The sequence below is a fragment of the Dermacentor andersoni genome, chromosome 7 (assembly GCF_023375885.2).
Source record: "Dermacentor andersoni chromosome 7, qqDerAnde1_hic_scaffold, whole genome shotgun sequence".
NCBI lineage: Eukaryota > Metazoa > Arthropoda > Arachnida > Ixodida > Ixodidae > Dermacentor > Dermacentor andersoni.
In genome coordinates, this window is record NC_092820.1 from 13,034,890 (window position 1) to 13,179,068 (window position 144,179).

At 45.7% G+C, this 144,179-nt stretch overlaps 1 protein-coding gene and 1 long non-coding RNA gene across 2 annotated transcripts; both read right to left on the reverse strand.

Moving 5' to 3' along the window:
- Positions 1–20,775: 20,775 nt before the first annotated feature.
- On the reverse strand, positions 20,776–26,337 carry LOC126535564 (uncharacterized). Its single transcript, XR_007600521.3, has 2 exons — positions 26,044–26,337; positions 20,776–20,980 (listed from the first exon to the last, which is right to left on the reverse strand). It is a non-coding gene; the product is annotated as an uncharacterized lncRNA (long non-coding RNA).
- Positions 26,338–42,462: 16,125 nt separating this feature from the next.
- Trap1 (TNF receptor associated protein 1) lies at positions 42,463–109,759 on the reverse strand. Its single transcript, XM_050182384.3, has 7 exons — positions 109,404–109,759; positions 80,329–80,619; positions 75,798–76,184; positions 64,463–64,678; positions 60,012–60,275; positions 58,853–59,233; positions 42,463–44,261 (listed from the first exon to the last, which is right to left on the reverse strand). Exons 1-7 carry the CDS (start codon positions 109,632–109,634, stop codon positions 43,935–43,937), a joined length of 2,097 nt encoding a protein of 698 aa, XP_050038341.1. The 5' UTR covers positions 109,635–109,759; the 3' UTR covers positions 42,463–43,934.
- Positions 109,760–144,179: the final 34,420 nt, after the last annotated feature.

A 144,179-nucleotide genomic window follows, 5' to 3' on the forward strand; every position in this document is an offset into this window, starting at 1 on the left:
CCACAAAGCCCAGCTACCAAGCCGTCCTGTTGGGTCCCGGAAGGAAGACAGCCGGCAGAGTGCGTGGTGGTCTGTAACAACCGAAAATGTATGGCCGTACAAATATGGCCGGAACTTGACGACAGCCCAAACTAAAGCGAAGCACTCCCACTCGGTGATGGGGTAATTTCTCTCGGCAGGGGACAGCAGGCGGCTGGCGTAAGCTATCACGCACTCCGTACCATTCTGTTGTTGATCGAGAACAGCGCCGATGCCATGGCCGCTTGCGCCAGTGTAGACTTCGGTCGGTGGATCAAAGTGGGCAAGTATGGGAAGGGTGGTCAGAAACCTGATGAGAGCGGCAAACGCATGAGCCTGCTCCGGGCCCCATGAGAATGGTGTGTTCTTCTTTTTGATCTGTCAAAGGCCGAGCAATGTTCGCAAGGTTTTTGATGAAACGATGAAAGTAAGAACACAGGCCGAAGAAGCAGCGCACGTCAGAAGCAGAATGTGGCACAGGGAAACTGCGTATGGCACGAACTTTTTCCGAATCTGGTTGGACACCGGATGCGTCAATGAGGTGCCCCAACATGGTAATCTGACGGTGCCCAAATTGACACTTCGTGGAGTTGGAGGCCAGCTTTTCAGAAGACCGCAATAATGGCAGTGAGTCGGGTAAGGCAGCTGCCCAACATGGGAGAAAAAACAGCTTCGTCAAAGTAACAAAGACAGGTGGTCCATTTGTAGCATCGCAGAAGAGAGTCCATCACAAGTTCAAATGCCGCAGGAGCATTGCATAGGCAAAAGGGCATGACTTTGAATTTATATAAGCCATCCGGTGTGATGAAGGCTGTCTTCTCCAACCATTTCATCAACCGAAATTTGCCAGTAGCTGGATCGAAGATCGATGGACGATAAGTATTTAGCTCTGTGAAAGCAGTCCAAGGCGTCATCGATGCATGGTAGTGGGTAGACGTCTTTTCGCGTGATCTCATTTAAGTGGCAATAATCGACGAAAATATGCCAGGCACCATCTTTCTTTTTTCACACGGACGACAGGCGTAGGGCTGGCTGATGGCTCGATGACCCCTTTGCGGAGCGTTTTGCCCACCTCTGATTGGATGACTCGACGTTCAGCATGCGATGCACGATAGGGACGCTGACAAATAGGATTTGTGTCTCCAGTGTTTATATGGTAGTGAACAACAGATGTTCAGCCTAAAGGCCTGTTGCCGAAATCAAAGATTCCACTGTACGATTCAAGCAGGAGACGTATGTCCCTGGCCTGTGCAGAGGTGAGGTTAAGTGCAGTCATTTTCGCAAAGTCGTCCGTTAAGGAACCAGAGCTGGGGGCTGCGATTGGCACTAATAAACCACTCTCAGAATTCAGACTCACAATATCAAATTTAGAACCACTAGAAATGCTGTCCAAGAACATGCTGGCCGGAATCACTTGAGGCCACAGGCTCAAATTCAGAAGAGGTAAAACAGTGTCATTATATTAGTAACCGTGACCGGTTCAAAGCACATCGATGATGGGGCGTAGCACATATTCACCATCAGGAAACTGTGGCTGGGCGGTCAAAGTGACGTAAGTAACTGCTTCGAGTGACAGACGCACATCACGAAGCGAGCACAAGTGCGGTGGGGCGGTGCTCGGAGCATCAGCGAGTTGAGGCAGTTCTAACTGAAGAACGTCGGCCGTGCAGTCGAGGAGAGCAGAATGAGTGGATAAAAAGTCAAATCCTAGAATAACGTTGTGAGGGAACATGTTGCTCACAGTAAAGAGAACAGAAGTAGGGCGGCCAGCTATACTTGCAGTACACATTCCAAGAACCAGCATTCCACCGTCAGCCATATGAAGCACTCAGGCAGCTGCTGGGGTGAGGACCTTCTTTAAACGACTACGCAGGCTAGCACTCATCACAGGTATGTGGGCTCCACTGTCGATGAGTGCTTGGACAGCTATGCTGTCTATTTTAACGCCAATTACACTTCTCCTTGTGTGCATAGACAGAGGATTTGCTGCAGCATTAGGCAATGCAGCACCACCTCCGAGGGCTGCATTTTTTAGTTTTACGAACGGGTGCGGCCAAACGCCACAGGGGACGAAAGGCGACGTGGCTGTGGCGAACGTGAAGATGGGCGACATGTTTGCGGTGAATGAGACTGGTATCCGTGCGGCGATGGTGAGCGACTGTACCACATGTTCCTAGCAGAGTTGGCGCTGTTAGATTCGGCGGTGGGCGAAACATTGCGGGCATTTTCATCACAACGGCTCAGGTTGGTCGGCATGCGAAGTGTTAAGGGCCACGAGTTGTGACAGTATCAGGCGACATGACCAATGCGGCAGCAGGTGAAACATATCGGCTGGTCGTCCGCAGTTCTCTACTCAGTCGGGTTGCGATAACGCGGAGAGAAGCGTCGGGGTGGAGCAAAAATAGTAGAAGGGCGTTTGTTAGCTCTGGGATTGGCAACAGCACAGACAGAACGTAAGCCAATGTTTTCAAGTTCCTGGTGAATGATGGCTTGTAAGAAGGGGACTGAAAATTTTGTAGCATCAGGGATAGGCAAACAGAAATGCAGGCGCCATCGCATCCAGTTCACGTCAACGATTCGCACCACATCCTCCGATGGCGACGCATGCTGCTGTGTGGGTTGATCTTCACACGTTGGCGTTGCAGCAGTAGTGGGAAGTCTGGCGAATGGTTGCAAGACGCAGCGGCTTTTGGCGTGCTGGAATTGTTGGCACTTTTTAAAGATAACATCAACTGTAGAGCAGCTTTTGCACATGAGCAGATTAAAGGCGTCGTCAGCAACCCTTAAGCACATGCCCGACCTTCTCACCTTCTGTCATGTCATGATCGGGTTTGCTTTACGACAAAGTGCCAGCATGTCTTGGATGTACAAGAAATAGGACTCCGTGGGAGATTGGGTACAGGAGGCCTATTCCTGTTTTGCGTCAATTTTACGGCCGGCTGGTTTGCCAAACAACTCTGTCAACTTCTCTTTGCAATGGTCCCAGCTGGTTAGCTCCTTTTCGTGGTTTTCATACCACACCTTTGCCGTGCCGCTTAGGTAGAACAACAGGTTAACTAGCACACGCGTAGGGTCCCATCTGTTGATTCCACTCACACGTTCGTACATAGCCACCCACTTTTCAACGGCCACCCACGTACATAGCCACCCACTGTCTGCAAACTTGTCTAATTTGTTTCACTTTGCTGCTGTCTTTACAGCTTCTGCTTATTTCCTCTGCCTGCACCTTATATTTGTTGTGTTTATCGAGACCTGGCCTGTCTCTGCCTCGTTGAAGACAAATGGACACAAGTACTGGTTGCTGTTGGTTTGTTTGGTTTGCTCAGTCTGAGCGTGGTATGTATATCCATTTGCTAAAAGGGTATGCAGCTGCGTCTAATGCAGGTACTGCTCATCTAAAGGTAGATTTAATAAGTAGTGGTTTGAGTGAGAATTAGTTGCTTTGAGTGATGTATGACACCAGAGAGTTATTGTTCTAGAAAGGTGACAAAGCTGGTCCACAAATTTAAGGTATGGAGATGCTTAACCATTTAAGTGTTCTAAGTTGCCGTGAAGTATTACACACATTTAAAATTTCAGTTGCAAAAGACATAGTAGAAGAAGAATCCAGAGGATTTGCTGCCAGATGTCTTGCGACAATAAACTAGAGAAAGCATTATAGTGTGAGCTGCCAATGATTGTCGTAAGCTCTAACCCATTTTTCTATATAGTCACTGTTGCTTCATTGCCTGTTGCCATCACATGCTTGTTATAAACAAAAAATTGAGCTGCATGATTCCCCTGATTTTTCTCGCTCATAAGATACAAATGTTTTGATTTCGGCTGCCTTGGGGCCTCATGGTAGAAAACGAGTGTTTATTAGCCAGTTGTCAGCTTCTAAGATCATGTGCTTTGTAATGTGGGTGCTTTAAAGGATACTACACGTCTGCCATCATAACTGTGAGTGCTGCTGCCTAGCACTCCCACGGCTTTGCTTAGTACATATGCGCAGCTATCCAAGAAAATTGACATTGGGACAACTGCCGTTGAAGCTCACTTGGTAGAGCATTGCAAGCACAAGTCAGAAAACATGGGTTCAGCTTCGTTGTCTCTTATGCAAAGCATTATCATGAGCAGTCTCCTGGCTTCTTCGTACATCCAGTCAGATAGGCTCAATAATAGTAACGTGCCTGATGGTGGGTCGTTAATCTGGGTCCTTAGTGCAGCAGCCCAATTCTTTACCCATTAGGCTAAAGATGCATGCATAGCGCGCCAGATTATTCTCACTGGTTCTCTTGTAGCAGCTAATTCTTTCAGATGTTATGTGACACAGAGTTTGGGATTCACCCGTTTCAGCTCAGATGCAACATAAAGCAGGTGTTGTGTCTATTTCGGTGAGAAGTTGTGTGTTCAGTTGTTTTGGTTTCTCTGTGTTGACGTATTGTGCTTTGTATTTCATGAGGCATTACCTCAATTGCAGCTTCAATGCTGTGCCCATAAAAACAGTTGTAGGTATGGCTCAGGAGTAACGGGAAGCTCATTCTTCCTCATTCTCCCTTGCATACAGCAGGTAGTGCATCCAGTTTAGTGCCATGCACCTGTGTGGGTCATTTCCTTGTTCTTATTCTGCTGATGTGTTGTACATAGGGGGAAAGTCAATCCTCTACATGGTTGTCAGTGCCACTGAATACAGTGCAGTCTCAGTCTCGCTGCCTTGAAATGTCATAAGAGGTGACATCTGGGGGTAAAGTAGCATCTTGCTGTACCTTGTCATCGGGCATAGCCAAGGTTGCATGGTTGCGCAACCCAAGGATCCTGGAACTTTCTGTGGGACCAATGGCACCGATGTTGAAAAGTGGGTGGCTATGTACGAACGTGTGAGTGGAATCAACAGATGGGACCCTACGCGTGTGCTAGTTAACCTGTTGTTCTACCTAAGCGGCACGGCAAAGGTGTGGTATGAAAACCACGAAAAGGAGCTAACCAGCTGGGACCATTGCAAAGAGAAGTTGACAGAGTTGTTTGGCAAACCAGCCGGCCGTAAAATTGACGCAAAACAGGAATAGGCCTCCTGTACCCAATCTCCCACGGAGTCCTATTTCTTGTACATCCAAGACATGCTGGCACTTTGTCGTAAAGCAAACCCGATCATGACATGACAGAAGCTGAGAAGGTCGGGCATGTGCTTAAGGGTTGCTGACGACGCCTTTAATCTGCTCATGTGCAAAAGCTGCTCTACAGTTGATGTTATCTTTAAAGAGTGCCAACAATTCCAGCACGCCAAAAGCCGATGCGTCTTGCAACCATTCGCCAGACTTCCCACTACTGCTGCAACGCCAACGTGTGAAGATCAACCCACACAGCAGCATGCGTCGCCATCGGAGGATGTGGTTCGAATCGTTGACGTGAACTGGATGCGATGGCGCCTGCATTTCTGTTTGCCTATCCCTGATGCTACAACATTTTCAGTCCCCTTCTTACAAGCCATCATTCACCAAGAACTTGAAAACATTGGCTTACGTTCTGTCTGTGCTGTTGCCAATCCCAGAGCTAACAAACGCCCTTCTACTATTTTTGCTCCACCCTGACGCTTCTCTCCGCGTTATCGCAACCCGACTGAGTAGAGAACTGCGGACGACCAGGCGATATGTTTCACCTGCTGCTGCATTGGTCATGTCGCCTGATACTGTCACAACTCGTGGCCCTTAACACTTCGCATGCCGACCAACCTGAGCCGTTGTGATGAAAATGCCCGCAATGTTTCGCTCACCGCCGAATCTAACAGCGCCAACTCTGCTAGGAACATGTGGTACAGTCGCTCACCATCGCCGCACGGACACCAGCCTCGTTCACCGCAAACACATCGCCCATCTTCGCGTTCGCCACAGCCACGTCGCCTTTCGTCCCCTGTGGCGTTTGGCCGCACCCGTTCGTAAAACTAAGAAATGCAGCCCTCGGAGGTGGTGCTGCATTGCCTAATGCTGCAGCAAATCCTCTGTCTAGGCACACAAGGAGAAGTGTAATTGGCGTTAAAATAGACAGCATAGCTGTACAAGCACTCATCGACAGTGGAGCCCGCATACCTGTGATGAGTGCTAGCCTGCGTAGTCGTTTAAAGAAGGTCCTCGCCTCAGCAGCTGCCCGAGTGCTTCATATGGCTGACGGTGGAATGCTGGTTCTTGGAATGTATACTGCAAGTATAGCTGGCCGCCCTACTTCTGTTCTCTTTACTGTGAGCAACATCTTCCCTCAAAACATTATTCTAGGATATGACTTTTTATCCACTCATTCTGCTCTCCTCGACTGCACGGCCGACGTTCTTCAGTTAGAACTGCCTCAACTCGCCGATGCTCCGAGCACCGCCCCACCGCACTTGTGCTCGCGTCGTGATGTGCGTCTGTCACTCGAAGCAGTTACTTACGTCACTTTGACCGCCCAGCCACAGTTTCCTGATGGTGAATATGTGCTTCGCCCCATCATCGATGTGCTTTGAACCGGTCACGGTTACTAATAATGACATTGTTTTACCTCTCCTGAATTTGAGCCTGTGCCGTCAAGTGATTCCGGCCAGCATGTTCTTGGACAGCGTTTCTAGTGGTTCTGAATTTGATATTGTGAGTCTGAATTCTGAGAGTGGTTTATTACTGCCAATCGCAGCGCCCAGCTCTGGTTCCTTTACGGACGACTTTGCGAAAATGACTGCACTTAACCTCACCTCTGCACAGGCCAGGGACATACGTCTCCTGCTTGAATCGTACAGTGGAATCTTTGATTTCGGCAACAGGCCTTTAGGCTGAACATCTGTTGTTCACTACCATATAAACACTGGAGACACAAATCCTATTTGTCAGCGTCCCTATCGTGCATCGCATGCTGAACGTCGAGTCATCCAATCAGAGGTGGGCAAAACGCTCCGCAAAGGGGTCATCGAGCGATCAGCCAGCCCTACGCCTGTCGTCCGTGTGAAAAAAGAAAGATTGTGCCTGGCATATTTTCGTCAATTATTGCCACTTAAATGAGATCACGCGAAAAGATGTCTACCCACTACCATGCATCGATGACGCCTTGGACTGCTTGCACAGAGCTAAATACTTATCGTCCATCGATCTTCGATCCAGCTACTGGCAAATTTCGGTTGATGAAATGGTTGGAGAAGACAGCCTTCATCACACCGGATGGCTTATATCAATTCAAAGTCATTCCCTTTTGCCTATGCAATGCTCCTGCGACATTTGAACTTGTGATGGACTCTCTTCTGCGATGCTACAAATGGACCACCTGTCTTTGTTACCTTGACGAAGCTGTTTTTTCTCCCATGTTGGGCAGCTGCCTTACCCGACTCACTGCCATTATTGCGGTCTTCTGAAAAGCTGGCCTCCAACTCCACGAAGTGTCAATTTGGGCACCGTCAGATTACCGTGTTGGGGCACCTCATTGACGCATCCGGTGTCCAACCAGATTCGGAAAAAGTTCGTGCCATACGCAGTTTCCCTGTGCCACATTCTGCTTCTGACGTGCGCTGCTTCTTCAGCCTGTGTTCTTACTTTCATCGTTTCATCAAAAACCTTGCCAACATTGCTCGGCCTTTGACAGATCAAAAAGAACAACACACCATTCTCATGGGGCCCGGAGCAGGCTCATGCGTTTGCCGCTCTCATCAGGTTTCTGACCACCCTTCCCATACTTGCCCACTTTGATCCACCGACCGAAGTCTACACTGGCGCAAGCGGCCATGGCATCGTCGCTGTTCTCGATCAACAACAGAATGGTACGGAGTGCGTGATAGCTTACGCCAGCCGCCTGCTGTCACCTCCCGAGAGAAATTACCCCATCACCGAGTGGGAGTGCTTCGCTTTAGTTTGGGCTGTCGTCAAGTTCCGGCCATATTTGTACGGCCGTACATTTTCGGTCGTTACAGACCACCACGCACTCTGCCGGCTGTCTTCCCTCCGGGACCCGACAGGACGGCTTGGTGGCTGGGCTTTGTGGCTCCAGGAATTTTCATTTATTGTCAGTTACAAGACTGGATGCCTCCACAAGGACACTAACTGCCTCTCGTCACCCCATGGATCCACTTGATCCTTCTGTGCATGATCCGGTGACCTGCGTGATGGCTTTCACTGACATGACTGGCATGCGCACCGAACAACAACGCAACGAGTCCTTACAGTCCATACATTGCCGGAGTGCAATCACTCCGACAGCACTGACGGCACATGCCACATGTTCTTGCCGTGCAACGGCATCCTCTACCACCGCAATATGAACGCTGATGGCCCTGAGTTGCTCCTTGGCCGTCCTCATCATCTGCAATCTGTTGCTCTTGAACAACTTCACGATGCACCGACGGTGGGACACCTTGAAGTTTTGCATACATATGATCATGTACAACGCCGGTTCTTCTGGCCAGGTCTCTACTGCTTTGTGCACTGTTATGTCGCAACTTGCGAATTGTGTCAGTGCCGGAAGAAACCTCCCCTACCACCTGTCGGATGACTCCATCCAGTTGAAGTTCCCTGTGAACCGTTCTCTCGCTTAGGCCTTGACTTACCTGGCACTTTTCCGACGACAACTAGAGCTAACAAGTCGACTGCCATCGCTACTGATTACATGACACGCTATGCGATTACAAAGGCGTTGCCGACTAGCTGTGCAACAGACGTCGTCGATATTCTCCTCCACGACGTCATTCTCCACCATGGTGCACCTCTACAGTTATTACAGACCGCAGCTGCTCATTCTTGTCTCTAGTTGTTGACGGCCTCGTCCGCTCTTGTGCCACTGAGCATAAGCTGTCCACCGCCTACCACCCACAAACAAACGGTCTTATGGAATGTCTCAACCGAACAATCACAGAGATGCTGTCGATGTAGGTCTCCAACGATCACCGCGACTGGGGCACCACGCTGGCCTTACTGCCGTTTGTGTATAACTTGTCTCGACGTGACACTGCGGGATATTCACCCTTTTATCTTTTGTATGGTTGCAACCCCACTTTGCCCTTTGACATCATAATCCTTTCTGTGCCACGTGTTGCAACTGACCATGCTCATGAAGTCATCAATCGCGCTCACAGGGCATGTCAAGTCGCCCGATCTCGTTTATTAGCCCCGCAGCAAATACGAAAAGAGTTATGACTGATGCCATCGCGATGTTAAGTTCGCACCAGGTGCTTGGATGCTCTGAGAAGAGGTTTATTGGCGGCTCCTAAGGCAAAAGCGCAGCGACCGGGAACGGCGAGCCAGCCCGAAGCACTGTCCAAAAAAGGCGACAGTAATCAATAGCGCGAGCGGAGCCGAGCCGCGCGTTGGCGATGTGTCTGTGCCGCGAGGCGCGTCTTCTTCTTCACAATCTCCCCCCGGACAAAAAAGAGCCATCCTGGCGCCTTAAGAATCAGGAGGCAGAGGGTCGTGGTAGGGCTTGAGACGCGAGACGTGAACAATGTCACGTCCACGCCGGCGCAGGTCTTCAGGTGGTGACAGTGGCTCAATTAGAAAATTCACCGGAGATGTTTGCTCCAAGACTCGGTAAGGCCCTTCGAATTTTGGGACGAGTTTCGAGGAAAGCCCCGGAGTCTGGAAAGGCACAGACAACCACACAAGAACGCCTGGAGCGTAGGTGGTGTTCGGAAGCGTGTCGGTGCGGTTTTCTTTCTGGCGCTGCTGTTGCTCGGCCGTAAAGGAGCGCGCTAGCTGGCGGCATTCTTCTGCCTGTCGGGCGACGTCGGACACAGGTAGACACTCGGAGGCGTCAGAACGGTACGGAAGGAGCGTGTCGATGGTATGCGTAGGCTGGCGGCCATACAGGAGGAAGAAAGGTGAAAATCCCGTAGTCGCCTGGATCGCGGTGTTGTACGCGAACGTGATGAATGGAAGGATGCGGTCCCAGTTACCATGATCAGATGCCACGTACATCGACAGCATGTCACCAAGTGTGCGGTTAAATCGCTCTGTGAGTCCGTTAGTCTGGGGATGGTATGCCGTGCTTGTCCGATGAATAATACGGCATTCCGAGAGCAAACTTTTGACGACTTCGGAGAGGAAGGCGCGACCCCGATCGCTGAGGAGTTCTCGAGGTGCGCCGTGTCGAAGCACGAAGCGGTGTAGAACGAAAAAGGCTACATCCCGTGCCGTAGCACTTGGTAAAGCAGCAGTTTCGGCGTAGCGTGTCAAGTGATCAACAGCAACTATGATCCACCTATTGCCGTCTGGCGTCATAGGAAGCGGGCCGTATAGGTCGATGCCGACGCGATCGAAGGGTGTGGCAGGGCACGGGAGCGGCTGCAAGGCACCAGACGGGCGTAAAGGCGGCGATTTGCGGCGTTGACAGTCAAGACAGCATCGAACAAATTTTTGTACAAAATTGTACATGCCGCGCCAGTAGTAGCGGTGGCGAATTCGTTCGTACGTCTTGAAGACTCCGGCGTGGCCACACTGTGGATCGTTGTGGAAAGCGGCACATATTTGTGACCTTAAGCTGCGGGGAATCACCAGAAGCCACCGACGGCCTTCAGGCGAGTAATTGCGTCAGTGGAGCAGCTGGTCACGAATGGCAAAATGAACTGCTTGGCGTCGGAGGGTTCGGGATACAGGGATGGCCGATGATCCAGAAAGATAGTCGAAAAGAGAAGCGATCCACGGGTCACGACGTTGTGCGGTGGCAAAGGAGTCCACGTCGAGAGATGAGATGGAGTGTGCGGAAGTTGTTCCGCAGGCCGAGTCTGGAGGTAAAGGTGAACGAGACAGGGCGTCGGCGTCGGAGTGTGTTCGCCCACTGCGGTATACGACGCGAATATCGTACTCCTGGATGCGTAATGCCCAACGGGCTAAGCGGCCAGTGGGATCTTTCAAGTTGGCAAGCCAACAAAGCGCGTGGTGATCTGTGACCAAGTCGAATGGGCGCCCGTACAGGTATGGTCGGAACTTGCCAAGTGCCCATACTAAGGCCAAGCATTCTTTTTCGGTCACGCTGTAATTGGCCTCAGGCTTCGTCAGCGTGCGACTCGCATAGGCGACTACGTATTCGGGGTAGCCTGGCTTTCGTTGGGCGAGGACGGCGCCGAGACCGACCCCGCTGGCATCTGTGTGTACCTCAGTTGCAGCCGACGGGTCGAAATGGCGAAGAATAGGTGGGGAGGTGAGAAGACGACGCAGCGTAGCGAAGGCGGAGTCACATGCAGGGGACCAGGAGGAGAGGGTGGTGTCACCGCGCAGAAGCTGAGTCAATGGCGCCATGATCGATGCGAAATTCCGAACAAAGCGCCGGAAATATGAGCATAGGCCCACAAAGCTCCGAAGTTCTTTGATGGTCTGAGGCTTCGGAAACTCAGCGACTGCTCGAAGTTTTGCAGGATCGGGTAGAACGCCGTGCTTGGACACAACGTGGCCTAAAATGGTGAGCTCTCGCGCGGCGAAGCGGCACTTCTTGAGGTTGAGTTGGAGGCCAGCGTTCGTTAGACAGGTCAAAACAAGTCTGAGGCGGAGCAGGTGAGTCGGAAAATCAGGCGAGAAAACCACGACATCGTCGAGGTAACACAGACATATGGACCACTTGAGGCCACGCAGCGTGTTGTCCATGAGTCGTTCAAAGGTGGCAGGGGCGTTACAAAGCCCGAACGGCATTACGTTAAATTCATATAAGCCGTCAGGCGTAACGAATGCGGTTTTCTGGCGATCGGATGCAGCCATCGGTACCTGCCAGTACCCCGAACGCAAGTCAAGGGACGAAAAGAATTCTGCTCCCTGAAGACTGTCGAGGGCGTCGTCGATGCGCGGCAAAGGATAGACGTCTTTGCGCGTTACCTTATTTAGCCGACGGTAGTCGACGCAAAAACGAATAGACCCGTCCTTCTTGCGAACGAGAACGACAGGCGATGCCCAGGGACTGTGCGAAGGCTGAATAACGTCACGGCGCAGCATATCTTCGACTTGGGTGGTAATGACACGACGCTCTTCGGCCGAGACGCGGTAGGGTCGTTGACGTAACGGCTGATGTGAACCGGTGTCAATGTAGTGCTGCACTTCCGACGTGCGGCCCAATTGAGGTTGTGAAACGTCGAATGAACTTCTAAAGTGGTGCAGGAGATCAAGAAGGTCGGCGCGTTCGGCAGGTGTGAGGGTATCGGCGATGGCACTCGAGAATGCATCCTTGGACGTCTCGTCAAGCGCGGAAATCGAAGACGACGGGCCGGAGTCGACATCAAGAGAGTCTCCGGGGACGTCAACCAAAGACGAAGAGTCGAGGAGTTCCACGATGCCAAGGCATTCACCAACGAGCAATGTAATAGGCGCACAGAGGGGATTGCAAAAGTATATATTGCTACAGCCGCCAGCCATGCCAAGTGTTGCGAAGGGTAGTCGGAGAGATTTACGGCTCATGAAGACGTCGGAAGGTGTGAAGAGGACCGTTGCATCAGTGATGGCATCGCAAGAGACGGGTACGAGAGCGAAGGAGCCAGGTGGAATATCTGTGTCCTCGCGCACGGTAAGTTTAGAAGGGCGGTCACAATCTTCGTGCAAGGGTGCGTCACAAGGGGAAAATTCAACTTCGGCGCGTGCGCAGTCGATCACGGCTTTATGACGGGACAAGAAGTCCCATCCGAGGATGACGTCATGCGAGCAGGTGGGAAGAACAATGCACTCGACTATGTAAACAATGCCGTGAATAAGCACACGGACAGTACAGGCTGCGTGCGGAGTGACGTGCTGAGCGCTTGCCGTACGAAGCGACAGTCCAGAAAGCGGCGTGGTCACCTTGCGCAGCGAACGGCACAGTTTGGCGGCTATCACAGAAACGGCTGCGCCGGTATCCACAAGAGCGAATGCAGGAACACCTTCTACACTAATTTCGACCACGTTAGCAGGACAGGCGCGAGGACTTAGACAGTTCGAATGGGGCGCAGTTCTTGCCTCGTGAACTGCGACGTTCAGTTTTCCTGGTCAGGTGGTGCGGGTCGCCGACGCATTGGGGAGAGCGAGCGTCGGCGAGGGGATGGCGAGCGACGCGAAGGAAATTCTGGAAGGTCAGCACGAGCATACGGTTGAGGGGAAGGAGTGGCGTATTGGCGAAAGGGCTGGCTGCCGTACTGGAAGGGCCGAGAGGCGTCGCCGAACGCTTGAGGCCGACGTCGGCAATATCGGGCGACGTGTCCAGGAGTGCAGCAAGAATAGCAGATGGGACGATTATCCGGCGTCCTCCAAGGATTAGCTCTCGGTGCGGTCCAAGATGCAGCATGGGCTTCCGGTGGCACCGGTTGGGAATGGGTCGCGAAAGACGCAGGCGGAGGCCTGCGTACTGCCTGCGCGTACGTAAGAGGCGCGGCCACAGGCTGGACTGGCTGCGCATAGGTGGGAGGAGTCGCGACAGGCTGCACTGCCAGAGCAGAGTTGAGATTCGTGGCTGCAGGCGGCTGATTGTGTGCGGAAGGGACAACTTGAGCGACCTCTTCGGAGATGAGAGTGCGGAGCGTGTTTGGAAGACGGGAGGTGGGCTCCTGAGTGAAGGGGACTAAAGAAAGTTGGCGGGCAACTTCCTCACGCACGAAGTCCTTGACCCGTTGAAGTAACGAGCATGGGTCGTACATGCTGTCAAGGCTTGCCACCAAGTCGTCGCTGCCCAGAGCACGCCGAGTCGAAGCGCGTTGCTTCTGTAACTCATCATAACTTTGGCATAGGCTGACGACTTCGGACACAGTGCGCGGATTCCTGGCTAGAAGCATCTGGAAAGCGCCGTCATCGATGCCCTTCAGTATATGGTGAATTCGCTCAGCTTCGGGCATTGCCGCGTTGACTCGTTTACACAGGTCCACGATGTCTTCAATGTAGCTCGTGAATGTTTCTGCCGTCTGCTGTGCTCGGGTGCGCAAGCGTTGTTCAGCGCGCAGTTTGCGAACAGCGGGTCGGCCGAACACTTCTGTAAAGGTTGTCTTGAAGATGGACCATGTGGGTAAGTCACTTTCGTGGTTGTGAAACCAGAGTTGGGCAACACCAGCCAGATAAAAGATGACGTGGGTTAACTTGGCTGGATCATCCCACTTGTTGTGCGCGCTCACCCGTTCATATGACGCCAACCAGTCTTCTACGTCTTCGTCGTCTGCACCGCTGAAGATCTTGGGGTCGCGTTGTCGTGCAACGCCTGTGCAAGTGACGGACTGTGGCGTCGGCGCCGTTTGGGATGAGCTGTCGGTCATGGCGGGCGATAGGGTTCTTGATCGCAGCTCCAGGGTTACAAGCGACGGGGTTTGAGTCCCAGCACCTCCACCAATTGAGAAGAGGTTTATTGGCGGCTCCTAAGGCAAAAGCGCAGCGACCGGGAACGGCGAGCCAGCCCGAAGCACTGTCCAAAAAAGGCGACAGTAATCAACAGCGCGAGCGGAGCCGAGCCGCGCGTTGGCGATGTGTCTGTGCCGCGAGGCGCGTCTTCTTCTTCACAGCTCCTTTGGTCACCATGTCGTCGGGTTGGCTTCTCCCAGAAGCTTCTCTCTCACTACACAGGGCCTTATGAAGTCCTAAGTCAAGTTAACAACATAAATTACGAGATTTCGCCACTTCAGTTTGATGAATCCTCAAGTCTGACACCTGTTGACGTCGTGCATGTTTCGCGGCTGAAGCTATACTTCGCTCGCGATTCTTTGCCTACCATGAGCCAAGACGGCGCTTCACCACCCGGGGGTCCTGTTACGGAAGGATGAAAAAAGAGAGGAAGAAGACCGCAGCACGCTGGCTGCTGCGTGCTGTTGGTGGTCAGCCATCTTAACTACTCTGCCTCATCTTGTATATTGACACGTGTACTTCTTTATCTTTATTGGGTGACCACTTCTCGCCGCCTAACAAATGTTATCGCACAGCACAGGACGCGCCTGCATGTAAAAGAAGTTTCTGGAATGTTATCGATGGTTCCGTCCACTGTCTTTCACTGCAACTTGTGTTATCTGATTGCATGTGTGCGCGACGCGAATAATGTGGAACATTGTGGAAGGCACGCAGGTCCCAGTGACTGCTCTGGAACATTCGACGACAGATGTATAAAAGCCGACGCGCTTGACCCGCTCATCAGATTTTCGACGACCGCCGATCGTGTTCGCCGCTACCATTCTTCTTTGAGTGTAGCGTCTTTTGAGGGCACAAGTTCGCCCAATAAAACGCTTGTTTCGTTAATCATAGTTTTGCTGCCTTCTCAACCGTCACTACCACGTGACAATATATATTGTAAATACAGTCTTTCTATACTCCCAACATCCCCGTAACAGTATGCTTTGCCTCTGGCATGTTCATGATCTCCTATGGTATATAAAACTGATGCAGACTAAGCTTCACAAAGAATTATGTTCCGTCTCTTCCTTACAGGCTGCTGTGTTTCAGCTAAATCTGCTTTTCCTGAGTCCAGTGGTCTTGTCGCTCAATTAGTGCTTGCCTATTTCTGTTACACTGCAACCTCTCTTCTCCTCTCTCCTCTTGTCCTTTTACACTGCTGCAAACTTTTAGATTTCAATACTCGAATGATTAATACAAAGATTGATGCTACCATATAATATGTGATGGCTGTCATGACGGCAATAATTTAGGTGGACCTGAAACTAAATGAAAAAACAAAACCAAAACAGGCATGTGTGAATAGGAATAACTTCCTTGTGACAAAACTGACTCCATGCTAAACTTTGCCTCAAGGAAATTGGTCTTAAAAGTCTCAAACCCATTTGCGCATACTGCATAAGCCAAGTTTTCCACTCTTCAAAACAGCAGCCGCCACAAAGTGTTAGGAAAGAGGCAAAGAAACCATGCCTTTGCATTCGTACTCTCCTCACAAAGCTTGTGTCATATATGCAATCACTCACCATACACAAACACATTGGTCAACACTGCAATGTTTGGAAGAACCCGAACCAACACTATGTAGCCATTTACCTGCAGTATGCCTCCTGTAACATGAATCCCCACTGTGCTTGGAATCTACATAACTTTTTTTAATTTCTCAGGCATTTGGTGGTAGAGGCCAATGCATTAGACAGAAATCCTGCTACACTGCAGCAATGTTCAGAATGTAGTATGAAGTACTCTGTCTGGCTGGAAGTTGAAGATAGAAATTGTATTAGTCGTTAAAATATAGTAGCCAGTATTGAAACTACACATGCACTCAAGGCTGAGCCACATCATGAGAACACGGAAGAGCAGACACACACTTGAGCTGCATTGTGTAGCTTTACCAACAAGCCCAGCTGTACACTGAAGTAAGGCATGTTTTGGGCTAGTCAGCTCGAAGCTTCAGCAAAATTTTAAACTCTGCGAGGAAGACGGGACATGAACAAAAACATAGATGCATGCACAAAGTGTAGACTTCTGACTGGCTTTGTTTGGTGAAGGCAGAGAGTTTATAAGGTTCTTCAAAATGGCAAAACAAAGAACATTCGCAAAGAAATTGTGCACGAGGAAGTGACAAAAAATAGCAAGGCCACCTGTGCATTAAGAGCGCAGTAGAGTCCCAATGTGCCCATCTAAGAATTCTATTTCTTTCCTTGATAGGGATCAAGAAGGTGAGCTAACTTAGTAGTCACAGCTTTTAGCGATGTGGAATGCCTTGATGACTTCTCTTTCTGTTCTTGAGTTTGCCTTCGAAAGGAATTTATTCTGTTCCTCATAAGGCAGGCAGCTTTTGCTGTCACAGCTCTTGCACTGCAAGAGGAGATTCTCAAGGAAAGAATTGAAGTCTTAGATGGGCACATTAAGACTCTCTTGCACTCCTAATGAATACATGGCCTTGATATTTTTCGTCAATACCTCGTGCACAAATTATTTGTAATTGCTCCTTGTTTTTCTATATTGAAGTACCTTATATATTCTTTGCTTTCACAAAATAAAACCAGTTGGAAGCCTGTGCTTTGTGTGTGTCTATGTTTCAGTTCACGTTCTGTCTTCCTCGCGCAGTTTAAAATTTTGCCTAAACAGTTGTCTAGCTTGTGTATACGATGAGTAATTAAAGTTATGATGACTGCAGCACACCAATGGTCTAGTGGCATAGTGTCGACATAGTATAGAGATGGTACTAAGTTAAAAATTTGGAAATGCCATAAATTGTGCAATCAACCCTTGTCCCTCGGTTTCCTACAGCTGCAGAGCACTTGACTACTGCAGCAGTCAAGCATGCTGTATATTGGGCAGTGCCAGGAATTGAGAGATCGAGACAGGCTGCCACTAGAAGTTCCTTGGGCCAGGTGATAACTCAAATACATCCAAATATTTCTATATTTCACTTATAAACCTTTGTAGAATGAGGAACTTTTCAAGGGTGAAGTTGTTTCACACAAAGGAAAACTATTACTAAATAGTTAGCAGTTCCTTTTGTTTTGTAAGCCAGATTGCATGTATTTGACATTCCTTACTGACTCTTAATTATTCTCGCTGTCCAATACAAGCATATGCACTCACATGTTTTCAAACAAAACTATTGTGTGGAGCCATGTTTGTGGTGGAATAAAATTGGTCCCAATACAGAGCTTTGTGGCCCACCAGATCTTACTAGCGATCGCGGAGAAGAAAGTTAATTAATAGTTACAAATTGGTACCGGTTAGATAAGAATTTACTAATCCAATTCGTAGTCCTGTCAATTTGAAGTTTACTGTCGTTTGTATATAGGACCAAGCCGATGTCCCCTGGCCTGGGCGGTCCCTGGCGCTTCACCTTGTGGTGGCCCTTGAAAATAGCAGTGTGGCACCAGTGGTTGCATCAGGATCTAGGCTCATGAAGATAGACAGCAACGTGCACAGGGCAAGGAGTTCGGTGGCCTGGTACTCGTCACATTTGTGGAGAACACTATAGTTTATGCGAGTCCTAGCCCCTACCTAGGGTACCAGTCTGTGCACTGCGCGCGTGTGTGTGTCTATATACACACATATATATATATATATATATATATATATATATATATATATATATATATATATATATATATATATATATATATATATATATATATTGTTCTTGGGCAATGCCAGTGCAGCTGGCATTGGCCAAGAACAGGATATATCAGCATGGTGCAGAATTGCAGAATGGGGGCGCTCCATTCTATTCCCACTTCATTCCTTCAGAGTTGTGGTTTATGTGATTCCAGTCCTTTTGTTGGGGTTCTGACAGTTGAACCGTTCCCACTCCTTGAGTGGTCGAACTAATCTGCTCCAATCCTCCAATTACTGTAAATAAAACGCTTTCTGTATAATTACTTACTACTTGAGCCCCGATGCGATAGCGTAGAGGTAGAGCATCTGCCTCACGTGCAAAAGGACTGTTGTTCAAATCCCGGTGCCACACAATTTTCCACTGGATAAAAAAAATCCACATGTTGATACAGCTGTATAAACAGGCCTGGTGGCCTGACCCCGGTGACCAGAACCGGTAATGCACTCCCTCACCAGAGCAGGATTGGCCACCTTGGTGCAGTACATGGCCAGTACTTGACCTTCTGTATGAATAGAACAATCAAACCTCGGCCCTCAGTCCCCGGCAGCTACTAAGCAACTGACCATTGCGGCGGTCAGACCTGTGATGCAGCAGAGCGTGCTAAGAATCTCTGGATCTGGACAGGCCGCCATTGGAATCTGAACCTGGCAATGTTTAACGCTAGATCGTTTTCTAGTGAGGAGATTCTAACAGTGCTATTGGAGGAATTAGCGGGTATTAAATGGGATATAACAGAGCTCAGTGAGGTTGGGAGGACAAATGACGCATATACAGTGCTAAATAGCGGGCACATCCTGTGCCACCAGGGCTTAGCGGAGAGACGAGAACTTGGAGTCGGATTCTCGTTTAATAAGGATATAGCTGGTAACATACACGAATTGTATAGCATTAACGAGAGGGTGGCAGGTCTTGTTGTGAAACTAAATAAGAGGTAAAAAATGAAGGTCATACAGGTCTACGCCCCTACATCTAGTCATGATAACCAAGAAGTCGAAAGCTTCTATGAAGATGTGGAATTGGCGATAGGTACAGTCAAAACAAAGTGCACTATACTGATGGGCGACTTCAATGCCAGGGTGGGTAAGAAGCAGGCTGGAGAAAAGTCAGTGGGGGAATATGGCAAAGGTTCTAGGAATAGTGGGGGAGTTATTAGTATAGTTTGCAGAACGAAATAATTTGCGGACAATGAATACCTTCTTCCGCAAGCGGGATAACTGAAAGTGGACGCGGAGGAGCCCTAATGGCGAGACTAGAAATGAAATAGACCTCATACCCTGTGCTAACCCTGGCATCATACAAGATGTGTACGTGCTCGGCAAGGTGCGCTGCAGTGACCATAGGATGGTAAGATGTCGAATTAGCCTAGACTTGAGGAGGAAATGGAAAAAACTGGTACATAAGAAGCCGATCAATGAGTTAGCGGTAAAAGGGAAAATAGAGGAATTTCGGATCAAGCTATAGAAGAGGTATAGGGCTTTAACTCGGGAAGAGAACCTTAGTGTTGAAGCAATGAACGAAAATCTTATGGGCATCATTAAGGAGTGTGCAATAGAAGTCGGTTGTAACTTTGTTAGACAGGATACCAGTAAGCTATCGCAGGAGACGAAAGATCTAATTTTAATACCAACCCTTATACATAGCTTTCATTGATTACAAGGAAGTGTTTGATTCAGTCAAAACCTCAGCAGTCATGGAATTGGGGTGTAGGCGAGCCATATGTAAAAGTACTGAAAGATATCTACAGCGGCTCCACAGCCACCGTAGTCCTTCATAAAGAAAGCAACAAAATCCCAATAAAGAAGGGCGTCAGGCAGGAAGATACGAACTCTCCAATGCTATTCACAGCATGTTTACAGGAGGTATTCAGACACCTGGATTGGGAAGAATTGGGGATAAGAGTTAATGGAGAATACTTTAGTAACTTGCGGTTCGCTGATGATATTGCCTTGCCTAGTAACTCAGGGGACCAATTGCAATGCATGCTCACTGACCTGGAGAGGCAAAGCAGAATGGTAGGTCTGAAAATTAATCTGCAGAAAACTAAAGTAATTTTTAACAGTCTCAGAAGAGAACAGCAGTTTACGATAGGTAGCGAGGCACTGGAAGTGGTAAGGGAATACATCTACTTAGGGCAGGCAGTGACCGCGAGTCCGGATCATGAGACCGAAATAATCAGATGGATAAGAATGGGCTTGGGTGCGTTTGGCAGGCATTCTCAGATCATGAACAGCAGGTTGCCATTATCCCTGAAGAGAAAAGTGTATAACTGGTGTGTCTTACCAGTACTCACCTACGGAGCAGAAACCTGGAGGCTTACAAAAATGGTTCTACTTAAACTGAGGACGACACATCGAGCTATGGAAAGAAGAATGATGGATGTAACGTTAAGGAGATAAGATGAGAGCAGATTGGGTGAGGGAACAAACGCGAGTTAATGATATCTTACTTGAAATCAAGAAAAATGGGCAGGGCATGTAATGAGGAGGGAAGATAACCGATGGTCATTAAGGGCTATGGACTGGATTCCAAGAGAGGGGAAGCGTAGCAGGGGGCAGCAGAAAGTTAGGTGGGCGGATGAGATTAAGAAGTTTGCAGGGACAGCATGGCCACAATTAGCGCATGACCGGGGTAGTTGCTGTTTATTCAAGCATTTTGCAAATGTGGCTCGCTTCTAAGCACCCCTTCTTATGTCTAAAAAAAAAAAAATGACCATCCAGTATTCTTTTTTAACTTTCACTAAGCTTATCGTATAGCTCAGTGTTAACATACAGGTTAACATACAGTATTTACAGGTTACAGAAAGCAGTAATAATTGACAGTAAACACTGCTTGGGTGGTGAAAAACATGGGAATCAGGTCATTTTATTTTCGACAATTTTTTTTGGCATAGGAGGCTAAGCAAATGGTGATGTAGCAACACTGTAAAGACTGAATAAGATGGATGTGGAATGCCTTGATGACTTCTCTTTCTGTTTTTTATTTTGCCTTCGAAAGGAATTTATTCTGTTCCAGATAAGGGAGGCAGCTTTTGCATCTGCAACAGAACATTGGTGGATGTTGTGTGAAGCACTTTCTCCATGCTTTTTCACTACCTGAGCAAGGTAACTTTCTTGGTGCTTCATCACGCAATTTATACAATCAACTTTCATTAATTCTACCCTCACGAGACTGACGGGTCGAATTAAGATGCAAATACCTGCTGAAGCACCGTTGATTCATTTGGCAATATGTGCTTGAGTAACACGCATCGAACGTGCATGAAATTTCTATTTGTCCACAGTATAAAACTAAAGTAGAAATGACTTAACTCCAAACCAAAGTAGAAACCTACGCGTACCTCATTTTTTAGAATGCCAGCTGATTTTCCAAAGCCAGCTTCGCCGTATTACAGCCATGATATGTGGTAAAGCATATGAATGGTGCAACCACGGTTTTAGTTTCGCAATCGATTGCACAGCTAGGCAATTTTCATCTCAATGTCCTTCGAAAACAAAAAGTGTTCGTTAGAATCAGGTAAGTAACACAATCGGACATTGTCAGCTACCGTTACTGCTTGAAAATCTTTCTCGGGTGGGTCAAAAATAGGCATTTCAGAGAGATGGCATTTGTTTAACGCATTCACTGTCCCCTAAGCTCTACTGAGACATGGACTGCCACTAAAAGGGGTCATTATTGGGGTCTGGTCAAGTTCGCATTATCCGGCGAATGCCAGTTTTAGGATCGAAATGATGAATGTTTAATCCCATAGAAATGCGTGGGCGTCGGCCAGGTTCGAATTAACTGAAAAAATTAAATTAACCGGAGTCAGATTATTGGAAGTTTACTATACACCCTTTTCTGTTCTCCAAGAAGTTGCCATTTTAATATGTAGTTTTCTTCTATCAGTGTGGCAATGGTGCTAAATTTAGCATTTGTTTGAATCATCCATTGTTCCAAGGACAAGCTACAAAGTAGGGGCACACTTTGAGACTTGAAACATTTCCGCATATAAAGGCAGGGCATGTTAACATCTGTACAATTAACATAAGTTGGCTGTATTGTCTGCATAGCATGTGGTTGCTTTTTTGGAATGTGGTCTTTCTGTAAAACAAAGTTGCATTTGTTTCAAATAAATTGCTGAACCATTGCTTGTGTGTTTTCCTGTGCTCTCTGTGCTGATTGCGCTTTTGAAAGTGCAGTGAGCAACTGCAGACTGAAATGCACAAGGCTTCACTTTATCATGCCAGGAAGCATTTTGGCTTGACAAAGGAGCCTTAATTAACCCCTTCCATGCACACACTTTTTTTGTATAAACACATCAAATGAAAGACAGTGACCTCTTCTCATGTATTTTAAAGCCTGGTAGTGTTAAAGACAGAGTGAAGTTGTACAAATGCAATTTACTGTTAAGTATTGCTGCTAAAACCTCATGCTTGTGTGTAGTATATGCATGCAGAGCTGGCTATGCCGTGGTAGAGCCGTGAAACAGCTTTCACTACACTGTTTGCTATAGCATTGCTGTGTTCTGCAACCTGAGTTCAAAACTATAAATCTCTAGATGTTCAGCAGCACAATTGACAGCTATTTCCGTATGTTCGATGCACTCCTGGCCAGGGACTTCTCGTCTTGTAGGCAAAATAGATGGCTGCCTCGGACGCTGTTTTGAAAAGAGTGCAGCGTACCTTGAAAGCTTGCTCACAATGCTTCACCAGCAGGTTTTGCCAGCGAAAGGGGAGGGGGGCACAATAATTTGACTTTACATGGTGTGGCACAATACCTTAAAATGCTGCTGCTTCTGGCTTCCACTTACTATGACATGCTGGTGCACCTCAACATGGAGCAACCCCATTTTACTAAAATTCTGAATTCTTCTACCAACATGGTGTGGTGTGGTTATCTATGATCACTGTATAAAACCGGGGCAAACAGCATGTCTAAAAAGTACAAAAGCTGGTATAACTGTAATGAATGACCTGCAGTCATCCGAAATGTGCAAAATCACAAAAATTGGTCAAACTCAAACACTGCAGAGTTTAAGTAGTCCTGGCACAATTTTTTTTCTTGTGCGTGTGTAGCTGTCATTCAGTTAACTACACTACAAAACTTCAAATTCCTTGTATGCGCAACAAATATATCCTTAACGCCAACATTTAAACATGTGCCTAAGGCAGTGTGGCCCCATAATCTGGTGACAACATTGCATGGTAGGTCACAAACAAATGATGCATGCTGCAGTTGTTCATGAGTAAGCCATGCCATTATTAGGTCATTGAAAACTGAGCATGTTAGAACCACTATGCAGCACAACATTGGTATTTCTGTCTTGGTGCACACTGTGGAGTGGGTGCATGTTAAAAACCTTAGGCGATTAAAGTTAAGCCGGAGTCCGCAACTATGGCATGCCTCGTAATCGTATCGTGGTTGTGACTTATAGAACATTAGAAGTAAATTAATTTTAATTTAGATGTTTGAGAAGAGTCATAAGAAAATTTATTTAGTGAAGCAAGTCTTAGCACACATTAAGAATCGCTCAAAGCACATGCAGCTTTTAGTGGCATGGTGTGGCCATAAAAGCTGCCATTTGGAACCAGATTAATATAAAAAAATTCAGTCCAAAAGTTTAATGTCAGTGCTCCTTTACATGTAAGCATGAGGGACACATCTTTAAAGGCATCGTCTAAATCCTGTGGAAGTATTTATTGGTGAATATCAAATGGCCCTACATCTAAGGAAGTTATAGGGTGTTATGATAACAGGAAGCCACAAGATTTTTGTTGTGCACTCTTCCTATATAGGAAGAGTGCACAATATAGGGCAGCAACAAAATAGTTGGGCCTAGTGAAGAATTCATTCAAGATCCTTGCCAATTTGGCAGGTTTACTATGATTAGAGATAATGAAGGCCAAGCACCTTGAAATGCATGCCCAAACCTCATCAGAATTGCATCACTTATTTCAAATAACTTTCATTTTGTCATTTTGCCAGATTAAAGGTTTTCAAAAACCTGCTTGACTGGTTTCAAGAACTTTTTGAGAACGGTTTGGTTCCATTCGATTGCAGCATTGTCAGTCTTTAGTGAACTAGACCCATCTTTACTGATATGCAATTAGGTAGATCAAAGCAGATGCTGTCAAAGTGCATGTGCAAGGGTGTTTGGAGTGGGCATTCCTGGGTTATGTTGCCAAGAAGGGAGCTTTGAGCTTAATGCACACAGCAGCTAGAGATATGAAAACCAGCACTTTATTATTTTTTTAAATACCACAGACCTTTAGCAGGGCTTGAGCTAATGCTGGTCATAATCTACTATAATTTCCACCATATATGGCCCTTGTCATCACAAGTTTTTTTATGGTCCTACAGTTTATTCCCGCTGTGTACAATCAAAATCTCTGCCAAAGACAACAGAAACAGCAGAATTCTCCATCTGCGGAGGTGGCTGGCTGATTGCCGTATTAGATGCTTTGTGAGCTGGCATTGATGTGTAAATCTCAACTCATCTGCAAGCATACAAAATAGGCTTTGGGATACTTTTACCACAAGAAGAGAGACTAGAGTGACTGTTGCCTGTGACATATGGCACATACCCATGACGAGGGATCGGCTAGGATTCCCCATGAATACAACATCAAATAGCTTTATATTCCCACTAACTTGATAGTACATAATACTGATATGTAACAAAAATAAACATGATATGTAAAAAAAACGAACAGGTCTACTACGATTGAGCCACAAGGGGAAAGATAGAAACATTTGTGTTAATTGTATGAAAAAAATGTGCCTAAGATGTCATCTTCCCAGCAGCAACAATATGATCATGCACAAACTAGCATTGCTCTTCAGGCACACACCAGGCTGCTCACACCATTTTCTACAAGATTTGAAGCCTAACAGGCAAAAGGGGTGAATACCTTCAGCATAAAAGAAAAAAGTTTTTCTATTCCATATCCTCACATGAAACACAGCAATATTGTTACAAGCCATTTTCACACATTGGAGGCATCAGCAATGTGATGAAGACAATTGAAGCACTCATGTTCTTATTTCCATTGCAATACAAACCTACACTTGGTCATATGAAGGTGCATGTGCCAAATTCAACCGTGTACTGTTAAGAGGCACATGGAACAGACATTCCAAGGAAGTGAAATATTTGTAATGCAGTTACTTAATTTTCCCAGTCAGAAGGGCAATGCGCTAAATACAAAAAAAAAAAACCCTACAGGCCCACTATGCAATGCTTTTGCCAAACTATCCAAAACTTCAATGTGTGCAAGTCCACAATGACCAGGAAAAGAAGTAAACAAATTTCTCTAAGATGGAATGAAAAAGAAATGTTGCAACAATTGAGAAATGAGTTCTTTGCTTTCTAGTGGTGCACGGATAGACAGTCGGTGGGCACAATTTGAACTTGAACTCATGGCAATGTTGCAGGGGCAAATACCACTCGTACTTCCGAGAAGCGTCAGTTACAATGCTGAGTTGGAAGGGAAACTTTACAAATACTTCTTCGGAAGTTCAAGCATCTGACCAGTAAGTAGTTGAGCATGACTAGGGGAAATATGATCAATTTCACAAATAGCACCATTCCAAAAGAACTGGCACACTGCATTGATTTCTCAGGTGACAACTATTTTTCGAAAAGCCTCTGCGCACGTTAATACAACCTGAGGCAGCTTAAATCTAGGTCACATGGAATCGAAAAATACAGCAGCGGGTGTAACACTTAAATTTGCTATCTCGCGAACATGAGCGAAAACTTCAATTTGAAAAGGTTTGCTCGAAAGGAAAACTCACGGCCGTAACGCTGCTGCCCATCGCCAGTTGTGTGAATAAATAAAAAAAAAACATCTGCACGATCAATAGACGCTTCGTCGATATTTGAAGCAGATCGTTAGTGGATATCAAGAAATGTGCACTGGATAAGAGCGAAACATCTAACCGACTGACTGACGGAAGTAAGGCTCACAGGATAAGTTTTCTCTATCTGCACCGATAATGCAGCACGTACTGTGCAATTAAATCGTCCGTAATGCGCAGCAATTACCGCACTCGATTGAAGTCACCATCGCAGCGAAGCGCTATTTATTTCAGTACCACGAAAAACAAGGTATTCACCTAAGTACAGCGGCGGTTTACCTGTCGGCAAGCCCCTAACTCGCATATGACGAAAGCTAATGTCACGGAGTCCAAACCCACGATTGCTCAAGTCAAACTGCGCTCGCACGAATATCGCGCACGTTATACGCTTTCGACACGCACAAAAGCGCGCCAAGCGCGCGCAGAACGTCTTGCAGCCGACACGACGGCAATGGCTAATCTACGTTCGAGAGTAGCTCTTTCAAAAAAGTAGAAACAAGCAACAATGTGACGTCACATCCTGCGAAAAAGAGTTGTTGTCCTTTCTCACCTTCTCTCAACTCACGCATGCGCAGCGATCACGGAGCACTCGGGGGCGATGTTCAGGTGATGTTCAGGTGGGGTCGACGGCCAAGCGGCTAGCGGAGAGGTTTCACGCGGGCGGGGGCGGGCTCCAAAACAACCGGAAGTGGACGATGTGACGTCGCATCGTGACGCGAAACCAGTGGAGGCGGAGCCTAGCCCCGATCGCTCGGCGAACGAATTGAGGAGGAAAAGCATGACTAGGGAGGAGGGTAACTTCTAATCGCTTGAAGCTCCATTAATACGTAACGTTTCACTTAAATTGTAGTGTGAATGTTCTACTTAAGCTGTACCCTACGCGTCTAGAAAATTTGTCCGAACCGTTTCAGGGGCCCTTTAATGCATAACCATTGAAAACCGCTGTAACCGATCCTCCATTGAAATGACTTGAATTTCGCTGTCCTCTCTTTTTATTTGCTGCTATTTCTGCCTATTGTCGTATTGTTGTCCTCATAGGTTTGAATGTTGTTTTATTGTTTGTAAGCCATGTACCCATCTCCTCATAATGCCCATTGGGCCACAAGGATAGGATAATAAGTAAAAAAGTTTGCCTGTAAAATGGACTGCATGCGGTGTTCTGTGTACTATACATTTTTTAATACCTGGTAAACACGTGCAGATTTCTTTTTACGTCTGATATAAGTGAACGAAAATGAGAAACAGATCTTTCATTTAAACTGAGACCGACTCTGACTGCGGAGCTCTCGTCAAAATGGAGTACATTGTAACACAAGCAGACGGCATGCACTTGCTGTGTGCCGGAAGTGCTTAATTTGGGCATTCTCTTTATGTTACTTTCTGTTTATAAAAACAAATGAACTAACATTCCAACTATTACGAAGATCATTTGTTTACCATAAAGTTGGAAAAATTATTGATCACGCGCCCTGGTCAGCCAATCGGATAGCTCGCCCCACTGACGTCATATGGGTGATTTTCGTCATATGGGTAGGGGCGGCTTAAAATTCCGCCGAGCAGCGTGCTCCGATCGGCAGCGATGTGCATTTTTAAAACCTTATAATAGTTTACACGCTTTACGCGGAGCACTTAGATGTGTCAATTAATGATCAGAAGGACCTACTCTAACGACTCAGTACGTTTGTAGAAAATCGTCAAAATCGTTTCAGGGTCCCTTTAATATAATATCAATAGAACAGTAACGTAACCCTAGAATTCCTTTACTTTATTAGAATGAAAAATGCAACCTAAAACTTACTCTTAAAAACATTACGCTGCCATCATGGCTAGAATAAAAAACAAGTGTCCTTAGCTACCGCAGAAGAGACACGTACGAAGGCGAACGCCTTGTAAAGCCTACTGTAATTCACCTTAATGCACCCTAATCCTCCTTCATCCACCCTAATCCTCCTTAATTAATACACCTTAATCCCCCTAATTCAACCTAATACCCCTTAATCCAATCACCATAATCAATAATTAAATTTGCTAATCATTTAGCATCTCTTACACACGGCTGGACATGCTTTGGTTCGTTTCTGGCCTTCCTTGGATCGTGTGATGTGTTCTGTACCTCGCAAAACGGCCTTGGAACATGGAGATCTAAGGCATTTGCCTTAAAAATTACGTTTTCTCTTCGCCAACATAGAAACACATCAGGTTCCCCGCTCGAAGCCGAGCTGAGATAGCACACGCTTTTCACACAAGCGACAAGCGCTAGAGAAGCCTGTTGTTCTCAAAACAAACCACGATTTATAAATCAGCTGCCCACATTTGAACTGTGCTGCTGCTACAGCTTAATAAAAACAAAAAGCGCAACAGTCCGCTTGCCGATGCGGTGGAAACACGGCGGCCTACGAAGATCGGATGGTGCCGCGGCACCCTACCTGCACTGCAGCGGTCCTAGCGGCAGCCGCCGGCATTCATTGCATCCGGTGCCACCCGGGAGGCCGCGGACGGCACACTAGACAGTATATTCTAGGCACTATATCCATGGTGTCAGGTATGGAAGGGGCATTAGGTTTTTCCGGGGAACGAGGGCAAATAGACGAGAAAAGAGTAGCAGTAACGAAGGGGAGGCTCGAGGATTGGTGGAGGAAGTCAAGGGAGAGATAATACCATAAATCGGGGAGCTAATGTTTTCTATACTATTTTAGATATTTATTATGGGGGATGAGGGGAGTGAAAACTACTTTAAGGAGAAGGGGATATAAAGAAAAACAACGCGTAAGGGAGCACGGCGAAGCGTCGTCAGGGGAGAGGGAGTACGGGTCGCGACGCGCCTCGAACCGGTCCCCGCACAGCCCCAATGCGCGCGTGGCGCGCCACCTGTCGGGGCAGCGCCGTACATTGAGGGGAGGGGGTCTTCTGTGTTTGCCGCAAGATGGCTCTGCATGTGCGGAAAGGGCAGAAGAAATGTAGCGGAAACGCACTTCGCTACTCGTGTAACTGCGCCTTCTGTAAGTTACATGTTCATATTTACCGATATACACCGCAGTATAACTTTCTATGGCTCGTTTTTAAGGCAACACCGCGTTCACTAGAGGCGTTTTTGTACCGCTTTGAAGCACCGAACTCGTGTCTGAGTGGTAGCGTCTCCGTCTCACAATCCGGAGACCCTGGTTCGATTCCCACCCAGCCCATCTTGCAAGTTGTTTTTATTCATCAAGTGCCTCCCGGGATTTATCGCTCACGGCCAACGCCGACGACACCGGCTTTTTTGCGACACCAGCTTCTTAACGCTGTCGCGTTAAAAATAAGGAGGGGGAGCAGAAGGCTAGGTGGCGCCAGCCGCCGCCCGTTACAAAGGGTGTAGCCGCCATCCATCCATCCGTGACGAATGCAGCCGCTAACGTTTAGATATTTCTCTCCGTGAAAGGGCGCCGAAGGAAAAGAATATAGCCAATGCTCTCAATGTGACCGATCTAAAGCAGCCCGGAGTTGCGATCGTTATGCAGGAACCTCCAATGCACACGCACACAAAGTACATTTGCAAACCCAGCGCTTGCCGTGCGCATAAAGGATGTGCGAACGCGGCAGGAAAAACCACAGCAAGCAATCGGCGAGCTCCAAACGTACATGCATGACCTCCACGACAACCATAATTGCCAATCCAGGAGGCCCTGTGTTGCACCGTTAGCACGGAGGAAGGAAACTCGGGAGAGGCCCTGACGTCACTCTTGGTGAAGTGAAAGTGAAGCCGGAAGTTGGCGCTGCTCATGGCGTTGCTCCGCCTATCGGGCCAGCTCTCCTCTCTTTACATTTCTCGCGAAACCACGCCGCGCTGCGCGCAACCGTGCTGCTCGGACCCGTTGGCCATGCTCCCGCATGGGTTGCAGAAAATAGTGCTAGCCTTTCCTCCTTCCCCACAAGAACCACTTCTTTCTCTCGGACCCGCGCGCTCCGCAGCAATACTAAACAATCGTTAGCATGATTCCGCCAAAGAGGGCAAAATTTCCCGCGGATATTCCTTCGTCCGTTGCCATTGCCGTGGCGCGGTACATTGCGTACAGCGTTGCCTGCGCGTTCATTTCACGAACTTAGTTCCTCCTGTCCCACCTAGCCACAGCAACATCCGGTAGAACACGGTCCAGATAACGCAGCGCAACGAAACAAAGAGACCAACGCAAACCTGCCCGCACGGCGCCTATGCCGCGGTACGAAACCTACATAGCAACACGTGTGAGCGCACAGAACTAAAACAAAGCCGCCATTGTGGCCCGAAAGGCGTGGCCGCTACAGCAAAGAAATAAAAAATCAGCAAAAAAGAGGTGAACGTAAAACGTCACTTCCTCCACACTTTTCTCCTAGCGCGCGGAGGGGATAGGGCCTCTCCTCAGTTTCCTTCCTCCATGACACGGAGGAAACTAAGGAGAGGCCCTACCCCCTCCGCGCGCTAGGAGAAAAGTGTGGCGGAAATGACGTAGTAGGTTCTCATTTTTCTGCTGCTTTTTTATTTTTTTTTGTTGTATGGCCACGCCTTTTGGGCCAGAATGGCGGCGTTGTTATGGTTTTGAGCGCTCACACGTGTTGCTCTGGTAGGTTTCGGGCCGTGGCAAAGGCGCTGAGTGGGCGGGTTTGCGTTAGTCACCGTGTCTTGTTGCGCTGTGTTACCTGCACCGTGCTCTGCCAGATGTTGCGCGAGCGCGCGCGCTCCGCGCGCGACATCTTTCGCGGTTTCGCGAAAGATGTAAACAAGAGAGGAGGGTGGCCCAAAAGGCGGAGCATCGCCATGAGCAACGCCAAATTCCGGCTTCACTTTTGCTTCACAAAGAGTGACGTCAGGGCCTCTCCTTAGTTTCCTTCCTCCGTGGGAGCTGCAATGGGAGCGGTTGTCCCAGCATGGGAATTATGGGAAGTACATGGATTTGGCTTCAAACGGCTTTGTGACTTCGTAAACTCGTCATTTTCAACAGTAAATTGAGCAATAAATAATTAAATAAACATCACTAAAATTACCAAATTGCCCGACGGCAGGATTCGAACACAGGGACTCTAGCACAGTAGCCTGATATTGAAACCATTAAGCCATGGACGCATGTATCGACTAGCGAATGATACGCCCTTATGAATTTATCGCGGGCATGCCAGTGCCTTGAGACGCTTAGCGCGTTTCGATTTGGCTACCTGGACAAGCTCAATCGTTGCAATTAATCGCAACTGTATGCGTTCCCGGCATCTTCTGCACATCGAAGAATATTGATTGCGCTGAAATATACGACAATAAGATTTATATAGCGTAATATACAAAGCCACAAGAACGTCTGAATCCACAAGCGCGAAGATCAGACAAATCCATGTACTTCCCATCATTCCCATGGTAGGACAACGACTGCAGCGCCAGAGTTCCATCTAGTAATTTTGTAGGAAACTGTATGCCTTTTGCGTGATCGAGGCGGCCGTGCTTTTGCCAGCAATGACTCCAGGCTGCAGTGACAGATGGCGCTGCAGTAGACCGGCGCGCTCCAGCGCTTCTGACCGTCATCGTAAAAAGAGGCACGTTTTCGCCCCCGGACGTTACATTACCCTATTGCATGGGCCCTATGTATAGCTTGTCCTCTAGTCAGTATAGTAATTCTATGGTGAGAATACTTGATAATTGGACAATAATGCTATGTAAAATCTCTTTAAATCATTTCACTTTTCTAACGTCTTTAAACATCATTTTTCATTTTGTGCGGCATTTATGGCGTGCTTCCGGCTTCTTGCGTTCGACACATATGGCCTCCGAGACTAAGTGTTAAGACTAAGTCACGTGAGGGCTGTCGCTGTTTTAAAACGTATGGTGGTGCTTAGTAAAAGTAGGGTTCCTTCATATAATTCCTATGTGCTTCTTTTTCTGCTATATATCAGTTAGTTTCTGAATGTACTGTACCTTGTTTTCCATTACGTTTACAAAGTTGGATACAAAGAAGTCTGCAAAAACTCGGAATCTGCAACACGAAATTTTCGGCGCATGTAAATTCGTCTTTCGCTTCGCCCGCTATTTGTATATTTTGTTCTACTGAAAAAATTACATTTCATGCACCAACACTGGTTTGATGAAGTAGAACCGATCGATTTATGTCCAGCAATAGAATGGGACATCATATGGACATCCATTACACGTGAACTGATGATACAGTGCGATATAGTCGCACCAACTACAGGCACCAACCGCATACCATCGTTCACGTCGAAATCATAGAAGGGCGTATACAATGCAAAAGTTCTGGAGGGCCTACAATGCATGCTTAAACTACAAACTTTATGGAGGTGCAATGTACGTCTGAAGTACTTGTTAGAGATGTTCTATAGACATCCAACATTTTGTCCGCTGTACGTCTGATTAATGAACTAAATGGATGTTCAATGGACATCCAAAACTTTGATGCCATTGTACGTCCCTTAGATTTATGTGCATTTAAAGGATGTTCATAGGGCACCCCATTTTTTGCTGGATGTTTGGATCAATCCGGAACATCTATTGGGTGTTTGTGGCTATCTGGGTAGTAACTCGCAGTTAAGACGCGGCTAGGTGGCCCAGGTGATACTGGACGGCACTAGCATCTTGATGCTTTTCAGCAGGGTGTGGGCTCAGCTTTTAGACTGCCTAGCTCGGTCTAAAACCTGCATTTAAATAACTTCTCCTTTCCCTAGTTCCCTGTGTTGGGGAATGGCAGATATTGATGACAACCAATCAAGTTCACCCAATTGGATCCCGGTCCTCCCACGGTCGTGGCCGCGCGCCCCTTTTTTTTAATTAGGGGCGAGGGAATGGGTGATTCACCTTTGCATTTCGAGGTCGCATGCTTGTATTGCACCACACGCGCACACCCTTGAGTCCGTGGCAGGCCTGTATTGTTCGTTCACAAACACAGGAGAAACGATGGCGGCCGGCCTACGGCGCTGTTGGCCCACATACACTGTCAGCACTTCGCGGACACAGGATTGCACAGACACACCACATATTTCGGAGTATTCGCACCCCGCCTTAGTAAGCTTCTCATGCACGCGCCAGGGTAGAGAATATGCAGGGGTTCCTACAAAAAGGTGTCGGGGCGTCACGGTCGCACCGACGACAAAAAGACATTAATCTTTAAACTTGCCTTCGACTTCTTTCGACCACTTGCCCGAGTGACTGGCAAAACCCGTCTTGCTCGCTAATCCCTATTTCGCTCGCTAATCCCTATTTCCACGGCCTTCTGGCGCCAGTTGATCAGTGCTTCGCCGAATCGAATAATGCCGCACCATGACAGTCACACTGCAGGTACAGTTGGGTTGTCGGTTCCAGTCCATAAAACAGTCACCACTATTCCTTCGACAGTACAAGCTTTATACAGAAGCACTGTAAGATGCCCAGTCACACTGCAGGTACAGTTGGGTTGTTGATTGCAATAGGCGGAAGATTCTGGTTCTCAGAGTGAAATGCTATTTGCGCATGTAAAAATCAGTGGTGACACAGCTACGGAAAGCTGGTGCTAGTGGCTAGAACAGCCGATGGGCTTCTAGGTGGTGTTAGTAAGATGTATGTAGTGATACTCTCGACCAGTAATTGTGCAATGATGGTAGATGCAGACAAAATGGATGTACTATATTGGCAGCAGTACTCAGACTTGATGATGCTTTAAGGGCAAGGACTGTTTAACAACCACCACTTCCCTATTCCCTAGAATTAATGGAAGGGTGCCCATGTGTGAGCACAATTGTCAGAAATGGTCACTCAATGGCTAGTGCCTACGGGCTCTCATGTCTGCTGTAGTATCATTGCCGATGCCACATATAAAGGAAAAAAGACACAGGCAAGATCAAGCAATCTATTCTGTGAGAGCCTTTTATTGTTAAACCTAAATACCAGAAAGCTCTCCCACAATGCTAAACTTAACTGCATATTTTTCTTTTCACATTTGCCTGCTCTATGAGCTACCATGAATAAATTTTCTTTTGTTTTTCACATTGCATAAACCACAACGTGTGAGGAACAAATGCGTATTAAATGAATGAGGCTGTACATTACGCTTACTTAGTAGCTCTGGGTTGCTTGCACTAGCACACGCTTTGCTGGCTGAATAAAACTAGTGAGTGTACATGGCAGCGTATGGTGCAGCACTGTTCAGGACAGCTCAACACTCCACTGAGTGTGAGCTTGCCTTGCTTCACAGAATGTAACTACCCAATAGTTCCTTTATATCAATGGCTAGTGTATAAGGCAGTGGGGCATACAGTGCAACAGTGATATCTTGTTTTGGACTTTTTAACAGTGAGCCTAACTTTCATGGTCAAGTTCGAAATTGAAAGTTACCTGTAGTTCTCCCATACAACTGTACTTTGAATCACAAGAGATCAGTAGGGGGCCCAGCAGCAGAAAGTACAAGGCATCTTTTATAGCCCAACAGAAATGTTTTAATTTGTACGACACATTGTCATTCCCATATAAGAAGACTTGTACATAACAAGTTACATATAATTATTGTAATATATTAAACATATTGGTAACTTTATAATTTAGCAATTGAATTTTTGCTCTGTTACACTCACTGTAATTCTGTTAATTTTTCAGTAACCTTTTACACGTAATTTGTTACTTTATTGGCGCGACAACCTGTAGCAGTTGACGCAGTTTTGGAGACCTGAATTTGGTGGGTAATACAGTAGAACATCCGAATTCGTGCCACGCAGCAGCCAGTTCAGACAGGCAAACCCTGGAGAGCAATATGTGTTTCTTCGTGTTAACGCTCCACCAGATGTTGGTCGGTGAATTAAACTGGTGCTGGTATGTCTATACAGCGACAGTCACTTGGGATGTTAATGCTAGAATGTCACCTAGTTCCTCTGATGTCGATGTTGTTCATCGAGACTCTACTAAAGATAAGGGCAGGAAAAATTTAATTGCTAGGTTCTGTTCTCGAGCGAAAAAGAACAATTTTATCAGTAAGGCACGAAAGGCAAGGCTCTGCCTAAATGACATCGGAAAATATGATAACAACCTTCCCATATTTGTCAATGAGCACTTGACACCACAAAATAAGGCACTCTTTTCTAAAGCACTGGTGCTAAAAAAAGCTAACAACTGGAAGCACTTGTGGATGGACAATTGTCAGATTAAGGTGAGAAAGTCTAATGAGAGCCGTGTTTGTCGCATTGCGGATGAGTTTGACCTTTCTGTTTTCAACTAACTGCCTCGATTCTAAAATGTCATTACCATTCACCATGAATTCTTACCTCTCAACATCTGCGCTGAATAAATTCATGTCTAGCGACTACCATGCAATTATTCACTTCAATGCTAGAAGTCTCCACAAGCATTTTGACGATTTTCAGCACCTGTATTCGACATTTAACAATGCCTTTTCAATAATATGTGTATCTGAAACCTGGCTTAGTAATGATGACAAGGACTTATTCTGCTTTAACTCATACACTTCTGAGTATTCTCACAGAGAGACGAGTAATCACGGCGGTTCAGCTATATTTGTCTCATCTAACATTCCATATAAACGACGGCCTGACTTGGAGTTGAATATTACTAACTGTGAATCTGTGTTTGTTGAATTTGATTCCCCCGTCTTCAGTATAGACAAAAAGAACTTAGTGCTTGGCTGCATTTATCACTCACCTTCTTCTCTCGTTACTGACTTCTGTAGTGCCCTTGATCAAACCATGGAAAAAATATAATGCGCTAATTGTAACGCAATAATCATGGGCGATATCAACATTAACCTTATAGATACCAATTCATCTAATTCCTCTAGTTATTCAAGCATCTTGCATAGTTTTGGATAAGAATGTTTAATTTCTCTCCCTACTCGTCGTCCTAACATTGCCGATGGCACCTTAATTGATCACGCATTATCGAACTTAACAGATCCACCTGAGGCTGGCATTATTACCACCGATATTACCGATCATTATCCTATCGTTCTATGCCTGCGCAATCACTCAGTCATATCTAACACGTCATTTTACAGAGTTATACTTGACAAAGAGATGTTCCTTGCTAGCGTAACTAAAACTGACTGGTCGAAAGTTGTAGCATCTAATGAACCTCAAAAAGCTTTTTTGCAGTTTTTAACGACACTTTCATCGCATTTCAACTACCACTCTCATAAAATAAAATGCAGAAAAAAGGTATCATCGCCAGAAAATCCGTGGCTTACAGATAGCCTTCTGAAAGCAATGCGGTCACATGAAAATTTGTATAAGAAAACAAAGAAGCAACCTTTCAATACTAAATTACTTGCCTGTTATAAAAAATGTTCTAACTCACTTTCTGCACAGCTGAGAAGTGCGAAGAGAAATTATAACGAACAAAAAATTATAGAATGTGGTGATAACACTAGAAAAAAGTGGGAAATAGTTAACACCTTTTTAAACCGTAACTCTCAGAACGTCATTTCGAGAATCATTCACAATGACATGGAATACATTAATCCGCTTGATATTGCAAATGCCTTTTGTGATGCTTTCTTCAACAACACTTCTGATTCCGCTTCATGCTTTAACATGTCCTTTAAACGCTTACCTCATTCATTTTTTCTTTTTCCAACAGCACCTGATGAAGTAATTTTAGTAATTAAAACCCTTAAAACCACTAGTGCTGGCCTAGATAATATTAACACCTACCACATTAAAATGATCGCGGAACATATCGCTAACGTCCTCTCAGCTATCATTAACCTGATTTTTAAAACCGGTGTTTTTCCACGTGAACTTAAACGCGGTCGAGTCATTCCCGTCTTCAACAAAGGTGATCGTACGCTTACACAAAATTATAGACCCATTTGCACTCTTCCATTTTTTAATAAAGTTATTAAAAAACTTATCAAAAAGCGTCTAACAAAATATTTAGATAAATTTAGTATTCTTTCCCCTTATCAGTTTGGCTTTTGTTCTGGCTTTTCAACTAATCCAGCACTTATTTCCATTACTGATTATCTTAAAAAAGCGATTGATGATGGTAATTTTGCAGCGTCGATATTCATTGATCTATCCAAGGCCTTCGACGCACTTAATCATACAATTCTTTGTGCTAAACTTGAGGCCATTGGAATAACTGGTCCACCTCTACTTCTCATCCGCAGTTACTTAAAAGATTGAAAACAAGTCATTAACATTTCTGGATACTTCTCTAAAGAAGCTACTACTAACATTGGTGTCCCATAAGGGTCCATATTAGGTCCTCTACTTTTCCTTATACTAATGATCTGCCTAGTTGCCTCTCCTCATCTAAGTGTATTCCTTGCGCTGATGATACTACTATATTTAGTTCTAACAATTGTATATCAACGCTAACACGTAAGGTAAACGAAGATCTCGTGAAACTTTCCACATGGTGTCAACTTAACAAGCTGCAGATTAACCATAAAAAGACCAATTTTGTTGTCTTTGCCTCACATCAGTGATCGCCTAAGCTCCTTCAATCTATTTCCATCAACAATCACCTAATCACTGCAGTCGATCATTGCACCTATTTAGGTGTGGAATTTGATCGTCATCTTAAATTTCACCTTCACATAGCTAATGTAAAAAAGAAAATGGCATACGGAATACGCGTTTTAATCAAAGCACCACCATATTTCTCATTTTCAACTCTCAAGTCGCTTTATTATGCTTTTGTTCATTCTCATATTCACTTCGTTGCAAGTAATTCAGAATCGAGCAATTCGACTAATAACATTTTCACCTCGTAGCATTAGCGCAATTCAGCTGTTACATGCAAATAATATTTTGAATGTGACTGATCTTGTTAAATATAACCTGGCCATATTTATTTTTAGGTAATTAAACAATAATATTCCAGTAACAATCATACCAAAGACATCCCTTACTAATGTAAATAATACTAGATTTGCAGGAAATATGAACTTCAATTTACCCATCGTTCGCACCAACTATGGTAAGCAGTCATTACATTTTTCAGCTTTATCTCTGTGGAACACATTACCATTCCCTTTAAAATTGTTCAAAGCTCACAGGTTTCGTAAAGAACTTAAGTATTTTCTTTTAGCTTCCTCCGACTTTCCCATTTGAGTGTACAATGTGTTATATTTTTAACTACCATTTCGTTTCTCTATATGTCTCTCACATTTTGTTTACTTCTTTTTTTTAAGCAATTTTTTGTAGTTTCACCTTTTGTTGTCTAATCCAAAGCCTTGTTATTGCTTAATACATTCATCCGCTGCTTTTCTGTTCATTTGTGCCTTGTATCCTAAAACTTTTATTATTGGAAATTTCACATGTTGCCATTACTGTTTTATTAAATCTAGTCATCATGCACAGGAGGTCCCATTTCAGTTTCTAACTACGGGACCTCTTTCTGTATATACTTATCATGTAATTATTCCCATTTTTGCTTTGAATAAACTGATTCCAATTCTGATACGGATGATTTTTACAGGTTATCATTGGCCCAACCAGGAGTGTCTTCAAGCCCCAGCAACAGTAAAGCACTACACTTCACAGAGGACCCAGATGCTGAGTAATGACAATATTGTGTGGTAGATTACGTTACTACACCGCCTTACTCCACAGAGCACACATAGAGCAAGTTTTCAGAGTCACTGCCGATGTCTTAACGACAAAAATGAGGGAATATGATTGCCGAAATTTTTCGAAAGCAATTGTTAGTAAAGATAATGTATGAAGGGGTGCAGGGGACACATTACATGTGCCAGGCTAGCTTGTTTTGAATAGGGTATCTGAGCAGTGTCATTAAATTTCAGAGGATAGTAGCCTCCAAATAACTGATTACTTTTGAGTAATTCCTTAATTACTTTCATGGAACAGTAATTGGTAAATGTAATCAATTACATTGTTGTGTGAGGTAATTGTAATTGGTAACATTTTTTCTGTAACGTGTACAAGTCTGCATAGATGCCTATGACTTAAAGCATACTGAAACACTTCTTAAAGGATCCCTGAAATGCTTTTTGAACATAAGAAAACATTGTCTATCTGTCTCCTTAGAATATGTGAGCCAAATATTATTGCACTGCATGCAGAAGGGAAATTACAATCTCATATGAAAAACGGTAAAAAAAATCGCTTGCTCTCACTTCCTAAATGTCATCACGCATTGTCATTGCAAGCAGCTGCACCAACGACAGCTATTGGCTGATTTCGTAATCATGAGAACATTCTCAGTAATACAATTATCGCTTATTTGCGTTAAATGAAAAACACGTCTGCAATTACAAAATGACAGAAAAGCCAGTTCATCTTTGCACAGTCAATCTACACATGACAGTTGCATGTTTCTGTGTCTGCTGCCTGTGGCATTTGAGATGAAAGCGTAGCTTAGATACCACAGCCGCCATGAGCCGTATCGCTACCGTGACATTCAACCTTTGGGCACAGCATTGATCTCTTGCATCACCTTACTGTCTCCCCTGCGTAGCTTCCAGCATGCTAGTGTAAATGAATGAACAGGGCAAGCAGCTCATCGATCCGATAACCATGTCTAACTTTAGTTGTGCTTGAAGGATACCAAAAGCTTTTGCGGTAGGAGATTCATGAAGTGACATAATTTATTAATGATGTCATTCTATGATTAGTCAGAAAAGTGGTTCAGGGCCTCTTTGAACATGGTAAGATAGCTGGTTTGTGGACAATGCTGTTGTCAACATACAAGCCAATTATTATTACATTGCTTGCAGCAGGAAACCTGCACTCTTGCATAAGTGCTTTCTCTGTCCTGCAGCTTTGGAAGCCCTTGCTCTGTTTCTATTCCATGATGTGGTTGACAATTTGCCCTTACATGAATCTTCTGTCGCATTGCAGTCTTCTGCAGAACTGATTTGCCATATTGTGCGTACCTGTACTTCAAGTTGTTGAATAATTTGGCCTTACTCTGTAATTTGCTAGCTTCCTGGTTAGCTCAGATGGCAGAGCGACCGCCCCAGAAAAGCATTGGTTACAAGTTCAAACCCAGGACCAGAATGTGAAGCATTCTTTTTAGAGAAACCTGTATGAGTTTCCTCTTTTGCTAGATGTTAGTTGAGCGCATGGCTATTTCTTCGTTTCATGAATTACTTGCGAGTACAAGCTCATACATAAGTGCACACCCTTCCAGATCATTTGTAAAAAAGCTCTTTCAATGTCTGTCCCTTTGAAAAGGTATGGGTAGGGCATGCTTCAAATGTTACGGACATGGCCAAATGAACAGATTTAATAGATTAAATGATGCTCAATGCTAAATCGCCATGTGCCATCTTTCTATTTTGCTTGAATTTCTGGGGCTGCCCACAGACTACTCGACTCTTGGATAAAGTTTTTCTTTACCATGTCACGGACTTGGTCATTGATCACCTTGCGCTCCGAAGGTGACACCCAGTATGCCTTTTGTCGCAGAGACTGGCGAGATCCCGTGTCTATGCGATGCTGTACATAAGGGGGAAAGGATGGCGGAGCCTCTTGCTGGGAAAAGTCAAAGATTGTAAAGTGTTTTTGTTGAATATTTGCCAGTTCCTGATGTTGGTTAATACTGAGCGATTTGTTTATCATAGTCATCATGGAAACCTCCGTGGCACATGCATCCGAAAGGGACTCATCCTTGGCATCGGGGGCTTCTGCAAGGATGACGAGCGCCAGTACTTGATGTTCACGAATAGCCACAAGTTTCAGACCCTCCGGTAGTATTGTGGGTTCATTGGAGTAATTTATCGCCCACAAGACAGTACGCCCGTCGATAACCGACAGCGTACAATAGGGCACTAGAACATTCTTCTAGAATGTCATGCGTAGCATGGAAGTAAAACTACTAACTCCATGTTAACGTTTCACAACCCAAGCGAACTGCTGCACTGCACACACCTACAGGGTACAATAGGTTTCCACTCACTCCACGAAACACATTGACACGGTCCCATGGAAACAGCACTTTTCGTCCTAGCAGGCATTTGAATGCGTAATTGATTACGGAAACAGTCACCTCCAGTGTCCACTAAGGCCACTGTTGAGACGCGTCTAGATGTACACAAACCTTATTTTTAAAGATGCGAATTAGCGGAGGTATTTCTGTCATAATTGAAGACTGTCCAGCGGCCTCACCTCCAACGGCCGCGCTGACTAGTTTTCCTGTGAAGGCGACTGGTAGTGGCGACGGGGAGACCCGAGGGGCAGGCGGTGGAGTCATGCTCTGATCGGAGGTCGGTGAATGGCTTTGCAGCGTTCCCAGGGTCTCGTTGGACATACCGCATGGAGATGTGCACACACGATCAACACGTTGCTGGCCAGATATTGTTGATCGGTCATCGCACGCCAGTGGCTGGCAACCTTGTGGGGCCACGTTGCAGTACCTGGCGATGTGGCCCTCGATATGACAATTGTAGCACAAGGGCAGAAGATGCTCGATGAAATGCCACTCAAAGCGCTCAGCCGGCAGAGGTGGTCGAACTGGGCATGGCACCTCACTATGCTGAAGAGAGACCGTCCGCCTCTGTACATCAAGGCTGGGGTGAAAGCATTGCCCATATCGCTGTTCTGACAGATATGTCTCCCGATGTGGCCACGTCGTTCCAGCCACACTGACGTCCTGACACACACAGACAATGGCAAAATAGCGCATGGTGCTGTGGGCGCTGAGTGATATACTGGGTACGCAGCCGGCAATTGAGCTGTGTTGCACACTAGTCATTGTGTCGCTGCAGTTCTTCGCATACTATTTTCCAAATAGTTGAGGCAAGGTCAGTGGATGGACTCGTATCGATTCTGGCGACAGTTGTCACATTTACCAGTCGTCCAAATTTCGGCGCAATACGATGTGTCTTCAATGTCTCAAATGTACGGCAGTGACGCAAGACATCCGAGATGGAAGTGAGGTCTTCTCTAACTATCAGAAAATTGTAGTGTCTTCTGTGATGCCTTTCAGAAGATGTCCGACTGGCCTTCCTCAGACATCCGCTGGTTTATGATCTTGCACAACTTGAGTACTTCTTCTATATAGGTAGTGCATGTTTCTGTTGGAGTTTGAGCTCTTTGGGCAAGTGTTCTCTCCGCACGTCTTTTTTGTGTTAGAGTCGGCAAAACATTTTTCGATTTCCTCAAAAAAGAGTTCCCATGTTGTTAAGAGCTTTTCATCGTTCACAAACATCAGTGCGGTTTCTCTTAAAAATAAGACGACGTTGTCAAGGTTCGTGACTGAGTTCCAGTGGTTATATCGGGTCACCCGATTGTAGTGCGTAAGCCACTCGTCCGCATTTTCTCCTGCTCTTTCCGCGAACGAGCGTGGTTCCATGTAATGGTGTGCGGCAGCAGCTGGCGTTGACCTTTGCACGTTTGCAACTGGCTCCGAGTCTGGTCCTCCGTTCTGTGCCACGATGACTGTTGTTGGCGAGAGACCGGCTAGACGGTGGCTCCGGCAAAGTTCAAGCGGTGCGACTCCGTAATACGGCAACGTTGTGTACCCCGCACCTCCACCACTCTGTTACGGACTACTCTCTGTGTAGAGAGGGTTTATTGGGATGCAACCGACAGTTCTGAGCGCCAGCCGAGGTTCCGTTATCGCTAGGCGAATGTCTGCTCCCCTCTCTTGCCCCGTATCCAGCTAGTGCTGGTGGCACATACCCAAATCATATAAGACTTTCATGCTTGTAATTATGTATATATATATATATATATATATATATATAGAGAGAGAGAGAGAGAGAGAGAGAGCACTACTTCATGGTTATCTTTGGTTTATCTACCCAACAGTTTCAGTCAGTCGAAAATCCAGTTACTATATATATGTGTGTAGAGAGAGCAAGGAAAACGAGGGGGAGTCGTAGTTGGCAGAGAATCCCCCAGAAAAAATTTTCTGGTGATGCATACAAACATAGTTTTGTCACATCTAGCTCTTATGGTATTACTTAACAAAAAAAAAAAAAAAAAGCTAGCTCTAACTTCAGCACCATTTCCTTGGTTTTATGCTGTGCAGGCCATAGAAATTTATGTCAACCATATTCAAAACACAAGGAATTGATACGTTAATTATCTAGGGCTGCAGTGCACAAATGGACAAGGACTCGAGGAAGAAAAGTTGGGCCCATTAAATCTTTCTGCATCAATTTATTTACTCAGTGCTCATATTGCCCTCATGGCCTGAATTTAGAGCGGTTTTTAGCAGTTTCTGAAAGCTATGTTTCCAAGTCTTGCAATTATGAGTTTGAGTTGGCAACATTTGTTTATGTACAAATTTTGTAATTGTAATAATCCTGATGCAAATGTTCTAGTGCAACGAATGAAAGATCTAGATAGACGGAATGGACACAGACAAGTTTCAACATAAACAACTTTACTTTAAATGGAACATACTATTGACTTGCATGATGCTCATGAAAAAGCCGATGATGCCATGTGTGCACAAAATCACACCCAGGAAGTATAATTATTTTTCTGATAGAATGTAATCGCCTGTTCACACAAGAAGGAGGAGCCATTCTTGCAGTGCATTATTGCTACTTCAATAGTCATTCAAAGTAAGATTGTATTTGTCTCAAAATGATAAAGCATTTCCAATATAAGCTCACATCAACAGCATGTTGCAATTCAACCATACAATTTGTGTTGCCTAAGACTCGATAACAGTTTGTATTACTGGCTTATCACATTGTGCTTAAAAGCTCTAAAGAAGGAAAAAAGAAAAGCAGTCTGGCACTGCTTCATTCAGTTCAACCTCTGATGTGTGAATAAAGGATCACAACAGTTTTGTTCAATACTATTAAAATATACTGCGTCTCGTTTGTGTTAGTCTAGCACATTCTGGGTACGTGAGATTGTGAATTGTAGGGATGATGCAACCTACAGCCCACAAAGGTTGCCCGTAAGAGCTACTACTCTCTTCTGAAACTTTGTGCAGAATTCTAACTTATGGCATATTTGGGTGGTCGTTAGGAAGTGCTCTGGAAGTGCTATGAAGGCGGTGAAAAACAGCTTTAAAGCTGCATTATGAAAGTAATCAACTACAGCAGTGATAATATTGCTAACTTATCAGCAATGGAACATAGAGCTACTAGAGCACTATGACATGAGCACCCAAATATGCCATAAGATGATGCCAACAAATTGTCATACAATGGTAGTGATATCAGCACTGCCATTAACCAGCATTAAATGCAAAGTTTGGTAACCCTACTAATAACCGTGCTTTTGCCTCAGAGCTTCTCCAAGAGAGCAGTGAGCAAATCGTTTAGCTCTGACGTGACCTTCCGCGGGTCATCAATTAAACCTGCTGTGAGCATGGCATTGCCAAAAACCTGCCTCGCAAGTTTTTTGGCTAGCTCAGGTTCTGAAGTACGAAGCGCAGCGAGCTTAGAAATGATTGGGTGCTCCAGGTTGATCTCCAGCGTGGGCTCCAGAAGGCGATAGCGCTCTTCTTCTGAGAAACTTTGCAGTGATGTTTTCACAAAGTGCCGCGCTGCTGCCATCTCCTCTACGGACACCAGGCATGGATGCTTTTGTAGCCGTCGCGTCACTTTTACCTGCAATGAAAGGACTCACTTAGACACATAGTCAAATGCCTCTCCAATAAAATTACCTGTAAACGAAGAACTGATTATGTCCCAGCTGAATTCCCCTCTTTCATAGATATTGCAATTTTTATGAATGTCTGTACAATGAAAACTACTACAACAAATTTACCTGTACACTGAAGGAACTTAGGCACCCCGATGGCTCATTTGTTGCTTTACGAGTAGTGCTCCCTCTGCACATGCAACTGAGCTGCACTAGCACTAACGGGAATGCTAGCGACACACTTGGTGAGCGTGCTGATGTCAACGAGCATTACAGTCTTGCTGCAATGCCCCCAGGAATTTCTCAATTCATACAATTCTTGTAACACTGCAGCAGGTGCAGTGGTTAAAGAACACACTTAATAAAGACAAGATGATGCAATCTCAACTGGCAACCGAAGAGGTCTTCAAAGACAATCAAGGGCAAAAAGGATGCAAGTGTCATTAAAACGAACACTTAAGTGCCTGCAAACAAACCAAGAATTTTGACCATGCTTCCCTTGCCACAATACGGGTTAGCATGCCATTACCTTGCATGCTCCTGTGTTTTGGTGTACGGCATGCCGTGAAACTCGGTGCAATAAAGTTGGATTCAGTCGCACATTATACCATACAAAATGTGCATAAAAAGTTAGCGACCTATTTCACTAAGTCTCTCTTGAATTCATGTTAAATAAAGGTTTCCTCTTGTTGAACATGCTTAGCCTGCTCTAGTGTTAGCGGTAGTGTGCAATCTCTATACCAAGTGACCTGTATAACAAAAGATTTTTAAAGTCCCAAGCACTTCAATATAAACATGTACACCAGGGTTCCAGGGTCGAAAATCGCTAAACTCCAACAACTCCGATTCTTTTCAGGGGCCCCTCATTAGATTTAGGGTATGCAACATACAAGTGTGATATGTTGATTATGGAGAGACGATAGTACCTGCACGATACTACAGCTACAAATAAAACCCACATAGGCCTCTCTGAAAAAAAGAAGAAAAAGGAAACCACAGCTGAAGCAAAATTCATCCTTGTCTAGGGATTACATCTGGGACCAACCACCTTTCCAAGGACCAAAGCCTGCAGACATTTCTGTGTTGAGAAACCAATACATGTATGCGCTTCCTTTGTAGCTTTGTGCAAGTTTATGACCATTTTCCCTATCCTGAAGATTTATTTAGATTGTAGATTTGCGCAGACTGATCTGCCAAGTTATAGTTATGCTATGCTATGCTATACATTATTATGATATAGTAAATGTAGCAGAGGATTTCTATACAGACCTGTAAAGTGCCTAGAGCAGCCAAGCAACCTTCATGGGAAGTGAAAAGAAAAAATTGTCATCCACTTGAACGTAGTACAAGGCTACAAAGGAAGCCCACGCAGATTTCTCAGAAAGAATGCTTCACAATTGAGGAAAAATTTGTCCTGGTCCAAGATTTTAACCTGGCGCCGTCTTTGCGGGGCAGTTGCTCTACCATTTGAGCTAACCAAGAGGTTAGCAGTTTACAGCGTGAGGGTGAATTAACAACTCGAAGCACAAGGATACCGAATATGACAAATCAGTTCTGCAGAAGCCCACAAGGTGGAGTAAGTATCATGAAAAGGAAAAAAAAATTGCAATCCACCCGAATGTAGCACAAGGATACATTAAAGGTCCTGGGTTTGTATTGTATTGTATTGTATTGGGTTTTATGGCGCATAAGCAACCTAGGCTATCATGCGCCAAACACATGGTATAACTTATTTCAAAAATTGGGTATCCTCAGCGAGGTCCTTGTCTGGACAAGGCCTCTGAGGAGCCCAACAAACCAAATGAAGACCTCAGCCTTCTTCTCAGAACTGAGAAAATGGGTGAGGTGCATCATAAGATGCGTGAAAAAACTGGGTAATAATTTTTAGAATTAGTAGTTCTGTGATACATTATATTTCGTTTAGGATCGCTGCGTCTTTCAAAAAGCTAAAAACAGATGAAGTTTCTACTAGTGGGTTATCTCCTAAAAGCAGACTGGGATGGAAGGGAATGCGTTCATTGTAAAATACAGTAAAACGTTTTTTCCTTAGCCGTTCGAGTTGTGTGCACGAGAATAAAATGTGATTTACAGTGAGTTCATCTCCACATTTCTCACATAAGGGTTTGTCTTGTTTTGTCAGTAGAAAGTTATGTGTTAGGTGTGTGTGTCCGATGCGCAGGCGGCATAAAATTACTTCTATAAAACGTTCCTGATGCCTGCATGATCTCCATTCGCCTAGAATAGGTTTTACTAAATGTAGTTTGTTATTTTCTTCGTTATTCCATGTACGCTGCCATTTTTCTTTAAGCTTGTTTTTTACTAACTTCATGCAATCTGCATGGGGTATATTTACATACTCACATCCTTATGGCAGGCTTGAGCGGCGCACGCGTCAGCTCTCTCGTTGCCTCTAATTCCTTGATGGCTTGGTATCCAACAAAGCTTAATTTCATGTGCTTGTGTTTGAGCGGTTATTAAGTTAGGGATTATATTTCCTATTAAAGGTTCCCTTACGTTTCTGGCTTTCAGTGCTGTGATTGCACTTAGCGAGTCCGTGTAGATAATGCTGTTTTGAATGTTCATCTCGACTATTTTTGATACAGCCACCGAAATGGCATGACATTTGGCTGTGAAAATTGATGCGCACTGAGGCAACCTGACTACCTTTTCCCATTTATCTTGCACTACAGCACTTCCGCCGTAAAGTGATGTTTTAGAACCGTCAGTATAAAATGCTGTGTGTTCTTTGTACTTTTTGTCTAGCGCCAAAAATTCTTGTATTAGATGTTCGCGTGGAGTTTGCTTTTTATGAAAGTGTGTCAGTGTGTAGTCACCTACACTGGGAAAGGTGTGCCAAGGTAGTAGTGGCTCGGTTCTCTGGGCAACATCGGGCAGTGTGTCTAGAATACCTAATTCCTGGCAAATTTCTTCAAATCTGAGAATAAGGGGTCTCGTCGCATTCGGTTTGTTGTTAAAAAGCTGCTTAGACGGGCACTTCGTAACTATGGAGTAGCATAGATGTTTTGGTAGTGAACGGGTTTTTAGGACATATGCACATGTGAGCATGGCTCTTCTATCTGCGAGGGCTGGTTCGTTACATTCGACATGTAGGCTGTTTATGGGTGATGTCCTGTATGCCCCACTTGCAAGGCGCAGACCTGAGTTATGAACTGGATCTAATTGCTTCAGGTAGGACGGTCGAGCTGAGTTGTATACTATGCACCCGTAATCGAGGCAAGAGCGAACTATACTGCGGTAGATGTGTAAAAGGCAGGTCCTATCAGCCCCCCAGCGTTTATGTGAAAGCACCTTTAATATGTTTAATGATTGGGACGTTTTCTTCTTCAGCTTCTTTATGTGCGGCAAGAAGGTCAGTTTTCTGTCAAAAGTTATGACCAGAAATTTGTGTTCACTTTTTACCGGCCATTCCGCTTCGTTCAGGTATAGTCTAGGATCTGTCTGTAGGCCACGTTTGAGTGAAAAAAGGATGGCCACTGTTTTCTGTGGGGAGAACCGGAAACCATTTCGGTCAGCCCACGTTGAAAGTTTATTTATTGTTAACTGCACTTGTCTTTCGCATGTTGTTATGTTTGAGGATGTGCAAGCTATCTGAAGATTGTCGACATAGATTGAATACATAATTGACCTTGGGATTATTTTACTGATTGAATTCATTTTAACAACAAAGAGGGTCGTGCTTAAAACACTCCCTTGGGGCACTCCATTTTCTTGAATGAAAATTCTCGACAGGGTTGAACCGAGACGTACATGGAATGAACGGTTTGACAGGAAGTCTTTTAGGCAGTTCAGCATCCTGCCACGAATGCCAAGTTCAGCCAAATCGCGAAGAATTCCGTACCTCCAGGTTGTGTCGTAAACTTTCTCTAAATCGAAAAAGACAGCGAGACATTGTTGTTTGTGTATAAAGGCTTCACGGACAGTATTTTCAAGACGAACCAGGTGGTCTGTTGTGGAGCACGCCTTTTTGAAACCACACTGATGGGCATCGAGAAGGTCACGAACTTCTAGCACGAAGGTTAATCTTATATTCACGATACTCTCAAAGGATTTTGCGAGGCAGCTGGTGAGCGCTATGGGCCTGTAACTACTGGGAGAGGTTGGTGGTTTTTCGGGCTTTAAAAATGGAACGATGATGGCCTTCTTCCAGGCTTCGGGTAGTTTACCCGATACCCACACCTTATTAAAAAAACTTAAGAGTGCCTCTACGGCAGGTTCAGAGAGGTGGGACAGCATTTGATAGTGTATTCTGTCAGGGCCGGGTGCAGTCTGTTTACCAGCGGACAAGACTGTGTTGATTTCATGAACTGTGAATAATTTATTATACGGTTCATTTGTATATCCACTTGTAGGGAGTCTTTGTTTCTCGGCTGTGTTTTTGTGCGTAAGAAATGATTCTGTGTAGTTTGATGAGCTGGCAACTGCTGAAAAATATTCACCTAAAATGTTTGCCTGTTCTTCGATGTTTGTCTGTTTACCAGGGGCTGTTAGAAGGGGAAGTGTGAAAGGGGAGTATTTACCATCTAGCTTTCGTACCTTCTCCCACATTTCTTTTGATGTGGTTGAGCTATTTATGGAAGTTACGTAATTTTGCCACGAAGTCTTTTCGGTTCTACAACGGATATATCGGGCTTGTGCTCTTGCCTTTTTAAAGTCTATGAGATTTTTCTGCGTGGGGTACCTTCGAAAGTTTCCCCATGCTTTGTTCTGTTTCTTTTTTGCTAATCTACATTCCTTTGTATACCAGGTTTTGTGGCTTTGTTTCACCACTCCAGAAGATTGAGGTATGGCCAGGAGCGCGGCAGAAATAATGTAGTTTGTGACAATTTCATTAAGTTCATCTATACCTAAATTATGTAGATCTATTTTTTCTAAGCTGGCATTTTCTTGAAACAGCGCCCAGTCGGCCAAATGGAGCTTCCAACGTTGTGGTTTTGTAGGGATGATTTGCGGGGATGATGTAAGGTTGATAATAACAGGTAAATGATCGCTACCATACGGGTTGTCCAAGACATCCCATTTAAAAGCATTAAAAACAGAAGGCGACGTAAGAGACAAATCTATGGAGCTCCATTTTCCTGAGCTTGGAGAGCAGTATGTATGTTTGCCCCTGTTGAGCAGGCATATATTATTACAGAGAATAAAATCTTCTAAAATACGGCCTCTAGTGTCCGTTTGTTCGCTTCCCCACAAGTTGGAGTGAGCATTAAAATCGCCGACTAACAGATATGGCTCTGGTAATTGTTTTAAAAGGTCTTCTAAGTCATGGAGCGTTACTGTCAGGTGTGGTTGGATATATACGGAGCATACTGTAATTGTTTTAAAGTGTACTACAGACACTGCAACGGCTTCAAATGTAGTCTGAAGCTTGACTTCACGAGTAGCCACACTACTTTGAACAACTATGGCAGTACCTCCAGAGAGCCTATTTGCTTGCTCTCGGTCGTGACGAAAGACTTTCTATTTACTTAAAATATTTTTATGTTTTGATCCCAAGTTTGTCTCCTGGAGACACAAAACAACCGGGGAATATACAGAAAGAATATCTTTTATGTCACCGTAATTTTTTAATATACCTCGACAGTTCCAGTGAATTAGGAACGCCATACCGAATAACTTTGACGGATGTATTTCAAAAGCTATGCTCCCGGTTTTGTGGGGCCCGTTATTGGAGTTTTTCCTCCCTTTTTGTATTCAAGGGAGTTGCGCCGCCGCAGCAGCGGCGGCGGGCTACTGCTTATATCCATCGCCTCCAGCGAGGTGATGGGTTTCCGCGGGGGTACGGATTTGTGGCTTCTCCCGATGGGGGGAAGCCCTGCGGCCTACCGGCTCAGGGGCCAGCGAGCCTTTCTTGTGTGGTAGTATGGCAGCCTTGGCTGCACCTGTCATAGTTGTGGATGGCCCTGCCTGGGCAGTGGCCTGAAGTTGGAGTGGTGTGTCGCCACTCCCACTAACTTTGGTTGCGCCAGAGGCCGCCGTCAGGTGCACCTCCGGGATGTCAATGGTGCCGACACCGGAGTGCCGTTCGGGTGGGGGACGGGGCAGGCACACATCAACAATGGTGTACTGTGTGCCCACTGTCACCAGACGCCGCTCGGCCCCCCGGCGCACGGCGTCAACATATGACCTGGATGTCTCTTGAGTGAACTTTTTCCTTGCCTCAGGGTAAGATATGTTTTCTCGTACTTTTAGATTGATTATTTGTTTTTCTTTTTTGAATACTTCACAGGTTCGTGAGTACGCTGCATGTGGACCGTTGCAATTTGCACACTTTGTTTCACTTGCTTGGCAGTTGTCAGTATTGTGCTCGGTTTCGGCGCATTTGGCACAGGTCTCCTTGCCTCTACATGTGTTGCTGCCACGCCCATACCTTTGGCATTTGAAACATCTCCTAGGGTTACGGATGTATGGGCGCACTGGGCACCTGATGAATGCAACCCGGACAGACTCGGGCAAGCGAGTGCTGCCGAATGTTAGTACGATGTGAGGTGTTGTTTTTTCTTCGCCGTTGCGCCTTATATTTATGCGGCGAAGGGACGTTACTCCTTGGTCTCGCAAATTCTCGAGGAGCTCATTTTCGTTCTCTGTCATTAGCAGCCGCTCAGAAATTACTCCCTGAACGCTGTTCAGGCTTCTGTGAGGGGTTACAGTAATGGTAAGGTCAGCAAGCTTCTTTTGTGCGAGTAGCGCATCACTTTGCTTTTTGGATTTGACTTCTACAAGCAGATCTCCTGAGGACAGTTTTTTTGCTTCATATTCTTCGCCTATGTTAGCTACTAGCCATTTCTGTATTACAAACACTGATAGAGTGGCCACGGGAGCGTTTTGCTCAACAGCGTGAACTATCAGGAACTGTGGAAAATTTTCAGCACATTTCTGAGTTGCAACTTTGATTGCTTCGGTGCGGTACCGTTTCCGGTTCCGATCGTTTTTTTTTAGAGGGGGAAATTGAGAATCCATGCGGCATGTATGGATTAAGGGTTCCTATTGTGTCACCTGTGTTTCACCCTTATAGACACAAGAAGGTCCCGGAGTCCCCCACCTGGTAAACAGATGGGGAGCCCGTCAGCCGGGGCTTGACCATGGCTCCGACCGCCACCGTTCATGGTTTCTACCCTTCACCTTACAACCCGCCGTGTTTACGCTACGAAAAGGGGAAACGCTATGTTTTAACCGATGCGTAACCAATAAGCTGGTTCGTACTTATCCGGATACAAAACACATGTTCAATGGCTGCTGAGTCGGGGATTTGACTTTACTACTTTTAAAACGGAACTACAGGTTTTACTGTGTATGAAAAAGAGATACAATTTCTCGGTTTACTGCTGTAACTATTGCAGTGTATGTTTTGATCATGCCTTAGACACATTACAATTCTTCGATATGCAACACTGTTCTTCTTTGACTCTTTTGCTTCTGCTCATTCGTCACACATTTATCGGTTCGTGCAAAAATAATGTATAGTTGAAAGTAGTGCTGTCTCTGTGTGTGTTTTTTTTTTCTACGTCCTCATTTAGTTGCATTTACACATTCTATCATGAACTCTATTTTGCCCAAAAGCAATGTGGAAGCTGCGATTCTTGTCATCTCGTTAAGTGACTTGTGCTCGCAACGATGCAAGCGTCGCGACTTCCTTTACAGCGCCGCTGCGGCATGCGTCTTCACTTGGGACACGCTTTTCACTACTGCACACATGTTCCGGTTATTTTTTAGCCGGTAAACTGGTCGTCAACAGATTGTCCGTCCATCTCGATAAAGCCGGCGCTCTTCAACCTCGAGAACATTGTACCGAGTTCATCTGCAGCGTTTGAGAATTTCATCCGCAACCGCTGTGGATGAAATTACGACCACTATCGACACGATCATGGGCGGCAACCTCGGAGTTCTTAAGGCATGCCGCCGATGCATGCACTGAGTCAAAACGAAGTACCATTGACTGCAACAACTGCGGAAGAAAGCACAGTCACTATCGACGTGATCACGGATGACGACTGTGCAGTTTTGAAGGCAAGTGACGGGCATACACACTGAGTCAGAACAAAACTACTGTTTGCCACAACCACTCCAGACAAAACTGCGGTTGCTATTGACACGTGTACTTGCTTATCTTTATCAGGTGACCACGTTTCATTGCCTAACAAATGTTATCGCACAGCGCAGGACGTGCCTGCATGTATCGGAAGTTTCTGCAATGTTATCGATGGTTTTATCCGCGGTCTGTTACTGAACCTTGTGTAATCTGATTGCTGTATGCACAACGCGAATAGTGTAGAACTTTGTGGAAGACACGCTGGTCTCAGTGATTACGCTGGAACATTCGACGACTGATGTATAAAAGTCAACGCGCTTGACTGACCCGCTGATCAGATTTCGCCGAACGCCGACTGTGTTCGCAGCCATCGTTGTGCTTTAAGTGTAGCCTGTTTCTGTGGGCACAGGTTCGCCCAATAAAAGTTAGTTTCATCTCTTACAGTATTCCTACTGTGTTCTTTACTGTCACTTGGACATCTGGTGGAGGTGCTGGTTCATTCATGCACCTGAGAAGACCAAGAAGAGCGTGGCCAAGACAACCCCAATGGCTGCCCCAGTGTCCCCCATTCTGCTGCAACAACTTCAAGACCCACCATCTTTCCACAAATCATCGACTGAAGACCCAGAATCGTGGCTAGAGACCTACGAACGAATCGCGTCTTTCAACAACTGGGACTCAGAAGACAAGCTGCGGCATGTATACTTCACCTTAGAAGACGCCATCAGAATGTGGTTCGAGAATCGAGAGTTGACCCTAAGAACGTGGGACTTATTGCGTAGTGGCTTGCTGCGGACTTTTACAAGCATGGTGTGCAAGGAAAGGGCCGAAGCTATGCTAGAAGCCCGAGTACGATTACCCAATGAGACCATAGCGATCTTTACCGAGGAGATGACGCACCCGTTCCGCCCACCGATCCGGATATGCCCGAGGAGAAGAAAATTCGGTTCCTCATGTGTGAGCTCTTCGCCAGATTGATTGATACGCAACCCACCCAGGACATTGCTGAAATTGTTTCCGAAGCAACAGCCATTGAGAAGACGCTCGATATGCGGACAAGGCAGTACAACCGCCGAAACTACACCGATGTTCAATCATGCGGCAATAAGACTTGCGAGAGACAATCAGAGCGGTCGTTCGTGAGGAACTGCAGCTCTTCCCTAGGTCGCAGCCTCAAGTGGCCTTAATCGCCAACATAGTGAAGAGGAGGTTCAGCAATCACTTGGGGTTACTGAAGTGCAACCGTCATCGCCACAGCCCCAGCTGCAAACGATGACCTACGCAGCTGTCGCTTGCCGTCAAAGTGACACTCCACGCCCGCGCAAGAGCGCTGTAATGACGAAGTTCCGCTGTCCGCCGCCGCCAGCTCGCCCACCCATCATCCAGCGAAACTACCGGAAGAAGACAGACGTCTGGTGTGCTCCTGACCACCGCCCGCTTTGTTACCACTGCAGAGACGTGGGTCAAGTCTACTGCCGATGCCTATACCGGGAGATGGGACTGCGAGGGTTCGCCGTTAACATGCTGCGACCACAGCTTGGTGAACGACCTCGCGATATTGCCGACTACCTCGCCACCACTCAGTGGAGCCCTCGACGATTGTCCCGTTCGCCGTCACCAGGCCACTCACTACCTGTCGCCGCAGTGCCAACCATACACTGGCCCCGCCCAGGGCTAGTCTGCGGGCCCATATCCGGAAAACTAAAAGCATCAACCGATGGAGGTGCGATTTCTGTTTGTCGAACTGATGAAGATCCTCCGCCACCGCCTAAGACGCCGAAAAGTCCTTCTCAACAATATATCGAGACGCCGCCATCCCGACGAAGCCTGGAAGCAAAGAATACGCCAACGAAACATGACTTGACGATACGTCGTTCCAGCTTGAGATCAACAAGATGCAACTGTGATCCAACGCCAAAACCTAACTGCAACGCAAGCCAAAGAACCACTGACCTCGACGTGCTTCTCGATGGCCACGCAGTGACATGATGGCTTAGTGGACACAGGAGCCGATTACTCTGTTATGAGTGGACCCTTTGCCACCCAGTTGAAGAAAGTTAAGAATGCATGGGAAGGCCCTCAAATCCGTACAGCTGGGGGACACCTGATAACACCAACTGGAATCTGCATGGCCAGAATTACCGTTAACGGTCGCACCTACCCTGCCACTTTCGTTATCCTTCAACAGTGCTCACGAGACGTAATTCTCGGCATGGACTTTCTGAACCAACACAGCGCAACCATTGACCAGAAGTCGAAGTCGATAGCGCTATCCAAGACCAAGCAATACCGCCAGAGAATTTTCGTAGTCACTATGCCTTGAGTGTGCTCGAAAATCAAGTCGGCATCCCGGCTTGCTCCAGCATTGTCACTTCCGTTGGCATAAAACACCTGCCGATGTAGAAGGCGTCATCGAGGGTGACCAACGTCTACTGCTAGACCGGGAAATTTGCGTCGCAAGAGGGATCGCTCGACTGCATGGAGGGAAAACTGAAGTGTTGCTGACAAACTTCAGCCAGGAGTTCAAGCACATCAACAAGGGCACAATGATAGCATACATTGAGGAAATTCTGGAAACCAGCAATGCATTTGTTCTTTCAGATTCTTCCGCATATACCCCGATGACCATAGTTCCCCTACCAGACTTCCTACATAAATCCAAGTCTCCCCATGATTAAGCAGCAACAGCTCAGAAGTCTGCTCCGATGATACAAAGACTGCTTTTCGACGTCATTGAGAATTCCTACAAACACCAGCCGCAAAGCATCGGATAATCACCAAAGAGTGCGCTCGATCACTCCGCCAGTGCCTTTACCAAACTTCGATGCAAGAATGTGAAGCTATAAGACAACAATTCGACGAAATGCTGTGCGACGACATCATCCAGCCGTCAAAAAGCCTGTGGGCATCCCCTGTTGTCTTGGTGAAGAAAAAGGATGGAACCTTACATTTCTGCATCGATTATCATTAACTGAACAAGATCACAAAGAAGGATGTATACCCTCTACCATGGACGACGCATTGGATCGGCTCTGCAACACTAAATACTTCTTGTCGATTGATCTCAAGTCTGGCTACTGGCAAATAGAAGTAGACGAGAGAGATCACAAAAATACCGCCTTCATCACGCCACACGGCCTCTACGAGTTCAAGGGCATGCCATTCGGAATGTGCTCAGTGCCTGCAACATTTCTGCACGTCATGGACATGGTGTTAGTAGGATTGAAGTGGCAGACCTGTCTTGTTTACTTGGATGATGTCTTCTTCGCCGGAAATTTCGGTGATCATCTTAGGCGTCTTGCGACCATACTAGAGGCCATCAAGTCATCAAAGCTCACTCTGAAGTTGTCGAAGTGCCGCTTCGCTTACGATGAGCTTCTGTTCCTAGGACACGTCATCAGCAAGTCTGGAGTCCGTCCCGACCCACAGAAAACAGCCGCCATCGCAAACTTCCAGCAGACCATCGACAAGAAGGCAGTGCGTAGATTCCTTGGCATATATGCCTACTACAGGCACTTTGTCAAGAACTTTTCACGCATCGCTAAGCCGTTGACACATCTGACGAAATGTGATGTCAAGTTCAAGTGGTAAATACTGCAGGCCGATGCATTTGAAGAACTCAAACGACACATGCAGTTGCCACCGGTACTTGCGCATTTCGACGACGACGTTGATACAGAAATACACACAGACGCCAGTAGGCTAGGCCTTAGTGCCATCCTAGTCCAGAGAAAAGACGTACTAGAATGCGTGATAGTTTACACTAGCCGGTCGTTGTCAAAAACGGAAGGCAATTATTCTATAACCGAAAAGGAATGCTTTACCATCATTTGGACTGCAGCAAAATTTTGCCCCTACCTATATGGCAGGCCATTCAAAGTCGTCAGCGACCATGACGCGTTGTGTTGGTTAGCGAATTTAAAGAACCCTTCAGGACGGCTGGCGCGGTGGAGCATATCACTGTAACCTGCAAGTCCGGACGAAAACACTCTGATGCCGATTGCTTATCACGCGCTCCCATTGACTCGCCGCCGCAACATGACAAGGATGACAACGCCTTCCTTGGAATATTAAGCACGGAAGACTTCGCTGAACAGCAACGAGCAGAGCCGGAGCTGAGAAACCTCGTGGAGTATTTGGAAGGGCATGCCGACATTGTCCCTAGGGCATTTAAGCGAGGATTGCCATCGTTCTCGCTTCAAAACAACCTACTCGTAAAGAAGAACTTCTCACCAATCCATGCCAACTACCATGTTGTTCCCTCAGCGTTGTGTCCAGAAGTACTGCACGCCCTACGTAACGATCCGACCACTGGACACCTGGGTTTCTCCTGGACACTATCGAGGATACAGGCAAAGTATTATTACTGGCCGCGCCTGACCGCCGACATCGGCTGTTACGTCAAGACATGCTGAGACTGTCAGCGACGACAGGCCAGTGGGATTACTACAGCTGATCGAGCCTCCTTGCCGATCATTTCAGCAGATCAGGATGGGTTTGTTGGGACCCTTTCTGACGTCAACAACCTGAAACAAGTGGATCGTCGTGGCGATGGGCTAGCTCACCTGCGTTGCTCAAACGAAAGCTCTGCCGAAAGGTAGTGCAGCCAAAGTGGCGAAATTCTTTGTTGAGAACAGCCTGCTGCGACATGGTGTCCTAGAAGTCCTCATCACCGACAGAGGAAGGGCCTTTACAGGTTATTATGGCAATGCAGACTCCGCCACTTCACTTTGGTTGGACGTTAGCACTGTTCTTGCTCTCTTGTGTCATACATTTGCAGCACTCTGCGCTCACTGAGCTCCGACAGCTGTCTGAATTAACCAATGTGCAGTCAAATACCACTGAATTAACAACAGTTTGATTGCACTAAATAATGCATACACCTGTCGGGACCAGTGGACAAGTCTGAATTATTCAATTTTCCGAATTAAAGAGGTCTTACTGTACTTGTATGCTACTTGATTTTCTGGCCACAACTCTGCCCGAAAAGGAGAGAGTTTACGCCACTTGAGACACTTCCTCATTCTTTCCATCACTACAATATGACATTACAGTCGAACCCACATAACGATACCAGTTTGAACAATATATCGATTATAACAATGAGAAGTTGCTGCACCGTCAAGCCTTGTATGTTTTCTATGGTGAAATAACCTGCTTACTACAATGCCCTGATGTCACATTATCGGTTATAACGATCAAGTCTGGCTGCTGGGTGTCCATGCCGAAAGGTAGCGAAATGCAAAATCCTTGAAAAGAACAAAGAAAATGAGAAGTTCGAACCCACTGCTCCAACAGCCGCCACATGCTCACTTTCAAGCCTTCTCCACGTGCCACTCTCCCGTCACCCTTCCACTCCTCCGAAAACAAACGGGCTGCGCCCATAGCTCAAGCCCCCCACCCTTTGAAACACAAATGGACCACGCCAACTGTGCTGTTTGCATGTTGTTTACTGGCTCCTCATTCAGTGCAGTTCTGAAAACAGCTTAATTGTGTGCGTTCGTCTTTGTTGGTTGCGTCAAAATTGTTTCTGGCCACGCGGTTTCTCAGCCTCAGTTGACTCACTGCCGAAACGGAAGATGACTGATCCACCCGCTGATCATCGGCAATGCATGACATTGCCGGCGAAAAGAAAGCAGTGGCTATAGATTTGAAGACTAAGTGTTTCTAACCGATGAGGCGATCGTCGCAAATGTGCGCTTGCATCAGATTGCGACGGCAACGACGGCAGCGATGACATGGTATGGCAGGCTGCCTCAGCATTGTCCTCACAGGAGGTCCACCAGATGATTCAGTCCCTCCAGGGCTTCATTTTCACGAGGACCCTTCCACTGCACTACATGGAGCAACTGGATGCTTTGAAGAAGGAATGTCGGCAAGCTTCACGTAAAGCATGTAAGGCTGAGGGACGTAGGGTTTTCTCATGCAAGCGAGTGAGAAGTATGTGTCAAGATGCTTTTGGTGATCTCACCTCAGTGTTTCTTCCAGATTTCTCGAGCTAACAGGCTGCTGCGGCAGCGTTCTCGGAATTTTTAAAAGTCCCCTTTTGGGGCCACCACAGCGATACCTCAGCGGTACTCACATATCGCCTGCCACCTGTGACACCTCTTTACAGTTGTTATAGCAGTGTCATTCTTTAATGCCAAAAGCCACGGCTTGTTACGCGCGATCGGAGCGCCAAGGAAGCAGTTAAACGAGTGAACACAATTAGCAGCCGGATGGAGGAAGGTGGTGGGGAGGGACACTGGCATCTCTACCATTAGTTTTGTCACATCAGCTCTGCCAGCTTCCTATTTTGATTTTTTCATGCAACCCAGTTATAAAAAATGAATTTTGGTGGAACTTGAATATTGTTATAAGTGGCTTTACCTGTATCACTGTTTCCATGAACTGTTGAAAGTTAGCCCTCTGTCTTGTGCATCTTCTCTTCTATGCCATGTAGTTGCGATAAAAACACTTTTCCAAAATGTGCCATACTAACAAGCCTAAACAGTCATGAAGGTGACTCACCTTGTGCACCATGGGCCCTAGTTCTGCCTTGAGCCACTCGGCCAGGCCTTGCACCTCAGCTGGTTCTTCGTGGATCTCCTCGGCGTCCCTGCGCATCTCCTTCTCCACTGAGGTGATATTCTTGCGACTGAACTGCCGCAGCTGCACCAGCACCAACTCATCGTATGGCTCGAGGCAGAAAAGCACCTCGACGTCTCGTGCACGCACTGCCTCAAAGTATGGGGATGCCTCCGCTAACTGACGACTTGGAGCGGCCAGGTAGTAGATGTCGCGCTGCCCCTCCTTCATGCGTCCACAGTATTCGGGCAGGGTCACTGTTTCACCAGCTGGCTGCTGCGACGACTCGAACCTCAGAAGCTGTGCTATCTCCTCCTTCTCTGCCTGCAGTTGTCAAAAGTGAATGATGCCAAACAGGAAACTTCAGTTGACCGCTTTGATTCCTTTAGGATGTAATGTAATCTTTGTCTATCGATAAATTATGAACTAGGTAGTCCGAAGAAGACACTGTCAAAATTTCGTACCATTCATGAGTAGCTAAGAACTTCAAGCGCATCTTTTGTTTATGCATATTTTCCAGCTTTACAAGACTGTGCTCATGGAAAAACTGACATTTCTGGTATTACAGAAGTGCAATTTACCAATGCAACATAACTTATCATTCTGCTTTAGTGCAATGTGACAAACAATGTGACAAATCTGCTTTCCTGATCTCCATTCTCATTTTTCAAGAAGGCACGAGCAGACCTGCCTCCTTAAGACTATTTTCTGACTGATTTCTTTACTGCATATTATTGTTCTTGTTTACCTATTTGACAGTTCAGACAATAAATTGAGTTACGTCACGCAGGTTATTCTTGTTACTCTTTGTAGTTAATCTGCTTGTTCACATGTTTGTGCTTTGATTACTTTATTGCATGTACCAATTATATTGGTAAACTTATTATTTATATTCTTCCCATGTCAGCAGCTTTATTACTGCTTGCCGTCTTCGTAAAATTACCCTATTTACGCAATCATAGACAATCCCCTTGTCAGTTTTTTCGAAACTATGGGAATTTCTGCTGTAATATACATTTCTACCATGTAACTCCTACATAATTTTTTAGATAAAATTGACGACTTGACTCTCCAGCAGAGTGGTACGACCATAAACACCCACCTGTTCATGAGTGGCTAAGATGCCCTCCTTAAGGAAAACCCCGTAGTCCCGGTAAAAGCGACTGTAGCTTTCCGGTTCCTTTTCCGCGCAGCGTGCCAGGTGCTTGATGAGTCGTCCAACAATGATGGTGCGAATCTTTCGGATGAGTGCGCTGTCCTGCAGCAGCTCTCGGCTCAGGTTCAGAGGAATGTCTTCACTCTCGACAATGCCCGTGACAAAACGCAGCCACTTGGGGAGGATTTCTGCCCTTGGCTTGATCAGCACCTAGCCAAAGGACCGTCACAGGCACATTTCCATCCAGCATTCTTATAATACACTCAAGGTCAAATCACCTCCAAGTATAGACCGGTTATGCAGAACTGTGCTTATGCTGTATAACAGTGAAATAAGATGTGTTATAATACAGTATGAATTGGCCTTGTGCAGGGACCAAATACATAAATTTGTCTAAATATCAAAACAAAAGAAATGAAAAAAAAAAGACCTGCGCAATGAGTGCACCTCCTTATTCTAAATGTTTTTCTGACAAATTTTTTATCAGCTAATGAAACAACAGGATAATGTATGGGTTATACAGATTCTTTAAACTCTGCTCCTTTTCTTATAACCTTGAAATGTTTTCTAGTACTGAGGTTTTTCCCATTACTATGGGACATTTTTTTGCACCCTTTGCAGGCTTTTCTACATCTCCATGTGTTGCAGTAAGACACAGCTCTTGCATTAGCATCTTTAAACTCCATATGAGTTCAAAGCTTCAAGAAGAAATGTTGGCACATTTGTTTACAGCAATAATCCTAAAGTTTAACTAAAGCATTTTAGAGACTGCAATGGTAATCACAAAAATGTGTTACGGAACTTTAAAGGGGCCCTGAAACACCCTTTTAACTTGGCAAAAAAACACAATCCATGGATAGCATATTGACACGTGTAATTATATTTATCGGGCAACCACGTTTCGGCACCTAACAAATCTTATCGCACAGCGCAAGACGCGCCTGCATGTATCCGAAGTTTCTGGAAAGTTATCGATGCTTCTATCCGCTGTCTGTTGTCGCCGAAACATTGTGTTATCTGATTTCATTGTGTGACGCGAATGGTGTAGAACTTAATGGAAGGCACGTGGGACCCAAAGATTAGTTTGGAACATTCAATGACTACTGTATAAAAGCCGACGCGCTGGACCCGCTGATCAGATTTTCGCCGATCGCCGACCGTGTTCACCGATATCGTTGTGCTATAAGTGTAGCCTGTTTTTGTGGGCACAGGTTCGCCCAATAATAGTTTTGTCTTTCACAGTATTGCTACTGTGTTCTTCAACGTCACCACCACGTGACAATATGCTGCTGGGAACATCTCAGCCAAATTTTGCAGTTGTGCATGGCGCGTGTATGTCGCAAGCGGAGCGTGAAGTCACCTTTCCTTCAAACGCTTGCTTTTCGACAGATGCCTGCTCCTCACTCTTTTATGGACTCTTCATTTTGTAATATAGTGGATTCAAAGGCAGCTGCTATTGGCCAATAGATGAAATCAATCAAGAAGGGTGTTTCGATCAGTGCACTTCTTTCTACTGTTACTGTGTATATTTATTGACGCAATTTAATAAACAGGCTGAATTAAGCAAAAGTATGCTTTCGAATTTCGATAACAATAACGCGCTTCCATAAGAAGTCTACTATCGTCTGCTCACGCTTGGCTGTGGCCGCCCGCGTGGGAATTAAACTTTGGCCACTCTATTTACCAGTGTCGTAGCTGTGCGGTCTCGCTACTTTCTAGTAGTTTTGAACACTCAACAAGCCTCGAACCACACGAAACTTAAGATCAAACCACACACATGCTTCACAGCGCATGTACACTCTTTGTCGCTCCTGGTTAGACACCTTGGCAGTGATCATAGTGATCAAGCTATTGACAGCGCTTCAAAATGTGCAAGTTGGATGTGGCTACTGTCCATCAGTCAAGTTGGTGCAGGGCAAAGCTGGTTTGCACCATGAAAGCACAGCCAGACAGGAGCGTGCGCTCCTGTCGTGTGCTCTAGCCCTGTCGTACACAAAACAAATGCTGCTGTTGAATGTAGCTTGGATGGTGGCGTAGATACTGCGGTTGCCGCAGGGTGCTGCGACGAGTCCAGTGGCTGAGTGCATGGTGGCTCACTGAGGACGAATACGTTTGCTATGTTTGGCTACGCTTCGTGCATGACAGGACCAAAATATGAAAAAGTGGTCGGTACGTGAACATCCAAAATCAAATTTGAACTGAGTGCCATGGCAACGTTTGGTAGGCAAACATTGTGGGCCACTCTGCCATAGCCTTCACTCTTCACAATGAAGGCTATGGCATTGAAGAATGAGCCAAAGCACTGCGAAGGGCATGTTTGATGCGCAGTAACTCCACTTCTTCTGCTGAATGCATTGAAGTACTTTTTGCGGGAAAGTATTTCTGAAATAACTTATTTACTATGACTGCATTTCGCAACTTCAATAAAAAGTGGTTTAGGGCCCCTTTAAAGACAACTCGAAATTTTGTATTCCCGCAGCACATTTTCTGCGGTACGCACATTATTCCTGCAATTCTTCAACTTGATATGCCTTGGTAGTGTCAAAACGGCAAATGTTTTAAAAAGTCCCAGTAAGCAAGGAAATATCAATGAAGTACAAACTTGATAATTTTCTGAATGGCCACAAAGTGCCTGCAGCATAAAGATGTCACCCCCATCTACAGTCAACTTCCGGTCTTTTGGACTGCCTAGGAACCGCAAAAACGTCTGAATAAATCGAATGCATGCTTTTAACTGCCCTCAACGACTCATATTGCCACAGCAACATCCCAAACAGTTTTAATGGCCTGCCAGCACACATATTAGGCATCTTAGTGCCCATACTATGACAGGAGACGGCGGGTGCGAGCACATGTATTTAACACAATTTATGTCCCATGACAGTGGCCACTTCGCGCTCTTGGTATGCTTCGCTGCAATACAAAGCAAATGCTTGATCGCGTAACCCCGCTGTATTGCAAAGAAGCTCACTTTAGGGAACCGCCATTATGCGCGGCATAGGGTTTCTCACTACATTACCTAGAGGGAAATCTGGCGCTGCTGTGCTGTGGTATGCATGGGAATGCCGGTATATTGTGACTTCGGATTGGCATCGTTCTCGGAGAGACAGGACATCTTGAAGACGCGCTTGGCAAGCACCGTTCTGTCTGTCACAATGATTCATTTTCTACTGAAACAGCACGGGAAAAGCTGTTTTGGTTTTATTATTACGCAAAAACATGTTTTGTTTAACTGTGAGAACTTGTTATTGCGTGTACGATTATATGATACGTAAAAGGTATCAGGGGGCCGCTAATGTTGGAGGATAGACGACAAGGTTCGCAATCGCTTTGAAACACTTTGTCATCTGTTCTTGCTTTTCTTCGCTTCGTCATGCATTGTAGGTGAGTAAAGACGTAATATGCATGAATGGAAACATTTTATAAAGATTTTACTTTGAGAATGCGTTATTTGTGTAGCCATATCCACGTTTTAGACGAAGCCTCGTACAACACCAGTCAACACGAGCCTCGCAGACAGATATACCGTCATTCCCATGATGGCACGGTGCCTCCTTAAGAAACTCCCATAGACGGTGGCGCCAGATTTCCCTCTAGGTGTTATAGTGAGAAACTCTATGATGCACGGAGAGCCCTTGCCGTGGATGCATGGATGGATAGACAGATAGATGTTATGAGCATCCCCTTTAGAATGGGGCGGTGAGTTGCGCCACCAAGCTCTCGATATACTGCCTAACGTCCTAGCTAGGTTAAAAAAGAAGTGCGTGATAAATTTCCATAACCAAGTTTTCTGACCCCATATTGTGAACTTCGTTTTTGTACGTCTCCGTTTTTTGTCGTTTCCCTACTTCTTTTTCCACCAACCTTCCCATTGCCTCTTACTAATCTCTATTGCGGAAATGTTTACCTCCCCCCTGCTCTCGCTGAACCCAAGAGCTTCAAGGAGTCCAGTGGTGCCTAAATCGACTGCTGGGCAGATATCTTCACATTCTAATAAAACATGCAGCATCGTTTTTTGGGGGCTTTGGCTTATGGAGAAATACATTTACAAGTGGCAAAACTTATCCATATCACTGCCCGCGGGCGCGCGCAGCCTCCACCACGTTTGTTTTGGTAGAAGATGCGAAGGATGAGCACAGATGGCAGCACAAAGGGGCGCGTTTTTTAGACGAATGTTGCAGAAATGCAACAACGCCTACAGGCAGCTTTAAACGAACTTTGCTTCTGGGTTTAACGCCGTTCATCGGAATGTTGCGTAAATGCAACAAGGTGCAGTAAAGGGTTAAATGAGTGTATAACCTGTGAAATGTGTACAAGTGAGCTCAGGAAATTCTCAAGACCCAGAACACCTCGCCGCAGTGGAAATACAGTTTATGACACATATGGGCACTGCTCACCTTGCGCGAGTAGAGGGCCACACCATCTTTCTCGCGACTCATGTCAAAGAGACCGGGCTTGCCCTCGGGCACGTACAGGAGACATCGAATGGAGAGGGGCACATCAGTGCAAAAATGCACTGTGAAGCGAGGCACATCAAATGCCCCTGACAGGTAGCGGTAGAACTCGTCATGCTGTGCTTGTGTCACCTGCCGGGGCTCCAGGAGCCACAGTGCCTGTCAACAAGAACCATACAGTGTTAAAGCAGAGTTTTGGTTTAAGCTGGTTGGTGTATCATATTTAAGGAAACCTGCAGCGCAAACTGCAAGTGAACGACATAAGACAGGATGTCACATGACAGAACCTAATCCCGAGCAATACCTGTGCCACATTGGTGCAGAAAATGGCCTTAATTTGTTAATGCCTTATATTTTTATGAAATTTGCACGATGCCACACGGACAAACCTAATATCATTTGCCTTAATTTCATTCATTATCTAATGCATTCACCAGAACTCATTCGACTGAGAAATGCATAGTCTCAATGTCATAGCGTGCCCAGTGCAAATTAATTTAAGTACTTGAAACCGCCTCTATCATGTAAAAAATAATTCATACATAATGTTCTACAACAACACTCCTGCAAGGAGTTGTACTCGACAAACTTCCCCAGGCAAGCATTGGAACAGCTTCGACAGCGCAGGCACCATTTTGCTTTCGTGCTTCAAATTGAACATGTAATGGCCAAAGTTAGTTCAAACGTCCTAAAGGATAGCAACAAACACAAGCTAACGGCACCATAGTATGCTTGTTTTTACATTTCATATTCATGCAGGCAAACTAAACTTGTAAATGCATACTGATTTTTATTCACTACCTCAACATTGCTCAATTCAGAAGATACTGTCACCAGCATCACAGCATCAAATGTCATTAAATTTGGACATGTGGCAGGTTCACCGAAAAAAATGTCATTAGGAAACTGAAGCATCAACAAATTAATGGCATTTTTGTGCCTTTGTGACAGAGGTATAAAACCAGTTGGAAGTTGTCACCCATGCTGTCACATGTGTTCTTTGTACACGTCTAGTTTATGACCTAGATTTACTCAAATATAAATAAACATACAGTGCTTTCTAGTGCAGGTACGCACCATACAGAGAGAATTGTTACTGAAAATTTTACTCAGCAAGCAGAGTTAATAGTAGACACAAGGAGAGCACAGTGTAAACAACCTTCTGAAGTAAATGCACATACAGTAAAACCTCAGCGATGCAGATCTCAAGGGGCTGCGTAAATTCTGTGAAATATTTGTATCATCCGAAATTCGTAGCCCCAAAAAACAAATGAAATCAGCATGTTAAAGAGCCAGAAACTCATTTTTAGAAATTTATTCACGGATTAACAGATGGAAGAAGTCCCGGATGTCCTTCTGGGTTTTGTTCTTCGCCAGGTCAATCAGCAGCTAATTTTGGAAGTTGTCCACAAACTTCACAAAACAGGCTTTGCAAGAACATTGGATACAGCACAGCATGAGCCTAACAAGAAGAGACTGCCAGTGCCGGACCATTTCCACTCCATACAGTGCATGCATTTCATCATCATCATCATCATCATCATCATCATCATCATCAGCCTGATTACGCCCACTGCAGGGCAAAGGCCTCTCCCATACTTCAACTACCCCGGTCATGTACTAATTGTGGCCATGTTCTCCCTGCAAACTTCTTAATCTCATCCGCCCACCCAACTTTCTGCCACCCCCTGCTACGCTTCCCTTCCCTTGGAATCCAGTCCGTTACCCTTAATGACCATCGGTTATCTTCCCTCCTCATTACATGTCCTGCCAAAGCCCATTTCTTTTTCTTGATTTCAACTAAGATGTCATTAACTCGCGTTTGTTCCCTCACCCAATCTGCTCTTTTCTTATCCCTTAAGTTACACCCATCATTCTTCTTTCCATAGCTCGTTGCGTCATCCTCAATTTCAGTAGAACCCTTTTCTAAGCCTTCAGGTTTCTGCCCCGTACGTGAGTACTGGTAAGACACAGCTGTTATACACTTTTCTCTTGAGGGATAATGGCAACCTGCTGTTCATGATCTGAGAATGCCTGCCAAACGCACCCCAGCCCATTCTTATCCTTCTGATTATTTCAGTCTCATGATCCGGATCGGCAGTCACTGCCTGTCCTAAGCAGATGTATTCCCTTACCACTTCCAGTGCCTCGCTACCTATCGTAAACTGCTGTTCTCTTCCGAGACTGTTAACCATTAGTTTAGTTTTCTGCAGATTATTTTTAAACCCACGCTTTGGCTTTGCCTCTCCAGGGCAGTGAGCATGCATTGCAGTTGGTCCCGAGTTACTAAGCAAGGCAATAACATCAGGGAATCGCAAGTTACTAGGGTATTCTCCATTAACTCTTATCCCCAATTCTTCCCAATCCAGGTCTCTGAATACTTCCTGTAAACACGCTGTGAATAGCATTGGAGAGATCGTATCTCCCTGCCTGACTCCTTTCTTTATTGGGATTTTGTTGCTTTCTTTACAGAGGAATACGGTGGCTGTGGAGCCGCTATAGTATTTAGTATTAGTATTTTTAGTATTTTTACATACGGCTCGTCTACACCCTGATTCCGCAATGCCTCCATGACTGCTGAGGTTTCGACTGAATCAAACGCTTTCTCGTAATCAATGAAAGCTATATATAAGGGTTGGTTATATTCCGCACATTTCTCTATCACCTGATTGATAGTGTGAATATGGTCTATTGTTGAGTAGCCTTTACGGAATCCTGCCTGGTCCTTTGGTTGACCAAAGTCTAAGGTGTTCCTGATTCTATTTGCAATTACCTTAGTAAATACTTTGTAGGCAATGGACAGTAACCTGATCGGTCTATAATTTTTCAAGTCTTTGGCGTGCCCTTTCTTATGGATTAGGATTATGTTAGCGTTTTTCCAAGATTCCAGTACGCTCGAAGTCATGAGCCATTGCGTATACAGGTTGGCCAGTTTCTCTAGAACAATCTGTCCACCATCCTTCAACAAATCTGCTGTTACCTGATCCTCCCCAGCTGCCTTCCCCCTTTGCATAGCTCCCAACGCTTTCTTTACTTCCTCCGGCGTTACCTGTGGGATTTCGAATTCCTCTATACTATTCTCTCTTCCATTATCGTCGTGGGTGCCACTGGTACTGTTTAAATCTCTATAGAACTCCTCAGCCACTCGAACGGTCTCATCCATATTAGCAATGATATTGCCGGCTTTGTCTCTTAACGCATACATCTGATTCTTGCCTATTCCTAGTTTCTTCTTCACTGCTTTCAGGCTTCCTCCGTTCCTGAGGGCATCTTCAATTCTATCCATATTATACTTCCTTATGTCAGCTGGCTTTCGCTTGTTGATTAACTTAGAAAGTTCAGCCAGTTCTATTCTAGCTGTAGGGTTAGAGGCTTTCATACATTGGCATTTCTTGATCAGATCTTTCGTCTCCTGCGATAGCTTACTGGTATCCTGTCTAACGGAGTTACCACCGACTTCTATTGCACACTCCTTAATGATGCCCACAAGATTGTTGTTCATTGCTTCAACACTAAGGTCCTCTTCCTGTGTTAAAGCCGAATACCTGTTCTGTAGCTTGATCCGGAATTCCCCTATTCTTCCTCTTACCGCTAACTCATTGATCAGCTTCTTATGTACCAGTTTCTTCCGTTCCCTCCTAAAGTCTAGGCTAATTTGAGTTCTTACCATCCTATGGTCACTGCAGCGCACCTGCCGAGCACGTCCACATCCTGTATGATGGCAGCGTTAGCGCAGAGAATAAAGTCTATTTCATTTCTAGTCTCGTCATTCAGGCTCTTCCACGTCCACTTTCGGCTATCCCGCTTGCAGAAGAAGGTACAGTAGAACCCCGCTGTTATGTTCCTCACTGCTGCGTTTTCCCGGCTGCTACGTCGTCTTCATCCGGTCCCGGCATAGCTTCCATAGGATCCAATGTATAAGGAACCCCGCTGTTACGTGGTAGCTGTGAAAACGTTCCCGCATGATACGTCGCAACTTAGCACCCCAAACCCGCCTGGGCTAAAGTAGGCAACGCGCTCCAACCACCATTTTGGCTTTTGACGAGTTTTGACCGGGCTTGGCTATAGAACTGGCTGCAAGAAGCCGCACGCCAGTTCGAGAGGCCGCCACTAAGTGGCCATTCGTGAAAAATGCTCTCGCTATCATCACTGTGATCACGGTCACCACATGGTTTTTGGACGGGCCGACTCACGGAGGAAGAAAACTCGGGAGAGGCCCTGACGTCACTCTGTGTGAAGCTAAAGTGAAGCCGGAAGTTGGCGTTGCTCATGGCGTTGCTCCGCCTATCAGGCCAGCTTTCCTCTCTTGTTTACATTTCTCGCGAAACCACGCCGCGTCGCGCGCTACCGGGCTGCTCAGACAAGCGCACTTCGCAGCAATACTAAACAATTGTTAGCACGTTAGCATGATTACGTCAAAGAGGGCAAAATTTTCTGCGGATATTCCTTCGTCCGTTGCCATTGCCGTGGCGCGGTGACGACGAGGAGCACGTGCCGCATGATGCCGGGGAGTTGCCAAATCCTAGCTTTGGAGAAGCCGTCGCAGCTCTGGACCTCCTCCGCAGGTACGTCGCACCTCACAGCGACGCCGACAGAAATGCGGCCTTCCAGACTATTCAGAAACGTGTGGCGATTTCTAGCGAGCGAAAGAAATGGCAAGCCACCATTCTAGACTTTAAGTCCTAAGCACACTCTGTGGAAATAAATTGTCTATAGTTGAAGCTGCACTTTTTTCATTCATTTTCGGAGCTTTCCTCACAGTTGCGTTTTCCCGGCTGTTAAGTTTTTTTCCCCCGGTCCCGTGAAAAACATATGAACGGGGTTCCGCTGTATTCATTATACGCATCTTATTCTGTTCTGCAAAGTCTACTAATAACTCTCCCCTGCTATTCCTAGTGCCTATGCCATATTCCCCCACTGCCTTGTCTCCAGCCTGCTTCTTCCCTACCTTGGCATTGAAGTCGCCCATCAGTACAGTGTATTTTGTTTTGACCTTACCCATCGCCGATTCCACGTCTTCATAGAAGCTTTCGACTTCCTGGTCATCATGACTGGATGTAGGGGCGCAGACCTCTACGATCTTCAATTTGTAGCTCTTATTAAGGTTCACGACAAGACCTGCCACCCTCTTTTTAATGCTATAGAATTCCTGTACGTTACCAGCTATATTCTAATTAATCAGGAATCCGACTCCTAGTTCTCGCCTTTCCGCTAAGCCCCAATAGCACAGGACGTGCCCACTTTTTAGCACTGTATATGCTTCATTTGTCCTCCTAACTTCACTGAGCCCTATTATATCCCATTTACTGCCCTCTAATTCCTCGAATAACACTGCTAGACTCGCCTCACTAGATAACGTTCTAGCGTTAAACATTGCCAGGTTCAGATTCCAATGGTGGCCTGTCCGGTTGCCATGCGTGCATTTGCCGTTGTGTTATTGGCTGCCTTCTGCCGGCCTTCCCTCGCACTGCGAATATGGAAATGGTCCGCCTGCCAACCCGCCTCGGCATGCTCGGCAAAGCCTCCTCGCCAATTTGATGCCGGCAGTCACGGCGCTCGCGGCTCTCTCATTCGTATCACCCAAACCAATGCGCAGGGGGGGAGTGTTTAGGATATCCAAAATGTTGCTTGTAGTATAAAGTGTGCTTCTGCCGGGGCATCGTATGAATTCGTATCAACGCGAAATCACACAAGCCATGATTGTATCACCGAGGTTACACCATATGCTCCCAGCAAGACAGCTTGACCCTTTATGACGACATTTACCAGACACTTTCTCAATCAATAAACTTTTCAGATCAAAGGTGCATATGAGAACTGCCACACGTCACCTTTTTATGTGTGTACTGCTGTGTTCAACTAATGCCAATAATGATGATGATGTATGGGGTTTTCTGGCGCAAGGAGCAGGGATGGCCAAAGAGCGCCAGGCCAGTGTTAATGAGTTTGCAGTGGAGCAATGAATTACGACAGGTGAATGTGACGTGGCTGTAAAGGGACCTGAAAAAAATGGCTGCTGTAAAGTGCGTAAAGCCTATATGTAATAAAATTATGGCAATGGCTAATGAGGTGTACCGTGAACACGAAATATACATAGTGAAAGAACAATGACACGCTAAAATATGTCACAGGCAAACATTTGCAAGAAGCACTACTGCCTTAACAGAGCCCTTGAAATGCAAGGGTCTGGAGGTATGTGCTATACAAAACTACTACCACAGCGGCATCCTCTGGAGAGAAGATGTGCTATGAAATTATTGGGCTAATACATGTAACACAAAATACTTCAAGAAACCTAGGACTGCTTCGGTGTCAAAAAATATTTCTGAACCAAGAAACATTAATAGATGAAGAGGAATGTGGTGCCGATATGCTAGAGGAAAATGTTTCTTTCAGCTTCGGCTTCTTGACACTCCAGGAGGAAGTGGAGGATGGTCAGCTTCTACCCACATCTACTACAGGTTGGAGGTTCATTTCCAGTAGGTAGAAAATTACGGGTGCCATATTTGTGTCCTATTCTGAGGTGACAGAATAGGACATCAGTTCGATGTGTTTTCGTTGCGGAGAGCCAGAAACCTGACCAGGACGCAAGAGTCGGTGTCATGCGCATCATATTCAGGGCGGTCGACAGGATGACCGGAGAGGCAGTCGATGTCCTTCTGCAAACGGCCTGACTTGTATAAAACAGCAAATGAATATTCTTGGAGCTGTAACACCCATCTACCCAATCGTCCTATGGGGTCATTAAGTGAGGAGAACCAGCACAATGCGTGATGATCAGTAACCCTGGCAAATGCGTGGCCATACAAGAAGGGGCAGAATTTGGCAACTGCCCAAACTAATGTCAGGTACTCCCATACGGTAACTGAAAAATTTCTCTTGGTGGTTGAGAGGAGGCAGCTGGCATATGCAATTAAGTGCTCTGTGTTACACCGCCACTGAACAAATACTGCACCGATTCCATGGCCACTGGCATCCGCGTGAAGTTCAGTGGCGGCAGATGAATCATAATGAGCCAGCAATGGAGGAGCCACGAGCAAGCGTATCAGGGCAGGGAAGGCTTCAGTTTGAGCAAGGCCCCCTGTGAAAGCAACATCCTTCTTAAGTAAGTCGGTGAGTGGGCGAGTGGTTTCGGCGAAATTCTTGATAAAATGACGGAAATAAGAGCTTCTTAAGCCTGTTTTACATGCAAGCAATATTAGGCCAGAAATGGTGCGGCACCCGTTGCGTGAGCAAACCTCCTTTCCCAATACAGTCGAACCCACTTATAATGACACCCGTTTTAACAATATATCGGTTATAACAATGAGAAGCTGCTGCACCGCCAACTTTTGTATGTTTTCCATGATGAAATAACCCGCTTACTACAATGCCCCGATGCCGCATTATCGGTTATGACGATGAAGTTTGGCTGCTGTGTGTACGAGCCGAAAGGTAGTGAAATACGAAATCCTTGAAAAGAAAAAAGAAAACGAGAAATTCGAGTCGCTGCACGATGGGCCGCTGCTCCAACTGCCGCTGCGTGCTCATTTTCTAGCCATCTCTGCGCGCCTCTCTCCCGTCGCCCTTTCCGCCCTCCGAACATGAATGGGCTGGGCACACAGCTCGGCTTCACCCACAGCTCTACAGAGCAGTGGGTGCAGCCCTGTGGGTGCGTTGATGCAGCCCTGCATCAACGCGACAAGTTGTTGAAGCACGGAGACTACGCGTGGCTCCAAATCTGGTGGCGTGGCCGCGTCCAGCGACTCGGACAGCGACGACTAATGGACCGTTGACGGCAAAGGAGCCGCCAAGGCACGCAAAGGCAAGCTGTCAAAGAAAACGACTTGGAAGAGCCGCTCGACGGGTAGCGAAGCCGAGAACAATAGCGGCGCGTTGTCCTTGTTCGAGCCCGAGGAAGGCGAAGTCTCAGACTCTGGCGACAATTCTTCGGTGCCGGCCTGCAGCAGCAAAGATGACGATGATGACGATTCCAAAGAGGACTCGTGAATGTGAGCGGTAATTCGAGGCTCAGCTGGGCACTCTTAGAAACCCAGCTGAGCCTCAAATCATCGCTTGCACTCGCGAGTCCCTTTGTCTTCCCCTTCTTCAACTGCTGGATCTGATGCTGGAGTTCCCATAACGTGGACCATATATAGCCGCGAATTAAGGAGTCCATTATTCTTTCGAAGGTTGCCAGGGCATTACAAAGTCAAATGGCATAACCTTGAATTGGTAGAGGCCGTCAAGCGTTACGAAGGCAGTTTTTTCACGGTCCATGTCATCTACCAAGATCTGCCAATAGCCTGATCGGAGGTCTATCAATGAAAAGCGCTTGGCTCCGTGCAAGCAGTCCAAGGCGTCATCAATATGCGGCAAAGGGTAGACATCCTTGTGTGATTTTGTTGAGGTGCCTGTAATCAACACAAAAGTGCCAACTGCTGTCCTTCTCGACAAGGACAACAGGCAGCACCCATAGACTGCAACAAGGCTAGATAACGCCATTAGTCAACATCTTATTGACTTCACGTTGTATCACTTGTTGTTCGGCATGTGAAACATGGTATGGCCGGCGGCATATCGAATTGGTGTCTCCAGTGTAAATACGATGGGTGACCACAGATGTCTGGGCTAAAGGGCTGCCGTCAAGGTAAAAAATGTTGCGATACGTTTCCAAGAGATGGTGGAGGTCAGCAGCTTGTGCCAGAAGATCAGGTGCAATCTTGCTAAGTTCATCTGTGAGAGTCGGTGGATCGAAGGTTCCTGTAGAGGGCAATGGAATTTCAGCGTCAAGAGCCGATATCTCGCAATCGTTCACAGGCGACATGTCACCCAAAACATGCGTCTGGGAAGAATTTGAGTCAAGCAGTTATGATTAAGGAGAGAGAGCGAAATCTGATTGCCTGTAACAGTGAACACGGTATGGGGGACGACAAAATTTCTTTCAAGCAGTATGTCAGTGGTGAGACATCGCACAAAGACATCATCAGGAACAGATGGGAACGACAGTACAGAGATGTACGTAGTGGCTTGAGGCGATCACGGACGGTGGGTGACAAGGCTATGGTGAAAGGGATGATGGTCGACGAGCTGGTGGCGAACGGGACTGGTGAAATCAGAATGATGACGAGGGACTGTTTCAAGGAGCACAAGCGTCATTGTTTGGCTGTTGCGGTTCTAATGGGGGTTGGTAACGACACTCGCATCATTCGGGGCGATAATAACTGGTGAATGGCAGTCGTAGAGGGGAGGACACAGTATGATTGTTACAATGGCAAGCAACGTGACCAATACGCCAGCAAGAAAAATAGATTGGTTGATTGTCTGCCGTTCGCCACTCGGCTGGATTTCGGTAGCGTGCAGGATACCACAGACCAGTCAATGAACCTGGAGCATGAGACAGCTGTGAAGTGGCAATGTCACATACAGAATGAACTCCAAGATTAGCGAGTTCTTCGCAGACTATTGCGTACACAAATGTTGCTGTAGACAAGTGGTTCGATTCACTGGGGCAGGAAAAAAAGGTCTGCAGGAGCCGTGGCTTCAAGTTCTCGCCGCACTATCCTTGTCACGTCATCTTATAATAATGATTGCTGCACTCCTAACCTGTCTTCACAAGAGGATGTCGCAGCTGTGTTCGGCAGACGTGCGAACGGCGTTGCAATGCGGCGGCTCTTGGCCTGCTCAAAGCGTTGACTAGATGGCCTGTACTGTTTCACAATTTTTGCACATAAGCAGGTTGAAAGCATTGTCAGCAATCCCCTTCAGTACATGCCCAACCTTGTCTGACTCGGCCATATCGCTGTCAACTTTACGGCACAGAGCCAGCACATCCTGGATGTAAGAGACGTATCATTCTGTGGACGTCTGGGTACAGTTCGCTAGTTCTTTCTTAGCGGTGCTCTTCCGCCCAGCTGGACGGCCCAACAAGTCACTCAGCTTCTGTTTGCACGTGCCCCAGTCGTTAAGCTCTTCCTCGTGGTTGTCATAACGCACTACCGCACTTTCGCTGCGCCTTATAGATAGAAGACTAAGTTAGCCAACATAATTGTCTGATCCCATTTGTTGTGGGCACTTATACGCTCATACGTGGTGATCCAGTCTTCCATGTTGAGGTGGTTGATGCTGCAGAAAGTTCCTGGATCCTGCCGCTGAGCCAGCACAGCCGTCGGGGTTGTAGGCGCTGATGTGGGCCGTGCCATGTCGGGTCCTGTTTTGTCTATCATGTTGTCCAGTTCGAGGTGATGACCACTGCAGAGCTCCGTTGTTTTTTCTCATGGGTACTCCGCACCTCTCACCAATTTACCACGTTGCAGAAGTCGCACGTAAAGACGTACTTACAATATTTACAAGAGAGACAACAATGCATAAACAAGATGGCTGTCGTAGATAAATTCCAGCTCTACACGTCCAATTCTCTTCTTCTGACTGGCACCAATGTTGGTTGAACCGTAAAAATATCATTAATAAAAATAAGGAACAGCAGAGGTCCGAGTACCGATCCCTGTGGAACCCCAGATGTTACATCCTCGCGCGGAGAACATTTGCCATTTAGAACAACTTGCTGTTTCCATGATGTTACACAGTCCATTATCCATTTTTTAACAGAGATCAATATTAATGTACACAAGTTTCTGTATTAGTAACTGATGGGAGACAGTGTCGAAAGTTCTAAAAATCTAATAATAAGCACTCAATCTGTCCTCTACAATCGATACTGGAGGCTATATTGTGGTAAAATTTGAGCATCTAAGCTGTACAAGAAAAACCTTTTCGAAATCCATGCTGCTGATTACTCATAAGTCTTATTGACGTAATGTGTTTAATTAAGGCCGTATAAATAATGTGCTCAAAAGTCTTACAAAGTCCTTACACTTTACGTCAAAAGTCTTTACATCTTTTCTTTTGTACTGATCACCCGTTGTATATTTGTGCATAATTTAATTTTCCCTATTTTGATGTGTGCGTGATTGCTTATTTTTTTCTCTCCCCAGCTGGCAGGTGTTCAGTGACCGCAGTGTTTCCTAAATAAACAATAAAAAATATAAATAACTTGCTAGCTCAGTGCACATGCAATGCGTAATGCATGGCTGCATGCATAAGTCCTCCACTCAAGGAGCTTCCTTTACCTTGAACTCCATTTAACTGAACACACTTCCAGGCCCCCTCGAGTTCACATTATCAAGACTCAACCATACAAGCGATACACACTTAAGGTGAGTCTTCCCCAAAAGTGAGCAAGTGCCCTTTTTTCACGAGTTGCATCTCAGAAGAGCCCACAAACATTAAGGTAACTTACCTGCAGTGTGTTGACTTGTCGCCCATTGAGGTAGATGGGGCTGCCTACAAAATTGCTGTACTTCTCGATCACTTTGCTCACAAAGTCCACATCAGCAAAGTCCGAGCAATCCGGCTTCAACGTGAGCACAATCTTGGTGCCTTCCTGGACGCCCTCGGCCTCCGAGATTTCGTACTGGCCCGAGCCATCCGAGAGCCAGCGCATTGCCTTGGCTCCTACGCAACGTGACTGCGAAAACACTTCCACCCGGTCAGCAACCATGAAGGCCGAATAGAAGCCAACACCAAACTGGCCAATGATGGAGTTTGCATTGGTGTCGTTCGCAGCCAGCTTCTTAAGGAACTCCTTGGAGCCTGACCGTGCTATGGTGCCTAAGCTCTCAACCATCTGAAATGCAACCAGACAAGATGATTGAGATTTGTCCTAAATGATTAAGTCTTAAGTCTGTTTATTTTTATCCCCACAATGAGGGCAGGCATGGGAGAAAAGTGACATTTGCCACTTGGGAGAGAACATGGGCCTCCCCGATATATACGGGACAGAACAAAGACACAAACACAGTTTTGCACATGTGATAGTAGCGAGCGTGTTGCACTGAGAAACATCTTGTCGCGTGCCTCGGCAGTCTACTAAAGCAAGAAAAATGCTTATCTTTAAGTTGTTTCAATGTACACAAAGTACCTTTTTAGGTTTTCAGATAAATGAAAGGTGCATTATAATGCTTCAAGATTCACATGTAGATCTTTTTCACACGGCTTAAGCAAACATGACTTGAAATTGTTATTACATGAGAAAATGTGTGCTGCAGGCTTCTATTTTAATGTACTCCTGCTACTGGTCCTTGCCTTTTACCCCGCTAAATTTAGCGGGCTACGTCAGTGGGCAGAACCAGAAGCTGTTCAGGGCCTATGTTTATGCATAGTGAAAGGATCTATATGGCAAGCTTACCGACCATCACGAACACTAAAAATAATTGAAGGTCTGGATGCTATATTGTCACATGACTTCAACGAGGATTCGCGCCGTTTAATGAGGACAGCTGGCTCCCGGAAAACACAGCAGTGGAATCTGGCTATCAAGCGGGCGGGGTAGTGCGCTCTTCTTCCTTCTTGTCCTTCCTGCCTCTTCTCATGCACTGTGCCCGCTACTGCAGATGGCATGTTCCCCCTTCCTCGAAAAGAGAATTGGCTCGATGGTTAAGAAGCAGTATAAGAAAAAGAGGAAGTCTGAGGGCTTCTGCACAGGTCGCACATCGGTGTTAGCAAGAGCAAAGGTTGACCGGAGCGCATGGTGCACTTCATATTCTACAACACTTGCAATGGAGCTCACCGTAGCCTGTGACAAGCCGTAAACCTACATTTCTTCATGCACAATGGTGCAGGTGAGTTCTCGGAGGTTGTTATCGTTGCTTCCGGTGGCCGTGAAAATATTGGAAGGGGATGCTCACTTGCCATTCGTAGAAGTCCGATCACTACTTTTCCATACTTACAGTCTAAGATAAAAATTTGGCGACAGTCTTTAGAGGGCTTCGCACAAGACCAGCGAAGAGCTGCTCCTTCACTCCTCGCATCAAGTGATGCGACTTCTTGTCCGCGGTCATTCGTGGGTCTGCTGGTCTGAAGAGGGGCGCCATTTCTTCGACAAACACGGTGACACTTTCGTTGGGAAGCTGGATGCAGGCCTGGATCACTCGTTCTGCTCATTTGCAGAGGTCAGCACAGGCATAGGTGTCTAGCAGCTGACGGTGGAACTCGGGCCACGACATGAGTAGCTTCTCGTGGTTTTGAAACCAGTTATCCGTGCCATCCTCCACGCGAAAATAAACATTTCTAAGTTTAGTCTCGTCGTCCCATTGTACTCAGCCACGCGCTCAATGTCGGCCATCCAGTCTTCAACATCTTCAAACACATTGCCATGGAATGAGTTTGGAACCTGTGGGTTCTGTAGTGTGTAACTGGTCACCATTGGGCTACCCATGCCAGTTGAGGTAGTTGGAATCACTGTGTTGTCTTCCAGAGGTAGTCCCCTGATCCTATGGCTGGCCCAATGGACAGGAGCCTCGACTGGCACTTTGCTGATGATTCCGCTTCCAGGAGGGGTCTGTGGCATGAGTGAGAAATACCCAGCACCTCCACCACTTTGTCATGTGTGTTCAAAGAGGACTCACAACGTTTAATGAGGACAGCTGGCTCTCGAAAAACACAGCGGTGGTACCTGGCTATCGAGCGGGAGGAGTAGCACGTGTGCTTCTTCCTTCTTGTCCTTCCTACCTCTTCTCTTGGGCACCCATTACTGCAGGTGGCAATATAGTCAACTTGATTAAACTAAGTTCTAGTGTTTTATGTGCCAAAACCAAGATATGATTATGAGGCAGGCCATAGTGGGGGACTCCAGATTAATTTTGACTACCTCAGGTTCTTTAACGTGCATCCCAATGCATGGCACACGGATGTTTTTGCATTTCGTCCCGTCAAAATGCCACCGCCGCAGTCGAGATTCGATCCCGCGCCCTCGGTCTTAGCAGCACAACACCTAAGGCTACGCCACCATGGTGGGTACAATCAACTTCCGTTAATTCAACGCTGATGGGACTGACGAAATCAATCATCCCACTTTTAGTGTGTTAGAAGTAGAAAATTCTAATATAAAAATGACGTTATAGCTTCAAAACAAACGTGAAATTGAATGTGCACTCAACTGTCCAGCAAGAAAAACAGCACGCCTCTGATGGTGGCAATAGAAAAGGACAGAACCAGCAAACTTTACCTGCACCACTTCGCTAGTTCAACCTGCAACACATGTAATCCTCTGGAATGTCAAAATCATGCGACTTGACCCTTGATGCTAGCTTAAGATGTAAAAAAACTTGGCATGTCATTTGAATGTACTTCCTAATGAGACTGAAAGCAAGGGTCTTATTCTGTGACAATCACTTTCAGCAATAGGCACGATTCAATAATTCAGCGACTGATTACCCATGACATCATCCTGCACTGTCAACAAATGCTTTCGGATGCTTCAAAACACAAGAGAGAGTGCACCGTGAGAGTCCAGAGCAGTTCGGGTGTGTTGTTTTCGAGTATATCAGCCGCAGTACAGCTTTTGCACGCTGACTAGGGTTGACTATGGCCTTTTCAGGTAAAATAAATTGAAAAGAAAGTGTGAAATGATTTATTTGAATCATTAAACTGTGCTAGAACTCAAATGACTGCAAAGTCCATTTCTGGTGGTATTATAAAGTGACACACACTGTCTGCATCTGCGTGTCAGCCATCGTGCACAGCCATAGCAACATCATCTTCCAGAAGAGGAATCACGCGAGCAATGCATTGTTCATGGTGCCGCTGTCAGCTGCTCTAAGACACTGTCAGCGAAAGTTGTCACTAACACAAGGCAACACAATGCACTAGCCGATAAACAGTCAACAAATAGCCCTGCACAAAACCACGTTCAAACCACCATCAAGAAATACTATAAACTACCATCTCTCCTCTCTACTGCAGTTCACCACCAACAGACTGAGAAAAGATGTGTTTATTCAATATATGTCGGGAGCACCCAACAACACCGTGACGTAAAATTGACATAGACTGGAACTACTAGATGGCACTATTTATTTTCCGGTCTTGCTGAAACAGCCAATCAGCACGCACCTGACGACAAAGCCACCGCCAAGGCGACACTGTCGGTGAAAGTGATCATTGCAGAATACGTCTCTAGAGTGTCGTCATCGTTTCGTTGTCATGCTATGCGAGAACTCGTTTCGTCATCATAATGTAAGAATACTTAGTCACCACCTGTGATCACCACCTTGTGATGACAATCACCAGACACTGGCTAGGCTGGTTCTGACAGTAAGCTGTTGCAAACATGGTTTTAGTTTTGGTTTCCATTTTAAAGAACTCGATATTTATTCCATTTGTTTTTTGTTCTCAGTTCAAGCGCATGTGGCATTCACTAGAAGTGAGGTGGGCACTTGGGCATCTGGAGCTACATCACTTACAAAGGCCAATTGTGGTTGTCTAACTGTCTTGCTGGCTCCTTACAGCACCCTGTGGCGGCTGCATTATTTCTATTATCCAGCCTGCCGGTGCAATGGCAAAGGCCACACACAGAAGAAGCAGGTAGACAAAACTGGTGTGTGTAGACTGGAAATGTAAAGATCAAATATGTAGCGCTAGAAATCTGGAAAAATAAGGGTGAAAGGACGGCACTACTAGGAGACAGGATTGTTTCCATATACTTCACCAAATGAGGAAACATTGTGTTCGAGCAAGATGCTTTGCTCGACTAGCAGACATGATGGAAAGTGAAAAGAGAAGCAAAAGAACAGAGCACCAACAGTTGCACTCTTTGCATCATGCCTACACACCAACTAACCCAGCAAAGCATCTTGTGCCCGAATACATTGTTTACTTTATTGGGCAGATTTCATTGTTATGCTTCCCATTTCACCCCTCCCCTCTATGATGTGCATGGGCCTTGAGGATAACAAAGAAAAAGAAAAAGAAATATTTAAATAAGCACATACTTCCTCTCGTGTCATGCCAATGCCTGTGTCCTGAATGGTGAACGTTTTGGCCAGCTTGTTGGTGGCAATGTGGATTTCCAGGGGAGCTTCAGCGGAGTCTGCTGATACCGACTCAGGTTCTGTGAGTCGCACATAGCGAAGCTTCTCAAGGGCATCACTTGCATTCGATACCAGCTCACGCACAAACACCTCCTTTTCTGAGTACAGCGACCTGGCCACAATGTCCAGCAACATACGCGTCTCTGCCCGGAACTCGTGCATTTCACTTGGCCCGCTTCCACGTTCATCATTCTGGAAGGAAAAACCACAGAAAGCAAAGAAACCACGAAAATTTATCTCTTCCATCATTTTGTTTACACAACAATACTTGTATTTTTGTTGTGCAACTTCAGTCATTGCACCAGAACAACTTGTTTTCATCACTACGGGTATGTACATTCAGCTATAAATTTGTGGACTAGAGAATCTGCGAAAATTTTTAATTTTAAAGCAGTCTGCAACCATAGCCAATAAAACCCTGTCACAATAAGGCTTTCACATCCACTGGAAATTCTAATACCAGGTGTAGCAGTATGTTGATATGTAGGAAGAAAAGGGCAAACAAGACAGTGTGCAGTACGGTAACGAAGAGAAAAATCAACAGTGAATCGTGTCTTATGACATAGCACAAGCAGTGCTCGATGCTCAGAGCTCAACAGCCAGCATTTCCTCACTGGACGTCCTTTCCAGAGAAACCAATGCCGCCAGTGGCCTGCACCAGAAAAGTGCTCCCACCAGGACAACTGGTGCTAGCAGCTGGCATGGTAACACAGGTTGGTGACCCATCTCGGCTTTCCCTTTTGCTGGACATCTGCCCCGAAAGGGCTGGCATGGCAGTACCTGGTTTATTGCCAAGTGGGCATCCAGGAAAGCTGACATGGTTGACTGGATGGGTACAACCTGTCCCGTTGGACACATGGCCCAAAAGCCAAGCATGTGGAAGTGCTAGTTATTCAACCATGGTGTACAGCTACCGGAGCTCTCCCTGGCTCGCCCTTCAGCTCGACTGCTGTTCTTAGGACCGTCTGTACAATTGCAGTCCTCGTCCTCTTCGTCCACAATGTAGGTGAGCTCAGTTGCCACAGAAGGAGCTCCACCAGCGTGACACTTCCCGAGTGTAACTGTCGCATTGTTAATGTTTTCATGTCAACGCATGTTAAATGTTATTTATCGAGTGATTAGAGCATTCTACTGTGTGTTTGTACTCCAGTGTCCCATGCAACTTCTTTCTGGACTGATTCTGAACCCAACCCAATTTTATGTCATCGCACCAGGCTGTGTTCACAGACTGCGGAGATAGCTTTTTTTTTCACAGACCCCATAGTTTGTAAACTTTTGTTGTTAACTGCACAAGCTGTAAGCTTAGCCCGAGTGTATATGACTTACATGTGTAAAATATGGTAATGTTACTATTTCTTTTCCCAGACCAGACATAAGAACAGCCACTGTATTATTTCTTGAGACTACTCAGGCTATCTTAACTCTTGCCCTACCATGGGGAAGACAGGTGCTTCTTGTAGGTTACGCCAGATTTTTTTTTCAGGAGGAACTACTGCACTCAATATTTGGTGTATTACATCAGCAAAAAGCAGAATAAATTCACTTTTCCCGCATAAAAGCTTTATTAATGAGCTGCATGTCATGAAAAAGATATAAATTGCCAGAATCAAGATTGTGGGATAAACAAAGTTTGTAAAGATATTACAAACTAGCCCAACAAAAAGTTCTGTTGTAAAAACATGCTTGTATCTAATATGTATATATAGCAAAAATTATGAGATATACAAAATGTATTGCGGTCTAATAGGCACTATCTCTGAAAAAAAATCTATTTTTCACTGAATAGATATTCCACTACAAAAATTTAAATGCAAACATTACAGTCCCCCCCCCCACCTTACATCTCAGTTGAAATCAACAGAAAGAAATGGGCATGGGCAGGACATGTAAAGAGGAGGGAAGATAACTGATGGTCATTAAGGGTTACGGACTGGATTCCAAGGGAAGGGACGCGTAGCAGGAGGCGGCAGAAAGTTAGGTGGGCAGATGAGATTAAGAAGTTTGCAGGGATGACATGGCCACAATTAGTACATGACCGGGGTAGTTGGTGAAGTACGGGAGAGGCCTTTGCCCTGCAGTGGGCGTAACCAGGCTGCTGCTGATGATGATGACTACAGTTCGGCGTGCCGGGCTGCGGCTGCCGATGTACAACGAAAAGGCAGCCTCCTAAGACCCACTTCTGCTCGATCCATCGATAAAATCAGCTGCAGACACAGTGGTCTGCAACCTTTCGAAGCGCGCGCCATTCTTGACGGGGGCCATCTTTTTCTTTCTACTTTGACGATCGCGAAACTTTGGAGTGCATTAAAAGATTAACGCCTCATGGGGATAAAGCGAACTGCTTAGAAAACAAGAATACAGTTCTCCTCCTTCATGTCCTATGGTGCAGAGTGTCAGTGAGTGGTGCGGAAGGCCTCGAAAGCGGCATTTGAAACCATCGACAGCGGGCAGCCATTTCTACTTTCTGCTTTGACAATTGCAAAAACTTTGGAATGCATTCAAAAATCACCCTCTGGGAGGAAAAGCGAACTGCTTAGCCAACAAAAATATAGTTCTCCTCCTTCACGTCCAATAGCACAGTGTGCCCATGAGAAGCGCGGAAGGTCTCGAAAGTGGCATTTCAAACCGTCATTATCAGGCTAACGATGCTGAATGGGCAAGGTACAGGGAAAGTTAGGCGATACTTTTCCCACACAGCTATTTCAAGGTATTATGCACATAAAAAAATTATGCATTTCAGACTGGGCTCCCAGCAGGTCTCACTACACAATCATTTCCACAAAAGATGCTGCCAATGTATGACTGACAGACAGCAATGTTTGTAAGGGCACAGTTTTATAATTGAACAAGTGCTTAAAATCAGGTAAGTTGGTTTGGGTTCAACATCAGCCTATTTTTCTGTCCACTGCAGAATGACAGCCTCTCCTGGAGATATCCACTTAGCCCTCTCTTGCGCTAGATGTTTTCACCTTATACCTGCAAACTTCCTAACTTCATCACAGCACTTACTCTCGGCTGTCCTCAACTGCGCTTCCTTTCTCTTGACACCCATTATACAACTCACTGGTTCTCTTTCTTAGACATGACATGGCCTGCCCAGCTCCATTCCTTCCTGTCAATGTCAACAAGAATATCGGCTAACCCTGTTTTTTCTACACTGCTATCTTCCTGTCCCTTAGAGGGTCCCTCAAATGGTAAAGAAATTTTGTAGACGCAGAGTACAGCTATAGTACAGAGCCACAATTTAAGTGAAGCGTCTTATATGAAGAGAGCTATGGAAGATTACAAGTTACTGTCCTCCCTATCCATGCTTTTTCTCAACTTGTTTTCAGAGTGCTCAGGGCTAAGCTCCGCCTTCACTGGCTCTATGTCATGATGTGACATTGTGACATCTAGTTCTGGTTGTCTTGTAGCCAGCGCGCGAAGCCTCTCCACTTGCCGCTTGGCTGTCGATCCTCCATGACAGCTCGCCAAGCAGCGTGTGTTGCGAGTGTCCTGCCACAGCGCCAAGTGTGTCTGGTATTCCGGTAACTGCAGGCGAGCTGGGCGTTTAGACAGATGGGCGCAAGTGTAAAGACCCTCCATACTACCACTGCTGTGATGAAGGGGTCTTAAAATAAACTTGAGCAGCCTGCACAGTGCAGCCACCTGGTAGTACAGAGCTTAACCAGCCAAACACAGAGCTACTATTGCTGTAACTAAGTGTAAAACATTTTAAACATTTAAAAAGACGCTCCCCCCACAAAACTTACACAACCAGCAAAGTAGAACACACGTGGTCACTGCCATATTAGCTCTGCGTTTGTCTGGTTGAGCTCTATGCAACCAAGTGGCATAGAGTTCAACCACCATGCAGGCTGTTCATGTTTGTGCCTCTGTTCATTCGGTAGAATGCACAGTGTTTGCGCTTCTGTTCCCCCTTGTCTACCCTAATTCCAGATGTGCTAAATCTCTCTGTTGTAGTAGTAATATTCTGGTGTGAAGTGATGGCTGCAAACGCGTAGATGCTGGTGTCGAACGGACACTGACAGCCTGATGCGCTGCAGCCACTCTGTTCACATGTTGCCTTGCAGAGGGACACAATGTCGCAGCTTGACATGTGGCTGATCACCACATTTGCAGCCCCCAACATAACAAAGGTAATCCCTGGTGCTCGCAAAAAGAAAGCTCGAGACAAACAATGACTGCGCGGCTCTTGTCAACACAAGAGAATGTTGTAGCACAAGCAGACAACACTTGCTGTGTGCCAGATGTACTTGAGCGTAGCGATAAATTGTCATTGTGTATTGTTTCTTTTATTTATAGAAACAAATGAACCAACATTCCAACTATTATGAACAACATTTGTTCACCATAAAGTTGAAAAAATTATTGATGACACAACCTGGATAGCCAATCGGATAGCCTGCCCAAGAGATGTCAATTTGGATGGGGCAGCTGAAAAGTCAGGGGAGTGGTGCCACTGTGATCAGTAGCGATGCACATTTTTAAAACCGTATAATAAATTACATGCTTCATGTGGAGCACTTAACTGTGTCACTTAATGGTCAAAAGGACCTATCCTGATGACTCAGCATGTTTGTACAATATCACCAAAATCGTTTCACGGTCACTTTAACGTTACACTTATCATATTTTATTCCATCACTCCCTCAATGCGATCACTCTTTAGCTTCTTCTCAGGCCTCTTTGTTATACACTGTTATACAAACATTGTTATATGAGTGCAAAATAAGACTATCAATTGGCATTAAATAGCAAAATACTGTAATATAAGATATGGAAAGCAACATGTATCATAAGACAATTACAGTTAAACAACAATATTCTACATGAAATGCTCTGACAAAAACTGAAATCTTTGCCAACCAGCAGCATATCTTCACAAGAAGGTGCTCACAAGAAAACCAAAACTAAACCAATTACAAGGTAATGTAAAGAGCTTGTATACACTAGCAACAAAAAAGGATGCCAAGAAGAGAAGTAAGAGTGATGGTGGGTGTGCAGATGCTAGTCATTAGACATTCAATCTCTTTTGTCTTGTAAGGTGACAAACAGTATTCATCAACTACATTTATGGGGTACAGAACCTTGCCTTTTGTGGCTTTTTACGATGTTTACATATTTGAAGGATTTTCTTCATGAAAAATTGGGTTTTTCCTCTGCAATGGAGGGGGTTTAATACGGGAATAAGGAGACTGGAGGAGGAAAGGAAGATTGCACAACGGGGGCAGGGCATTTGTTGGCAAGCTAAGTCTAATAATGTATTGCAAACTTTGGACTCAACGCTGCATTTTCATTCCTTTCTAATCATCATAAAGAGCCTTCAAAAACATTCCACAGCAATTGAGATATATCTAAGTTTTGTAACTGGCACTGTACAGGGTCTAGCGAAAGCAGTAAAAAAAAGAGTTCATTTTTGTTTAATAAAGGCAGCAAATATTTCGAATTTCAAACATGAATATAATTGTCTTTGCTATTTAATTCACATTCATAACAGACTCAGCGGCAAGGCAAGCTGCTACTGGGCCAAGTGGCAGCAATAACAGCAAGCGAAAAACTTCCAGCAATTATTGCATGTTGTTGGATCTCTCTGGATGAAGGTTCATCCTTAGCGCTGCCACTAGTTGTTGGAGTTTGAGGACAATCCCAATTTCTGTCCCACAGATTTTTGGACCTTGCCGTTGGGTGCGGGAGTTGGCCGAGGTTGAGGAGGACTTTGAGATGAAAACTGGAGGTTTATTTACATAATTTACAATGAGAGTACAAAGAAATGAACAGTCATAAAGTCATTACAGGCCGGCAGCAACTCGGACGCTGCGGCCCGTGGCAAGAAGCTCGAAAGAGATGAATGAAGGAATGCTCTCTTGCTGCTCCCGGTCTCTGTCTTTTAAGCCCTTCGGTGTCTCAAAGTCACGTCACGTTCGGCCAATCGGCGAGCCCGCTCAGGTGACATCATTTTCGGCCAATCGGCGAGCCCGCTCAGGTGTCGTCATTTTCGACCAATGGTAGGCACCTGTGCGATTGTGTCACACCTGGCACCGAGAGTCGCTCCTTGGGCCTCAATTGTCCGAGTGCATACTTCTCTCTGCGGTATTGCCTTGCTGACTTGCAAGTGCCGTCACAATAGGTGGAAGGGGGCGACGTTTCAGTGCTACAAAGCAGCTTTGCTTGGGCCCTGCATTACCTGGAACCGTGCCAGGCTCCCGCTACACTTTCGGGAAGAGTCAAGCAGTGAATAGCTCCACCTGCAGCGCGCGAGATGGGGGACGCCAACTCGTTTGCACGTGCTGCGCCTAGGGAACTGGGTAGATCTGCTTCTGCGTTCCTTACTTAGGTGTGGCACGATTCGATGTGGTCTGGTGAACTCGAAGGAGGCTCTGGAAAAGGTCCCGTATCTAACAATGTAATGATGAAGGAAATGTGTTGGTTTGAACGGTGAACCTGAGATTAACAGTTTGCTTCCCCACAGAGTCTGATACCGCTGTTGTTTTGTGTGCATGCGCTGTCACATGGCATTTTTCATATTCTGCGGGCTTTCTAAATTTGCCGGAAAAGGTAAACATGTGACGTGTACCTTGCTGGAAGCACCTCACATTTATGTGTCTTACAATTCTCAAGAACCACTAATTGACATTTGGAAAATTAGAACAACAAATAAAAACTGATTACTTTTAATTAAATCACTGCACTAAAATTTGGTACCGGTTTCTCAACAAGATTCTAAACAACATACACTTGGTCCTATTCGCATAGGATTGTTTCTTCTTTTTAAGCTGTGCATAATAGCTGGGACACCCTTTATACATTTCTCCACCAGTCCGTGCCAATTATCTTCTCGTTACAGCTTATAACAAGCAATTAAGACTACTCAATATTAGTACCCACAGTACTGTGAATAAAACAAGCATTTGTAGTACTCCCGCTACAACATGATCCGCACATCACTGTAATTACCGAGACTTGGCTGCACGCTCAACTGCCCAATGATGATGTCTTCCCCCATCCTATACTGCTTTTCATAAGGACAGGACCATTACAGAAGGAGGGGTGGCCATCTTAATTAAAAACAGCATTGAGGCTGTTTCAATGGAAGATGTAAATGAAGTAGAATGCATATGTATTACGGTAACTTGTAGGGGTCATATTTTTATTTTATTTGGGCTGCACAGACCACCAGATGTCACTCCGGAATACCTCAGCATAAAGCCCCTTGATAATTTGAAAGTAGCAACACTCTCCTCCTCACGGCACTTTCCTCCTCGATTCTCCTCGCCCGCCGGCTGCGCACGGCGCGCTTTTCCTCCTGGGCTCCCGCGGACGGGCCGCAGGATTCTATGGAGGTGTGTTATTTTGGGCCAGTTGCGCACCCCAGTGGGGTTGAAAATTTTGAGAAATGCTAATAACAGCATCGATAATGCTGGAGGCAACGTTTATAAGGAGGTTGGTTTATTCTTAAAGCCGTATGAACTGGGTATACTGATTTAAAGGGAGCTTTGAGGCAAGTTCTATACTCCAATTTTTCTGCCACATGATCAGATGCTTTACTTCGTGCGTCTGGTCTAATATTGCATGTGACACATCCCTTTGCGTGTGGCTTATTAAGCGAAAGCCTTAGACCTCTATTTCAAGGTCCCGTTGTGAGCTACAGAAAATATCACATGACCGAAGGAAGGAGGGAAGCGAACCAAAGCATGTGCAGCCACGTATAAGAGATGATTAATGATTAGCAAAGTAATGATTGATTAGTGATTGGATTAAGATGAATTCACGTGTATTAAGGAGGATTAAGGTGGATTAAAGTCAATGAAGGTGCATTAGGGTGAATGAAGATGGATTAAGGTGCATAAAAGAGAACTAGGTTGGATTAAGGTCGATGAGGTTAATTAGGGTGGATGAAGGTGCGTTGATGTGCATTGAGGATGATTATAGTGGATTATGGTGGATTAAAGTGCATGAAGAAGGATAATGGTGGATTACGAGGGATTAAGGTGCATTAAAGAGGATTATGGTGGGCTAGGGTGGATTAAAGTTAATGAGGAAGCATTACGGTTGATTAAGGAGGATTAAAGTGCATTAAGGAGGGTTAGAGTAGATTAAGGTCGGTGAAGGTGGATTAGGGTGCATTAAGGAGGACTTTCGTGGATTATGGTGGATTAAAGTGAATGAAGGAGGATTGAGGTCGATGAATGTGCTTTAGGAGGATTATGGTAGACTAATCAGTCTGAATATTCAATGAACCCCAATTCACCTTAGTCCACCTTAATGCTCCTTCATCCACCTTAATACAAACTCCTACATCGCCCCTAACGCAACTTAGTCTACCCTATACGGTTTTAATCCTCCTTTATCAACCCTATTCCATCATAATCCACCTTAATCCTTATTCACGCACTTTAATCCCACTTAATCCTGCTTAATGGTCCCAATCCACCACGACACTGGCACAATGGGCCACGACACTGCCACAATGGTTCGGCGCTCACCAACTGCTTTTCTACAGATGCTGCTGCTGCCAGTCCTGGGACAGTGGCTGTCGCTGCCTGCAGTACAGCCGACTGATACCCATGCTGACGAACAGCGCATGAGTACGGTGGATTGCATGGACAACCTGCCAATCTGCCGCGACTTATCGAGTCTGCTGCATCACCCGCTGCCGATCCTGGACAATTTCATGCTGCTCGTCGGACAACATGGGACGGCAATATCTACAGCGCCTCCTCAAAGGCGCGCCCATTTGGACGAAGCTTCGGGCCACGACACTGTCACAATGGTTCGGCGCTCACCAACTGCTTTTCTACAGGTCTGTTACTATCAAACTCACTGTTACCGTAGCAATAATGTTTGTCTTCTGGCGGTGTCGTGGCCACCCAACCATTTCAAACGGTCTTGCACTGCTCTTGTTTATGTTTTGCGACTGTTGCATTTGAGTGGGAATGTTGAGGAAAACCCCGGACCTATGACAAAGGCTCAAGAAGAGAAGTTAGATGGTGTGGCCGAGGCTGTAAAGCGTCTTGAAGCCAGCAACGCAAGTCTTCTCGAATCAATAATGAAAGTTCTAAATATGCATGCAGAACTCAAAACAGACCTCGAAAGCTTAACCAAACGTGTGCAGGAATTGGAAAACAAATTAGAATCTGCTCTATCTGTTCATGCCCCAACATCTCTCGATAGTGGCTTTTCTAGCATCATTAACAAAATTGATAACCTAGAAAACCAGTCGCGTAGATCAAATGTTTTGTTTTATGGTGTTACCGATACTAACGAATCCAAAAGCTGGGAAAGTTCAGAGCGACTTGTGCATGAGTTCTGCCGTGATAAGCTTGGTGTCACTGTAACTTCCATTGCTAGGGCACACCGTGTGGGCCGTTTTTCGACTGTAAAAGAACGCCCCTTTATAGCTAAGTTCTTCAACAATAAAGAACTTGAGGCTATTTTAAGTAATGGCAGCAAGCTGAGGGACACAGGTTTCAGCATAGGACACGACTATTCCCAAGCCGTTCGTGATAAACGCCGGAAACTTCTGCAGTTCTCTCGATCAATAAAAAAACAAGGTGACTGTGTGTGCCTAACGTTCGACAAGCTGCATATCAATAATGACACCTATGTGTGGGATGTCGCGGGTAACCATGCTGTGCCAGTTCATCATCCCACCACAGTATGACATGTGCCGGCTGATAAGTCATCTACAGAATCTACGTCATTTTTGCCCAATGTGTGTCATTATTAAAAAAAAAAATACCAATTTCCTGTTCACAAACATCAGAAGTGTTCTTTCCAAAACTGTCGCCCTTTCTTCGCTCGTAGATTCTACGTGTGTTTCACTTCTAGTATTGACTGAAACTTGGCTGGACGATACCGTTCCAGATGATTACATTCTTCTGAGTGAATCTGAATTTTCCTTTTTCCGGTGTGACAGAATAAATATAAAAGGAGGAGGTGTCCTTATAGCCACAAAGAAACAATTATCTGCTGTTCCCCTCGCTGTTGATACTTTCCTCGAGTGTGTATTAATATGGTGTAAATTTGTAGTTACTGATGTTATTATTGGTGTTTTCTACCGGCCGCCCGATATGTCTGATGGATTCTCGGGTGAATTCCATAGAATACTCAGCAACTTACATGTGCGTTTTCCTAACTCTATTTTCCTCGCATTTGGCGATTTTAATTTTCCAAGCATTGAATGGCCCACTCTGTGTTAATTCCAGTGATAAAGAAGCCCACACCTTTCTTCATTCCTGCTTACATTTTTCTTTTGCTCAAGTTATTACTAGTCCTACCCGTCGCTCAGCTACCACGGCAAATATCCTTGATCTTGTCCTAACAAATAACCCGGACGCTCTTTCTGATATACTGCATTTAAATGGTTTATCCGATCACGACATTATCACCGGATGCATCACGCATCCATTTACTGAAAAGAAAACTACCATTAAGCGAATTCATTGCTACAATCGCGCAAATTTTGAGATGATCAACTCGGAACTACACACTTTCTCTGAGAACTTCTTGGATCAGTATTCATCACGCTCAATCTAACTAAACTGGCTGTCATTCAAAACCACCTTGTCTCACCTTGTTGATAAGTATGTGCCAATCATCACCATCCGACATGATAAAAATTCACCTTGGTTCACACATCGTCTTCGTCGTCTTAATAATAAGAAAAAACGTTTGTACCGCCAAGCAATGACCACACGTCTCCTGTCATCATGGAACAAGTACAAAAATTGTGATAAAGAGTATCAGTCCCTGCTTAGAACAACCCGTCGTAATTTCTTCACTCAAGACCTGTTTACTATGTTAACCAATAATTCTCATAGATTCTGGCGCATTATCAATCCGAGTTCCTATCCTGATATAGTACTAATTAATGCTGACGGACAACCAGTCACTGAAACTGAGTGTTCGCAGCTTCTGAATAATGCATTTTCATCAGTATTCACCAATGAAGATATAACTTCTTCGCCTATATTAGAGCCATTGCCTAACATTTCCATGCCAGAAATTGTCATCAGTGATTCTGGTATTCTTGCCCTGTTGAATAACCTCAAAACTACTACTAGCTCTGATCACCTTGGTTTAAAAATGCTTCTTTAAACATTTTTCAAGTGTTATCAGCCCTGTTTTCACAATCATTATCATCTGGCATTATTCCTCATGACTGGCGAATAGCTAAAGTAATACCAATATTTAAATCAGAGGATCACTCTGTCCCACTTAACTATCGTCCTATCTCATTAACTAGCAACATATCTAAACTTCTCGAGCACGTCATACACACACAAGTCATCAACTACCTAGAAGACCATGATATCATCTTCAAGTACCAGCACGGTTTTCGCAGGGGTTATTCATGCGACACTCAGCTCGCCGGTTTTACTAACAATATATTTTCCGCATTTAACGAAGGATTTCAAGTTAACGCAGTGTTTCCTGACTTCTCTAAAGCTTTTGATCACGTTCCTCATCACAGGCTTCTAATCAAATTAACACACTTAAATATTCACCCAAACGTTCTTGCATGGATTAAAGATTTTCTCTCCAACAGACAACACTTTACCTGTGCTAATGGCTGTAACTCTTCTTCTGTTCCTTTAACATCTGAGTCCCCCAGGGCAGCGTCCTCGGTCCCCTACTTTTCTTAATTTTTATTAATGACCTACCCAAATGTGTCTCATCTCGAATTCAATTATTCGCAGATGATTGTGTTATATATCATAATATTTGTAATGACGCTGACCGACTTTCCTTACAAACTGATCTCGATGCGGTGACCGCTTGGTGCTCTTCGTGGTTAATGTCTTTAAATACGTCTAAAGCCAAGCTAATGTCATTTACCAACCATTCCACTCGACTTCCTACCACCTACTTTCTCAATAATGCTAGAGTAGAACTTGCGCCAACTTACAAGTATCTTGACCTTCATCTTCAGTCTGACTTAACTTGGCATTACCATATTAACACCGGCTTAGCATCAGCTAACCGAGCACTCGGTCTTCTTAAGCGTAACCTCAAGCACGCACCCTCACACTTAAAAAAACTTGCTTATATCACGCTGATCCGGCCAAAAATTGAATATGCTCCTGCCATATGGGATCCCGATCAAGCATACATAATCAACAACATTGAATCTCTGCAAAACCGTGCTGTTCGCTTCATCTTTTCCGATTATCCACGCTTCACCAGCGTCACATCGTTAAAACAATGTGCCGAGTTGGTATCACTATCACGTCGACGCCAGTTTGCTCGCCTAACCTTATTTCAAAAACTTTATCACCATCCCACGCTTCACGATGACTTCTTTTCACCACCCCCTGCAGTTTTCCCGCGCCGTGACCACGCTAACAAAGTCAAACGCATAATCTGCCGCTCATCGCTCTACGCAAAATCATTTATTCCTCACACAATAACAGAATGGAATAACCTACCATCACGCACAGCTAGTGAAGTTAACTTACCATCTTTCCAAACTTTGTTGCAAGAAAACGGTTAGTGGTAGCAGATTAGATATTACTTATGGTTGTATGCACATATTAACATATTATGTAAGATGTTCTTGTGTTTTCATGATTAAGTGCATATGCCCCTTGTTCATATCTATTTATTTTTTTGTGTGTGTGTATGTTTATTTGATGTAGTTTTATTTCTTCTGTATATTTCATGTTTGTGCCCCCCCCCTATGTAATACCCTCGTGTGAGGGCCCTTGGAGTAATGTAAATTTTAAAAAAATAAATAAAAATAGAAATACACCCTAATCCGCCTCTATCAAACCTAATCCAGCTCCATGGTCCCTAATCCATATTAATCTACCCTATTCCATCTAAATCGGTCTTATCAACCCAAATTCACCTTAATCCACATTAATCGACCTTAATCTTCCTTTATCCACCTTAATCCTCCCTAATCCTTGTTCATGCACCCTAATCCACCCCAATCGGTCTTAATACCCTTTCATCAGCGCTCCACCTTAATCCACCATAATCTGCCTTAATCCTCCTCCACGCACCTTAATCCTTTGTAATGCACTCTAATCCACCTTAACCTTCTTTAATACACTCTAATCAACCTTAATCCTCCCTAATCCCCCTTATGTCAACCACTAATGATTCATGAATTAACTTGGGTAATCATTCTCTTATACAGGGGTGGACATGCTTTGGGTCCCCTCAGGCCTTCCTTGGCTCACGTGATACTTCCAGTTTACAACGCGACCTTGAAACAAAGATCTAAAGGCTTTTGCCTTAAAACTTAAAAAAAAAAGCTCAATTTTGACTAGTTAACGCTCATCACCTACAATACTATGGGTATGCTTGCCCCTAATTTTTTCAGGGTGCAAAGCAGAATCAATAATACTGCACTTCCGACTGAATAACGACAGTTAGCGACGTGCGAAGTGATGGAGCCGCCCCAGAATATTGCTACGCAACAGCTGCCACAGTGTGGCTGCACTGAGGAGAAGGAAGACGACGTGGCCACCGCTTGATATAGCGTCGCCATCATTGCCACCGTTTGTCTACGTGTAAATATATTGTAAATAGACTCGTACGTCAGCTACACGTAACATTAATTTGGTGGAGGTGGACGTTCCCCGTACCCGTCATGGAGCTTCGCAGCGGTCGCAACGGCGACAGTGCAACTTCGGCTCCTGCTGGCGGCACTTCATCTACGCAACCGTCTCCGCCTGCAGCCCCGACCTACGTCGCCATTTCCCCACCTCGGGATCCTGGTGTTTTCAACGGAGTCGACAGTCCTGATGTTGACGACTGGCTCCGCTTATACGAACGTGTCAGCACCAGTCACAGGTGGGATTCGACTTTTATGCTCGCGAACGTTCTTTTCTACCTCGACAGAGCTCCACTTGCATGGTTCCAGACTCACGAAGAGGAGATCTCGAGCTGGGATCTCTTCAAAGAGAAGCTCCGCGACCTTTTTGGCAATCCCTTCGGACGTCAAGTCAATGCCAAGAAAGCCCTAGCCACAGGTGTACAGACGTCGACCGAGTCCTACGTGTCCTACATTCTCGACGTCTTGGCCCTTTGTGCCAAGGCTGACCCGACCATGTCTGAGGACGATAAGGTAAATCACGTCCTCAAACGGATTGCTGACGACGCCTTCAATTTACTGGTGTTTACCAACGTCACAAGCATCGATACTATCCTCAAGGAGTGCCGCCGTCTTGAGCATGCTAAAAGCCGCCGGGTATCCCAGCACATCACGCGACTCCCCAACACAGCTGCTGCGTCATCCTGTGACGACCTCTTCCACCAGCCGTCGCGATGTGACAACTTGACCCGCATTATTCGTCGTGAGGTCGAAGCGACACAACCGGCGGCCCCTTCATTTCCGTCACCTGATCATTGTCCGGTGACAATCTCCTTGATCCAGGCCATCGTCCGTCAAGAGTTATCCAACGTCGGCCTGCACTCCATTCGTTCCGCATGCTCGGAACCTCTCTCTCCACGCACGGCCCCACCGCACCCTTCTTACTCTTATGGACAGTGCAACCCCTCTGAATGGCGAACCGTGGACGACAAGCCGATCTGTTTTAACTGCCGACGCATTGGACATGTCGCTCGCCACTGCCGCAGCCGCTGGACTTCCCCGACATGCTATTCTCCTAATTACCAACCTCGCCCCTCTAGTGCGTCCTTTTCCTTCGCCCCTTCTATGCCCACCCCATCATCTGACCCTGCGACGCCTTTGACACGACCCCGCTACTCCCGCTCGCCTTCTCCCTCCCGTCGTCAATCTCGCTCGCCGTGCTCCTTCTCCTACCTACTCGCCGCACCCCCGACCGGAAAAACTAGACAGCGCAGCTTCTGGAGATGAAGCTGCAAAGACGACATTGGCTCAAAATCCTCGCTTCACCTTACCGACGAACAAGAATCTTTTGGACGTTCTCGTCGACAATGTGCCTGTGTGCGCGTTGATTGACACCGGGGCGCATGTGTCCATTATGAGTGCTGCTCTTCGCCGTCGGCTCAAGAAAGTTCTGACGCCTGCCCCGAACCGATTTGTACAAGTCGCCGACGGAGGGACGGTCGCTATTGTTGGCATGTGCTCTGCGCGACTCACTATTGCTGATAGACAGACCGTCGTTCCCTTCACCGTCATCGAGCATTGCCCTCATGAACTCATTCTCGGTCTGGATTTTCTTGCCCATCATTCTGCCCTCATTGACTGTTCGGCCGGTTCACTTCGCCTCGACTTGCCTCTTTTTGCCGACCCTGTGGACCCGCCTCCCAGCCATCTGAGCTGCATAGATTTTATTTTATTCGCCTACCACCTCACTCTATGACACACGTAGACTTGTTGTCCTCACCTGCTGTACCTGACAGCAATTACGTGGCCGCACCGATTCCGGCCGTTATGCTTACACATGGTGCTATCGTGCCGCACACTGTGCTGAAAATTACTGGCAACCGCACCTGCCTTCCACTCGTCAATTTCGCGCTAACCGCGCAAGTTCTGCCTCAGGGGATCTCCTTGGCTATATTTCGCGCTTTGCAGGATGATGAGGTCGAGCCATTCACAGTGGAAGATCGTTACAGCTCAGCCCATACCGTGACGTCATCGCACAGTACTGACGTCGACATTAAGAAGATGGTCTCCTCTGACCTTCCACCTGCTCAAGCTGCAGCCCTTTGCCGCGTTCTTCAAGGCTATCGCGACATTTTTTACTTTGACAATCGACCCTTAGGTCAAACGTCCGTCGTGACCCATCGCATAAACACTGGCGATGCGAACCCTATTCACCGACGTCCATATCGTGTTTCTGCATCAGAACGAGCTGTTATCCAACAGGAAGTCAAAAAGATGCTTGCAAAGGACATTATCGAGCCTTTCTGTAGTCCCTGGGCTTCTCCCATCATACTTGTCAAAAAGAAGGATGGAACGTGGAGTTTTTGTGTGGATTATCGCCACCTGAACAAAATTACAAAAAAGGACGTGTACCCTTTGCCACGTATTGATGACACTCTAGACTGCCTGTACGGTGCCACTTATTTTTCTTCTATCGACTTACGGTCCGGATACTGGCAGATATCCGTCGACGACATGGACAGAGAGAAGACTGCATTTGTTACCCCTGACGGCCTTTATCAGTTCAAGGTGATGCCTTTCAGTCTCTGTAACGCGCCCACCACCTTCGAATGAATGATGGACTCTGCTTCAGGGGTTCAAGTGGTCCACCTGTTTGTGCTATCTGGACGACGTCATCGTTTATTCACCCACATTTGACACGCATCTAGACCGCCTTTCAGCGATTCTTGACGTGTTCCGCCACGCCGGTCTCCAGTTGAACTCGTCAAAATGTCACTTCGCTCGCCGCCAAATCACCGTCCTTGGACACCTCGTGGACGCCAGAGGCGTGCGACCTGACCCGGACAAAATTCGCGCCGTTACGAACTTTCCTGTCCCGAAGTCTACCAAGGACGTTCGTAGTTTCGTAGGGCTGTGCTCATATTTCTGACGCTTTGTGAAGGATTTTGTGACCATCGCCCGTCCCCTTACCGACCTCTTGAAGAAAGACGCCCTATTTTCTTGGGGACCTGACCATGCCGCATCTTTTTCGCAGCTCACTACTCTCCTTACCACGCCTATAATTCTGGCCTATGTTGACCCATCTGCTTCAACGGAAGTTCGAACTGATGCCAGTGGTCATGGCATAGGAGCAGTATTAGCACAACACCAGCGTGGACATGATCGCGTTATAGCCTATGCCAGCCGACTTCTATCACCCGCCGAGCGCAATTATTCAATCACAGAGCGCAAGTACCTCGCTCTTGTGTGGGCTGTTGCCAAGTTTCGTCCATACTTGTATGAACGCCCCTTCTGTGTCATCACTGATCACCACGCGCTCTGCTGGCTATCCTCGCTCAAGAACCCCACGGGACGACTCGCTCGCTGGGCATTACGCCTGCAAGAATATACCTTCTCCGTGGTATACAAGACCGGACGCTTGCACCAGGATGCCGATTGTTTGTCCCGCTACCCCTTCGACGACCCGGCTGATGTGGACACCATCACTTGCGTTTTCTCTGTGTCCCAGTTGCTCGAAATCGGCAATGAGCAACGCCGCGATCCTTCATTATGAGCCCTCATCGACCATCTGGAGTCAACGCCTGGCGACTCCTCTCTCCGGATGTTTCTCCTTAAGGAATGGACACTATACCGCCGCAATCTCGATCCACACGGCCATGACCTTCTGCTGGTAATTCCATCACACCTGCGTTCGACTGTCCTCCAACAACTTCACGACGCTCCCGTGGCTGGACACTTGGGCGTCTCGCGCACATACGACCGTGTTCATCGTCGATTCTTTTGGCCGGGTTTCGCCCGCTCCGTGCGGCGCTACGTTGCCGCTTGTGAGCCCTGTCAGCGCCGGAAGAAGCCCTCCACACCTCCAGCCGATCGACATCCCACCGGAACCCTTTTTCCGTGTTGGTCTGGACCTTCTTGGACCGTTTCCTCTCTCGGGCTCCGGAAATTAATGGGTCGCCATCGCTACTGATTATGCTACGCGGTACGCAATCACCAGAGCCCTCCCGACAAGTTGTGCTACTGACGTTGCTGACTTTCTGCTCTATGACATCATTTTAGTGCACGGTGCCCCGCGCCAGTTACTCACTGACCGTGGCCGCAGCTTTCTGTCGGCAGTCGTCGAGGACATCCTCCGCTCCTGCTCGACTAAGCACCAAGTTCAGCACATCCTACCACCCACTGACCAACGGCCTCACGGAGCGCCTTAACCGGACCATCACCGACATGCTATCCAAGTACGTCGCGACCGACCACCACGACTGGGATCTTCACTTACCATATGTGACGTTCGCGTATAATTCATCGCGTCACGACATTGCCGGCTATTCACCATTCTATCTCCTATATGGCCGAGAACCCGCGTTGCCCTTGGACACTTTGTTGCCCTCGGCCACACGTTCAACCACTGAATACGCCCGCGACGCGATCGCACACGCCGACCACGCGCACCAGCTCGCCCGCACCCGTCTCGAGGCCTCGCAGGAGCATCAGAGATGCCTCTATGATTGCCACCATCGCGACGTACAATTTACTCCGGTTTCTCTGGTGCTTCTCTGGTCCCCCATTCGACGTGTGGGACTCTCCGAAAAGCTGCTGTCGCGCTACACTGGCCCATACCGTGTGGTTCGACAAGTGACCGATGTCACGTATGAAGTCATCCCCGCCAGCCTCTCAGCGTCATCGTCGGCTGCAAGTGACATCGTTCACGTGGCGAGACTAAAGCCATATCACACACCTTTCGCCGCGGATGTGTAGATTAAGCACCGGGACGGCGCTTCTACTGCCGGGGGTGATGCTACGCAACAGCTGCCACAGTGTGGCTGCACTGAGGAGAAGGAAGACGACGTGGCCACCGCTTGATATAGCGTCGGCATCATTGCCACTGTTTGTCTACGTGTAAATATATTGTAAATAGACTTGTACGTCAGCTACACGCAATAATATTAAGCATACTGAGGACAACCGCAACAAAAACGCTGGTGAGCAGACCGGAAGAATGAAAAAAAAAAATGCAGCATTACTGGATGCTTTGCTAAGAGCTATAAGAAAGACTCCTCAGCTCGCAAACAACGCTGTTCTTTGTCGGAACAAAGTTGTTTCGGCCAATGTCATGCAGCCACTGCTTCCTACGCAAGACGTCTCGCTTTCGTTGTGGTATCATAAAAATAGCATAACCATCTTCAGGCTTCTTGTTGAAGTTAGATGCGCAACAGCCCGGCATAGCGCTAGCACATAGACCAGAAACACTGCGCACAACGTTCGCTACGCCGAGCTAAAGCGCCGAGCCAGCCGTGCTCAGGAGGAAAATGGCGCGAACGAAAAAGAAAAACACAAGCAAAACTCAAGATCCGCGTGTTTCCAAGGGCAACGGCAGGAAGACCAATCGTCGTGCAGAAAAACGGGGGCAAAACTGGTTGCCGCGGGGAAACGCGCAAGGGGCGAGGAGGAGGCGAGGAGGTCGCGCGGTGGCGGCAGAGTTCAAAGAGTGTTGCTACTTTCAAATTATCAAGGGACTTTACCTCAGCACACTGAAATTGTTCTGAGGCTAAATTTGAGAATAAGAATTGGAAGTGCCTTGATGCCAGCACTAACTTCTCCAAATATGTTAACATAGTTTTTGACATTAGGCTTATGCAAGACCTCTTACAAGTACTTCATGTACCAACATGCGTACAGGGCGATTTCATGTCAGTATTAAACCTTGTGTTCCTTAACCGCATTTTCTTTGAATACACTGTAGAAGTAGGACAAGATCTCTTTGGTCATGAACGTGTGTGCGCATCTTCAACTCCAACCAAAATAAATTTTGGTTAGAGTTTCCTTCCTCTTTAATTCCCTTTTAAGAGTTGAAATAAGTGGTCAACGTTCCCACCTTGAACATTAGGGGTGGTTTCCAGTTCTAAAATGTGGAAAAATGAACTTTACCAACTGGATAAGGAAAATTACAAAGTCTATAAACACAGCAACATTATGCACAAGAACTGTGCAGTTTGTTACTGCTTGCAAAAAGGTAATACGAATGGTTTTTTTTTAATGCCGTTTTAGAGAGCAGTGGACTACACACCAACATATTTCAGGTTCAGGCAGTCAACTTTGGGAGCCAAGTGACCGATCATAGCCATGTGACATCACTTCCAGTCATCATCATCAACCTATTTTAAGTCTGCTGCAGGACGAAGGCCTCTCCCTCCAATCTCAAATGACCCCTGTGCTACACCAATGGATTCCAACTTGCACCTGCGAATTTCTTAATTTCATCACCCCACCTAATCTTTTGCCATCCTCGACAGCTTTTCTCTTCTCTTGGCACCCATTCTGTAACCCTAAAGGTCCACCAGTTACATAACCTACGCATTACATGACATGCCCAGCTCCATTACTTTCTCTTAATGTCGATTAAAATATCGGCTATGCCTCTTTACTCTCTTATCCACACCACTCTCTTCCTGTCCCTTAATGTTACGCCTATCATTCTTTGTGCCATCGCTCTTTGTGCGGTTTTACCTTGTTTTCGTGCTTCTTTGTCAGACTCCAAGTTTCTGCCCCATATGTTAGCACCGGTAGAATGCATTGCTTGTACAACTTCCCTTTTTTTTACAGGCTTGGAGTGGCGCCTGACATCGGCTAAAATGCCGAGAGCCAGTGGTGCTATACTAATCAAATTAGGAAGGCCCAGTAAGCTTCAACAAAGTCACTCCCTCACCAGAACAGAAATTGGCTTCCCTGGTGCAGCGTTCAGTCACTACCTCCCTCATGACTGCTACAATTAACCTATGGCCCTCAGTCCCCAGCAGCTGCAGAGCATCTGACCAAGGTGACGTTTACCTAGGACAATTACTCACAGGGGACCCTGATCATAAGAAGGAATTTTACAGAATTAAATTGGGTTGAAGCGCATACGGCCGACATACTCAGATCCTTATGGGAAGCTTACCATTATCACTGCCAGTGTGTTCACAAAAATCGCCAACTATGCAAGCAGTCCATCACAACAGAACAGCTGCCATTCTCATTGCGTTGCCCCAGCCAAGCGTAGCAAAGCAGAAGAACAGGTCATAAAAGCGACACCAACGGTCAATCTTCGAACGAGAGTTGGTGGGGGCGGCTCCCATACAAGACAATTATCTGCGGAGCTCTTGAGTTCCTGTACTTCATAGTGCAGAGATTAGTTGAATTGAATAGACCTATTATTAAAGCGAAAGCATTATGTGTCCCACAAGGCAGAAAATTTGGCGTGAACGAGCGATGGTAGCAAAAATGGCCGACAGTGCAAAGAGCAAAACATGTCAGAAAATGCTCAGATTGACATCGAATTTCTCGGGGAGGTCCCTATAAACAAAGTAAATTAGTGGCCTTGAAAAGAAAATTTGGTACATTTGGGTCTGAGTGGGAATTAAGCCTGGACCCGTGGGGAGCGAGACGAGCACACTTCCCCGACGCCATGGCAGCTCCATGGCGGTTCCGGCTGACTAAAGATATGCCTAGTGTGTGCGTCACTGGGCATGCGACAGTGCAGCCAATGAAGAGGTGTCAGCGCCACATCATGAGTGTAAAGCGAGGGTGCTGCCTCCCGCGCATCGCTTGCAAGTCAGATTTCATCGGTGCTGAGCCCACTGCGATGGACTCGCAGTAGACCACGAGTGTATAAAATGGGCATGCTGCTTCTTGCACGTCAGTTGGTCTTCGGATTTCATCGGTGCTGTCTCTACTGCGATCGACTTTGACACGTCTACCTCAGTGGCAGCTGTGAAACATGTAGATGATGAAGAAGGTGACAGAATCACAACAGACCTACCATTAGACATCAAGGATCGCATAGCTTGAAATAAAATTCATCGTTCTGCAGCAAAATTTTCCGGTATGTGACCCAATCTTTTTTAGCCTATGGGAGACAGCACACACATACGGTAGCATATGTGCCGTATGTGCATGATGTCTCCCATAGGCTGAAAAAGATTGGGCGGCGTGCAGCGTACAGTCGTTTTCTCAGCCCCAGAAAAGTTGGCAAGGCTCTGTAGATGTGTAAATGCGCCTAAATCATGTCAGAGTTGTTGCTCTGTCGGGCGCAGAAAATGTTTTGCGACGTGCGCAACGAATATAGTTTACCAGATTCCCCTGCTTTGCAGCAGTAAATATGTTGGACAGACAGGCTGGTGCTTAAACGATCATTTAAGAGAGCACTATAACGACATTCATAACACTGTTCAAGGCCATTTGGGCATCTATTGCCGGGACTGCGGCAACGTCGGCTCCGTACCCCTTTTTGAAGATACAGAAGTTTTAGCGAGACACTGCTCACACAGGAAATTATACAAGCTGATTTCATGAGAAAACTGGGTAGTGTGTGCATTAGTGCACCCTCTACCCTCTATCGTGCTGACACCTAGTGAAGTCATGTATATCAATAGATAGAAATAGTAATGTGCATTTTTTTTTTGTGACCATGTTCTTAGTGCAATGACTTGCTGTTAGAACACCGCTTGTGACTGCTTCTCGTTTTCTGCGCATGCCCCCTCTTGTATATATACACATTATGTGGCAATGCAATAAAATATTGCTGGAAGTCAGTGCAGTGTGCGTCGCCTTTAGCAGTCCTTTTCCTTTGCGCTGTACGTTGTTTTTATCATGACTTGTTGAAAGCCCAGTGCGGAGAGCAAGCGCACACCAATCTGTGCTCGGAAATGCGAGCCCAAGCACGTAGCGAGCTGCGCCAATCCAATGCAGAAAACAGAGTAGGAGGGGGAGCGCAGCGCCACCAACTTGTGACCACGACCTACTGGAATTTCAGACCTGCACATATATCCGGCTTTTATGGGAGCCACTTGCGCCCACTCTCGTTCAACCGTTGGTGTCGCTTTTATAACCTGTTTGTCTGCTACTCTACAGTTGACTGGTGCGGCGTTGTAATTAGTACGGTGGCTGTTGTGTTGTGACAACTGCTTGCCTAGTTTATGATTTTTGCAAACACCGCAACAGTGATGTCACAAGGCTTTGATCGGTCACTTGGCTCCAAAAGTTGACTGCCCGAACCTGAAAAATGTCGGTGTGTACAGTCCGCTCCTCTCTAAAATAGGGTTAAATAGCCGCTCCTATTCCATTTTTCAGGCAGTAGCAAACCGCACATATCTTGTACACCTTGTCACATTGTTTATAGAGTTCATAAAGTACACAACAGTTTCACTGTACACGTTGCAAACTTCGCTTCTGCGCTCTTTAGAAACTGGAAACCACCGTAATGTTCAACGACAGAACAATTACCACTCATTTTAACTCTTAAAAGTTTTCCATGAATGCGTCGTGAGTTCTAAAAGAGAATTACGCATACAGCTTCACTGCACACATTTCTTTCGCACCACCGTTATTCTGCCACCGTACCACGCAGGAAAGCTAGCTTTGCAGTTTGAAAAGAGTTCCGTGACACAAGGCCTGCAGTGCAGCACGTTTTAAAGCACTGAGCTTGCTTTTGCAAGCATTTTACTGATCTGGATATCAAACAACATTAAAAACAATCTATGCTCACCTTTCCTTGAAACTGACTCGACCAATTCATTGCACATGTCGAGCGCAGGACTTGTGAATACTTTTACCAGACCCTCTGCATTTCACTACGGCATACAGCAGTAATTCCTAATGTCATCTACGACATTAGGCTATCTGTGATCAACTCAAAAAAGCTAGATTATCCTATGCATCCTCTAAAACAATTTTTCCTGTCTTTTACTAGTGTTACATAGGAAGGCGCAGACGAAAAGCTATATACAAGTATATTTACAAGGCAATACACCGCACTTGGCCAAGAGGCAAAAGCCCGTGCTAGCCTCTAATCGTCGTCGTTGCCTTCACACTGCTTGCCTTTTCGCTATCGCAAATACTGTTCCGTAGCACTACCCCCGGCAGCAAAAGCGCCATCCCGGAGCAACTAAAGGCCGCACTCGGAAGCAGTGTAGTAGGCCTTGAGCCTACTGACGTGCACGACATCACTAGATGCCAGAGTAGAGGACGAGGTTGAACTCACAGGAGCAATTTCGTACGTCACAGGTGTCACCTGGCGCAGCACGCGGTAGGGCCCTGTGTATCGCAAAAGGAGCTTTTCTGAAAATCCGACGTGACGAGAGGGCGACCACAGGAGCACGAGCGTACCAGGTGTACTGTAACTGTAACTGTACCAGGTAACTGTACGTCATGGTGGCGGGCGTTGTACTGATGCTGCTGAGTGGTTTGCGAGGCCTAAAGAGCATGGGCAAGCTGGCGTGCATGGTCGGCTAGGGCGACGGCATCGTGCACATACTTGCTTGTTGAGATCGCAGCAGGAGGAAGTGCCGTGTCTAGAAGCAAGGTAGGTTCGCGACCGTACAGTAGGTAAAATGGAGAAAATCCGGCGGTGTCGTGCCGGGAAGAATTGTACGCAAATGTCACGTAAGGAAGGGCAATGTCCCAGTCGTGGTGGTCTTTCGAAACGTACTTGGACAGCATATCGGTAAGAGTACGGTTTAACCGCTCTGTCAGGCCATTGGTTTCAGGCTGGTACGAGGTAGTCAGTTTGTGTTGAATGGAGCAGGAACGCACAATGTCAGCGATAACTTTCGAGAAGAAGTTTCGACCACGGTCAGTAAGCAGCTGTTGTGGGGCGTCGTGAAGTAAGATAATGTCACGCAAGAGAAAGTCCCCATCGTCAGTGGCGCAATTGGTAAGGAAAGCCCGCGTGATAGTGTATCGGGTGGTGTAATCAGTTGCGACGGCTACCCATTTGTTCCCAGAGGATGACGTGGGAAAGGGACCGAAGAGGTCTAATCCAACACAAAAGAACGGTTCCACAGGGACGGTGATCGGCTGGAGATGACCGGCACGTAGCACCTGAGGTGTTTTCCGATGCTGGCAGGGATCACAGGCAGCAACATAGCGTCGGAAGGAGCGAGCGAGACCAGACCAATAGAAGCGGCGGTGGACGCGGTCGTACATGCGGGTTACCCCAAGATGTCCTGCAGTGGGTGCATCACACATCTCAAAGAGCACAGTCTGTCATAGATGTTTTGGCACGACAAGATCAGATCCGTCAGGGAGGAAGTTCCTTCGGTAAAGAATGCCGTCCTGGAGGGCATATAGGCGAATGGATGCGTCGGTAGGTGTAGAGCGCAGACACTCAATGAGTGCTCGCAGCGACAGGTCTCGGCACTGCTCATCAGCGATGTTAGCGAAGGCAGACACAGAGTAAATGCCATTGGCGGTACTACTGTAGGCGTCGTCAGGCCCGTCTACTGGGCAGCGAGACAGGCAGTCAGCGTCCTTGTGTAGCCGGCCAGATTTGTAGGTGACAGAAAATGAATATTCTTGGAGGCATAAGGCCCAGCGACCAAGTCTTCCTGTAGGATCTTTCAGTGAGCATAACCAGCAAAGCGCTTGATGGTCTGTGACTACGGAAAAGGGTCGGCCATATAAGTATGGGCGGAACTTCGCAACCGCCCAAACTAAGGCCGGACACTCACGCTCAGTTGCGCTTCGAGGGTGAGAGGAGCCTGCTGGCGTAAGCGATAACACGGTCATTGCCGCGCTGGCATTGTGCCAGTACTGCGGCAATTCTGTGACCGCTGGCATCAGTACGGACTTCGGTAGGCGCATAAGGATTGAAATGGGCCAGAATGGGAGGCGTTGTGAGAAGGTCGATTAGATGCGAGAATGCAGAGGCCTCGTTAAAGCCCCACTGGAAAGGGGGCATCTTTTTTCAAAAGCTCAGTTAGTGGTGGTGCTATGGTCATGAAATTGCTCACGAAACAGCGGAAGTACGAACAAAGGCCGATGGAGCTGCGCACATCCTTGACACACTTCGGAACAGGGGAGTGCGTAACAGCATAAATCTTGCCTGGGTCCGGTTGCACTCCGTTCGCGTCAACGTTCGCGCCCAAGGACGCTAATCTGGTGACGGCTGAATTGGTACTTCGATGCGTTCAGTTGCAGACCGGCTCAATGAAAAACGTCCAGGACTGCTGAGAGGCGCTCGAGGTGCATAGCAAACGTTGGAGAGAATACTATAACGTCGTCCAAGTAGCATAGGCACGTGGACCATTTGAAACCGTGAAGAAGGGAGTCCATCATGCATTCAAAAGTGGCAGGAACGTTACATAGACCGAACGGCATCACTTTGAATTGATAAAGACCGTCGGGTGTTACAAAAGCAGTCTTCTCACAGTCGAGATCGTCCACGGCAATCTGCCAATAGCCAGAGCGAAGGTCAATAGAGGAGAAGTAGCGAACACCGTCGAGGCAGTCAAGGGCATCATCAATCCGAGCTAGGGGATACACGTCCTTTTTGGTAAGCCGATAATCCACGCAAAAGCGCCATAAGCCATCCTTCTTCTTTTTACCAGTACAACAGGTAACGCCCATGGAGTACATGACGGTTCAATAATGTTCTTGGCAAGAATTTTGCAAACTTCTGAGTACTTGACGCTCAGCCGGTGACACTCGATACCGGCGGCGATGAATAGGAGGGGCATCGCCGGTATTAATGCGATGTTTAACAGCTGTAGTTTGGGCCAAAGGACAATCATTAAAGTCAAAGATATCATGGTAGGAAAACAGAACGCGGTAGAGCTCACGAGCATGCTCGGACGGCATGTCGGGCGCAATCATTTCCTGTACGTCGGCGATGGTACATGTTGCCGACTGTGATGGTAGAGCAGGATCGGCTGAATTGTCCACTGCAATAGATGCTACTGAGTGATCCTCGAATGAGCAAATCTGGGCCAGAGACATCCCGCGTGGCAGCACTTGTGTCGTCAAGCCAAAATTGACCACTGGCAGGCAGACGCAATTTGCCGTAATAGATAAAACTGTATGAGGTACTGTGATCCTGTGTTTAAGGAGGACATCTTGCATAGGAGCCGCGATGTAGTGACCATCAGGCACTGGTGGGGATGACGCTAAGTCAACGTAAGTCAGTGCCAAAGGTGGCAAGCAAACGAAGTCGACGGAACTGAGGCGACTGGGGTGTGGTTCAACGGGATCCAGAACAGGCAGGTCAAGGCGGAAAGTACTGGTGGAACAATCGATGAGAGCAGAACGTGCGGAGAGGAAGTCTATGCTGAGGATGATGTCGTGGGGACAGTGGGCAATGACTGAATAACACGATAGTGGAGCGATCGGCGAAGGAGACGCGGGCGGCACACATACTAGTTACGGGGGCTGTTCCGCCATCGGCGGCACGGACAACAGGCGTCGTGGCGGGCGTGATAATTTTATTGAGCCGGTTACGAAGGTCAGCGCTCATTACGGACAAATGCACCCAAGTGCCTCTAAAAGCAGATACAGAAACACCGTCAACTTGCACGTGAAGAAGGTTCAGATGAGTGGGCAACGTCAGTAGATGATTTGGCGGCGTAGGGAGCAATGCAGCGTCAGCTCGAGGCACTGCATCGTCTAGTTTTCTGGCTGGGAGCGGCGTCCGAAGGGAGTCGGCGAAAAGGAGCAACGGGGCAGGGGAGAGCGAGATTGTGGTCGTTGGGGCGAAGGCGAATGAGAATAGGGGCGGTTTGGCGCAGGAGAATCAGTGGCGGCATTATCGGAGCGTGCGGCATAGGGACGAGAAGGGCCACCTGAGGGGTGAGAGTACGCGGTATAAGTAGACTGGGTCGGGGAACTCCAGTGACTGCGACAGTGCCAAGAAATGTGCCCGATTCGACGGCAATGTAAACAAATGGGCTTGTCAGCAGTGCGCCATTCAGATGGGTTGTGGAAATGTGGTGGGTAATAAGATGCGGGACGGGGCAGAGTCGAAGAAGATGGGTGGGTATCACGACGATGGGCCGAGCAGATGGTGTGAAGACCTATGTTTGCAAACTCCTGGCGGACAACTGCCTGGATCAGGGAAACCGTGACTGCAGGTGCGTTGGAGGAGCTGGAGCCGGACAGGAGGCCTCGATCTCACGCTGGACGATCCTGGTAACATCGCCAGTGTTGTTGGGATGAGGAACGTTGGCACAGGAGGATGTCGCTGGCGTGTTGGGCAGATGGGCAAGCTGCTGGTTGATACGTCGGCTTTTAGCGAGTTCTAGGCGGCGGCACTCTTTTATAACTGCATCCACGGTCGCCACATTGTTGAAAACGAGCAAGTTGAAGGCGTCATCGGCAATGCCTTTGAGGATGTGGGAAACCTTGTCGGACTCAATCATGTGTGCGTCAACTTTGCCGCACAGAACCAAGACGTCCTGAATGTACGTGACGTAGGGCTCCATTGATGTCTGCACACGGCCGGATAACACCTTCTGCGCGACAAGTCGGTGACCGTAGGGGTTGCCGAACAAGTCTCGGAGCTTTTGCTCAAGCGAATCCCAACTCGTGAGCCCATCTTTGTGTGTCCGAAACCAAACTCGAGGTGTGCCACCGAGGTAAAATACTATGTTGGCGAGCACGATAGTAGGGTCCCACCGATTTTGCAGCTGACGTGTTCGTACAGGCTGATCCAGTCCTCGACATCTTCCCCATCTTTGCCCGAGAATACGCCAGGATCACGGAGAGCAGGGAGAGTGATATAGGTCGTCGAAGTGGCAGCAGGTGTCGGAGGTGGCTGAGTCGAGTTGTCATCGCCGGGAGCCACAAAGGAAGGCTCGATGTACCGTCTACTGCGAAGCTCCGTGACGAGTTACAGGGAACGTCCACCTCCACCAGATATGTTACATAGGAAGACGCAGATGAAAAGCTATATACAAGTATATTTACAAGGTAATATGCCGCACTTGGCCAAGAGGCAATAGCCTGTGCTAGCCTCCAATCGTCATCGTCTTCACACTGCTCGCCTCTTGGTTATCGCAAATACTGTTCCGTAGCACTAGAAAAGGCAAATACATGCCGTCTAGAATTGCCGCTACTACCTATGCTCATTGTTTACCTTCCTTGCAACGCTCTTCCTCCTCTAATTTCCCTGTTCAAACGCAAAGCATTTGCAAATTGTGTTCTTTTTATATTTGTGAAATTATTCATTTACCATGAATACAAGCACTTTGTGCCTACCGAAATGGCCGCACAAACGCTGAACAGATCGGAGAAGCAGACGACAGTGAACAGGCTATAAGTAGCGCCACTCTGCTCGTACGTTCTGTTCCTAGCGGCAAAAGGGGCGAACTAGACCAGGCGTGCTGGTGTAAGGAGATCTGTACAGGTCTGTAGTGCAGTAGGTCGTGCTTATGACACTAAGCACAGCGTGGCAGTGTTCCCACTGGGGGATCACGTGAACTATCTTTCATCGCACGTCATGTAGAGCGGGCATGGAGCGACAGCAGCATCCAGCAAATAGCAGCAACAGGTATAAATGACTGGGAATGTAGAGCCACTTCCATGCACTGCAGATCGACAAGAAAAGCAATTTAGAAATGCCAGTGTAAACAACCCTAATGGTATCGTGCAGAACAGTTGACCTCTACGCAGAGGGGACTCTTACCTTAATGATAGTGTGTTCCTTAGACTCCGGCTGCGTCGAGTAAGGCCGTAAAGCCCATAATACAGGACGCCATCGTTGCTGCCTCCCTTCCAACAGCAATCGAGCCGCCGCCGTGTTGCCGAGGCGACGCGGCGTGCTCCAGAGTAGCCGCTGCTGGATGCCGGCAGCACCTACGGTAGAACGACCAGCCGCAGCTAATAGCAGACGCGAGCACACTTCTCTATGCACCATCGCTAAAATCGCCAGTAAAAGCTCTTCCTAAACTGCCGACAGTTGCTCAGCTACTGTGTGGTAATGGCACGCGTACCTCACGTGCTTCTACCACTGATGCGCGCCACCATGTTGTCATATGTTGTCACCACGACCTACTCAACTCCAGACCTGCACAGATCTCCCTCCTCCAGCACGCCTGGTCTAGTTCGCCCATTTTGCCGCTAGGGAAAGAACGTACGAGCAGAGTGGCGCTAGTTGTAACCTGTTCGCTGTCGTCTGCTCCTGCGATTTGTTCAGTGCTTGTCTTGCCATTTCGGCAGGCACAAAGCGCTTATATTGGCGGTAAGCGAATAAATTCACAAGAAAACATATTTGCGAATGCTTTGCGCTTCAATAGTGAAACTATAAGAGGAGGAGCGGTGCAAGAAATGTAAACAACGAGCATAGGTGGCAGCTGTAATGCTAGATCGACGGCATAAATTTCCCTTTCCTAACATCCGTAAGAGAATGGAAAAATTGTTTAAAAAGATTCATAGTATAATCTAGCTTTTTTAGTTGATTACAGATAGCCTAATGTCGTAGATGGCATTATGATTTACTGCTGTGTGCCGTAGTGAAAGGCAGATGATTAAGTCCTCCGCCCGATATGTGCAATAGGCTGATCGATTCTGTTTCAAGGGAAGGTGAGCATATCTTGTTTTTAATGTCGTTGGATGTCTAGCTCAGTAGAAAGCTTGCAAAAAATTAAGCGATCCCAGGGCTTTAAAATGTATTGCACTGCAGGCCTTAAATCGTGTCACGGAACTCTTCAAACTGTAAAGCTAGCTTTTCTGCGTGGTACAGCGGTAGCATAACGGTGGTGCTTAAGATACGTACGCAGTGAAGCTGTGTGCGTAATTCACTTTTTGAACTCAGGACGCATTCACGGACAACTTTAACAGTTAAAATGAGCGGTAATCGTTCTGTCGTCGAACGTTACAGTGGTTTCAAGCTCCTAAAGAGCGCAGAAGCGAATTCTACAATGTGTACAATGAAACTGTTATAATCGTTGTTAATAAACTGTTAATCGTTGCCAACTCTACACACAATGTGATTTGTAATAATCTGCTTGAAAAGGGCAATAGGAGCGGCTATTTAACGCTATTTTAGAGAGCAGCGGACTACACGTATACGCTCCGACATTTTTTAGGTTCGGGCAGTCAACTTCTGGAGCAAAGTGACCAATCAAAGAATTGTGACATCACTGTCACTGTGTTAGCAAAAATCATCAACTAGACAAGCAGTTCGTCACAACACAACAGCTGTCGTACTAATTACAACGCCGCACAGCCGCCCGCCGCGTAGCAGACAGATGGATGGGTGGATGGATGTTATGAGCGTCCCCTTTGGAACGGGAGGGTGGGTTGCGCCACTAAGCTCTTGCTATAGCACTCTAAGAACAGTTTACACCCTTTGGCTTGCCCCTTCTGCCACACAAAAATAATCGTCATCTGCCTTGATGCGTTTCCTTTCTTTATCGCTGCGAGCCCGGAACTTTCCAGTAACGAACGGCACGCGCGTTATCAGCATAGAACAGTTTACAGCCTTCGTCACTGGAAAGTTCCGGGCTTGCAGCGATAAAGAAAGGAAACGCATCAAGGCAGATGACGATTATTTTTGTGTGGCAGAAGGGGCAAGCCAAAGGGTGTAAACTGTTCTTAGAGTGTACTATGCTGCCTAATGTCCTACCTAGGTTAATCCACGAAAAAAACAACACTACGAACTACCACGTCCAAACTTTCTGATCCCCTATTGCGAATTGTGCTTTTGTACGTCTCCGTCTTTGGTCGTTTCCCTACTTTTCTTCCACCAATCCTCTGATCCCCTATTGCGAATTGTGCTTTTGTACGTTTCCATCTTTTGTCGTTTCCCTACTTTTCTTGCACCAATCCTCCAATAGGTGGCATTCCCATGCATACCACTAAAGTCCCTCAATCTCCCAAAGTAGCGCCATTCGCTTCCCTCCTCCTCCGTTCGGCGCGGCCTCGACGGTGGCGCCGCCGGTGGTGGGCCTGCTGTAGCAGACGACGGCTAACACGCTACGGCAGGAAATCCGCAGAAAAGTTCGTTCGAGCCCTGCGGAGCAGTTTTTTCTATCGAGATCTTTCTTCGTCAGTCGGTAACTGGCCTTTAGAATTTCGTGTTAGACTTGCGAAGGAAATAGCGAAAATGACCATTATTCAAGGCGTATTTAAGGCGTAAAGCGCGCGACGTTGAGAGTTCGTATTGCTGAAACACGACGCAAGCACGCGGTGTACTCAAACACGCGCGTAATTACCAAAGTTTCAGGTGTTGACAGCGTGAAAGTATGTGTACGTGTTTTCGTAGGTTCATTCACGTACCTGCAGGACACTTTTTTTCTGTCACGCGTGAGAGATTCCGGCTGTGTGCGGTCAGCAATGCCTGGCAACAGGGCCGTTTTTTCATTGCGGGGTGCTTTGGTAATCGTGACGATATATTGTTTTTTTTTTTACAAGTACTGCTCCAGGAGGGCACATGTAATGGCTAACAGAGGCCTCTGAAGAGCACGTAACATTACACTAATGCAGGCGTCGCAGGGAGTGTTCGCATACAAAATTGTCTGCCCGCGATCTTATACCCCCTTGGCATGCACAGGCTTCGGCGAGCCCCATCCAGCGCTGGTTCTAGCTTTGGTGTTCCCGTTGCCGCTTTGGTGCCCTGGAGGCGCCGTCAATAATACGAAATAATGACAAGTTGTTACACTAGTAAATAAAATTTATTGAAGAAATACAATCGCGCCGAGGCGCCAACTTCTAAAGCAGCGCTAGCGCGCGGGTATTATGAAACGCCAACGAGGAATTTACCGGCCCACGTACGACTCTACGATCAAAGTGCACGTTAAACATCCCCAGGCGAGCTAGATAAAGTTATCCGGAACCATCCACTACGACCTCCATCCTAGCCTTAGTCGCTTCGGAACGTTAAAAACATTAATCACCACAAACCAAATCTATACATGCGGGCGTACATTCGAAGCTAAAAGACTGCATCGTAAGTCATAGTGAGCCTTGCAATAGCGTCGAGAATGTGCTAACTTCTGGTGGAGCTCAAAACACACCCTGAATAAAGTCGCTTTTATGTCACAGGCCAGCTTCAGATGCGTGCATTTCACCGCAAGACGATACTAGATGAAACAAAGAGAGCACATTCGAAAAAAGAAAGTCAAACGACGCGCTAAAAACCACGCAGAGCATGAACACCCACTTTGTCGAAGCGGAAGGCGTGAACTAGGCTCCAAATAAGAGGTTGTGAGTAGCCGTGGCCCTTACTTCACTAAGCCGTGCGTTCTTTGCCACTTCCTCGAAGTCAGCCCGCCCGATCCTGCGAATCCACACTTCTTTTTGCGTTGCGCCCGCCGGACGGCAAAGCAAAAAGCTTTTTGCCCTCGCTGTGTCTGTTGCGGCAACCGAAGGCGCAGCAGCATGGCATCGCAATTAAGTTCTCGGCCCTGCACATTCTATTACGCTAACGCACTCCGTCAGTCCGCCTGCCGTACTTTCGTCGCGCAGGCCCAAGAATAGAGGTCGGCGCGCGCTGGAAAGAAAAAATATACAAAAGCGCGGCGCCTGCTCCGCGCTGGAAAGAAAAAAATATACAAAAGCGTGGCGCCCGCTTCCACGTGACACAGATTGTCCAATGGGGGAGCGGAGAAGGCTGGGGCGACAGGAAGCGCGGAGGAGGACGCGCCAGGGTGAGCGGGGTGGCGGAAAGATCTAAGAATGGCGCTACTTTTGGAAAATTGAGGGGTTTTATACCACAGCGCAGCAGCGCCAGATTTCCCTCTAGGTAATGTAGTGAAAAACTCTATGCCCTACCCCCTCCGCGCGCTAGGAAAGAAGTGTGGAGGAAGTGACATAGTACGTTCTCCTTTCTTTTGCTGTTTTTTTATTTCTTCACTGTAGCGGCCACGCCTTTCGGGCCACAATGGCGGCTTTGTTATTGTTCTGTGCGCTCGCACGTGTTGCTCCGTATGTTTCGTACCGTGGCAAAGGCGCCGTGCGGGCAGGTTTGCGTTGGTCTCCGTATTTTGTTGCGCTGCGTTATCTGGACCGTGCTCTACCCGATGTTGCTGTGGCCAGGTGGGGCAGGAGGAACTAAAGTTCGTGAAATTAACGCGCCTGCAACGCTGTACGCAATGTACCGCGCCACGGCAATGGCAACGGACGAAGGAATATCCGCGGGAAATTTTGCCCTCATTGGCGGAATCATGCCAACGTGCTAACGATTGTTTAGTATTGCTGCCGGCGGAGCGTGCGGGTCCGAGCAGCACGGTTGGGCGCAGCGCGGCGTGGTTTCGCGAGAAATGTAAACAAGAGAGGAGAGCTGGCCGGATAGGCGGAGCAACGCCATGAGCAACGCCAACTTCCGGCTTCCAACCTCCTCTCTAGTACCTAGGTAGAGCAGTATCACTCTTAGGCAAAGTTACACCCTTTGGCTTGCCCCTTCTGCCACACAACAATAATCGTTATCATCCTTGATGTGTTTCCTTTCTTTAACGCTGCGAGCCCGGAACTTTCCAGTAACGATCGGCACGCGCGTTATCAGAAGGGGCACTCCAAAGGTTGTAAACTGTTCTATGCTGATAACGCGCGTGCAGTTCGTTACTGGATAGTACCGGACTCGCAGCGTTAGAGAAAGGAAACGCATCAAGGCAGATAACGATTGTTGTTGTGTGGCAGAAGGGGCAAGCCAAAGGGTGTAACTTTGCCTAAGAGTGTACACCATAGCAGTAGACCGTGAGGTAGAGTCAGGCCCCGCACACTCTCAAGTTCAACAAATGGCCACAGAGGGCAAAAAATCAATCGAAGCGCGTTTCAGCGTAAGCGCGCAAGTGGAGCTACTGTAATTTGGTCGAATACTTTAATTTGTGCTTTCTCTGATAGGGGCGCTGAACATGCTGGCCTAAATGGTGGTGGTTGGTCGTGGCTCGCGGACGCTCCTGTGGACGAGGCTTCAGCGACTTCGTTCATAGCTAAGTACTCTTTTATCTTTATTAGCTAGTGTTTAGTGTTTTGAAGTGTTTTCTTTTGCATGGAGTAGGGGCGCAAATTTTGAATTTTTGGTAGGAGTAGGAAACGTACCGGCTTTGTCTAGGTCTGGCGGCTCCCCCGTTAGGCCTAGGGGGTAGTTCTTTCAGCTAGCTCTTCGGATTCTTACATGGAGTAGGGAGTGATAATTCTTTGTTTTTGTTTGGGATAGCGGTCGAGGTCGGGTTTGCGTGAGTGATTTGGCGAACTTGCTCGTTGGGCCTAGGGACGTAGGCCTAGCGATGAAATCGAAAAACGTGAAGGCCGCGGGGGACGGGGAGCAAGTGCAGTGCGACGAGTGCCTGCGCTGGTGCTTCCTCGACGAGACTAAATTCCAGAATTTAGCAGACGTGGTGGGGTCTAGCTTCATGTGCAGGTCGTGCGAGGGCGTCAGGGAAGCCGTCCAAAAACTGGAAGGGAATTGGGCGGCTAAGTTTGAAGAGCTTAAGGCAAACCTGAGGGAGGAGCAGGAGAAGCGGGTAGCACTGCAGGCGAAGGTTGAAAATTTCGTTAAGGTGGAGGCGGCCCAGGCCGCGCAGTTGGTGAGGACTGTGGCCGAGCTTGGGGAGGCGAAAGAAAGGAGCGCCGAACTGCAAAGGCGGCTCGACGCTCTTGAGACTCGGGCAGCGGATAATGTCGGGTCAGGACACCAAAGCGAGGGCGAAGTGGGAGGCAGGGAGCCAAAGCAAGCGGTCGCCAGCTCGCCGCCGGTGAATCGGCGTAGCTATAGCGAAGCAGCGCAACACGCCCCGAGTGAGGCGACGCTGCAGCCACAGGAAGCCGGGAAGCAGGGAGAGGTAGGAGAGAGTGAAAGGGTGATTATCGCTGGCGACTCAAACATGGCTGGGTGCTCAAAAGCAATTGTGGAGAGGGTGAAAGGCGACAAAAGAGTGGCGGTAGGGACATTTCCAGGGCAGACACTGGGTTCTGTCATGGAGCGAGCAAAAGAAAAGCTCACGGAAAATGCCCACGTGCGCAACCTTGTCGTAGTAGCAGGTGGGCTAAATGACGTCCTGAACAGGAAAGGGCCAGGACTAGCCCAGCGCTTGGCGAAGGGGGTGGACGACTTGCGCGAGCTATCCCCTCAGGTGCAGATCGTGGTGTGCACGGTGCCGGAGGTGCCTGTGCGTGACAGTCACGTACAAAGAGCCGTAATGGCTGCCAATGAGGCAATATGGAAAATGAGCCGAGAGAAAGGCTTCGAGGTTGTCGAAGTAAACAGGGAAGTGAGAAGTTGTGGTGGTTTTAAACGAGATGGGATCCACTTCAATTACAGGCTAGCACGAGAAGTGGGCTGGCGACTTGGGGGTCGCGCTGTTGCTTTTTTAGGGGGCCCGCGGGCGCTCAGGAGGTCAGAGTAGGTAGTAATAAAGAAGGTCCCCTAGGGGAACATCAGAAGAGCATCGCCGTCGATAACAGAAAAAGGAGGAAAGCAAGAACAAGAGCTCGCCATGCAATAGGCTACATAAACATGCCGGGCGGCAGAAGAAAGGAAAAGTGGGCAGAGATTGAGGAGCAGTTACATAGAGAACAAATAGGGGTGTATGCGGTTACAGAAACGCACCTTAGAGACTCAGACGAGCCGCCAGTTATTGAGAATTATGTATGGGAAGGGTGCAACAGAACTAAGTCGGAAAGAAAGGGAGGGGGAGTCGGAATGCTCATCCATCAGGGAGCCAAATGGAAAAGAGTAAATTCACAATGTCAAGAGCATCTTTGGTTATCAGGTACAATGAGTGGGAAAGAAACTTGGCTTGGAGTTACGTATTTGTGGACCGGAATAAATTGCACAGAGAAGAATAAAGAGTTAGTGGAATGCATAAGCGCTGATATTAGGGGTTTCGGGAATGGTGCTGAGATAGTCCTATAGGTGACATGAATGCCCACATACAGGATTTAGATGGCTATACCGACAATAACGGGAAGTCAATGCTAGACCTTTGCGAGCAACATAACCTCGTGATCGTGAATACAGGGCCTAAGTGTGAAGGACAGATCACGTGGGAAGTGGGAAACCGGCAATCGACCATTGATTACTGTCTGATGACAGAAGGAATTCATGATAAGTTGAGAGAAATGGTCATCGATGAGGAAGGGTTTAGCAGCATAGGGAGTGACCATAAACGCATCATTTTGAAAATGGGATATGTAGTTGGGAAAGAGAGCAACGAAAGCAAAATGGCCAGTCCAAATTTGAACGCTGAACAAATAGCAAATATAGTCACTAGAGTGGAGGAAGAAATTGGCAAGTCGCCAAGTAAGGGGTGGGAATATGGTGAGCTTCTAAGTGTAGTAACGACAGAAATACGGAAAGAGAAACAACATGTTCATTGGAAAGGAAAAAAGAAACCGAAAAGCTGGTGGAACAAGGAGATACGAGAAGCGATCGCCGAACGACAGAAAGCATCTCGAGAGCACAGGCAGGCAAAGAAGGCGCAGTTGCCACAGGATGAAGTAACCAGTAAATGGGAAATATACCGGGAGAAAAAGTCTATGGTTCAAATACTGGTGCAAGCAAAATTAAAAGGTGAAAGTGAAAGTTGGTTGTCAGAAATACGTGAGAAAAAGAAGGACGCACATAGAATATTTTGGAATCACATAAAATTATTAGGCAGGAAGTCAACAACAATACAACAACATATCCTAGACGAAGATGAAAACAGACTGGAAGGAGAAGCAGCAATAAATTACATCCAAAAAGTAACAGCCGAATCTTTCCAAGGCAAGGACGAGGTTGTATTTGAAGAAAAAAAGAGCATGAAAGAGACCCAAGGGGGAAAGGAGCTAGTGCTTACAAATTTAAACTGGAAGAAAGCGGAAGAGAAAATTCCTAAGCGCACAGCCACAGGGCTAGACGAGGTTCCCGTTAGGCTGATAAATGAACTGGGACCAAAAAGTAAGGAAGCTCTCGTGAAACCAGTTGAAAAACCTTTAAAAGATAGACGAAAACCAGACAGTTGGCGACAAAGTAGAATGAATTTAATTTATAAAGGTAAGGGGGAGAAAGACAGAATTCACTCGTATAGACCGTTGACCATTACATCGGTAATATACAGGCTAGCAATGCAGGCAATCAAATTAAAGCTTCAAGCATGGGCAGAAAATAATGGCATTTTGGGAGAGCTTCAGAATGGCTTTAGAATAGGCAGGCGTTTGGATGATAACTTGTTTGTTCTTACTCAGTGTATTGAAATATCAAAAGCAGAAAGCAGACCGTTGTATGTGGCCTTTTTGGACATTGCAGGAGCATACGACAACGTAGACCGCAGCATTTTGTGGGATATTCTGGAAGGGGAAGGCTTAGGTAACGATTGTATACAGCTTTTGAGAGAGATTTACCTCGAAAATACTGTTTGCGTTGAATTGGAAGGGATGAGGAGCGCGGAGAAAGTTCATATCAACAAGGGACTGAGGCAGGGGTGCCCTTTATCCCCGCTGCTGTTTATGATGTACATGGTGAGGATAGAGAGGGCGCTAGAAGGAAGTAATATCGGGTTTAATCTCTCATACAAACAGGCAGGTACAGTAATAGAGCAGCAACTCCCAGGTTTATTTTACGCGGACGACATTGTGTTGCTCGCAAACAAGCAAAGTGATTTGCAACGTCTGGCTAATATCTGTGGACAGGAAGGCAACAATTTAGGTTTGAAATTTAGTGTTAGAAAATCAGGTGTTATTGTATTCAATGAAAACAGTGAACAGACAGTGGAGATACAGGGCCAAGAAATACATCGGGTAACAGAATATAAATACCTTGGTATATGGATAAACGAAGGCAACGGATATATGGAAACACAGGAAAAAACTATAACAGTCAAGGGGAAGAGAAATGCAGCCATAATGAAGCACAGAGCGCTATGGGGATACAATAGGTACGAGGTCCTCCGAGGTATGTGGAAAGGGGTAATGGTTCCAGGACTTACTTTTGGAAATGCGGTTGTTTGCTTTAAATCAGGGGTACAATCAGGATTGACGGGAACCAAAGGTCAGTGGGTCGCCTCGCATTGGGCGCTCACGGGAAGACTACAAATGAAGCTGTGCAGGGGGATATGGGCTGGACTAGTTTTGAAGTGAGGGAAGCTCGCAGTAAAATTGAGTATGAAGAACGACTGGGGAATATGGAGGAAAGTAAATGGGCTGGGAGAGTGTTCAGGTATCTGTACAGGCAAAACATTGATTCACAGTGGAGGCAAAGAACTAGGAAGCTTACCAGCAAGTATGCCGCCTGTGGGGTGGGCAACACAGCAACAAAGAAGGTCAAGCGGAAAGTCAGAGAGGCTGAATTAACCTCATGGGTGGCGGCAATGGAAAAGAAACCTGCCACGAGTAACTACTTAAGGGGAAAAAACGAAATTAGGAAAGAAACCATTTATGATAACTCAAAGGGAAGCTCATTACTTTTCGAAGCGAGATCGGGATGCCTTAGAACACACACCTATAAAGTGAGATATAAGAAGGAAGAAGAAGCATGTGCTTGCTGCGGTAAAGCTAGGGAAACGACGGAGCATATTTTATTAGAATGTGAAGACGCCTATCCAGCGGTCGATTTAGGCACCACTGGCCTCCTTGAAGCCCTTGGGTTCAGCGGGAGCAGTGGTAAAGCAAACAGGTCCGCAATATACATCAGTAAGAGGCGATTGGAGGATTGGTGGAAGAAAAGCAGGAAACGACAAAAGACGGAGACGTACAAAAGCACAGTTCGCAATAGGGTATAAGAAAATTTGGACGTGGTAGTTCATAGTGTTTTTTTTTTCATTGATTAACCTAGGTAGGATATTAGGCAGCATAGTAGCAAGAGCTTGGTGGCGCAAGCCACCGCCCCGTTCCAAAGGGGACGCTCATAACATCCATCCATCCATCCTAAATTTTTAGGCGGTAACTGGTGACACGCGCGTGGTAGAAGCAAAATGCCATACTAAAACGCTGCTGCCACGCACGGAAGTGACGTCACAGTTATGATGACGTTGTTTAAACAAGTATGGCGTGTTCCGGTTAATAGTTTTGCGCGCGCTGCTGGAGCTTTTCAGCTGTTCAGCCTAGCTAAAACACAATTTTACGGTTTCTTACTGTGTTGTGTGATAGAATGTTGTTCTAGTTAGTTGCGCTGGAAGGACCGGATGGTGTTCGAGATTGCGATCTCGAGCCACACTTGGGCGCAACGCTGGAGCAGCTCGTTTCCTTATGCCTTGGAGCGCGTTTATGGTTGGTAGTGTGATCTTGTGCAGCTCCTGTTACGTTTTTCAGTGCTGTTGCTCTTGTTTGTTGAATTTACTGATGTGAATGGGGCATATGTGGGCTCTTAGTTTGGCAGAACTTTTTGCTCTTATGGTAAAAACGTTTAAACTCGTCCCAAGTGCTTGTTGCTGCAGTTGCCGCTTAGTGTTGTGCATCGATCGCGAAAAAAAAAATTGTTTCCTCCTTCGTAGGATTGCTGTTGCAGATATTGCCCGAGTAAGTGAGCTGTTGCAATTTTTATATGGCACTACATGTTGCATTTACTTTTATTGTTTCTTGTCTTGCATATTCATACTGTTTCCTTGTTTATCTCGGATTTTGGCGGCTAGCGAATCGCGACTTGCTTGGGCACCTGCTCGCCACAGTTCAAAAGGAACATGTTGAGCAACCCCAATGTAAACTATGAAGACAAATATTGCAGAACGTGGCCCAGCCGCTCATAATTCTACTCTGGCTCAATTTTGTTGTAAAGCTTGGCTAGACCAAGAAATTTTCTTACATTTCTTCCAGCTAGTTTGCTAAGCTGCTATTTAGTATTGCTTCTTTTGATGGCGCTATGCGAGGTACCAGGTTTGCGCAAATGTTCCTCGCAACTTGTTTAGAAACACGATGTAGGTTCATTGCAGGAACCTGCATTAGGTTATAGATGTGAGATGCACGCTAATATGACCGGTGTGGGTTTGCAGCTCCATGCATGCCATTCTCAAGCAAATGCCAAGTTTCCATTGTATGGATCTTCCTTGACTTCGCAGGGCTTGTTTGGTTAATCCCTTCATCTGTGCAATAGAATGCTCATAGGTCTTGAGCCATAGCCTGATCCTCTTGTCCAACAAAAAATATTTTAGGCATTGCGTTAGCGAATATATCTGAGTGACAATGTCACAATTTTTGTCTCTATAACCTTTCTTTTCTCCCATCTTATCAGTGAAGGCCTTGTTCGAACAGAGTGCCGTGCAGTGACAGAAATTCTCATCACAATAAGAAAATATCTGAAGGAGATTTTTGAGTCTGACTAGGACTTCGTCTTGGGCAAGTTGGTGAAGTCTGCTACACATTGTTTTTTCATACAAACTACACATTTTTTTTTCATACAAACTGCAGCCCGTTAGGGCTATGGCAGGAGTGGGTGTACATGCGAGTAAAACTAATTATGATATGCGGAAACAGGAACATAGAAATAGAAAAATGTAAAGGAACTATACATCAGCAACAGCATTTAAATATTGAGAAATGGGTAACAAACGAACCTCGGCAGGTAACAAATTTCACTGTTCAATCATGCGGGGGAAAAACTATTTGAAAGTGTTAGTGCGTGGATGGAGTGGTCTAATATTAGAGGCATGATAAGCTCTAGTGGAAGTCGAGCAAACAGGCGTTTAAAGGGAGGGATCTGATAGGTGACAAAGAGAGTTCTTATAAGAATAGAAAATCTTCTGAGATTCTATGTGCCGCCGTCTAGAAAGAAACTGGAGGTTTAATTCTGCAAAGCAGCTGACGGTGAAAAGTCTGTTGAAGCGACGGTAAACAAAACGAATAGCCTTCCTCTGGACCAATTCAATGCAATTAATTTCACATTGTTTATATGGGCTCCATACAGAGGAAGCATATTCTAAAATTGTGCAAATCAGTGTTTTGTATGCTACTAATTTAGTGTCCCACGGAGCAGCAGACAAAGTACGGCGGATGTAACCAAGTTTTTTTAGCGCTTTACTACAAATGTAATTATATGTTTGGACCAAGACAAGGTGGGTGTAAAAATGACGCCTAAATATTTGTATTGAAAAACTCGTGTTAGTGGTACACCGTTGCATATATAATCAAAACATACGGGCCTGCTTCTGTTAGTAAAATACATTATAACAGTTCTATCAAAATTGATGCTCATTTTCCAGGTAGCACACCAGTCACAAAATGAAACAAAGGCATCTTTAGGGCGCTGATGATCAGCGAGTGAGTCAGCTGGGCTGTACATAACACAATCGTCTGCATAGAGGCGTATTTTTGAAGTAACATGGTCTGGAAGGTCGTTAATAAACAATAAGAATAGTAGAGGGCCAAGTACAGATCCCTGTGGGACACCTTAGGTGACGTCGACTACAGATGAATCCGCAGAATCATAGCATACGAATTGGGAACACATAGAAAGGAAACTAGAAATTCAAGATACTAACTGAGGGTTATTTAGAATATTATGGAGTTTCAAAAGAAATTTAGATTGTAGTACAGTGTCGAAAGCTTTGCTATAAAGTCAATGAAAATGGTGTCAATCTGATTACCTAAGTCGATGTAATGGGAAAGGTCATGAGTGAACTCCGCAAGTTGGGTTACAGTACTAAAACCATGCCTGAAGCCATGCCGAAATATGTTCAATGGGTAATATTTTCAAGGAACATTATTATATGCTTATAGATTATGTGTTCTAGTATTTTGCATGAGGTTGGGGTTAAAGAAATAGGCCTATAGTTAGATGAGAGCTGTGTGACACCAGGTTTATATAAAGGTAGCTCTTTAGCTCTTTTCCAGGAAGAAGGCACAACGCCGCTATTAAGGGACTTCTGACATATAATGAACAGATATTTAGATATCCGTAGCGAGAATCGTACTAAAAAGGAATACGGAATTCAATCAGGGCTGGCTGGTTTTTTAGTATCTAAGTTTAGTACGAGATTCAAAACATATAGGCTAATGTTGATATCATCAATTGCATAAGAATCGTTAGTTGAGACTGGAATCATCCGAGGCAAACACTGACTGAAAATATGTATTAAACGCTTCTGAAATCTCTAATGGATAATTAACAACACTGTTGTTGATTTTAAAAGATGTGGAAGAAGAAGAGCCAGGAGATATGAAAGACCAGAATTTACGGGGGTTAGACTTGAACAGTTTCGGCAACTGAACATTATATAAGAAATTTTTGGCCTTTTTTTTTCTGCAGTTCATTTTTTACCTGAGTGTACAAAACGCATGCCTGAGGATTGTTTGAGCACTTAGTGCGAAGTCTGCCAGCACGTCGCGATAAGTGCAGCAGTTCTCGGTTCATCCAGGGAAGGTTATTGTTTTTTTTTCTTAGTTTTCAAAGGAACAAATCGATCTATACATGATTTTACAATGCTTTCAAAACATGCCACGAGCGCATCTACGTCACTAGATAGTCCAAGTGCCATTAAGGAAAGCGAAACGGAAAATTGATTTAGGGGTGCGTTAAGGCAGATATAAGTCCAGATTTTTGTAATAGGGCTGCCTCACGGTCGACTTCTGCCGCATTATTAGTATGCGTTGCGGTGCTATCACAAGTTGGTAACAAGCTTCACACTATTTTAAATGTAAAACTTGTCTCTAGTTGCAAATCAGATTAAAGGGTCCGGTTAGGCAGGCACTGCTGCTCCACGTAAATAGCAGCTCCCAGGCGCATACCTTCACTGGACGCTGAAGTAACTAGAGCCAGGTCTGGCCGCCAGCATGAAACAAGAGAGGCGATGAAGCATTGGGGAGGGGGGGAATCAAGTGAGGCACTAGATCACCCGGAGCAACAATCTAAAGAAAACATGTATTTTATGTTAATCTTGCTTTATTAAACAATTGCCTCGCCCTAATATGGCAAAGAGGACATTTTAACCAAGCCTCTTCACGGACAGGCAGAAGAATGACACAAATGTCCGGGAATGCCGTTAGAAATGTCAACATACGAGCACGGAAAGCGCAGTTGCCGGTGATGTCAGGACTGACGACTTAACAAGTACCACAACGCGGAATCGAAAGCGTACGCGTCAGCTCCCGCTTTTTAAAAATATTCATGCTTTTATTGAACACGCCAATACCATGCTGTGCACCAACCAGCTTCAAAGCCGCAAACTGCACTGTCTTGCAGGGTGCCTATTCCCCCATCTGTCCCCTAGTGGCGCTTCTGCTGTGACAGGTGTTGCGGCGCTCGACGGCAAGCTGCTCTGTCAGGAGCATATACTAGATTGACAAAGTAACCTTATTTCCGCATTTCTTGTCAGCAATTGGGGCACACTTAGCTAAAGCTTTCATGTTTAGTGCACTAGTGAGTATTTACTCTAAGCACCTTTATGACAAATTGACTGTCTTTGCTATGCGTTTAGCTGAAAACCTTCTATGTTTTTAAAGCGGATTCTGAACAGTATCCACAATTGCCGACCAAGTCACTTCCTTTGGCCTTCTCGGACGTTCTTATCTTCCAAGCTGAAGTAGCCCGTATCGAGCTGAGCCATAATTGTTTGACCAGATGATGAAAATAGGTAATGAACTCGGAGAAAGCATAGGGTAAATTAATTGTGCATTTTCGGGATTTATAAATAGTATGGAAAAGGGAAATGAAAATGAACGAAAAGATAGTTTGCTGTAGGTAGGAGCTGAATCCACACCACCTTCATTAGGCATGTGGCGGCTTACCAATTCAGCTACTGTGGCACTCACCCTCCCATTCCCTTGGCATAAGCCACTACCACTCACAGCCACAGCAGCAGACGTCTTAACTGCAGGCATCATGAAATACATCAGCAGGCAACAGTTCGAGTGCTCTGACTTCGGCTGCCCCTTGATGCCCTAAGATAGGGTGGTACGGTGGTTTGTTGGCCATTTGCCCAATCGGGGCAAGTGGCCTGTTGATGCGATTTCATTGAATGAAGAGGCATTTGAAATCCAGCTTCACTCAATTAGTTTTACATGCTGTTACCAAATCTGTTCTTTGAAAGGTGAAGCGTTCCTCACTAGCACACACCATCGGACATAAAAAGAACAGATATCACTAGATATGACTTCGTGCCATATGTGCTCAGAATTAGCCACAAATTGAAAAACTTGGCTGGTAGATATGGTGCCCCAGTGATTTCTCCCGCACCGAAGTGATTAGCCCAATTGTGTCTTTGTAACACGAGTAATGAGAGACAAGGATGTATGAAGAACCATGCCAAGCACTTTGTGTGTTGTGCTGTGGGGGTTATCAGCGCAATACCTCTCTGCTGTGGCAAGTCCTATGCAGGTCAGAGGGACTAGTGTCTAAAAGGACACTAAAGGCAATTATTAAGTCAAGCTAAAGTAATAGATTAGTGCTCGAGAACGTCGAAGGCATCACTGTTATTGCGAACAGAGCTTCAGTAATTGATAAACGGAAGTAACTGCAGGACACAATTAGAGGCTGCCCCAGCACAATAATGTACCAGCCCGATGATGAAGGCACTCCTCATTAAAGTTCTGTCGCTAGGACTTATCTACTAGAAATAAAAAGATGTCTGCATTGCATTATAAGATGAAAGAAAATGCTGCTCGTCTAGTTCTATTTGATATTTAGAAAAAAGAACCCATTGAGGTTACCCTTGAAAGCATCGCCCACGCTTACACGTTTTAGTAGTTTCGTTATCACATAGTGCTGAGCTGGCTTTTCTGGCTCGCGATACTCCCACAAATGCAAGTTACAGAGAATTCGATGTTTATGTGATGTTGCGGGATTCCCGAACAGTCCATGCGACTTGATCAAGAGCAGTTGCGGCGGCGAGTCCAACGTTCTGCCTTTGCTCGGTTGCTCCATGGCCGCTCATATGCATTTTGCGCAGAAAACTGTAGCACCGTCTGTAAGGTACTGTTTTACTCACCAATGGGGAGTGAAGGGCAGTGATGGCACAATGTCGCCACTTTGTCCTCAGGAGCAGGTGATTTGAATTGCTCTCTAGGTATGCGAACCCTTCAGACGCAATTTTCTCGTAAACTAGGTCTTTTCTTGGCACGAAACAAGCACTATGAGGTTTATGGAATGCTACTTTAATTGGCCACATCTACTTCGTATTTGCCTTTAGTGTCCCAATAAATGACCATATTAGGAAGCACTCAAACAATTCAAATAAATTTCATGGTGTGCATCTTGGCACGCTTTGCAAGGCCTACTAATGTGAACTGTGCTTTTCACGTGTTATGATCTTGGGGAGTGCATGAGTTCATGGAGGCATATGTTATTAGAACGATCCTGCATGTGTTAGTTAATATAATTCATTTTAATTGCATGTGACCTTAGAAGCAGGCTAGTAGCCTATAAACTCTTGTATGCTACCCCAAGGCATTTAGGCGGTCAAAGTTAGGGCCGTCGACCATTTGCCTGCTCCTAAGCCCGATTAATGGCAAATCAATTCTGTGGAAGCCCGCAAAATCAAGGAGGGTTCACGAAAAGGAAAATTCTCATCAACCTGACTTTAGCACAGTGTCCTCGGTTCCATCCCAGGACCTGGAGAAAATTTTTTTCAGCTATGAAGCTTTTTTTTTCAAAGAAATCCCTTATGGGTTTTTAAAAAACTGCGTTCGGCTGAGGAACCTATGAAGCCATAGGTGTGTACGATTGTATAACACATAATCACTGATAACTTCACAATCCATGCTTCTCTTTCATATGCTCGTCCAGTACACATGTAGAACGTAACAGTCTGCGTGTTGTAAGCTGACTTCAAATGGCCGGAGTAGAAATCATGCCGTCAACGTCACACAATCATAGTCACTGACGTCTTTTTGCTTTCGTTACACACAGTTCATTTTGACAAACATGTCGGTCCGCCTAGCAACACTTCACGTTAATCATAACAATGTTGGGTTACCAGCAAAATGTTACCATAATATTGGTTCCCCTAATGCATGGGAGTCGCTCCATTTTGATTTCCGATTTGTGTAAATGTTTAACCCTTCTGCTGGAATGCAAATTAACAAGTCCTCCTGGGTAATTACATGAATGCAATAATGACTTGCAGGCTAAGGCAATCTTTTCTGACTTGCGAAAGAAGCACTGTGAGCAGAGGTGTATGTACAAAGAAGTTGTGAGAAGGCTAGGTTCGGTCATCCTGGTCACCAATTTATGGGAGGCAGCATGAAGAGGTAGCCACGGCTTATTCAAGCCAGCCAGCCATGGTGTCACGGGATCTTGGGAGCAGCCGTTCAGGTCGCGTTCACTAGCATGTTCTATTCTTACTCTGCCTGTGCGTGAGCCCATCTTCTTTGCCTGTGTTGGAGGCGATATTCGCGCGGCTACAGAGCGCATCTCCTAGTGCGAAGTGCAATTGAAATAAAGTCCAATGGTAAAGCCCAGGTAAAGTGTGCAGACGGTGTCATCATTGGTGGTGTCGGGTTCACGCAATCTGAGAGATATACACCAGGCAGCATCGGCAGCATAGGTTGTGAGTGAGGCGCAGCCACAATGATACCAGAGTGCGAAATCGCAACCTGCCACAGGCACTCGTAGATGAACGGGCCTGTAGAAGTCGGAGCTCCAAAAGTAGACCGTCTGGCAGCTCGGGGCTTGCGTGGAGATAGCGCAAGTGTTGGTCACTGATGTTGTTGACGTAGAAGTGATTCTCGAGCTGAAGAAACCGGATGGCAAAGTTGCTCCTGCAAAACTTCGGTAGGCCATGCATCCGCGGAAGGTGTGAGCACAACATCGGAAAGCTTGCCTGCTGCTGCTTGCAGTGGAATCTCGAATGCCGATAGCATCAGGGTTGCAGTGGTCACTCAATGCATCACGAAGGTTGTGCTTGGGGCAACGCCGTGCCAGCGAGAGTGAAATTTGTGCCTTGTTGAGTCGGTGGCTTAGCCTCTGAATTGGCGATGAGTGAGTTGCCCCGAGTGGAAGAGCAGGCAGCTTGTGGGAACGTCTAAGGAAGGAGAGCCACGAGCTCTAGAGTAGCCGAAAGCGCTTGCATTTAGCCCAGTGTATTTCTTGGAAAGAATCGTCGAGCAGCCCTTTGAGCTGGGGAGGAAGCTCACGGACCAAGTAGAGGTTTGATGCTGGGGTCGGCGCATGCGCACGACCGGCATGGGTGGACGCAGGTGATGTGGGACGACCAGATGCAGAATGACACGATAGATGGCGAGAGCTGTTGTGATGGAGCACCAGCTGGAGGAGAGTGAGCACGCAAGGTGACATAGTGAGCAAGGACGGCTGCCCACGAGTCCTTGTACAAGTCAGAGCAGGGGCTGAGAGCCGGAGCCTGGAGCCTTGTTGAGAAGGAAATGATTGTTTAGCGGGATGAACCAGGTGTGCAGCATGTCAGTGTGGAATTCCCGTGCACCCTACAATCGCAGGACGTCTGCCAAACCGTGCGAGGCCACGTCACTACTCGCTTTGGTAAAGTTGGTGCGCTGATGCTGGCATGGCAGGGCTCAGTCGTCCTGGTCACCAAGTTGTGGGAAGGCTGGGCTTGGTGAGCTGTGTCATCACTTTGAGGGAGGCAGAGCGAAGAAGTAGCTGCCGTAGCCACTGTTTGTTTAGGCCAGCCAGCCATGGTGCCACGGAATCTCGGGGTAGGCTGACCCGCGGCCGCTTTGGTCAAGTGCGCTAGCATGATCTATTCTCGTGCTACCTGCATGTGAGCTCATCTTTTTCGCCTGTGTTAGAGGTGACAGTCATGCCGCTACAAGGTATTAAACATGTTTACTGTTTGAGCATCTCTGAATTGCATGAGCTATTAAATACGCCCATCACGTAAGTGCAGAGCCCTTCCACTAAGTCTATCTGGCAGGAGTCCTTTGTCCTGTAGATGTTCACGTTCTCCCTGTCCATTGTACAGCTGTATCCTGCTACGTCTACTTGGTTAGATGCCAACGCCAAACTTGGAGGAAAAAGCGAAGAAGCTAGATCCTTATTAAATGACTTCAATGTGATAGAATTTTTAGAATTATCAGCATTCAAAATTAGCTCTCATTACAAACCACGTTTAAATTTGTGAGAAACTCTCACTAAAAGGCAAATCTTATACTTTCTGATGAGCCTACCCTGTGCATTTTCATTCCTTAAGAATTTGTGTACTTTTCCTTATAGCTTTTATCTTCAACATTAAGTGAACAGGGTTTTTCAACTCATGGAAAAAAAGACATTTACACAAGAACTAAAATTCGTGCTATCTTGTGCTATCTAGGCCAAATTTCAGCTTTTCTGTATTGTGTCATCTTCCTTTTGTGTTCTACTTGGCGCTTAAGCTATCCTGATAGACAATTTACACACAAGCAAACCATTTATATTAGACTCTTCAACTTTATATGCAAAAAGTACAACCGTTGCAGACAGAAAACACTGGAATATAGTAAGAAATTCTGATAATTGTTTTTCGTGCAAGAAATTTGGTTGGCTTTGGGCAAGGGTCTAAAAATGTTGCATAATTTGGTTTCCTAAAGTCAGTTTTTCTGTAATACAGCCGTAGTCACAGGACATGTGTGTTCCTTAGTTACACATGCGCACACCTACTGTCCCCTGTCATACTACAAATACCGACACATGTAATAACTGTACTGGCAGCCATTCAAAGCTGTTTCTGTGGATATTTAAGGCCCATGTTCTGGGATGAAAAGTGCGGCCCTAGCTCGTAAGAAAGTAACGTTTTGTTTATCAAGCCAAAGTTTATAGTGTTCATGTTTTTTAAGTGTTTATTATTTCTAGAATATTAGCTACATCCTTGCAAGGTGGTTGAAATAAGAGCTCACATTGCCACAGCCATGTCCAACGTAGCTCTGATGGCCTGCTAGTACAATTAATAGGTGTATTGGTGCTTTTACTGACAAGAGATGGAGGGTGCACACACGTATCATTAAAGGGACACTAAAGCGAAACAATAAATCAGTTTAGACTAATAAAGCATTGTTTTAGAACCCTGCAGGCAGTCATTTTAAAACAATATAGCTTGGTTATTAGATGTGAAAATGAAGTTCGAAGTATCAGTATTTGAAATTCGTGCCGAAACCCTGACGCAGCTGCGTCAGTGTGACATCAGGGATTCCAAAGTATATTTTTGCATTTGTGCGGCGTTGGCCAAGTAAAAATTCCCGAAACTTCACATTTGGTTCCTTTAAAACACAATGTAGACAGTCTGTACCGCTATGTAATTAAGTAGGTCCTGGAAGATACCATCCAAATCCACGACTTCACAGCGACCAGGTGCGGGAACTTCAAGGAGGCATCGCCTACCGTCTTTCGTTTTTGCGCTTTTTCTGGCCTACCAAGTGTCTTATACTGGTAAGAGTGGTGTTTTTGGTGTTGTAGAAAGGTAATTTACTAATACAGAAGAAATAATTTTTCTCTTTAATGTCCCTTTAAGGAACACATTATATGTCCCGTGACAGTGGCCCCTTTCCACTTCTATAATATGCTTCGCCGCCGGACATTGCATATGCTTCACTGCATAACAAGACTGTATTGTAGCGAAGCTGATTTTAGGAAACTGAATTATGCAACACTTTTGGGAACCTTACATGACTTCATTCTGTAGAGGCGCTATGAAAAGGCATGCTGCTCTATATTCGCAGCAAACATAATCTGCGTCATAGAAAAACAAATGTTTGTGATATTTATTTGCAAAATATTCATGTAACGTCAGCCAAAATATTACCTGCTGTTTTATTGTGGCACTGCTGCCAGTAACCCTGAATAACTGAGTGGGTCTGAGTAGTCTGGCTCTGAAAATTGCCCATTGAAAATATTTGCATCCGTTGAGATCAGTTTTTGCCTTTACTAGGATGCAAATGAAAAAAATATTATTGTGACGTAGCATTTAGCATGACTTTTAATACGCCCCGAAGACATGGTGGACCGATCACACTGAAGGCACAGATCAGTCTTAAGATGGGTCCCCACAAGAGATGAAGATGAAGAACACGATCTGATGATGATCATGTGCAGATGCTGAAGTGCCTAAGAAATGCCCACATTATAATTATTTGCGTCAATAGAAGAATTATAAGCAACCTCTAGAAATCTGGCATGTTGTGATGAAATTGTAAAAGTTGGCAGGTATGTATTATGACATTAATGCAGAAAACATTCATTTTGTCATTAAAGAAAGTTATGTATGCATTCACTTTTTCATCTTCCCTCTTGTTCTTGGGCCTTCATTGGTCTACATTGTGCAACAGGTAAAATGATGTGAAATATAACCGGTGACAAAGAAAATCCTAGCCTGCTAACATACGCCTACTCAGTACACTATTGACACATCCCGATTTATTAAGCGTGCTCATCTGTCAATTCAGGCACAGAAGCAAATAACTATAACTTCTGTTCTTGAGCTGAAACATACACAGCCATGCTTACATAGGAAACAACTTTCAGGAGGCCAATTATTGACACGCATTGCAAATAGTACTATGGATCAAACATGGGGCTGACCACAATGCCCTCGAACTCTTCCCAACATACACATATTTTCTAGCATCCTGGGCCAACCTTCTGACCATGCTTTGAAGCTGCTGTCAGGTTTCAAACCAAGCCCAATCTTTCTGGCTTTGTTCTCCTCCTTGTCTTGCCATTTTCCCCCTCATTTATGTTTGTCATATTGAGACACATATGTGATGATTTTTCATTTGTGTGTAGTTTGGGCAAAGTCAGTTTCAAATAAAACAAGCCACTCAGCGATTTTTATGGCCTAATTGTTTTTGCACTGATTGATCAGGCAGACCTACCTGCATGGCTGCATGTATATGGCAACAGAGTTCTCTTCAGATGTTATGTGAATATTTAATTAATAAACTTCATATACATTTCTGCGCAGCACAGACCCATTGCGGCTGCAACTATACTGAGCTGCATGGCTGTTCACAGCATCATTACGGAATAAAATCTGCCAGTCTTTATTTATTAACAGTCAACATAGTGAATAACCGAATAATATTTTGTATATTGTTCTAAATTTAAATGCTTTATGGCTTGCACTGTCGTGTTGTTATAGCTTTGGCAGGCTTAAGAATCTCAACAGACCGTCTAACTATGTGGAGTGATTTTTTAGCCATTACATATTTACTGCATTTGCCTGTTTTCCACATGGCTACCAATAATCAGTAGATATCATGTTGGTTACTTATATTTGGAATTGGTGACTTGCCCAAAACCTCATAGTACCCAAAAGAAAATAAAGCCATCGCATACATGCAACAAAAGTTTAATGCACCCATGGAAGGGGAAGTAAATCGTGAAGATTTACACAACGGCACAACGGCCTAAAGTTCACAAAGCCGGGATGCCCCCAGAGGTGAATGACACAACCTGTCAGCCAATCCCTTGGAGCAGCCGCTGACCTGCCTATCGATGCGAAGGACAACTGCAATGACTACTGCAAAGCTTGCAAGGCTGGGACGATAAATTTTTTCAGTGACATCCATGTTGAAAGCCTAGCCCTTGAAGTGAACGGCATATAGAGTGCACACTTATCTCGCCACCACAACGATGACTGCTTCATAGCTCACAAGGCTGGGATAGCAAGTCTCATCGGAAGGCTGATCGTGCAGGCCTAGCCCTTGAAACCACCAGCTGTGTGCCTGCCAATATTCTGCGCCTTCATTGTGATGGGCACTCCAAGGTTTGCAAGGCTAGAACGCTGAGGTCATCCCATCTGAAATTTGGAAGCTTTGCCCTTCAAGCATCCAGTACCACCATGGCAGTGTTAAAGATGGGAGGAACTGCGAGGATCACTGGTGTTTACTCACAATTATGTGGGAGTAATATTAGCACACTAGAGCCAAAATGCAATTATATCCTTACTAAACTATCGGCATGGACTAGAGTAAATAAAGTAAACCCAACTAAATCCAAAGCAGTTATTTTTTGTGCTCAGAATAAAGCAGTTCCTCCAGTGAATTCATTCATTTTACAAGACCAGCATATAGAAATAGTCACCGAGCACAAGGTTCTCGGTGTGTATTTTTCTGCCTATCTAAAATGGGACGCTTATGCTGTTTATATCTCCAGAAAACTGTCTGCAGTTACAGGTGTAATCTCACGCTGCTGCACATTTCTTCCCACAAGCGCTAAACTAAAAATATATTATGCCCTATGTTTTTCTCACATTAACTATTGCACACTGATATAGGCTACTAAACCTAAAAGAAATATGAACAAGCTTCTTGTATTCCAGAGGAAAATTATTTGCCTTATCGTTAACATTGAACCAACGTCGAGTGTTAATCCCACAATAGTATCATTCAATTTGATCCTTGTAGATAATATATATCAATTTCGTTTGTTATAAATAACATACTTTTCTTCCACAGGTATGAGTAATTTCCTCACAAAACTTCCCTTGAATATCGTACACCAATAGTTAACACTCGTTCTACTGACACTTGGTCCTTACCACAGTTTAGAACCGATTACAAGCTGCAATCCTTGCTCACAATCTGCCATTTTTTCTCAATAAACATAAAGATACTGCTGGTTTTAGTCGAAAACAACTGCGAACATACTTTGTGCACATGTAATCTGTATTTCTTCATATGTCGTTTAAGAAAACTTCTGTGTTATTGCTGTACTTTATTTGATGCTGTACTTGATTTGATTTGATGACTACTTCTGTATTGCTATTGTTATTTCGTTCTGTCTGCTGCTGCCATGTAATGGTTTCCCGGGCCTTCGTCAAGCTGTTCGTACAGCTTTTAGCCCAGGTGACCATCCATATACTTGCTGGAGAATAAAATATGATTTGATTTGATTTGAATTATGTAGCATCCTTGTCTGTGCACTCACGAGTGCCCTAGGGACCTAAAAGACTGAATTATGGGACATTGAGTGGCTGAGAAGTATGGGAATATTCTTGCACACTGACATCAAAGAAAAGTGATAGAATACTTGCATCTATGTCACGAATAGTTGTTAAGTTCAACTTAGTTTACTTTCAACAAGAGTGACGTAGAGGCTTGTGAATACATTGAATTGGACATCTGCTGCAGTAAGTGAAGCTCGAGGTCTGATTGACCAAATTAGACAAGAAAGCACGTTACACATCCGCTATGCCAACAGGGATATTAATAAGCAGGCCATAGATAGAGCTAGGTTTGTTCACATGACTAGAGGATGCCCATTGATGAAGCTAAGTAACTCGGTCTAAAGAATGCTGCACGAATTTAACACTACTTGAGTAGCAATATTCTCACAACAAATAGATGCGTTGCAGAAGCAACAGTCATAGCTCCAAAAGCACAGAAACTCGGAGGCGAATCTGAATTTGTGCCACAAAAGCCATTCTGTTCTCTGTCAGCAGGTCTGCTATGCTGTGTCGGTCAATGGGTGCTGTGTCTGCCCTGAAGACGGCGACAGCTTTCCTTTAACTGGGACTGATACTCCATCTGGCACCACTGCTAAAGAAATGTTAAACATTTGTCCTAAAGACAAAAACGCAAAACAAAGCGGGGGGGGGGGATGAAGCTTGCAGAAAAACGAGACTAGGATTCTTTGATATAAGGTGTGGCAGTTAGGATCAGAACCAGAACGATAAGTCAAAGGAGAGTTTTTGCACTTTCGTGTATGATCAAACAGACAGGCATCATACTGAAGGCATCAAGAAGAGCACAAGGATGAAGCGAAGGCACTTGGCAGCTTGGATAGACAGAGTCACACACTCGAATGCAGAAAAATTGCGGGAAATAACTAAAGCACCCGAATGCAAGAAAAGAGTGAAAATAATATTTTATGTTAAAAAAAAGGATTTCCTTTTGAACACTATAATAATATAACACTGCCCCACTGTACGATACATAAAACATTATAAACAGCTCCAAAATTGCATAACTGTGCAAACTCAACCTGAAAGCCTGAAATAGATGGAATAAAATTTGTTCCTTGTGAGCAAATCAGCCATCCCGATTTGCTCACAAGGTTGGTTGCTACTCCTCATGCAGAAGCGATAACCGTATGTTGCTGGTCCTGCCGTGCCCACGGCGTTTGATGTGCATTGCATATGAAGGCTTAATTGTGTGCAAACTGCTCTTATGCGGTGATGTAGAAAGCAACCCTGGCCCTCCTGTTCAGGAAATGTTCGATAAAATTATGAAATCCCAAACTATCATACAGCAGGAAATTTCGGAACTGAAAGCTTTCCAAAGTAAGCTAGATATATCTCTCAGCTCCTTAGCAACTAGATTAGATCGCATAGAACATCTGTTTGGCGACTTCAAGGCCGGTATTGAACCACTTGCTCCAATCGAAGAGCATATGAATTTGATAAAGCAGTCATTTTCCAAGCAACATCAAAAGCTCACTGACCTGGAGGATCGCAGTCGTCGCTCGAATTTGATTATACATGGCATAATGGAAGATACCTCTGAAACTGAAGAGGAACTTAAAAATAAGGTGATTTCTGAGGTCTTTGAAAAACACCTTGGTGTCTCAACGTCATCCATTGCCCGTATACATAGAATAGGAAAAGCAAATAACAACTCAAACCGACCTGTAATCTCATTCTTCCAAGATTTTAATGAAAAAAAGGCCCTGTATGCAAATGTTTGTAAACTTAAAGGTTCGGCTTTTTCCATACAAAATGATTATTCTAAGGAGACACTAAGAAAACGAAAATTGTTCAGGGAATCTTGCAAAACCGAAAGGAAGGATGGAAAGAAGGCTTATCTCGTTCATGACAAGCTTAACATCAGCAACAGCATGTACGCTTGGAACGATTCAACTGAACAACGGATTAGCCTTTCTCCTCTCTTCTAGTAACTCTGATTGACAGACCACCTTAGATAACCCAGCTCTTCGTGACCTTGTTATATTAAACATAAATGCCCAAAGCATAGTAAACAAGGCAACTGCCCTTGAGATCGCTCTGTTTACTCACAGCCCTGATATAGTTGTTATAACCGAGACTTGGCTTCACTGTGATATCACTAATGATTGCATCTTTCCTCCACCATACACTGTATTTAGGCATGATAGGGGGTCACGAGGAGGTGGCGTAGCCATTTTACTAAAACCGAATGTTTCCCCTACAGTTCTAAATTCACCAGAAAACCATGAAAGCCTTGCTTTGAAAATCACGTATCTTCGCTACACTTTCATTATATGTGCACTGTTTAGGCCCCCTAATTCAGATCTGGACTATTTGCATAAGCTGCAGGATTTTTTGTCCAACTACAGAAATAAAAAATTGATACTTGCAGGGGATTTCAATCTGCCAACCATAAACTGATCTAACGAAAACCTTGGATGTTCTGAAAATGCTGACGCTATCTATGATATAATGTTGTCCCACAACCTTCAGCAAGTAGTCACTGAACCAACTAGAATACATGGTTCTACTGAGTCAATCTTAGATTTAATATTCATGAAACGCTCCTTTTGTGATTACACAGTCTGTTCATGACGGGATATCTGATCACAAGTTAGTAATCGTATCTTTACCTGTAGTCCACGGACGTATAGAAAAAGCAAAGCATGAGAACGTAAAAGATTGTTCAATAGCACTGGATGAATCCACCCTTGATTACTTGGAATTGGCTTATGAAAGCTTTGAGGGAACCAGTGTCACACAGTTATGGAACACGTTCAAGGAACACTGTAAATATTGTATCAATAGCTTCATACCCGATAAGAACAAGCGCTTAAAGAAAGCAAATCCCTGGTAAATCGGCACATTATTCACCTAAAACGAAGGCTTAAACGGCTGAACAAAGCTAAGAACGCCAGTTCTAGTCAGTTAGCTATTTTAGCAGAAGAGCTTTCTTCTAGCATTAAATCAGCAAAAAAAACATTACTTTATAGAGAGTCTTCCACAATTTATGCGAAATGATCCCCATAAATTTTCGGATCACCTTCGAACTTCCCACAAGCAAATAAATCAAATCACTTTGCATAACAACGTGATTACGTGTTCTCAATCAATTGCTACGCATTTCAATGCCTACTTTCATTCTGTATTTTCTGAAGAAAGTGCCAATAAACGTGTTTGACCTTCCACCTGAAGAATCAATCACTGTATCCTACGAAGGTGTTGTTGAATCCCTACTTCGGTTAGATACCAAAAGTTCGCATGGTCCAGATGACATACCAAACGCCTTCTTACGCCGTTATGCTGAATCATTAGCTCATTTCTTTAAAAAAAATTCTGTTTATCCTTATCGTCTTTTTCATTGCCCCCCGACTGGCTAACAGCCAGAGTTGTGCCTGTGCACAAAAAAGGGGACCGCGCATGTTTAAGCAATTACCGTCCGATTTCTTTGACGAGTACCTGCTGCAAACTAATCGAACACATTATCGCTAACCACATACTTGAAATATTAAACTCTAAAGGATGCTTGTCTCCATTTCAACACGGCTTCAGGAAAGGTTTTTCAACTGTCACACAGTTGGTTACTGTTTTCCATAACTTTAGTTCCGTATTAGAAAAATCTGGACAACTGGACATAATTTTTTAAAACTTCAGCAAAGCGTTTGATAAAGTTCCCCATAATAAACTGCTTGAAAAACTGAAATTAATAGGCGTGCCCTTGACCTTAGTAAACTGGATTGCTTCCTACCTACAAAATCAAACACAGTTTGTGGATATCGGTGGCATCTCTTCCACGTTACTTCCAGTGACATCTGGCATGCCTCAAGGCAGTGTCCTAGGTCCACTGTTATTTTTGGTTTATATTGCTACGGAACAATATGTGCGATCACGAAAAGGCGAGCAGTGCGAAGACGACGACGACCATGAGAAGCTAGCGCGGGCTGTTGCCTCTTGGCCAAGCGCAGCGTATTTTCTTGTAAATATACTTGTACATAGCTTTTCGTCTGCGTCTTCCTACGTAACATATCTGGTGGAGGTGCGGGGAACGACATTGTGTGTTCCATTGATAGAAATGTTAAAATTGGTTTATTTGCCAATGACTGCATGCTGTACACCCCAATAAGTTCTGTGGCTGACCAAATATTACTGTATGATGCTTTCCGCGAAATTGTGGCCTGGTGTGACAGATCAGGAATGGTCTTCAATTCTGATAAGACTGTGCTTTTGCGCATGACAAGAAAGTAACGTCCTATCCACTTTAGTTACTCTGCTTACGGCACTACTATCTCGGAAGTCGAAAAATACAAATATTTAGGTGTTTTAATAAATTCACAGCTTAACTGGAGCGACCATGTTGATTACATCTGTTCATCTGCGTTAAAAAAACTTGTATTTTTGAAACACAAGCTCAAAGGAGCACCCAGTCACGTCAAGCTATTAGCCTACAACTCTCTTATTCGACCCAAACTTGTGTATGCGGCTATAATGTGGGAGCCGTACATCAAAAAAGATATAGCAAAAATAGAAAACGTGCAAAGACGGGCTGTGCGCTTCATTTACAATAAATTCAAGAGGACTGATTCCCTATCTGCTTTAATGGCCTCCAACGAAATGAAACCTCTTCATATATAACGTTTCTTCATTCGCTCATCCAGGGAAAGTTTGGAATTTCTTCTTCACCTTATGTTACACCTTCAACTACACGAAAAACCCGTCACCAACATACCCATGCCCTAACACCATATTTTGCGAAAACAAACTTGTTTAAGTACTCATACTTTCCGCGCACAATAAACGATTGGAATGCACTGCCTGAACAGATTGTCTCAAGTGACAGTTTTGAAAGAAATCTTAGCAATGAATTTTGATGTGCATATTGATGTGCAATGTATTATTTCCTTTGACTTGTTTCGCTCATTGGTGTCATGTGTCAAACCTTTTGTCTATGTAATAACTTTATGGCGTTTGTAAATATGCCTTGTTATCTGCCCTTCCTGCTTGGACCACATGAGGTCTGCAGTATTATGTAAATAAATAAATAATATGTCCTTGCATTCATGCTGGACGGCAATATTTTTCAGTTCTACCCTGCGCCCTCACTCTAGGTCTTTGTCCAGAGAAGGATTGCCCACTGCTTGAGTGCCCATGACAGAGTCGATGCTGCTTCAAGCTTCAACAATTCTTGTGCCAGTTACGGCCATGCAAGCCAATATTTGCACCAAGAAAATGTTACTTAGCTCCTTCAGGTTTTTCAAATAAAGTACTTCACCAGCAAAGCTATGCCCGGGGGCTATCCCCCTTCGACTTTTCTTTGGCATTTACAACACATCCTCAGACCATAAATGCTTATTCAAAGCACCCGATACACTTTAGGCCGAACATCGTCTGCAAAGTTCCATTTGAAGAGGTACTGAGGTACTGACATGATATCTTCAATTATTCTTTTTTTTCTCGTTAAATTAAGGCTTTCGAGCTCTAAAAATATAATAACAAGCCTTGGAGTGGCGTGATTTAGTATTATAGCTTTCCTAGAGCCGGTTTCGGTTTTGTTTTCTAGGAGGATACTGTAGTGACATCACAACACAGTATGTGGTCACGTGGGAGAAGGACCTTGCGACGTTTTGACACTCTCTTGAGGCCTCCGGCTAGCTCAGTCGACTTGTGCGCTGCTAATTGTGAAGACCAATGTGGCAGCATAGCGGACGACTGAATGAGCTAGAGCGAGTGTCGTAACATCGCAATGTCCTGCTCCCACATGACCATATACTGCATCGTGACATCAGGGCATAGTATCCTCCTGGCAAACAAAATTGGCTGTAAAGAAGCTACTATATTAAATTATTTACAGCGTTTTGAGGTTTCACCCCTCTAATGCTGTCTGTCTTCTCTCCACCAGTCTTCAGCACTGTTAAATTCAATTATAAATGTGCACTAACCAGCTCAGTTAAGCACACTCGTGCAGTATGTACTATCAAACGCTTCTTTATCCCCTTCCATGTCGCACTGCTGCCCCGATAGGGGTGAAATGCAGACACCCATGTATTGTGCATTTGGCGCACATTAAGGAAACCCAGATGGTCATAATTAATGCGGAATCCCCCACTTCAGTGTGCCTCGTAATCATATCATGATTTTGACATGTAAAACCCCACAATTCATTTCATTCTGACGAGAAGTGGCTAACGTATTTTTAACACCTTAGTTGGCAACGTATTTTACCTGCTCAGAAAGAATAAATTTGCTTCTTGTGCTGTCCCATGGATTATGCATTGCCTTCGATCAAAAGCCTGACTAAGCATTGAGACACATCTTGGCTTGTCCATGGCATTGCTAGAGAATACAAAGTACTGTTTATGAGCTGAGCTTGTCTTTGGCCGTTTTTAGCAAAAAGCCACGGACGAACCTAACTCATCGAAGGCACGGAAAATGTTAAACATACCACAATGTGTACAAGTATTTCATTTCAGAATCAAGTAGGGGAACACAAGCTGCACACCTGGCAAGTATTGCTTGTGCAATTGACGGAAAGCTAAGTCTACCAATCTTGCTAGAAAGCGCGCCTGAAATGATGTACGTCAGCGATTCCAAAACTAGACAGCAAGGACAAAAGTCTAAGAATGCAAGGCATGCGGTGAAAAATGTTGGGTAGCTTTTGCATAGAAACTGCAGGTAAATTATTAGGCTACTATGCAAATGCCTTTGGCAGACCAGTTCTTTTTTATATTAAGCTTGATGACACAAAATTGCATTGCTTAGACAAAGGAATACTGTTAAGAGCTTGGGTCATGGCTTTCAGTGAAATGCAATAATGAAGAACAAGTTTTAACACAGCCACCTACATGCTCTTTCTGTTTAGACAATGATTTAAAGCAAAGGGGGGGGGGGGGGCTCAGTAGCAGATTAAGAATAATGTATGTAGGACCTGCCACACATCATTAACAATGGCAGGTGACATCGGTGGTATTTCTGGCTCCTGTTCCAAACATTAAAATATAAACAAGATTCTCTCTACAATGACTACTTTATCATCAGGTTTATAATATTACCCTTTTTTATACACCTAAACTTATAAAAAGGAGCTGCAGACAGGCTTCACGCAAATCAGGTAGCAATGTCTTTTGACAAATGAGCTTAATAGCATCAGCATTAGGCCTATTTCTACAATCCAGTTCATTAAGTACTAGTTGGAACGTATACAGAGGAAAGGTCACTTATATTGATATTAATTAGAGCTGCACGAATCTCGAAACTTTCAAGCAACCAGAGGGGCTCCATGCTGTGGTGTCTTCCTAGTTGTATTAGTATGTATGGAATACAGGTTTAGTCATATATGTACACTAAAGGCAAAACATTTTTATTAGTGACCATGGTTCTTTCTTTTGTGGCTCTTTTTCAACTTGGAAGGAGAGAAATGAGTGCAAGATGATGGTTGTTGGTACATTTAGATTGCCACAACAGAGTGATTAATGAAAATAGAGTTCCTGTGAACCCGTTAAACGCGTATCCAATATTTAAAGAAGTGAACCTTAGCAAAGCTGCACAACCAAAAGTCAAGTCAATTCAAGTGCATATACTAGTTAAAAAAAACAAGCTTAAAATATAACGTACCAAATATTAATTTAGCCATCATATATACCACTCATAGGTGCTACCGTGGCTGAGTTAGTGATCACAAATGATCCTACAAACAAATCATTGTTGTATAAAAACAAAATCCATGTTCCTGCTAGGGTTTGGGTTCATGACTTAATTTATAAGCCAGGTGTTCCATACATGACATGGCAGCATTTACATTCTTTTCTTTCTAATTCAGACACAATCCAATAATTGTAACCCAGTGTATTTGACCACATTTGAATGTTTCAACAATTCAAATGCTGAACTCTTAAGAGTACTAAAAGTGAAATATTTTCATGTGGGTAGTTCCATCAGTCAATACAGCCCTCCTTAGTCCACTATAACTGCTATTGTCTTAAATAATAAATAATGTGCAATATTGGGAGATGTTGATCAAGTAAGCATCGGAAGATAAATAAATTTTGTACACCGCAGGTCTTAGAACAGTTACCCATTAACAAAAAGCTCATAAAATTGACATCGTGCTTAAGAAGCCCGAGTATGTTAAAGTGATCAAAGGCTTTGCAAGTTTAAAAGCCGTCCATCAAGAAAGATGTGTTTTCAGGTAACACTATATCATAGTAAATACAAAGGGCAAGTGGAAGAGTAGGAGCTCCAGATTATATTTGGTCATGGCCAGGACATTACGTGAAATGATTATGAGATACTTTCAGATGTCCACAGAGTTGACATTGCAAGCGTTACTTCAATTAGAAGGTTTCCCTAAAAGGCTGCCACAGTAGGTTGACGCCTACTTGTATGTAAAGGTTCATTTGAAGTTCTGTGGCTTGTTTTCGTCACCCCACTTGGGAGAACCCTTAGCACCCCCCTTTTACTATCGTAAACTAATCCTTGCCTTCAAAGCTTTCCACTTCCCCTTTCCATAGCCTTCATTTTACTCTTACGCACCTGCTTATCCTCCTCGACCCTTGCGAGCGATGAGCTATGTGGAAATCAGTTGTTAATAAGGCAAGTCCCTTTGTCCAAACATTGACTCCAGGCAGAAGATTCTTTTGTTCAGTGACTGTCAGTCATTTAATTTATTGTGTGGTGCTCTACTTCCTCGACACAAAACCTTGCACAATAAGGTGTAATTTAAAGCCACCATTAATTTCTGGCAAAGTGGTACCTTAGTTGGCCAGGCCATTGCCTAAGTGTGCTGACCAACTGGCCATCTCTAGTTAAGTACAAGGGCATCTCAGTTATTCAAGTGAGTATGGGAAAGAACATTTCAACAATAACTTTGGTTTATTCTCACATAAGAATAAGTTATTCTAACAGGGCTGCCTTTGTGAAAAGCAGTTCCTGCCTTTTACACATATAATCGAAGCCAGATTCAAAACCATACATGTTTAGTGTGTTAAAAAAATAGTGCTATCTTTTACAAGTCCTCCATCGTTAACCTGCACAACGCCTTGTATTACATTGGAAACAGGAAGGGAAAAAAATGTAAATATAAAACATAAAAATGAGAAAATCATTGCACATTGTCCAAGCTTCTAAATACTAGCACATACAGCTTTAATGGACGACTGAAAACAGCAGACAGAATGATCGAATCACTGATTGGTAGCGCACACCAAAAGACACGTAGTATGAGTGGAATGAGTACTGATTTGCAGGGACTATAGTTGTCAGATCACTGTGACCATTGTGAATCTGGACAGCAGTTCATGGCGAGAACCATTAATTTGTTAGTCACTGCGCAACGAGTAAAGAATATGTACTTCTGACATGCAGCTTCTTTGCAGTACAACGTAATAATGAACCTCATGAACTAACAAAAACTAGAAAGTTGGAAACATCTCACTCGCACGAAGACACTAAAACGACGAAACTCAAGCTAAACAGCTATTGGCTTAATTTTGCGGATGGTTTATTGTATCACTGCAGTCGGATATGTATAGTACACGTCGAATACATTTTCACTGCAGCACAAATTTTATGCGATGAAGCCGATAGATTTTGGTGTAAAAGTTCATCGCTGCCGCTGCAACTGCTGAGAACATATCGTAAAAACTTGATTTGCATATATATATATATATATATATATATATATATATATATATTGTAAGAATTTATGCGGACTTCATCTTCATCTGTACAAACTCATCATCACTCATCGGCTCGTGTTCGTTTTTGCATCGGCGCCATTTTTCCTTGTTGGAGTAAAGCGTCGTCTCGACCGTGGTATTTCAAGTGGTGGAGGCGCTTTAAGATCCCTTCGACCTCAATCCCCTTCAAGATCTCTCCTGGAGCTACGTTCGGGACGCCGCTTACGCCAAGAGGCCGCCATGTCGCAAGACCAGACCGCAGCGTCCACCATCTCGGTTCAAGTGCCAACCACCCCCACTCCGAGCCCTGCCAACAACCGGTATCGCGATCCAGAAATCTTCTCTGGCTTGCCTGGTGAGGACGTTGAAGACTGGCTCGACAACTACGATCGTGTCAGCGAATACAACAATTGGAACGAGACATCCAGGTTAAACAACGTGCCATTTTACGTCTCTCAAGTAGCCAAGACATGGTTCCTGAATCATGAGAGAGACTTCCGTGATTGGTCGTCTTTCAGGGAGCAGCTACGGCGTATTTTCGGCACACCCACGGTTCGTTCGGAAGTTGCGAAAAAGAGGCTGTCTGAGCGCGTCCAGCACTATGGCGAGTCGTATACCTCGTACGTTGAGGACATCCTCGCGCTTTGCCGCCGTGTCGACAGTGCCATGCCAGAACCTGATCGCGTGCGACACCTTCTTAAGGGTATCGGATCTACTGCTTTCAACGCACTCGCCGCTCAAAACCCTTCGACCGTGTCGGACGTCGTCTCCCTCTGTCAGCGCCTCGACGCCCTGCAATCAATCCGCTTGCAACCGGACTTTTCCGACAACCCCCTGGCAAACAGTATTGAGCTCCGGTCTATCATTCGAGCCATAATTCGTGAGGAATTGCAAACGCATGGCTCACCCCTTGCAGCAGAGCTCACGTCCAACCTGCTTCTACTGACCTGCGCGGTATTATTAAGGAGGAATTGGCCTCCCTGCACAACGCCCAGCATACCAACGCTTCTCCTTGCCCACAACCGGCTTCTTACGCGCAGGTTGCTGCACTGC

Coding starts and splice junctions, on each gene's coding strand:
- Trap1 (XM_050182384.3), bottom strand. CDS start 109,634: ATGGTGCATAGAGAAGTGTGCTCGCGTCTGCTATTAGCTGCGGCTGGT. Junction 59,234..60,011: donor TCTTAGCCACTCATGAACAG/GTGGGTGTTTAT, acceptor TGACAACTGCAG/GCAGAGAAGGAGGAGATAGC. Junction 44,262..58,852: donor TAGGGCCCATGGTGCACAAG/GTGAGTCACCTT, acceptor CTTTCATTGCAG/GTAAAAGTGACGCGACGGCT.